This window comes from Trichomycterus rosablanca, chromosome 3, assembly GCF_030014385.1.
Source record: "Trichomycterus rosablanca isolate fTriRos1 chromosome 3, fTriRos1.hap1, whole genome shotgun sequence".
NCBI classification, from domain to species: Eukaryota; Metazoa; Chordata; class Actinopteri; order Siluriformes; family Trichomycteridae; genus Trichomycterus; species Trichomycterus rosablanca.
The window spans coordinates 5,567,641-5,677,748 of NC_085990.1; the positions used below are offsets into that span (position 1 = coordinate 5,567,641).

Genomic DNA, 110,108 nt, shown 5'->3' on the forward strand with positions numbered 1-110,108 from the left:
TCTACTTCATACATAACACCAGTAATTTTTTCAACAAATGTTTACAAACAGATCATTTCAGTTATACTTGTACAGGTTGTAGTTTTGTGTTTGTCTTTGGCCCAATCCTTTCGGGTAGGCTCCATTTTTTCACCAGTTGGTTAACAGGACTCTATTAACCAGTAGTATAGCATCTATTCGTCAACAGGGACTAGTAAATGACCTCTGCTGATAGCTAAATGGCCTATACATCATGTTTATTGGAAGAACTCTTTACCATCTCTTATTCTTCTTATTATTCTTGTCTCTTAATATTTAATCATTTCTGCCTAATACTAAGCAGTATATGGCTTGTTCATAAATCATATCTGGCTTGTCTATCCCAAACATTTTTACAATACACATTAAAGAGGTGAACAGAAACCCCGTAATTATGTAACTCTTCTAGTTTTTAGTGTTTTTGTAGTAAATGATTTTGATGTTTAAAAACAGTCAAACATGCCTGGTCCCCCTTTAATGACTGTCTAGTGTTTCTCACACATTAAGCAAGCTGGTACAGTAACACTCGCTTAAATCATCTAAACAAGCATGCAAAAGGGAGGCGCAAAGAAATGTAATGGCAGTTTGCCAAAAAAATCCTGCACATTTTATTAGTTATCCATGAGAACAAGATGAGAACAAGGTTCTGTCAAAAGCTCACGTTTATTTATTCTGTAGTTAAAACAGTTGCAATTTTTCTACAGAGCATTTTTTTTTATTTTAAAGTCATGTTTTACTCTTTGGTTACATTCATGACAGGAACGGTAGTTACTCATTACACAAGGTTATATCAAACACAGTCATGGACAATTTAGTGTCTCCAATTCACCTCACTTGCACGTCTTTGGACTGTGGTAGGAAACCGGAGCACCTGGAGTAAACCCACGCAGACACGGGGAGAACATGCAAACTCCACACAGAAAGGACCATCTTTTTATGGAAAGATTTGTGATTTTATTGGTTCTGCAAGTATAGCACTAGACCTAAAGGAGCCAAAGACAGATTTTCATGGATGGATGATAAAAGCAGATCATATCTATTGTTTATTTGTTATGGTTACGGACATTAGTCAGAATAACATGACTAGCTCAGTAGGTGCTGGATGTGTTGCAATTACTGTAATCAAGTGAATCATTTGGAATTTTTTCCCAAAATAATATATTCAGGTGCTTCTGTGTAGGCAGATCAACTACACAATTGCAAAAATAGTTCATGAACCTCGTGAACCTAGTCTGATCGTTTTTAAAGTCATATAAAAACCAATCACAATGTTCCTGTATTTAATAAACATATTTATTCAATAATCCTGTTAATCAAGCTTGCACAGCAGTAAAAACAATCCACTTCATGCCACAGCAATACAGTTAGGTAAGGTCTGTATTATATAGGCCTAACTTACATCAAAACCCAATATCAAAATTCATTTTTTCTACCGACTTACCACTGCTACCACTCTTCTGTATACTTGATGAAATTCTGAATGGAATTATTCTCTTAATGACTGCAAGCCCTGACAAAGCAGCCCCCCCCCCCCCCAAACCACAATACTCTATTCATCATGCTTTACAGCTAGAATTAGATAAAGGTGTTAGTTTGCAGTGTTGTTTTTCTCTATCAACAGTGATTTGTACTTCTGCCAAAACCGTTTATCCACATATTGTCTCGTTGTTTTGTAGAGTTTTTTGTACTGGAGAAATAAAAACAGCAATTCTAAAAATTCCTGCAGATCTTTTGTTTTAACTCTTTTGTTCATATGTCGTCTGACACTTATGCTCTTGTGTAATTTTTTTGTCTATCTTATTTTTGCTTTTTCCTCAGTTTAAATATAAATGTATTGTAAATTATTATTTTTAAAAAATGTACCTATAATTAAATGAGTTTTAATCATACACAGTTCACATAATCATTGGACTTTATGTGGCAATTTGTAGAACAAACTCATCTCAAGGTGTTAGTCCAGATGATCACTACCCTGAACTGTCTACCCTGGACTGTGAATGTTTAATCAATAAGCTCAATAAAGAAATGAGAAGTGCAGCTGGATCTTCTATTTGTTTACAAATATAAACTCACTTATTATTATGAGTTGGCTCAGACCACTTATTTAAAAAAATTAACCTAGAAATGAAAAGTGCTGACGAGATTTATTTTGCAACTGAGAGGATTAATGACCTTCCATTTACATGCAGTGTCAGGTATTAACAATGATGGCTCAGAGGGATTTCCAAATAAAAGGCAAGTCAAAAGAAAAATGAAAAGAGGGGAAATAAAAATCAATATATTTGAGTACTATAGTTAAAATCATGTTTTAGTCGTAAGTCTCTTGAAAAACCGTTTAGCCTGTTAGAAACTTGCTAAACTAGAAATCCTGCATAAGCATTGTAAAAAGGTGCCAAGCAAAACACAATCTGCCTAAACATAAATCAAAGCATTATTTAGGGTCATTTTATAATAAAAATACAAGACACATAAATATAAACAAACCACACATTTATAAAACCTAATGATAATTAAATATGTAAATGCAGTGGGTCCAATAAAAACAAGATTTATGCACATAAGAAGAGACACAATTCAACTCAGATGTGCCTAACATTAAATTTACTAGAGCAAAAGCTAAAATGCAAACTGCACTTGATAGCGTAGGTAGGTGAATGATTAGTGTCTGAAGGTGTGATGCCCTACAATTTAGTTCTGCCTTTGAGGTCAGTGTTTTCGGGTGGCATTTTACCCATCATGACCCCGATAAGGAAAAAGCCAAATCTGGATACAAAGCAATAAATAAGTGTATGAACAAAACAGTGTTATTTGAGCACATCATTCACCCCTGTGCATTTGGTTAAAATCGTGGTTTAAAGAACATGACGCTGAGTAAAGCAATCCATGGGCACTAATAGATTCATACTCTAACAAACTGAGAATTTCACCTATTTTGTCAAAAGAAAAATGTGCAAAAGCAGACAACCTCGCACAAACACTAGTGCATGTTTTGATAGAGACTAAATTTATTGTTAATCTGAACAGAGTTCTTCAGAAAAACCTGGTTCTGTAGGAAAGTGGAAGAACTGATGTACAAAACTGGCCATCAGTGATTAACCAAACATAAATGACCAGAATATGTAAATCACAGTTCCAATATCTCCACCCTTTATGGAGAAGACAAAATATTTTGCATATTTTGTCATGTGCATGCCACATAAACCTTAGTACCTAGTATCAAACTTTCAGTTAATAGAATTAACAAAACAGTCATGCACTTTTAATGAACCCAGCACGTGAATAATCTTTTTTAAATGATCACCAAATAACAATCAGGCACAAGGTAACAAAACTCCACTTTTACTTTTCTAAGCAGCGTAATACAGATCAGAAAGAATATGATAATACCCCTGTGTGGTAAGATTAGGCTTTAAGCATAGAGCAAGCTGAAACATCTATTAAACGCAGGGTGGTGCTGGTTGCATCATGCACTTGGACTGGGTATTTAGCAGGAACTAGCTTTAGGCAAAAAAAAAAAACTGAGCAAACTACAGACAACAAGCATGGCTTCTGTTTTAAGAAAGGGGCAATTTTTACTATTCAGTCTGTCAGAATGTTTTTAGAGTATTTGAATGAAGTGAACAGAAAGTGAAATTTAAACCCAGATGCCCAAGGTTGTGATTTTGAGGCACAAGAACAGCTTTTTGTCTAATATGATGCCCAAAATTGTGTTGATAATGAACAATCTACTGCACAGCCCTACAATGTTTGATCATACATCTATAGTACCTGCTTTTTTCTGGATTAGGGCTGTGTTAATCCAAAACTTGTCTCGGTAACACTGAATATTCATTTTATTTCATTTTCATGTTTTACCACAGTTTTATCCTGATCAGGTTCACAGTGGGTCCAATTTTTCCAGAATCACTGGTCGCAATGCCGTAAAACACCCCGGACAGGACAGCGATCCATTGCAAAGCATTAGCCAATCATGTCTGTATGGGGACGCCCGACAGGCAGTGCCTGACAGCACTGCTGGGGATTTAAACCCTGGATCCCAGTGATAGTGGGCTACTGCAATTTACTGCTGTGCCACTTGAGCACCTAATACTGAATATTTAAGCTAAAATAAATAAATAAAACAAGTTGTAATACTACAGAAACTAAAATAAAAATTTCCAGGTGTTTAAATCTTAAAGTGATTCATCTTCTCTAGCAAAAATCCTAAATCTTAGATAAATACACACCCACTTGGATGTTGTACAGTCAATGCGCACATGCGCGCACACACACACACACACACACACACACACACAAACCCTCTGCAACAAAGAGCTGTTCTCATACTCTCTATCTCACTGGCTTAGTGTCCTCTCGATTCCTCTAACGGCTGTCATTAGATGGCTTTTGTAAGTCTTGCTGAGTCCCGTCATCCAGAACTTGAGTAGGCGCACGTTGTCCTCTTCACTAGGACCAGTGGCTCCCAGCAGGGCGAGAACCTTCTGTGTGTCCTCCCTACCTCTCCCATCCACCTTCGAGAACTTAAACAGCACCTTTACCTTACTGGATCCAGCAGAAAACAGAAGAACATGAAAAAATGTACAAGAAATACTTTCTGAGTCTACTATAGGTGTCCGATATTGGATAATAATGCTCTGGTTATAAGAAGTTACAGACCACCACACCCCAGCCAAATAGCAGGGCCATTTTTCTTAAACTCCCAGCCACTGATGTATATGACTTGCTTATACACTGATCAGCCATAACATTAAAACCACCTCCTTGTTTCTACACTCACTGTAGAAACTGTAGCGCTGCTGCGTCTTATCCACTCATACCAACACAACACACACTAACACACCACCACAATGTCAGTGTTACTGCAGTGCTGAGAATGATCCACCACCTAAATAATACCTGCTCTGTGGTGGTCCTGACCATTGAAGAACAGCATGAAAGGGGGCTAACAAAGTATGCAGAGAAACAGATGGACTACAGTCAGTAATTGTAGAACTACAAAGTGCTTCTATATGGTAAGTGGAGCTGATAAAATGGACAGTGAGTGTAGAAACAAGAAGGTGGTTTTAATGTTATGGCTGATCGGTGTATGTTTAAAATGCCCCATCCATCAGTGAGACTTACATGACTTTTGTTTAGGTATAAAAATATTAATAGATTTTTTTTTTTCCATTTGGAATTGTACTTGAATAGCTCTGGCCTGGTGAACTGCATCTTACATTCATGTGGAATAATGACCAACATGTTAACTTAGACTTCTGTTACAACCAAGTTTTAAGTAATGTCTTTTTTTTCTGTTCTTATCAGAGATCTGGTGGATTACACTGAAGCCTCCTAAAGTATTTGTTTACATCTTAAAGATGTAGATATAGAGTGTTAAAGTGAGACTTTTACTAACTTCATCCATTCCTCCTTTAGACAGAGCAGACAGTGGGACACCACCTCAACAGAAAGGTTTTCATTGGCTAGAGCCAGCTCGATCTTATTCAACAACGTTGGCCCTGTGGGTTTAAGAAAGAAAAAAGAAAGAAAGAAATAAAGAGAGAAAGAGAAAGAGAGGGAGAGATTAAGATCATGTTGGTTGGTAAGCTATACATGTGGCACTGTGAGCTGCCAGGCATTGTGTGGATTGATCTTGTTTACCTCGGTCTGTTGGCTGTGTATTAGCACTGCTGATATTGAACTGGTAGCGTGAAAGATCATCAGCACATGCAGGATACACACTGCCCTGTCCCAAATTTAACACATCTACCAACACTGTGAAATCTGAGAGAGACAAAAGAGACAGAAACGTTCATGCACAATGACCTGTGAGACATTTCTCACTGTCCAAAGTAGATGAAGTTTGACATTTTGGTTTTTTATTGACAAATTCTACATGAAGTTTTTAATAATATTTTTCAGATATGTAGTGGAACTACCTGTGGGGAAACTGTTTACATTTCAGTGGTAAGGCTGAAAGACAGTTGTAGCCTAGTGGTTAAGGTACTGGACTAGTAATCAAAGGATTGCTGGTTCAAGCCCACTGCCAGGTTGCCACTGTTGGGCCCTCGAGCAAGGCCCTTAATCTTCAATTGCTTAGACAATATACTGTAAGTCGCTTTGGACAAAAGCGTCTGCTAAATGCCGAAAATGCAAATGTAAATGAAAGATGTAAATATAAAGCTACGAACTAAACAATTCCAAGTAAAGAGAAGGTATGGCTTGTTATTATTCAAGTGGAATAATGCTAACATTGTTTGCATATGTATGTATGAGTGTCTGTATATATACAGTGGATGTAAATACGTCTGCAAACCTGTTACAATGCCAGGTTTTGAGATATAAAAAAATCAGACCAAGTTAAATCATTTCAGATTTATTTCCACCATTAATGTAGTCAGTCTTTATCACATATCTGAGACAGAGACATGACGAGCTACAGTGTTCCCTGGTTGTTGCACATGGGTCTGTTTTCTTCCTTTATCATGCAAAAATCAGATTTCAATCTCATAACCGTATGTTTAACATACCATCTATATTTGGTATTGCACTTGTATTTCCTGGCAGTTCAGTTTAAAGTACTCTTTTGGTGTTACTGTTGTACTGAGGTGCACAGTGATATTTTGGCCAATACCTGAGGAAGTCACATGAGCTGGGATTTGCACCTCAGGGCTGAGACCCAGAAAGTTACATCGATAAGCTTCCTCGTACTGAGTGCTGTAAGGAACCATTCGGACACAACCCACCGGAAGCAAGGCCTGTTAAAAAAAACAAAAATAGAACGGTATCAGAAGATACATTTTGTTAGATGAAGATGAGGTATTAGGTGGTGCACCATCAGGTTGCCACTGTTGATTTGGTCACACTTGTAAGTCGCTTTGGATAAAAGTGTCTGCTAAATGCCAATGTCATAAATGTAAAACACGATAGTCCAGGGTTTGGATCTTAGTGGTGCTATCAACCAGTCAGGGGTCACACAGTTATGGCTATGTTTGAGGGATGGCTGAACAGCCTAGCCATTAGGAGGTGGACTTGTCAGTGCGTTCTGGGACAAAGAACCGGATGTGGGTCTCTCTCTGTCAGAATGCGATTGCGTTCTCTGCCGGCTGATTGGAGGCGCATACACAGAGATGGGAGAGGGTGCCCTTAGGGTGTGTCTCTCCGCATGCAACGCTAGGTGGCGCCAAACTCGTCAATGTGTGGGTGGCAAAGATGCATCTGGCTGCTGCTCGTGTTTCGGAGGGGATACGGGTTAGCTTCAATCACCTCCGTCAGGGCAGGGTTCGGCATAGACAGAGAGGAAGCACGATGCTAATTGAACAATTGGATGCGCTAAAAAAAAAAAAGAGCATCCAGCGTAAAAACTGTGCCAAATCAGGTATGAAGACCTGAATGATCTACCTAGGACACCCCAAAAATATACGGGATGAGCCAACAGTGAAAAGAATATAAAGTATTAGGAAGTATTTAGATATTTTAAAGAAGTATTAGAAAAAGGCACAAGTAATAAATTATTTAAACATTTTTTTTTACTTCCGGCTCCGCAGCGAGTGGCAGCCTACTCGGTAGCTCTGCTTTAATTTCCTTCGGGATCAATAAAGTATCTATCTATCTATCTATCTATCTATCTATCTATCTATCTATCTATCTATCTATCTATCTATCTATCTAACAGATTCTTGTATTTATTTACTTAAAAGTTGAAAATAAGCAATTAAGATGAATAAAATCAGTGCTGTCTTTACCAAAGTCTTTAACAGTGCTCATCAAAAAAAATTGGGACAAACATGATTCCTGATCCTACTTTGATGAATATATTACATTTTAAACAATGCACACATTTATTATTATTTATTTACACCTGTTAGACTAATTAAAAAGTGTAATTACCTTTATATAAGAATATGATGTTAACCAAACATGAAGCATACAAAACACAATATCTATAAAACAAGGTATTTAAAACTTCTTTGCTGCAGGTTATTATGAACAATGGCTCCCACCCACTCTATGACACAGTGGATGAGACAAAGGAGCACATTCAGTGCAAGACTCATTCTACCAAAATGCACCACAGAGCGCCACAGGAAGTCTTTTCTACCTGTGGCCATCAAACTCTATAATTCCTCTCTTAATGTGTGACACTATGGTTCATCTGTGCAATATTCGTTATTCATATGTGCAATAATAATAATAATAATGTAAGTACTTTAATTATGTGTGAAATAACTTTTCAACTTTCTATTTGCAAATTTTTCCTCTTTTTTCTTTGTTTTAAATTAGTAGAGTGTTTATTCTTCTACATAAATGGGTGCTACTGTAAGAACTGCAATTTCCCTCTGGGATCAATAAAGTATTTCTGATTCTGATTCTGATTTAACATCAATTTGTGACAGTGTTGTATTATGTCATTAACTGACCTTAAGCATGTTAAAAGCTGACTGTATAAGACCACATTCCACACTTCTCCATATGACTTGATTTCCCATTAGCACATGCCAGGCCAAATGTCGGAATTCTGTTGCACCAAGGACCTGCAAAACAAAACAAAAATCATATTTTAAATGATAATTCACAACCAGCAGATGTATGAGCTGAGAATCTTCAAATAGATCTACCTGTCTTAAATGTCTTAGTGATCTGAACTTCGGGCCAGGAGTATCATCTTCTGTGCCATCATCACCATACAGGGAATTTGTGCCCTGTTCTGTGTCAGACTGGCTACACTGAGCTCTACTGCCAGCCTCCTCAGCATTCATCTCCTCTTCTTGTTCTGTAAAACATTTTTTACACAATACATATGCAATAGCCCTCAAATTAATTCTGCTATACTTAATGTCACTCTTCTATTAAATCCTTGATTTCAGACAGATGTGTGCTAAATTATTGTTCTGTAACTGCTCAGCTCTGACAACTAGTGGCAGCTAAAATGTAAATCACAGATATACAGTGTATAGGTCACAAACCATTGAGACTGTGTCTGTTTACCGTGGCAGGTGTAAGCCAAAACAAAATCAAAAAGTATGTCATAATAACTTAATTAAAATTAATCTAAATGAGCATCATGAAAACCCTAGTAAAGTTAAACTAAAGTTAGGACTTCTAAACATCAGGTCACTTGCATGCAAAACAGTAATTGTAAATGAAATAATTACAGATAATTGTCTTAGTGCCCTGTGTTTAACCGAGACCTGGGCTAGACCTGATGAGTATCTAGGTTTAAATGAAGCATCTCCTCCGGGTTACAGTTATGAACATAAGCCACGTCTTAGCGGTCGTGGTGGAGGAATAGCCGCAATTTATGATAAAGACATAGGTCTTACTGTAAAATCAACTCCCATAACAAACTCGTTTGAAGTTCTTATCTCTGACATAACCAATAAATGTTCATCTGATAAAAATAGTATGTTTAAACTGGTTACTGTTTATCGACCCCCTGGTCCTTACTCAGAATTTCTTAACGAATTTGCCGATTTTCTTTCTAAATTAGTCTTATCAACTAAGAAAGCTCTAATTGTTGGTGACTTTAATATTCATTATGAGGATAAGTGTAATCCACTCAAAATTGCGTTTGATTCTATTTTAGAATCCTTAGGCATCACCCAAAATGTAACAGGACCCACTCACCGCTGTAAACATACCTTAGATTTAATACTTACTTATGGTATAAACATAGACAACCTGGAAATTATACCACAGAATGACTTAATCTCTGATCACTCCCTACTAATATATGAAGTGTCCCTGTCCAATAATATACAGCAACCAAATCGTTTTAAATGTAAGCGCACTATTACATCTGCAACTGCAGCAGCGTTCATAAACTGCCTACCAGAATTACCAAATATATCAGCATCAGAACCTAAAGAACTAGATCAGGCAACTCAAAACCTAGAGACCGTACTGCGCACAACCTTAGATAACGTAGCCCCACTCAAAACTAAACTGATTAGGGAGAAAAAACTTGCTCCATGGTACAATGACCACACATGCGCACTTAAACAAGCAGCACGGAAATTAGAACGTAAGTGGCGTCACACTACACTGGAGGTGTATAAGATTGCTTGGAAAGATGCTCTAACTGAGTATAAACATGCACTTATAAAAGCTAAATCTGTATATTATTCATCCCTAATAGAGAAAAATAAAAACAATCCTAGATTCCTTTTTGAGACAGTGTCCAAATTAACTAAAAACGTCAATGAAACTGAATCTAATATACCGCCTGACTGTACCAGTGATGATTTTTTAAAATTCTTTAATGACAAGATAGAAAAAATACGACTTCAGAGTCAGAGTGTGTCACTTGCCAATGTTAAGTCTGGACTCACTCCGAGCAGCATTGGTGATAATAGTAACGAGTTAATCCAACTAAATTCCTTTAATCCAATCTCCCAAAATGAACTAACTGTGTTGATTAAATCATCGAAGTCATCATCGTGTATACTCGATCCTGTTCCAACTCATTTACTTAAAGATTTACTCCCAGCTATTGTAGAGCCCCTGCTTACATTAATCAATGCATCCCTTAGCCTTGGGTATGTACCTAAATTGTTTAAAAGTGCTGTTATTAAACCCCTGATTAAAAAACCTAATCTTGATCCACATGTTTTATCTAATTATAGGCCAATTTCAAACCTTCCTTTTGTCTCAAAGATATTAGAAAAAGTCGTTTCCAAACAGCTATGTTCTTATTTGAATGAAAATTGTATTCATGAAAAATTTCAATCAGGATTTAGACCCAACCATAGTACCGAAACCGCATTAATTAGAGTAGTTAACGAGTTGTTAATGTCTTCTGATAATGGATGTGTCTCTTTTCTTGTTCTATTAGATCTTAGTGCAGCGTTTGATACGGTCGATCATAACATTTTACTGGAGAGGCTAGAAAATACAGTAGGTGTTAAAGGACTCGCACTCTCTTGGTTTCAATCATATTTGACTGACCGCTCTCAATTCGTTTATGTAAATAATAAATGCTCAGAAACTACAAAAGTAAAGTGTGGTGTTCCACAGGGGTCGGTACTTGGACCGCTATTATTTACACTCTATATGCTTCCACTAGGTGAAATTATTCATAAACATGGCATAAACTTTCACTGCTATGCAGATGACACACAGCTGTATATATCAGCCAAACCAAATGATACTGACACAATCAGTAAGATAGAAGATTGTGTAAACGACATAAAAAACTGGATGTCGTGTAATTTTCTTTTACTTAATTCAGATAAAACTGAGGTTTTACTTGTTGGCTCTAAAGCTGCAAGAGACAAGTTGTCTAACCTGGTGCTAAACTTAAACACGTTCTCTGTTACTCCCAGCCCAGATGTAAAAAACTTAGGTGTCACAATAGATTCAGATCTCTCCTTTGATACACACATTAATAATATTACTAGAGTTGCTTTCTATCATTTGCGTAATATCTCTAAAATAAGAAATATACTATCTGTTAATGACGCCGAAAAACTGATCCATGCGTTTATAACTTCTCGGTTAGATTATTGTAATGCTCTTCTAACTGGATGCTCTGGTAGATCCTTAAACAAACTCCAGTTAGTTCAAAATGCAGCAGCTCGAGTGCTAACTAGAACTAAAAAATTTGATCATATCACTCCTGTTCTATCATCTCTACACTGGCTGCCAGTTAAATTTCGCATTGATTACAAAATACTTTTACTAACCTATAAAGCGCTACATGGTCTGGCTCCACAGTATCTGAGTGAGCTTATTAATTACTACAACCCAGCACGTCCACTTCGTTCACAAGATGCAGGGTTACTTATAGTTCCTAAAATTAAAAAGACCAAAGCTGGTGGAAGAGCATTTTCTTACAAAGCTCCACAACTTTGGAATAATCTTCCTGCCTCTGTTCGGTATTCGGACACAGTCTCAATGTTTAAGTCTAAACTGAAAACATATTTATTTTCTCAGGCTTTTGATTAATATAGACAAAGGCGCAGAGCTTGGGGGTTCTTGGTCATAGAAACTTGTGGTGATCAGGGATGTTGGGTCGCTGTCGTTCTGCCTCTCTTGTCCAATCACTCTGGTTTGGGTAGGAGAGGTGGGCGCTGATGTCCTGTGAAAGCCTTCATGACCTTGTTACCTGCTCGCTCTCCCTTTTAGTTATGCTGTAATAATTAGGGCTGCCGGAGTCTAAAACTCTCTGTAAAACTGTTTGTCAACTAGCATTGTACATTATTAACTACATTCTCTGTTGTTTTACCCCGAGGGCATTCTGATGGAAACCTGTTTACCCGCCGAGGTTAAGGATTAAAGTCGAGACTGCCGGGACAACGATGCTGCTCCTGTCAGATGTGACGGGTCTGGAGTAATTGCAACGGCAAGAAATCACTACAGACTTTATTGAAGACTAGAGCGGATAACAACTCTATTATTATTTAATTGTTTATTTATCTATTTATTACCACTGTATGACTTTTAGATCATTCAATTCTGTGTTTGTATGATTTGTGTAAATCGTGTATTTATTTAAAGTATCCTCCAGACCACCCAAGAAGGATGGGCCCTGTTGAGTCTGGTTCCTCTCAAGGTTTCTTCCTGTAATTTTCAGGGAGTTTTTCCTTGCCACAGTCGCCCTCGGCTTGCTCAACAGGGGTTTTTGTATCTGTTGGTCCTGGATTTTGTAAAGTTGCTTTGAGACAATGTATATTGTAAAAAGCGCTATATAAATAAACTTGACTTGACTTGACTTGACTTGTATCACAAAAGTGAGTACACCCCTCACATTTCTGCAGATATTTCATTATATCTTTTCATGGGACAACACTATAGACATGAAACTTGGATATAACTTAGAGTAGTCAGTGTACAACTTGTATAGCAGTGTAGATTTACTGTCTTCTGAAAATAACTCAACACACAGCCATTAATGTGTAAATAACTGCAACATAAGTGAGTACACCCCACAGTGAACATGTCCAAATTGTGCCCAAATGTGTCGTTGTCCCTCCCTGGTGTCATGTGTCAAGGTCCCAGGTGTAAATGGGGAGCAGGGCTGTTAAATTTGGTGTTTTGGGTACAATTCTCTCATACTGGCCACTGGATATTCAACATGGCACCTCATGGCAAAGAACTCTCTGAGGATGTGAGAAATAGAATTGTTGCTCTCCACAAAGATGGCCTGGGCTATAAGAAGATTGCTAACACCCTGAAACTGAGCTACAGCATGGTGGCCAAGGTCATACAGCGGTTTTCCAGGACAGGTCCCACTCGGAACAGGCTTTGCCAGGGTCGACCAAAGAAGTCGAGTCCACGTGTTCGGCGTCATATCCAGAGGTTGGCTTTAAAAATTAGACACATGAGTGCTGCCAGCATTGCTGCAGAGGTTGAAGACGTGGGAGGTCAGCCTGTCAGTGCTCAGACCATACGCCGCACACTGCATCAACTCGGTCTGCATGGTCGTCATCCCAGAAGGAAGCTGACGCACAAGAAAGCCAGCAAACAGTTTGCTGAAGACAAGCAGTCCAAGAACATGGATTACTGGAATGCCCTGTGGTCTGACGAGACCAAGATAAACTTGTTTGGCTCAGATGGTGTCCAGCATGTGTGGCGGCGCCCTGGTGAGAAGTACCGAGACAACTGTATCTTGCCTACAGTCAAGCATGGTGGTGGTAGCATCATGGTCTTGGGCTGCATGAGTGTTGCTGGCACTGGGGAGCTGCAGTTCATTGAGGGAAACATGAATTCCAACATGTACTGTGACATTCTGAAACAGAGCATGATCCCCTCCCTTCGAAAACTGGGCCTCATGGCAGTTTTCCAACAGGATAATGACCCCAAACACAACCTCCAAGATGACAACTGCCTTGCTGAGGAAGCTGAAGGTAAAGGTGATGGACTAAACCCAATTGAGCACCTGTGGCGCATACTCAAGTGGAAGGTGGAAGAGTTCAAGGTGTCTAACATCCACCAGCTCCGTGATGTCATCATGGAGGAGTGGAAGAGGATTCCAGTAGCAACCTGTGCAGCTCTGGTGAATTCCATGCCCAGGAGGGTTAAGGCAGTGCTGGATAATAATGGTGGTCACACAAAATATTGACACTTTGGGCACAATTTGGACATGTTCACTGTGGGGTGTACTCACTTATGTTGCCAGCCATTTAGACATTAATGGCTGTGTGTTGAGTTATTTTCAGAAGACAGTAAATCTACACTGCTATACAAGCTGTACACTGACTACTCTAAGTTATATCCAAGTTTTATTTCTATAGTGTTGTCCCATGAAAAGATATAATGAAATATTTGCAGAAATGTGAGGGGTGTACTCACTTTTGTGATACACTGTATATAGTACAAGGATAACCAAAACATCAGGGCTTCCCCTCCCAGGTATGTTTCATTAATAATGCACATACCACAGTCAGAATATATTAAATGTTGGGCTGATGATAGTTATTGTTCATGTGTTGAATGCAGCAGAAATTATCAGACAATCAAACTTAAGTGATTGTGCTAAGGGCCAAATTGTGATTGCCAGAAGACAGGGTTGAAGTATCTCTAAAACAGCATCTCTAAAAGGAGTGCTCACAGGTAGTCGTGGGTAATGTCCAAATAAAATCTTTGGTGGGATTTAAAGAAAGAATTTAGCAAAATCCCTTATTAGAGATTGTCAAGACAAAACAATGCTGCAACACTTATTGATTGAGGAGAGCGAACTGACACACACCCTCCCTCTGAAACGTGTGCAGTACCGACTATATCTTTTTACCTGCACGAGGCGAGTTCATATGCGGATCAGCTTTGTGCATGGAAAGCCACACCCTAACCAGCATTATTCCTCGACTCTGTGCAGGCCCCATCAATCAGCCAGCAGAGGTCGTAACTGCATCAGTTATGAGGTTCCTATCTGGAATTTCCCTTCCCTGGATGAACAACAGCCAAACGTTGCTCATATAGCTGCCCAGCCCAGCCTGATGGCAGAGCTGAGATTTGATACGACGTAATGAAATCCCAGCTCTGGTGTGCTAGCATATTTGACCGCTCCACCACCTGAGCGGCAAAGCTTGAATATTTTTAAATTCATCTAGCTATACATGGTCAAATAGCCAGTCACATTTTCTGACCTAAAAAAGCTTTAGATCATTACCTGTTTGTCTTTCGATGAGGACGAGTGTGTCTTCAGTAGGTGCCCCTTCAAGCAGCTTCTCAGTCAGTCGACTCCCGCAAACCTTCAACAGCCTGAGAATATGCAGAATTCACTATACTAACAACACATATCAAGTACATCGAGGTACAGAGTGTAAATCAGTTTTCTATGTGCTGAGCTCGGTGTTATATGGCTGTTTGTGTCCTCTACCAGCTGAATGACGTATGCAGGCTGGACCACAGGTCTGGATGCTGGGTAAGAGAGGTAAGTGAGCGGGCTGCGTTGCCACAGCGTTGATGAGGAAACCCTGCTGGTGAAAATGCACTGTTCATGCGAACTGCCCTCTGAGGACACACAACCTGCTCACTGTCAAACACCTGCACGACAGAGGGCACAAAAAAAACAAGTCAGTTAACTTCAACCAAAAAAGTAAAAGAAACATTACTTCTCATCAACCACAACAGCCTGACCTCACAAATGTTTTTTTTAGACTGAATGGGCACAAATTCTGAAAACTCTCCTTAATCTTGTGGAAAGGCAAAGGGGGCATGGAGGTTCCTCTTGTTGTATGGTAATTTGCCCCAGGTGGTAGTGATTTTATTCATAATGGTTTCTTCCTCATATATTTGCCAGATCCTCTGTTTGCAATCTGCTTTTCTCTTAAAACCGAGACGCCAAACTCTATCTGGTCTAGTTTTTTGCTGGCACATGATGCTAACATACTTAGTGTTTTCCTGAGAACCGGGGGGTGGCCATTTTTGGACGAATTAGCTGCCTCAGAGGGAAAGTGATGGCCCCTTTTCTTGAATTGGCCTATGCTTGGTGGGGCGCTGCTTGTGCATTGCTGCCCATAGTACTGGGTTTCCTTTTCATACTGTGACAACCAGTATTCATTTCTGGTCTATCCCTTTTCTATCTACTTTCTCAGCTGTAGGTTTTTGTGTCTCTTATATAATTTTTTCTAATTATTGCATTTTTTGTTTGGTTTTCTGTCCAATTTAGCAACATCAAGCATCTACAATGACCAAGGAGGGCTAACACCATGTGGTTTATGGTTTATAAATAATTGCATAGTGCACATTTAATCACACATTTCAATTTTTTTACCACAAAGGCACCCATTCTAACAGGATCTAAACTCCAGTACCTTGAGTGCTGTACTTTGTAGACTCTGAATTGTGGTTTTCAGGTGGCGCAATAAAAAAGGCCAGGAGTTGATGAGGTAGATCCTGTCCATGGCTACTATGACAATGCTGTACCAGCGCTGGAAGCCACGTGCCAGGCTGTCTTTAATAAAGAACGTGTGTGAGAACACAAAGCCGTGCTGCTCATCCCCAAAGAAGATGGGTCCTTCTCTACCCGGACACACCTGAACAAGTCATTCACAGAGAACAAACATTATAATTAACAGTTCTACATATCCATAAGTCAGAAGTTAATACAAACCACATTTTTAGAGATAGGACAATTTGTAAATAAAGTTTTAATTATTTCTGCAACTGTTATTTTTGTGAGTAAATGAACAGACCACATGCTTCTTCTTTCAGTCTATTGAGTGGGTTCTGAAAATATGACATAATGTGCTATGCTATATGTAAAGTTTGGCCCTCAGGGGTGCTGGAGTCTCATGTTATACTCTGCACAAATCGTACTATTAATAATTTTGTTTATACCATTTTTTTACCGCAGTGTTTCTGAAGTGAACCCTTTTCCCACCTGAGGCTGAAGTCTGTGGGTTTGAGGCTGCCATGCTCACACTGCTGTTCATGCTGGCATCCCGGATGTGATATAAATCACATCCACAATTACATACTAACTGGTGGTTTATTTAATTATAAACCCCCTAAAGATTTCTTCTTCATATAATATTTATGCTCAGTTTGCTCATAATGGGTTTTTAGGAATCTGTAAAGTTGCTTTGAGACGTCAATTGTAAAAATAACTATACAAATAAATGTGACTAGACTTGACGAACAGTTTTAATAGGGGATACCTCTATAGATTATGCACACCCACCCCCCAACACACATGCACACACTCACCTCACAGCTGAGACTGCGGACACAAGCCTGACGAACCACACTGAACAACTGAGGCTGGCGTGGATGCTGATGACTTAGGAAGCGAATTCCTGTCTCATTGTCCACACTCACAAAACCGGGGTGAGACGCAGGGAGGGAACGACAGCCCTGAAAGTGGAAAAGATTCAGAGACAAAAATACATAAAGTGAAAAATTGTGAAGCTTAGTTAAAGTCATCTTTAAAGCAAGCAAATTGCCCCTGGTGCACTTCTGATAGATTTCAATGCTGTTATTAGAAAGCAGATCTGCAACTGCACGTGTCTAAAGAATTAAAGAAAGGATTCAATGCAACTGATCTGATCAAGACGCTTGTATAGCTACAGCTTTATTTTGGAAAAATATCAAAGCAAGTACAAATTATTCTAAATACTACTAATGTATATGCTCTTTCTCATTTTTATCATTATTTCATATTCTCAGATATAGGGTGCAGTGGTAAATTATGCTAGCCCACTGCTGCTTGTCTACATACAGACATGACTGGCTACGTCTGAGACAGATTGCCATCCTGTCCGGGGTGTGTTACTGCGTTGTGCCAGGTGATTCTGGAGAAACAGCAACTCTGACCAGAATAGCATGAGTAAATAATGACAATAAAACAAATATTCTTGGATAAGTTTATATTAAAATAGCAATTGTGATTACATCACTAAATGATTGCATTGAACAGTGTATTGCAGATTCATTTTACAATAAGGTACAGTGAAATTTAGAATCTGACCTCACACATGTCAGCTCCATGTGTGGCTGAGCTGTTGGCTCTCATGGTGAGTCCCTCTCCATCCCGCTCTGCTTCTCGCTCTCTGTCAGTGAGGATCGCTGATCCCGGCTGAGAAGGCGAGGGAGATGGTGGGTGAACAGCCTCGGTGCAAAACAGGGTCCGAGGCCCATGGAGTTCGCAGAAGTGACAAAGGGCGACCAGGGCATTCATCTGGAAATAGTATAGAATAGAGAATATGTGCACATTGTTGGAATTGATTTAATACATACAACTGTACAACACTCACATCTCACAGGCTTATAAAAACACACAGCCATGCAATATAGCCATAGACAAATACTGGCAGTAGAATTAGTCACACTGAAATACATAACGATTTTGACACTGCCATAGAATGTAATTTTTGAAGTATTTTTGTCAAATTGTTGCCCTTCTGCTCTGGTGAACTGTGTCAAGAAAGGGCAACAAAACCTTTATAAAGTTCCTATTGTTTAGGAATACAGGTGTTGAGCTATAACCAAGTTATTCGGCACTACCATGGCCACTGTTGGACCCCTGAGCAATGCCCTTAACTCTAAATTGCTCAAACTGTATTCAGACATGATTGTAAGTCGCTTTGGATAAAAGTACCTGCTAAATGCTGAAAATATGGACCTACATTTGAAACATGTGGTGCTCTCTAAAATAAAGTTATACATTTCTAATTTCCCTTACTATAATGAAAGAACTAAACTGGATTTAGTGGGGCTCAATACATTTGTAAACTTGACTCATTTACAGTGGTTTCAAGTGGTCAGATCGTGTGCAGTGTGGCTGATGTCAGGCTTGGACGTCTGTAAAATTAAGATAAAATCAAATACCCCTGTCCACTGTCTGTTCTTTTACCAAGAGAGCTGTGGTGCTTGAGCAAAAAACAATGATTTTCTAACGTGATTATATATATTTATTTTGTTTACTATACACTTTAGCTAGTGAAAAGACAAATCCTTGCTAAATAGAAGCCAGCCAGGGTGTGACGTCACATTTCGTTACCCTATGCTAGTTAAGATACAATTTTTATACTGTGTTTCCCAAATATTTTGAATTAACTTGGCAAAATTAAGCAAAATTATAGTTATTATATTTAAGATGCTAGGGCAGCAGTAGGTCAGCAGTATTGAGTATTTAGCTATGGCATGGTGGCTCAGTGGGTAGCACTGTCACCTCACAGCAAAAAGGTCCTGGGTTCAATCCCCAGGTGGGGCGATCTGGGTCCTTTCTGTGAAGAGTTTGCATGTTCTCCCCGTGTCTTCGTGGGTTTCCACCGGGAGCTCCAGTTTCCTCCCACAGTCCAAAGACATGCAGTCAGGTTAATTGGAGATGCAAAATTGCCCATGACTGTTTGACATCAAACTTGTGAACTGATGAATCTTGTGTAACCTGACCTGTAACTTATAGTGTAAAACATGACATTAAAATCCTAATAAATAATAAATAAATAAACAAGCCCTGCTATGGCAATGCTGACACTGTTGGACCCCTGAGCAAGGCCCTTAACCCTCAATGGCTTAAAATTTTATTCAGTCGACTCATAGCTGTAAATCGCTTTGAATAAAAAGTCGTCAGACTGACGAATTGTAGTAAAAGTGTGGAATTATACAAATAAAAACATTTATACAAACACACTTCATATCATCCACATACTTTACTCACCTCTTCAATGATACTGACATTCAGTAGATTCTAATGGACTGATGATAAAGCACCGCCACCATTCAACTAAGGTTAGACATGAACACACATGCTTTCATAAGGTAACGTTAAGTCGTTTGAATAAAAAAAAAACTAATCTATAACTCGTTATAACGTCTTATTATCAACACAACTGGTAAGAATATATATTGGGTCCAGTTAAAGCTCAGCATTATTAATAAAGTGCTGTGTTTACATACACTGGGCATCTACTCTCCGAGAGCCTAAGGTCACGTGACAAAGAGTCACGCGCTCTGGGTCTGTCAGAGCGGGTGTCACCAGGTCCGGTTTAACAACAAATAAACATATATTGTACGCTTTACACGCCGGTTTTGGACGCGTTGTGGCTTCGAATTAGCGTAAAACGTTCTTATTTATGGGTGTAAGCTGTTTTTGTTTGTTCTGAATGATCTGAACGACATAAACCGTTGATTTGTGTATAAATGTAGTTTTTTAACTATTAAAAAAAACTACATTACCCAGAAGTATGATTGATGACGTCAGCGCGATTTTTGTCAACAGCCAATAAAAACAGGCGTTGAGAGTAAACGTAAGCGGTCCGCAACAAATAAACCACTAAGTAGTGCACTAACTAGGGAACTTGATTATAAATATTATTATTATTATTATTGTTGCAACCATTTTTTGAAAATGAAGTCAGAAATACATTAGACTTTAAGTTCAAGGCATTAAATTACTGCCCAAATAATGAAGCATTGGAGAAACAAAGTATAATACACTTTGTAGTTCGTAGGGAATAGGGAACATGGTGCCAAAATAGACACAGCAATGAACTGTTACAGCGCACTACCATACTAAATAGTATGTCAAAATGTACACGCCCAATGGATAGTTAGTGTTTGTATGTGTGTTTTTACCCACACTGTAACCCATAGCTGGTGTATCCAGGAGAACCTCGGTGTGGTTTCCACCCTTCCCAGTATGACTCACCCAGTATGAATACATTTGCCCTGTCACTATGATGTCATGGCGTAAAGCTTCCCTATGGTAGCTCATTCGCTTCCTTATAGCCAGTTTATCCACCAAGGTAAGCTCCATAACGCTGTTTTACTCTCTTTACAGCTCCATACAGCCTCCTAACTACTTCAAAGTAAGTAAAATATTGGCTGGTACAAATAACAGTTCGATTTACTTTAACAGTAGTATAAATATCCATAGTTGAAGAAGACTGAAGTTTCTTGGATTGAAACCATCTGTCATGGAGGCTGAAGTTGAGACAGCAGAGAAATCTCACACAGAGGAGTCAGAAGTTCTGACACAAACCCAGACTGGTATGTTATAATGTCATAATATTATTACACCATATACCTTTATACAAAATACCAGACAGAACTTCTGGATGTCAAATCCCAATTGTTATGTAATACTCTGTGTGTAAAGTAGGGGCACTGAGTGTTTAATACATTCTAACAGACATTAGCACTGTAATAATGGCCAGATTTTGGTGTAAACTGTGTAGCAAATCTCCAGGGTGGCATACAAAAAATAGCAAAGTTATAAACATTGATATTGGGCAGAACTGGATGAATCAACAGGTGGGATCAGTAGAAACCAGAAGCGAACCGTGACTCAGTCCTTGGCTCTTAAAACTCCTTCTTAGTGTCTTTTTCTAAAGTACTGCAAATAAAAAACAAAAATGAGGATTATGAATCAGTGTTCGAAATGGAAAAGCAAACAGCACAGAGAGGGTCTTTACCTAAACAAAGTAGCTCATTTCTTAAGCAGAATGCAAATCCTCCTTACAAATAATCACATTTTTACACAAGCTGCAGTACACAGCTGATAGATAGAATATAAAAGTGCTCATAAACTTTTGGCATTTGTCCTTCTCCTCTGACTTCTGTGTTGCAACAGAGTTACACATCCCAGCAACAGTTAACCATAGCACCTATTTAAATAGGTTTTTTATGTGTTCTCTAATCCCAGCTCCCTAACCATTAACTTAGCTTCGGGCTATCTCGCCATTAAAATTTTACGCATAGGCTCACATTTCTCACGCAGACACAAAACTGTATAAGCTTGCCTATATACCTAATAAATCGGAAGACTTACTATGATTGTCTGTGTTTAAGTCTCTCCCAGTGTACACTTAAGATAGACTTAAGACTACTTTTCTCATATTCAGTAAATGACACTGAAGTAGAAGATCTGAGCAGCAAGATTTTCTTCTAAAGAACTTCCAAAGAATACTCTTTAATAAACAGACACTCTTAAATAAATCAAATAAATGGTAAGCAATTGTCTTTGCTTACCTTATATTTATTAATTGAACAGCCATAAACAACCATAAGTACAGCCATAACTACCATATGTGTCTTCATTATATTCAGACTCATGTTACACTAGTCTGTGTGCTAAATATTGGTTTGGAAACCATCGATCACTGTTGGGCCCCTGAGCAAGATCCTTAACCCTCAATTGCTCAGGCTGTATTCAGTCATAATTGTAAGTTGCTTTGAATAAAAGCATCTGCTAAATGCTGAAAATGTAAATATACTACAAGAGTGTCTGCGCAGCGGGCGGAACTCGCCATAAACTCGTCATTTTTGATAACACAGCCCGCCCATCTAGAGGGAAGATGTGATTGGTCAATTTTATGGTAATTTAAGATTGGTCTTTAATAGAAACACAATTCAAACAGTCTCAGAATTTACAGTTGGTTTGATTTTTTTCTTCCACCAGCAGTGGGCGCAGTTCCTTACTGTAACCCCTCACTTCAATACAAATTGAACAGGCAGATATAATGCTTAGACTTGTATTTATTTAAATCTTGATTGTCAGATTATGAGTAGACAAAAATACTTAAAACTAATCACTTATTTATGTTAATATAGAACTACAGTTAATAGCTGGGGAGTGAGACCTGATTTAGATCATAAGACCATTGTGAATGATTCAGGTCCTCAGTAATCCGATTAATGTGTTTCTGTGTGCTTAGACTGTATAAAACAGAAAAGACATTATCATAATCTGTATCTGGTGTACTGTGACATAAAAGACGCTTTGAGTTACAGTGATACTTTAATTTTTTAAAGGTTTCTGTCAATCTTGGTTAGAGTGACGTTAATAATTATTAGAGTGATTTAAAGTAAACATAAAATAAATCATGTTCAGTGTTTTAACCTTTGTAATGTAGGTAAGCTTTACTAAAGGCTTGGTGTAGATAAAAGAGGGGTCATAGATCAAAGTGGAAATAAACCATGCCAAATACATGCTGTCATAAACCTGCATATACACAGTGCATTTTGGTTATGTGATTTAAAACCGCACATACAACATTTCAGTTTAATTAAAAACAGCTCATTACTTCACAGCCAAACTCATATCTTCATTTTCTGCTTTACTGAGGCGGCTCAAGACATCAATTCAATGATTAAATTTACTAGCTTTCGATTGCTGTGCCTTTTTATAAGTAATTCTATAATGTAATGTATGTTGGTTTACATAGGAACCAATAATACAAAGTAACAACATAATTGAAATATTTCCAACATATCATGACAGTTTTTCTATCATCACAGTAACTATTTCAGTAACTGTCTCTGTTTTATAGAAATAAATTAGAAATAAAACATTAGGTTTAAAGTGTTCAGTGTGGTGCAACCTGAACAGAGATTTATGTTTTTAGGAACCAGACCAGCAGGTCGTCTTTACACCACAGATCCCACATGAACAAACAGATAACTGCTTTCATGTTCTGGTCATTTCAGCTAACATACAATTGTCTTTGGTTTCCTAGAGAATAATTATTTCAATTGTCATGTTCATGGGGGATGTCAACTAAAGGTAGAACATAATGCAGAGCGAATTAATTACAATAATAATGGTTTTAAAAGGAATATTTTATAGGGAAAAGTTTACTTTAATGTACAGTATACACCGATCAGCCATAACATTAAAACCACCTCCTTGTTTCTACACTCACTGTCTATTTTATCAGCTCCACTTACCATATAGAAGCACTGTGTAGTTCTACAACTACTGACTGTAGTCCATCTATTTACTCTGTTCTTCAATGGTCAGGACCCCCACAGGACCCCCACAGAGCAGGTATTATTTAGGTGGTGGACGATCTCAGCACTGCAGTGACACTGACATGGTGGTGGTGTGTTAGCGTGTGTTGTGCTGGTCGTCTTCTAGACCTTCATCAGTGGTCACAGGACGCTGCCCATGGGGTGCTGTTGGCTGGATGTTTTTGGTTGGTGGACTATTCTCAGTCCAGCAGTGACAGTGAGGTGTTTAGAAAAATCCAGTAGCGCTGCTGTGTCTGATCCACTCATACCAGCACAACACACGCTAACACACCACCACCATGTCAGAGTCACTGCAGTGCTGAGAATGATCCACCACCCAAATAATACCTGCTCTGTGGGGGTCCTGACCATTGAAGAACAGAGTAAAAGGAGGTTAAAAATGTATGTAGAGAAACAGATGGACAGTGTGTGTAGAAACAAGGAGGTGGTTTTAATGTTATGGCTGATTGGTGTATAAGAGGTATATTTATTGTATGAAATCTGTATATAGATTGATTTTACTTTACTCTTTGGTGCTTATTTTGTTGCTATTTAGACCCAGATGCTGCTAAAGAGGATGCAAACGGACCTGACGTCTGCAAGTTTTTCCTGATGGGCAGATGTCACTTCGGAGACAGATGTCGCCTTTCACATAGGTTAGTTCAGCCTGGCTGAGCTGTGATGTGATGTGAATGTCAGTCAGGGTGAAATCTGTAGTTTCATTTTAATGTGCTTTTCTTCAGTGAGGCACTTTCATACAGCAGGTGGCATAGTTTGCTACAAGATTACAAGAAGTCTTTTAACCGCTTAAATGTTTGATGGAACCTAAAAGTCTGGACCACAACAGGCTGTTAATGTTTCCTGACAGATTCTTCTCCTGTTTTATTTTTTAAAGTGGCAAAGCTGCAAGTGGTGCCAGTAACAATGTACCAAGGGAAGAGAAAAGAAGCAGAAACCAGAAGTCAGACAAAACAGAAAACGCTAAAGGTATTGACATAATAGGTAACAATATAAACATTTTAGTCATAATACTTTGTCTCAGTTTTTTTATGTGCCTTGCTTGTCTTTTTACACCCAAGGTTCAAAGAAAAAGCCACGGATGCGCACGGCCGATGAAGTCATATCCAGGATTCTGTGGGATTCCTCTGTGGACCCAGCAGACTTCATGGTGGGACACCTGGACCGCTTTCTGGGAGTTCTGGAACGTCCTTTCTGTGATTTCTCCTGGGACACTCAGGTGCACTGCACATTTCTGGCTTTTTACATTACACCGGCTTACACCGATGAGATCATGCAACTTAATCACTGACTGAATTTCATTTCCCAGGTTTGTGACTGTGACTACTCAGAGGAAATGGCCATTCCTCGTCACAGGATCCAGTACTTCACCTATAAAGGGCAGCGTGTGTGGGACAGAGACAGCCGCACCGATCACGTGTTTGGCTCTACGGGACAGACCGTGATGCCCCCGTTTGACAGAGAGTGTCAACCACAAGGTGAGGTTCAGGGATCAGTCCCAAAATCTAGCAAATTAGGTGCTAATGTTGCTGATACTTAACTTTTATTTTTATTCTCAGTGCTGCCTTTCTTTGTTATGTTCAGACCAGGTAACATCAGCAAAGGCAAAACCAGACTGTCTAGTTGAAACGAGATAGCTGGCAACCCTAACTGTTATAATGACTTGAATGTTGTTGGTGGGTAGTGTAGTGACATGTCCACATAAAGTTTTCATGCTGTGGTTTGAATACGTGTTTAGCTATAAGCGTTTTGTCAGAAAGGCTTGTTTCTTTATGTAATGAAAACCACTGCAGTTTCATATTATAATTTATGAATGCTGTGTAACTCCACATTCAGTGGATTCAGAAAGTATTTAGACCCCTTGACATTTGCATCCCTTATTTTTGTGGATTTGATTTTGAATGAATATAATTGCCATTTACCCATCATTTACCCATCGATCTACATTAATCACCCATGTGTGTGTGTGGGCCATTGGTAGGTCACTTGTCAGTGCGCTCTCAGTGCCAGTCCCAAGCCTGAATAAAAATAGGAGGGTTGCATCAGGAAGGGCATCCGGTGTAAAACTGTGCCAAGTCTGGTGTGCGGAATTGATCTGGTGTGGTGATGCCTAAATACCATGGTGACCAGCCAAAAGACAAAAAATAAATACATAAAGTGAAAACAAGACAGATAAACTTCTTAAAAAAGGGCTTGCCACTGTAATTGCCTTCAAAGGGACACCATTGCCTCTACAAAGTATGCAGTTATGGGTGGTAATAAGAGATTTCGATTTTTTACACTATGGGGTGCAGGGACAAAACGAATTATAAGAATTAAGAGACAGATGAATGCAGGCAAATAGTATTCAAATATTCAGATAAATACTTCAAATTGTTAAGAATGTATAATTAAAAAACAGGAAGGTTTAACATTTATTTACCTGCACCACCTATGAAGGATTCATGCAGAATGGTCCCAGCAACTTAAGTGCTGCTTTGTTAGGCACTTCACATTCACTTTCCTTTACATTTTTCAGCATACAGGATTTGCATTTGCAAATTCACACCACATGAACCAGTTTTTGAGCTTCGTCAGACTCTCAAATTTGCACAATATTTGAGCTGAATATGACTAACACAGCCAGCCAAAACCTGGAATTATCAGCATGATCAGCAAAGCAATAGATACGAACAGTCAGTCTCTGTATTTTTATTGTAAAAATTGTTTAGCCTGGTCAGGCTCACAGTGGGTCTGGCCCCACCCAGAAACTCTGGTCTTATGCTAGAACTACATCTTGGACAGGATGCCTGGTGCTAATGTACTGCAGGGCAGCACACACTTACAGTACATTTACAGGACTCACACACACACACACCTTTACAGTATTTACTCACACACACACACACACACACACACACACACACACACACAACTTTACAGTACTTCTAGGGGGAAATAAGTGCAACCACTTTACCCCAAGTGGCACCTTCTAACTAAAGTCATTATTTTGATGACAGAATTTTGGCTGTTCTATCTAGCTGTGCATTTTTTAATTTTTTTTTAATGATTGAAATTCTTATATGTAATACCCAACTGTGTTGATATCAAGTGATAAAAACCAGTTTCATGTTACACTTAAGTGCTCCACTACCTACTCGGCTCGTCTGTCTAACCATACTGTTGCCAAGTAATGCATATTTAATGTCTTTCTTGATGACATAATGTCTGAAACTGATGCCTCATGTCTGTTCCCTTTTGATGTCATTACTAAAATGTACATTATTAACAGAAAATGTGGCCCCTGATGCTGCCGACCAAGAAGCAGGAGATTCATCCGTTGAGAAAGATGAGCAGGAGGATACTGTAGAGCTCAGTGTAAAAGCCACAGGGGAAGACATTGAAGACACTGCTAGACAGATGGACTGTAGCACGAGAGGAGAACCGGTTCACCAATCTGCAGATGCTGGTCTAGAACAAGAGACTGATGGTCTGTCCATCTCTCCACGAAACGAACAGGCTGGAATTGAGGACGAATGGAAGGACAGCTGGGACAGGGTGGAAGAGGAAGAGAAAAAGCTGGAGCCCGCACAACCACTACCTCAAGAGCCGCGTCCAGGCCGCGTACCTCGGAAACCCACCCACTTCATCTGCTTTCGTGTGGACCTGCCTGCCTCTTTAAATGCCTTCCAGCGAGTCCAGAAAAAAGTCTTGAGCCATTTGCCCCAGTTGGAGCCGTTCTGGGTGACACCGGAGACTCTGCACGTTACTCTCTGTTTGCTCGTCCTTCAAAGCCCAGAGGAGGTCTTTGCTGCTGGTGAGCTGCTTCACTCTGTGGTCAGAAACCGCTACAAACCACCAATCTCTGTCTTCTTTCCTCCGAAACTGAAGCATTTTAATGGTCGAGTTCTTCATATACCACCTCAACCCCTCCCAGACATTCAGACTTTCAACGGCCCATTTCAAGAAGCATTCAGAGAGAAAGGCTGGCTCCATCGGCACTCTCTACACCCAAACTATCACCTCACTCTGGCCAAAGTGACAGAAGAGGGGGCAGAGAGGATGTTTGAAGATGTCGGGCTAATTAGATTGGCTAAGGATGTGAACTTTGGCAAGTTGGAGGTGGACAAATTGTATATGTGCACCCTTAATAAGCCGAGGACAGTGAGTGGCTTTTACGAGACAGTGTGTGTGGTAAACTTGCCCACTGTGTAACAGCAAAAGGTAAATAATAATAATAATGCAAACGTCCTGGAAGCGATCACTTTTAAGCTTTTTATCTAACTTCAGTAATTTTACACAATTATAATAACAAAATGTGTTTATTAGTATAATTACAATTTTAATTTAAGATTTCATTTTAACCAGATCTGAACCCAACGCAAACCCTAAAAGTACCCAGAACAGTTGTGATACAAAAACGTAACTTGAGTTAGGCAAGTTACTTTACTAAGCTACACTGCAAGGCCAAAAGTATGTGGACACCTGACTCTGACCATGTAATCCTATTTCAAAAACCTTTGGCATTAACAAGTTGCCTCTCTTTATTAAAATGTACTGACTTAATGTTTCACATGGATTTTACTATTTTATCTCTCAATATAGTCGGCATAATTAATATATAATCTGTGGTCATTTTTATCACCTGCCAGTGTTGGATTCGCTTAGGGGCGGCACGGTGGCTAAATGGGTAGCACTGTCACCTCACAGCAAGAAGGTCCTGGGTTCGATCCCCAGGTGGAGCGGTCCGGGTCCTTTCTGTGCGGAGTTTGCATGTTCTCCCTATGTCCGCGTGGGTTTCCTCCAGCTGCTCCGGTTTCCTCCCACAATCCAAAAACATGCAGCCAGGCTAATTGGAGACACTGAATTGTCCTATAGGTACCTAGCCACCAGGATGCATAAACCAGTGCATTGTAGTGCCGGTCCCAAGCCCGGATAAAATGGGGAGGGTCGTGTCAGGAAGGGCATCCGGCGTAAAAACCTTGCCAAATCAATAATGCGGATCATGATCTGCCGGGAGCGGCCGAGGAAATAGAGTGTTGGCTTCGCTTATGGAGAACTATGTTATGCTAGCACAGGTGCCCAGTCCAGTCCCAGAGATCGCATAGACCCCAACTCTGCCCGACCTTCCCTCCGTAAACACGTCCAGTTGTGTTTGTGTTGAAAATGTAATTGGGCAAAGAATTAGTACTGTAAATCTGTGTATTAGACAAGTAAGTCCAAGTGGAGGTAAATGCCTACAATTAAAACTCAATTTAATAACAAGCTCATGGTAAGGTGTATAAATACTTTTGCCCATATTGTCTATGTCAGTCAAACTGGCATCAAATCTGACCCAGCAGGGTGACTTACAAAGAGCTAGAGCAGGGGTCAGCAACCTTTTTGTACTCTGTGCCGATTGAAAAAAATAGGTTGAAGATGAAGTACTAAGTGTGCCATGGAATACGTCATATAACACAAACTGTTGCTATGTATGTGACATAAACCAATTAATCAGTTAATTAATCTTACATGTCAGTGTGATCCTTGTCCATGACTCTCTGCAAAGATGATCCATCTGTGGTGTATATGAGGTGAACTTACTGGCTTAAATTTCTGAAGAACACTCGTCTGTTTCTTGTACCTTGAAATTGCTCGTTTGATTGATTCCATTTTGTCAGCATCATCCTTAAATGAGCTTTGGTGCTTTGTCTCAAAATGGCAGTGCACACTTGAGGTCTTGTTGAATTGAACGAACATCCACTTTTGCGGGTTTAGCAGCCATGCTATACCAAGTTTTGCACGAAACTGAAAGCTGACTCACTTTTGACACCTTGATTAACCTTAACTAGCATAAATTACTCAACCTTAACTGGCCATAGGTGGAGGCGGTTAAGGTGGAGTAATTTATGGTTGTTAAGGTTAATCAAGGTGTCGGGAGTGAGCATATGGCAAAGGGTGTAAGGACGGATCCAACTAAGCATGAAATACATTTTTTTTTTACTCTTACCAATCAGAGTGCCAGACAAACGTGCTTCAAGTGCCAGCTTTGGCACGCATGCCATAGGTTGCTGACCCCTGAGCTAGAGGATCATACTGTTCTGATTTAATAATCCCAAGTTTACTGAATGTTAAACATTTGATTTTTAGATGGGTGACTGCATGAATGACTGATTTTGATGACGTACAAGGTCATATAGGATGACTTTGTACTTTTATATTAAGCAAATACTGAGAGACAGACAGGCATTTTTAAACTGTGTATTTATAATGTAGAAATTTTAATAAGGGTAAGGTAATAGAGATGTAGATATGTTTCAGGGACTGACACTACGTACTATAGATAACCCTAGAACTGCACATTATTATAACAATTAGTTTATATAAGCAAATTCCCTTAGTTGTGAGAGTTAATGAGACTTAATGCATCAAATCTATGTACAGCAAGTCTAAAGTTTACATTAATAACACATCATGAATTTATATACAAAAAAATAACTTAACGTAATGCTATTGATGGCTGGTGGATTCCGGGGGTTCAAATTCTAGGTTGGGCTCACAAATACAGAACATGCATTTAGCACCTTTATTGGGGGGCACATACAATATCACATACAATAGTGCAGGTCCCAAGCCTGGATAAATAATTACATAAAAACTGCTAAATCGAGGGCCGCTCAGGTGGTGCAGCGGTAAAAACACACGCTGGAACCAGAGCTGGGATCTCGAATACATCGAATCGAATAAAAGCTCTGCCTGCCGGCTAGGCTGAGCGGCCACGTGAACAACGATTGGCCTGTTGTTCAGATAACTCTCTCATAACTAATGCAATTACGACCTCTGCTGGCTGATTGATGGCGCCTGCACAGAGATGGGAAAAGAGTGCTCTCAGGGTGTGTCTCTCCGTACACAGTGCTGAGCTGCACTGCACTCGTCAAAGTGTAGGTGATAAGATGCATATGGCTGCTGTCCACGTGTCGGAGGGGGCGTGGGTTAGCTTCGTTTTTCAATCAGAGCGGGGATCGGCATTGGTGGAGAGGAAGCATGATGCAATCGGGCAATTGGACGCGCTAAAAAAGGGAGAAAAGGGGAGAAAATGCATAAATAAAATATATATATAAAAAAAATTACAACAAAACTGCTAAATCAAATGTGCTGACCAAGGATCCACCCGGCATCATCCGTTCAAATCAGTTAACGCACTGTATAACTCAATTCAATCAAAATTGACAGGACATGAATTAAAAATACACAGTGTATTTGAAATGTTTTTTAATGGCCACATAATAAATGATTTATTAGAGAGATGCATTTTCTGAACAAAGTGCTTTTATATAAGAGATTTAGGATTTTAACTACTAAAAGTTTACATTGAAGATGATACATTTTTGTTGTGTGCATCCTTGTCACAGTATGCTTTACATTTTTGTGACACTGTATGTTCCTCCACTGTGGTTATGTAATGGTTTGTGTGGATCTAATCTCATCGTAAGACCTTGGGGGCATTCCTGTCCTTTTTATAAACGCAGTAGCAATGCCATGAAGGACCTGCTACTGTCTCTTGTGTCTTATTGTTTGGAAATGTTAATGTTTTCATATAAAAGGTTTGTTTACACAACTGGTGGTTATTACAGTACATCTGTTTGTTAGATTACAGGTTAAGTGTGTTGTCATTCTTAAATATCAGGTTTTAGTGTGCCAATACATGCAGTTTTTAAAAAATTTTAAAGGAATTTTACCCCTTAAACACTTGTGGTGTTGTGTTTACATTTTAACGTCATGTTTTACACTCTTTGGTTACATTCATGACAGGAACGGTAATTACGCATTACACAAGATTCTTCAGTTCACAAGGTTATACCGAACACAGTCATGGACAATTTTGTATCACCAGTTTACCTCACTTGCACGTCTTTGGACTGTGGGAGGAAACCCACGCAGACATGGGGAGAACATGCAAACTCCACACAGAAAGGACCTGGACCGCCCCACCTGGGGATCGAACCCAGGACCTTCTTGCTGTGAGGCATCAGTGCTACCCACAGATTTTGTAAATGGTTGTGTGTGTAGGAGAGTCATCTGTACCCTTAATTAGTGGCTGTTTAGAACTTAATATCAGTATAAAATTATTGTTTATTTGCAAGTTATGAAGTATCAAGCTGATTAAAAAAAGGCTCTGGATATTTTAGGAGCTGTTAAAAAGGCTCTGGGGTCTCAGGGACCCCAAACTGAACAGGAAGGTTAATCATCACATTTGACTTTTCATTAGTAATATTCAGTATTTACAGTTTTGTTTTTAATGTGTGGTTAGATACATGGGCTACATGAATACATTTGTGGTTTAAATTATTTACATTAAGCATTACATGTAGATGGATTTTAATAACATGAGAAAGCGATTGTGTGTAAAATTTTGCAGATAATCAACTTTATTTCCTCCTTTTATGAGAGTATATTGTGATTCTTAATTATAATGTAACTTATAATGTAACTGATATTGTCTAAATCCATCTTTAATTGAAAAAAAAAATCATAAAAACATCTTACAATGCATTATGCAACATTGACTTAGATTAGGATTGAAAAACTGTATTGACACCTACAGGCTGAATGTAGTGTGTTTATATACTGTTAAGCCAGAACATTAGGATCACTTTCCCACTGTTGTCAAAACGCTCTGAAACACTGAAACATGGACTCCACAAGACATCTGAGGAAGTTCTGTGGTATCTACAACCAGGACATTTCCACCAGGTCATTTTACTTCTCTTGTGATGTGGATCTAACTACAGTGCATCCTCTTCTGCAGGTAAATTATAAACACATGCCTGGCCATCCACGTGATCTTGGACAAAACAGGATGTGATGTCCAGTTCTGATGCCTGCGTGCCTATTGCATTCGGTGGTGGGCACAAGTTAGCACTTTGTTGTGACACATTCACTTCATCACTATGAGAATGATCTGCAGTCTGAGTCATAGAAGCTCTTCTGTTGGTCAGTACCAGGAGCCCTCATGTTTGTGGCTTGTTGGTGAGGACTCATCATGGTGGCTTGGGAGCACCGCTTGCTCTTTCGGAGTTACTTAACCACAGTCATGTGGCTATAATGAATTTTGTATGGCTGATCATAAATGTACTATAATTGGCTTCTTCTTTGCTCTAGACTCCCAGATACATTATACATATGAGTGTACCCCCCCCCCCCTCTCTTTCTCTTAAATTCACCCCTTCTCTGCATTCTTATCCTTTTTCTTTTAAAGGCCCCTAATAAATACCCACTGCATTCCTTCTTGCCCCATCACGCTCACATTCATGCCCTAATTTCCCCATCTCTCTCTCTCAATTCCCTCATTCTATTCATTTCTTTTCATTGTGGTTTTCTGAATCGTTTAAGCCGTGTCTGGCTGAAGACTATCCATTATGTCTTTCATGCCTTAGCCAATGATCTTCTACTCCTAAAGCCTGATTTTTGAATGGGCATTTCAAACGAAGACTACTGACAAATTACATTTGCTTAAAAAGAAATAGGTCTGGTTTGACTTGTTACCGTGTTGCCTCATTTCTCAGATTGCCCCACGGCTTTCCTGGCCACACAGCGAAATACCCTATAGCATTATGTGTGGCTTTATCCAAATGAACAGTCTAGCATCCTTTTCTAACACTTTTCTAGCTTTATTTTAAAGCGCCCTGACCTCATGTTATTTTTGAATGCTTCCTCTCTTCTAGTTTAGTAGATTTTGAAGTATGTTTACAATTTGTTCTTATTTAGTTAAAGAGTGTGAGGTCAGGCACTTACAGTATATTGAATGAAAAGACTTGGCTTTCAATCAGCGTTCCAGTTTTATACTTCATGGTATTAAGGTCAGGGCTATGTGCAGGGCACTGGAGTTCCTTCACAACAAAGCCGTCAAACCATGTCTTTAATTTTTATGCTAATACAAACATGAAGCAGGGATTTGTAAATTCTCTTAACATTTAAATAGAAATTGTAAAAAATAATTATTTGAAGGGCGGCTCAGTGGGTAGCACTGTCGCCTCACAGCAAGAAGGTCCTGGGTTCAATCCCCAGGTGGGGCGGTCCGGGTCCTTTCTGTGTGGAGTTTGCATGTTCTCCCCGTGTCTGCGTGGGTTTCGTCCGGGAGCTCCGGTTTCCTCCCACAGTCTGAAAACATGCAGTCTGGTTAATTGGAGACACTGAATTGCCCTATAGGTGAATGGGTGTGTGTGTGTGTCTGCCCTGCGATGGACTGGCGCCGCGTCCAGGGTGTTACTGTGTGCCTTGCGCCCATTGAAAAGCTAGGATAGGTTCCAGCACCCCCCTGTGACCCTAATTGGATAAACGGTTAAGACAGTGAGTGAGTGAGAATTTTTTTAATGTATGCCTTATGAACTACGTTTTATTGTAAATTTATGATTGTTCTGAAAGTATTTTAGCATCCATGTGATAATGTAATAATTCATCACAGAAGCATGCTGTTTTTTTAAAGCAGGGTTGTTTAAGGGTTCAGCCTTGTGTAGTCAAGAGTGGTTTTTTTTTGGCCTTGTCCTTGTTTTTTGGATTTCTAAATCTTTTTATGATATTTTGCACTATAGAAGCTGTGAAATAGCTACAATCCAACCTCCAAATTAGGTCTTAAACTGTAGCCAAGGCATGTGGAAATTTAAAAATCCATGTTTTTTGTTCTTAATTTTTTAGTGTGGCATGGTGTCCTACAGTGGAATTATTTTGCTCATTCTGACCAGGATAAATATAAAAAGTAAAAACATACCATAATAAGGTGGCATAGTGGTGCAGATGGTAGATCGGATGTCAAGCAGCAACAAAAGTCCTGAGGACTTAGAGTCAATCTTGTGTGTTTGGTATGTTCTTTATGTGTCTGTGTCAGTTTACCTCTACCTCTCAAAAACATAAGGTGAGTCTGACTGTTTTAAATTGCATTTAGTATGGGTGAGGAAACGAGTGATGGTGTGGTGCCCTGTGGTGAATTGACCCTTTGTTTAAGTGTATTCTTGCCCAGTGGCACTAAACCCACCACAACCATGAGTAAAACTAAAAATAGCTACTTGGGCCCTGGCCACCTTGATTCCTTGGTTTGATTCTGGTTTCTGGTCACTTTCTGTGAGGGTATATTGGTTCTTATGTCTGTGTGGGTTTCCTTTAGAGTACTTTGGTTTCCTCCAATTGTCCAAAAATGCAGAAGGTGGCTTGATGTGTGCAGAAGGTGGATTGTGTTGCCCTGTTAAGAAACCTGTTAGTAAACTGATGTTTTAAATATAATCACACTAAATGAATCCCAGCTCTGCCATGCAGCCACTGTTGGGCCCTTGAGCAAGGCCCTTAACCCTCTGTGCTCCAGGGGCGCCGTACAATGGCTGAGCCCGTGTTCTGACCCCAGCTTCCAAACAAGCTGGGAAACGTGAAGAAAGAATTTCGTTGTACTGTACAGGTGTATATGTATATATGACAAATAAAAGCGTTCTATTCTGTTCTATAAGGGTGACACTGTAGTGCAGCTGGTAAGTGGGCACCACAAAGCCACATGGTCCTCTGAACTTGATGTGATCCAAGCCTTCAATCACTGTTTGTTTGGAGTTTGGTAAGTTATCATGTTTATGCATTTTTTGCATGGAAATCCAGTTTTCTCCCAGCTTCCAAAACCATGCAAAGGGTGGCTTGAGTGGCTTGATGTAAATGTGTGAATGTGAACCCCGACCCGCACACACTTGCTCTCTCTCTCATTCTCTCTCTCTCTCTCGCTTTCTCTCTCTCTAGCTGAGCTAACTTCAGGGATTTAAGTGGGCACTGCCATTATTTTCCCACCAACATCTTTGACGGAGCTAAACGCGAAGCGCAAATGGCATCGTTTTAGTTCGGTATTTTTCGGAAACTATCGGTTTCACTCGGACGCGTTTGACTTGCATGTGCCGACTGTGATCATTTCGTGAACTAATGCAAAAAGCAAATGTCGTTTTTGAACGGAAACTCCACTGTGTAGAGACTACAGAGGGATTATGAGAGAATAGATGGCTGCTATTACTATTACTATTACTGCTACTACTGCTGCTGCTGCTGCTGAGTGCCATGATGAAGTTACAGCACTGATGCCATCGGCATTCTGACGAGCTCTTGATCCATCCATTACACACACAGCTCCCCGGTGAATACCTCTCTCACTGCCGTCTCTCTGTCTTCTCGTCTTCATTCCCGTTAACCCGTTCTATCCGACATAAATCAACACAGCAGTGTTAAAACTGCACGGCTGTTCTGACTGAAACCGCGACGCCTGTCAGTCATGCTGCTTTTCACCAGACAAACAAAGCGCTTCATCGGTCAGCAGCTCGTTTCTCTGAGCGCCATCTAACCAGAGGCGACCTGATAAACCTGGACACTGGGAAACTTCTAAAACTACAAACACAGGTAGGCAAATATTAATAAAAAGAATATTTTATAATGTTATTTTGCCGTTTGCATTTCATTTACACTATGTAATCCCGAGCGAGTTTCAGAAACGCTTCCTTAGTGAACATTTGTATTCTCTGGTACGAGGAGACAGCAGTAAATAAGAACACACATCATGGGAGAAGAACAGGAATCATTTTTTAATCATGAAACATCATTAAGTTTCTATTTAGGTACGTTTTTTGGAGCCATTTGAACAGACAGGGGAATTCATATTTATTAAAACCGTAATCATCATATATTATATTCATATATGCCCACACACACACAAACACACCCTATCCCTATCGGATGCCCTTCTTGACGCAACACTTCTATTTTTGTCCAGGCTTGGGACCAGCACTGAGAGTACACTGACCAGTGTGCCTCCCAGTGGCTAAGCTGCTTTGAACAGACATTAGACAAAAATGTTCATGCAGATGCCCAACAGGCTGGTAGCACCACTGAGATTTGAACCCCGGACCCCCCCAGATTTCAGTAGTAGTGGGCTAGAGTGCCCCAACAATATACAGAAGTAAAAATTATTAATATAATATAATAAACATATTCCACTCTCTAGTTTTGCATTAATGTTAGGATCCATATGTAGAAACTTCGAAAACGACAAACACAGGTAGGCAAATATTAATAAAAGAAATATTTCATAATGTGAATTTTGCTGTTTGCATTTCATTTACACTATGTCATCCAGAGCGAGTTTCAGGAACGCGTCCTTCGTGAACATTTTTATTCTCTGGTATGAGCAGACAGCAGTAAATAAGAACACACATCATGGGAGAAGAACAGAAATCATTTTTTAATCACAAAACATCATTAAGTTTCTATTTAGGTACGTAGTAAAGAGGTAATGAAGGTTGTTTTTTGGAGCCATTTGAACAGACAGGGGAATTCATATTCATGAAGACCGTAATCAGCATATATTATATTCATATATGCTTAAAATGACCACACACAAACACACCCTATCCCTATCGGATGCACTTTAGTTTTGCATTAATGGTAGGATTCATCTGTGTTCCCATGAGTTTTTGATGGCAGGATGTTCAATTTATGGCTACAGCACCTGGTTTACAGTAGTGCCTTGATGCCTGTTTTCCTTGAGTTCTGAGGGGTGGATCAAAATATGTTTCTTGATAATGTAGGTCATTGCTGGTCTGTTTTTGGCTTTGAATGCAAGCATTATTGTTGTGAACCTAATGCTGGCACATACAGGAAGCCAGTAAAGCAAGCACAGCAGTGGGGTCATGTGGCAGCGCTTGGGTAGATTAAAACCAGACGTGCTGCTGCATTCTGAATCAGTCTGAATCAGAGGTCTGATGGTGGACATGGGAAGACCTGCCAGGAGGAATAATAAAGAGGATGAACAAGAATGTAAGTGGCTTTCTATGAGAGAAATGGGTGCTCCGTTTTTCTCCAATAAGTCCAAAGGCATGCAGTAAGGCCAACTGGAGCGACTAAAAATTGCCCTAAATGTGACTATGTGTGTGCGCATGTGTGGCTGCCCTGTGATGTACTGGTGACCTTTCTGGGGTGTTTCCGGCCCCTCGCCCAATGAATCAGACCCACCTCACTAGGATAAAGCAGTGGTGAGACAGACAATGAATTAATTGATTAAGCATTTTAGACCAGTATTTTCCGATACTAGTATTTAGTTTGAGATTAATAAACACCTTTGTTTTAGCAGAATAAATTTTCACCATAGTTGTAACACTTTTGACATACTACTTTAGTATTATGACCATGACTGCTTGCTGCAGTCCCAGTTGTTTTAACATGTGGCTGCAAAATAATTTTAGATCTTTAAAGGTCTAGACATTTGCGTCGATCAGTGGCTACCAGGGCCCAAGAACACTACAGGAAACCCCTCAGTGTGTAATGCAGTAATTCTTACCTTTCATGTGATAGCTTTCAAAATGACCATTTTAGAAGCATTTAATGGGGCCCAAAAATATTTAAAAATAGAAAGACCAAAAACATTGATTGCATCTCATAAAACTGTGAAACGTTTAGTATTGTAGTTACATTTACATGCTAATTATACTCTAGGGATGTGCTGATATCAACACCGGCACTCGAGAGCTGAAAGCACCCACACCATGACGTCATTTTTGACATTCCACCTTTGTTGCTGTTTCAGTCTCATGCTGAACAATCCTATTATACTGAATAATGAGGCTTAGTTTTTTAATTGGCGAGCAGCAGTCCAACAGTCCTGCAATGATTTCAACTACAGAAGTATATACTGTATAATGAATGTCCGTAAAGATCCAGCTAATCACAAATTCAAATCTATGAAAAATCTATGACAAGATGGTAAAATGTCTACATCATTAAAAATAACTAAACAACTTGTGAACTGAGGAATCTTGTGTAACGAGTGAATACTGTTTCTGTCATGAATTTAACCAAAGTGTAAAACACGTTAAAATCCTAATAAACAAACAAACAATACCTGATTATACATTTTTCCATTAAAATGTTTTGGCATTGTACACAATTAATAATAATAATAATAATAATAATTTCAACAACCCAAAGACGCTTACAGAGTACAATTAGTAATACAGGGAACAAGTAAGAAATTAACTGCAAGTATTGATATTTGATATATAGGACTAGTAATTCCAGTATGAACTATAGTCAGGATTGTGTTTTGTAGTCCAGCTGCTCTGATTTGATCTATCGCCGAGCCTCTGACTGGGTCACATGACACTAAGCTCACCTTTCTTTGCCTTCTGTTATGCAGTGTTCACCATTGTGATAACAAGCTGACAGAGCACATTATGTTGGGCACTGTGGGAGTGTTTGTGTTGACTGTGATCGCTGTGGAACTGTGGAGATTTTGTAAAGAGCACAATAAACCACATGATTGGATGTTTTGGTGCCAGTGGTTTTATTTTATTGTGCCATCTAGAAAAATGTTCTTTATAAAAAAAGACTATAAGAAAAGGGAATTTTATGGACTTGTTTGACTGGCCTGTTTGTTTCTAATAATGCAGGTGGGTTAGTAAAAGCTAATAGGTTAGTTAAAGTCAACAATTCACTTACAGACTGACAAGTGCTTTACAAAAAACAAAGAAATTTACGGGCTTCTCTAACATTTTCCATAGGCGTGCAGTCAGGTCAATTGGAGCTACTAGAAACTGCCCTAAATGTGAATGCGTGTTTGTGTGTGTAGGGGAGGGGGATGTTTCCTACCCTTTACCCAAAGAGTCAGACTCACTGCTACCCTGACCAGGATGGTAAAACTTTTAAAATATAGCCACCAGTAAAGCCAACTAGCATAGGCTCAGCAGTAAATATTGGTCCATGCTGCTGTCATGGATAGATCGAAGGTTATATCGAACACAGTCGTGGACAATTTAGTATCTCCAATTCACCTCACTTGTACGTCTTTGGACTGTGGAAGGAAACCGGAGCGCCCGAAGGGAAACCCACGCAGACACGGGAGAACATGCAAACTCCACACACCCGGACCCAGACCACCACACCTGGGGATTGAACCCAGGACATTCTTGCTGTGAGGCGACAGTGCTACCCACTGAGCCACCATGCCGCCAGTTCTTCAGTAACTAGCTAGCACTTTGCATTGTGGGACCTTTGTTGAGACCTTTAGACCTTCACAAGCATACTGTTCATTCATTTCTTTGGCAGTCTAAACCATTCTTGTGTAATTAAATCGATGGTTAATCATCCTGTTAATAGGATTAAACACCAAGGGATTATGGGCAGTGAGACACTGTTATTGCTAAATAATTGCTGACTGGGTTTTGGTTTACTGTATTGGTTTATTAAAATCACACAATAACACTTGTTCAATTGTACATTCATTTTTCTTTCTCTTGATCTCTTTTTCTGTCTTATTTTTTAGGAACAATGGCTTTGATGGACCCTGTGTCGAGTTACAGTCCTTCAGTATGGGTCAGAATGTGTCATTCACTTCCACGCCTTGATCTGACCATGCAGATGCGTGACAACCTGTTCAAACCTGACAGCTGGGAGTACCAACAGGTTTGATTCCTTTCTTAGAAAGATTTTTTTTCCTCCTCCCTCCTCCTGTGTGTTTCAGTCTCTATATCAGATGCAATTTTCACACTTGACAGCTGGTACCGGTGCGAAGACTCATCATGTGGAAGCACATCCATGCTATTTCTGGCCATGTGTCTATTTTTCTCCATGTAGTTTTCTAATGCATCTTGTATTTTGTTTAGAACCAATTACGAGCCAAACAGCACAGTTTTCTTTCAGTTTTTAGATTAAATTTTCTTTATTATTTCTTTTGTTTATTTTAATGTTATATACATAGGTTGAAAGTCAGACAGTTTTCATCCACATTTGTAAAACAAAATTTGTTTTCATAGGGACAGAGAGCACTTCATTTACAATTAGTCAAGTCAAATTTATTTGTATGGTGCTTTTTAGAGTAGACATGGTCTCAAAGCAATTTCACAGAATCCAGGACCAAAAACCCCGATGAGCAAACCAAGGGAGACAGTGGCAAGGACAAACTACCTAAATATTACAAGGAATAAAGCCTGAGAGGAACCAGACTCAACAGGACACATCCTTTTTGGATGGCCTAGAGTATATTTAAGTTTAATATAGTTTGATAAAATAGACTAGATATGAATAAATAAAGTAAAAAATGTAAAAAATAAATAAAATAAAGTATGGGGATGCATCAGTGCCCATGACATGTGTCATGACTTGCCTAAGTGTGAAGGAACTACTGACAGAGAGAGACATATGCTGGGATATTAGAGAGACACATGCTGCCCTCAAGATGATGGGTTTTGTCTGGAAGTCCATGATCATTTCAGCAAGACAATGCCAGGCCTCGTTCAGCATTTGATACAACATCCTGGCTTCATAGGCACAGAGTGTTTGTGCTTTACTGGCCTGCCTGCAGATCTCTCTCCTGCAGAAAGTGTATAGCACTTCATTAAAGCAGTACAGCAACTGAAGTCTTGTATCAAGCAAGAATGAAGAACATGTTCACTTGCAAAACTGCAGCATGGTGGCTAAGTGGGTTGCACTGTCGCCTCACAGCAAGAAGGTCCTGTGTTCGATCCCCAGGCAGGGCGGTCCGGGTCCTTTCTGTGTGTGCATGTTCTTCCCTTGTCTGTGTGGGTTTCCTTCGGGAGCTCCGGTTTCCTCCCACCATTTAAAAACATGCAGTCAGGTTAATTGGAGATAGTGAATTGCCCTATAGGTGAATGGGTGTGTGTGTGTGTATGTATTTGTGTCTGCCCTGTGATGGACTGGCGCCCCGTCCAGGGTATTACTGTGAGCCTTGCGCCCATTGAAAAGCTGGGATATGCTCCAGCACCCCCACCCCCCCGACCCTAAATGGATAAGCGGTTAAGACAGTTAGTGAGTGTAATTGGAAAGAGATGAGGTGATGAAATGTGATGAGATGTGTTGCAGGTATCAAATAATTTACAGAATATATCCACAAAATACATTTAAGTTTGTCCGTTTAGTTATAGACATGTGTGGGTTGAAAAGGGTCCAATGAATAAACAAATCACAGATTGTTGTAATATGTTGTAATATAGGCTTTGTGCTGTGACACAGACTAAATATAGACGTTTAGCTAAACACATTAGAATTTTGTAGGTCTAGATTTGATTGAAAATTGATGCTGTGTAGAGATGCTGCACCTCACTGATGTTAAATGTAAAGCTGGGTGTGAAGAGCTGGACTGAGATGTAGTGACGTAGAAGATAATAGCAAATTGTAGTGCACTGTGCGGAACAGTCTAATTGTGGTGTAGCTGACAGAAAGAAATGCTTTCTATTGCCTTTGCACAAGACAAAAGCCAGTGTAGATGATGCACCATTTCGAACCCTCGCCCTGATCATGAGGGAGAGGTAGAACCCGTTCAGGAGATGCATGTGGAATTAAATGGAGAGGGTGAAATGAAGAGAGGAGAGGAAACATTACACTGTTTAGAGAAGGGAGGACGGAGATGGATGGAGAGAGATGAGAAAACCCTTTGTGAAAAAAAGAAGGAAGCCAGAAAGAGAAAGGGAAACAGCATGACGCGGTGCATGTATTTAAAGTGGGTCACATTATTAATAGAGATCCAGTGAAGTGGATAGAAAGAAAGAGAAAGGAATGCAAGCGTGAGAGAGAGTGCAGGAGAGCGAGATGAGAGCGAGAAGAGACAGCAAATAGACGAGGGGGGTGGGGGTGGGATATCAGAGTCAGACTAAATGAAGAAGATATAGAGCAGGCAGATGGACACAGATTATACTGCAGATTTATAATGAATTCACAAATGAATTTAATCATTAATTGTCTGTTTTACCACCGCCTGATTCTGGTCAGGGTTGCAGTGGGTTTGATTCATTGGCCGAAAAGCAGGAAACACCCTGGACAAGTCGCCAGACCATAATAGGACACACACACACACACAAACTTATAAACTCAACTCAAATGTAGCTTCATCTGGCATGACATTTGCATTACCAAAGCGTAATTACAGTTTTAGGAAATATAATAAAAAGAAACAATATACACCGACCAGGCATAACATTATGACCACTGACAGGTGAAGTGAATAACACTGATTACCTCTTCATCACGGCACCTGGTAGTGGGGGGGATATATCAGGCAGTAAGTGAACATTTTATCCTCAAAGTTGATGTTAGAAGCAGGAAAAATGGGCGAGCGTGAGGATTTGAGCGAGTTTGACAAGGACCAAATTGTGATGGCTAGACGACCGGGTCAGAGCATCTTCAAAACTGCAGCTCTTGTGGGGTGTTCCCGGTCTGCAGTGGTCAGTATCTATCAAAAGTGTTCCAAGGAAGGAACAGTGGTAAACCGGCGACAGGGTCATGGGCGGCCAAGGCTCATTGATGCACGTGGGGAGCGAAGGCTAGCTCAGACGAGCTACTGTAGCTCAAATTGCTGATGAGGTTAATGCTGGTTTTGATAGAAAGGGGTCAGAATACACAGTGCATCACAGTTGCAGTGCTGTTTTGGCAGCAAAAGGGGGACCATCACAATATTAGGAAGATGGTCATAATGTTATTCCTGATTGGTGTATTAAAAATGCACACACACATACACACTCACATTTAGGGCAATTTTAGTAGCTCCACCTGGTCTGACTGCTTGTTTTTGGATTCGTGGGAGGACACCGGAACACCCGGAGGAAACCCAAACAGACACTTTACTCAGAAAGGACCCTGTCTGTCTAGCTAGGGAATCGAACTTTGCCACCTTGCTGGGGATCACCTGTTTTATTAATGCAGTTTGGTGTTATTTAAAGAGGCTGGATTATTTGAACTCTGAAGTCTGCATTCACATGATACGGCAGAAAACCTCTATTGCACTGGCTGTGCCATTGTGTCCTTTTTAGACAGGTGGTTGTGCAATGAATGGATTTACCGTTTGATGCTCGTTTTTTACAGCTTGCCACTGTGCTCAATGCTTCAATGCTACAAGTTAAATGCTTAAAGCTCAAATAACTTTGACCAGGTTTGCTGCTTCTTCTTTAAAGCCCCAGCAAAGACAGACAAATTGTTTGTAGGATGCAGGCAGAAGTGAAGCTACATACAAAACTGTATGTGAATATTGACAGTCAGTGCTGTGGATCATTTTCAAGCTTCAAGCTTTGTGCAGTCATCAAAAAGCGGTTTTGCTGCGTATAATGTGAAAGGTATAATAAGCCAAAGCCCTGCAATGGATTGCACTAATGGTCTTTGATTAATTGGACACAAATTCCTACAGATGTATACAAAATCTTGTGGAAAGCCCAGAAGAGTGGAGGCTGTTATAGCTGCAGTTGGCTAAACATTTCAGTAGAAAACATTGGCACCAGTTCTTTAGTACTACTAAATTTTATTTACATTTATTTCACCTTCTTTTCTTCCTTCTTTGTCTCCCCTCAGACTCTCCTGGTTCTCTCCAGTCTTTCAGCCATCACTCTCGTCCTCTCTCTTCTCGTCATCCTCTCCTTTCTCATCCACTACTGCTGCTGTAACCGCGGCGATGCAGGCAGGGACGGAGAGGAAGAGGAAGATGATGATACCAGTGGTGGCCATGGATACGGCAGCAAGAAGGGGCGGCGCATCTGCTGTGTCACATGGGTGTCAGTGGCGGCTGTGACACTTTGCTGGTAATATGGTTTGCTTTGTGACATTGCAGGTGTACGATGTAGCACAGTGACTTGAATACTTCACTAGCCATCTACACTGATTAAGCATAACATTATGACCACCTTTCTAACTGACTGGTCTGCGGCTATGCAGCCCCATATGTAACAAACTGTGATGCACTGTGTATTCTGACACCTTTCTATCAGAACCAGCATTAACTTCTTCAGCAGTCTGAGCTACAGTAGCTCGTCTGTTGGATCGGACCACACGGGCCAGCTTTCGCTCCCCACGTGCATCAATGAGCCTTGGCCGCCCATGACCTTGTCGCCAGTTTACCACTGTTCCTTCCTTGGACCACTTTTGATAGATACTGACCACTGCAGACCGGGAACAACCCACAAGAGCTGCAGTTTTGGAGATGCTCTGACCCAGTCTAGCCATCACAATTTGGCCCTCGTCAAACTCGCTCAAATCCTCACGCTTGTTCATTTTTCCTGCTTCTAACATCAACTTTGAGGATAAAATGTTCACTTGCTGACTAATATATCCACCCCACTAACAGGTGCCGTGATGAAGAGGTAATCAGTGTTATTCACTTCACCTGTCAGTGGTCATAATGTTATGCTTGGTCGGTGTATGCATTAGAATAGAGTTATTCAATTTAGTGCATATGGGTGGCATGGTGGCACAGTAGAGAAGTGGGTAGCGCTGTCACCTCAGAGCAAGAAGGTCCTGGGTTTGATTCCCCAGCCGAGCATCCAGGCTTCTTTAGGTGTGGAGTTTGCATGTTCTCCCTGTGTGGGTTTCCTCCAGGTGCTCAAGTTTCCTTCAACAAGTCTAAAGACATACAGTCAGGCCACTGAAAATGTCGTTAGTATGTGTGTGTGTGTGTTTGCCCTGTGATGGACTGGCGACCCGTCCAAGGTGTTACCTGCCCTTTGCCCAAAGAATCAGACACACTGCGACCCTGACCAGGATAAAGCGGTGGTAAAACACACAATGAATGAATGAATGAATGACTAAAAAAGGAATATGAAACAGATGCATTATTCCCTTGTGCTTGTATAAAGTGATGTCATAATTAAAAGCAGAAAAAACACAGATCTGGTTTCTGCTTACGAGTGATGTTGCGATTAGCTAATGTTCTGATGTTGCATTGGTTTACTCTGTAGAGACAGTAACTGGAGACAGTAACGATAGCTGTCATGTTATGTTTTTATATAAAAAAATTACAATAATTTTGTCATGAACAGTGGTAGCCATAGAATTATATTTAAAACATGTCTTTTAGCTCTCTGGAAGATAAAGTTAAACACTTTGGAAACCTCTCTCGCCAGTGTAGGTCATCAGTTTCACTGCACTGTCAGTGTGACACTGATAAGGTTATAGATAGAAGTGTTGAAAATGATAAATGTAGCTGACCACTTTGTCCTGGTTAGGGTTGAGGTGGGCCATGTGGGACTTCAAAAAGAAACACTGGGTGCAAAGCAGGCGTAAACAAATTCACACAATAACTTGTCTTGCCAGTTGTCTGTGTCAATTTTTTGGGAGGTTAAAGAGGACAGGAGTACCTGTATGGAACTCACAGAGACAACACGAACAAGCAAAACTCTGCTGAACCACTGAACTTTTTATGAAGAAGTGACAAGGGGTTTAACAATACCACGTCAAAAAATGCACGTCAATGGGCTGCTCAGGTGGCGCAGCAGTAAAAACACACGCTGGAACCAGAGCTGGGATCTCGAATACATGGTATCGAAGCTCAGCTCTGCCTACCGGCTAAGGCTGAGCGGCCACATGAACAACGATTGGCCTGTTGTTCAGATATGGGCGGGACTAAGCCACATGGGGTCTCTCTCCCATGGCTGGTGCAATTACGCTGCAATTCTCCCATGACTCTGCTGGCTGATTGATGGCACCTGCACAGAGATGAGAAAAAAAGAGTGCTCTCAGGGTGTGTCCTCTCCATACACAACGCTGAGCTGCACTGCACTCTTTAAAGTGCAGGTGATAAAATGCATAAGGCATGCTGCCCATGTGTCGGAGGGGGCGTGGGTTAGCTTCGTTCTCCTCAATCAGAGCAGGGATCGACATGACGCAATCGGGCAATTGGACGCACTGAAAGGGAGAAAAAGGGAGAAAATACATAAACAAAATATATTTTAAAAAATGCACATCAACAATAAGCAAGCGATCAAAGTTGTTTGTGCGCTGATGTGCAGCATAAAAGCAAAAAGAAAAAATAAATGAATCCGAGTGGATTTGGCAACACTACCAGCAGGGATCGTCTGTTCTGTAGTGAGTTGGAGGTTAATAAATATTGGTGTCATGGTTTGGCGTGGACGATGAGGTTACAAATACTGTAAAACTTGTGTGTGTGCCGATGTATTCTGATAGAAACTATATTATGCCCGTGTGTTATTTAATGACTGCTGTGAAATGTGGCACTTTTCCAAAAAAATCCATGAAATCTGTGATTTTTGAAAAATGAGGTCCATAAAATTAAGCACATTTTCCTTGAATTTAGTAGGGCCCTACCCATAATGAACCTCTGAAATGGGATGAAAAGAAAGATAGATGGTCACAAACCATCAAACAAAGCATAGTTGCTTAAATTTTTGTCAAGTCACCAACAGTAATATGAAAGACCAGTGGAGAGCATTCCAGGATGTGAAATGACCCTAGCAGCCAAAAAGCACTGAGCTGGGAGGTAACACTAAAACGTTGGAGTGAAATAATTTATGATCAATGCTGAAAAACCATCCATCCTGTACCTCCACATCTCACACATATTCGAGTATTCAGATTAAAGCTTTCGCAGCAGATGTCAGTGCCATCTCTTCTACCACGCTAGACCCAGATTCACCGTTTAAGCCAGATTAAGCAGAAGGGGGCGAGGGAGCGGCTGTGTGTTTGACACACTAATTCATGTCGCATTGCAAGCCACAAATATGTTTGGTTGATGTTTGTACAAGAGTAAATATAAGCCATTTCTCAAATCAGCTGTAGCCTAGTGGTTAAGGTACTGGACCGTAATCAGAAGGTTGCCGGTTCAAGCCCCACCTAGGCCAGGTTGCTGCTGTTGGGTCCTTAAGCAAGGCCCTTAACCCTTAATTGCTCAGATTGTATAGTGTCACAATACTGTAAGTCACCTTGGATAAAAGTGTCTGCTAAATGCCAAAAATGTAAATGTAAATCAGAAATCTGCATTCAGTTCTAAATAAAGAGGTCAACATGGAGGGGGAGTGGATGATATCATCAGCAAGAACCTGCAGGCTAAACGAATGCAACATTAGAACAGCAGCAAACGGCTACGACACCCATGCAGAACGCACATCTGTTTAGATTCTTTGTTCTGCTTTTAAGCATACATACACCGATCAGCCATAACATTAAAACCACCTCCTTGTTTCTACACTCACTGTCCATTTTATCAGCTCCACTTACCATATAGGAGCACTTTGTAGTTCTACAATTACTGACTGTAGTCAATTTGTTTATCTGCATGCTTTGTTAGCCCCCTTTCGTGCTGTTCTTCAATGGTCAGGACTCTCCCAGGACCACCACAGAGCAGGTATTATTTGGGTGGTGGATCATTCTAAGCAAAGCAGCGACACTGACATGGTGGTGGTGTGTTAGTGTGTGTTGTGCTGGTATGAGTGGATAAGACAACACCTCACTGTCACTTCTGGACTGAGAATAGTCCACCAACCTAAAATATCCAGCCAACAGTGTTTTGTGGGCAGCATCTTGTGACCACTGATGAAGGTCTAGAAGATGACCAACTCAAACAGCAGCAATAGATGAGCATTTTGTGTTGAATTAGTTGTTTTGAGCTATTTAAATTCTTCTTGTATTCGTAGTTTATTGCAAACAGAAATGACAATGATCATTTATGCCTTACATTTATTAAATAATACTTATAAAAACTTGTCGTTACTTGATGTTATATTGCAACACTGATTTGCAGTACTGATGCCAAAGTAAATGTACCCCCTTATTTACACTGTATCCTCCTTTTGTGTTTGGTTCTCCTGCAGTGTTGCCATAGGCATTGGTTTCTACGGGAACAGCGAGGCAAACGATGGGATGTACCAGTTGACCTCATCTTTACTGACGGCCAATCACACACTGGCTTCCATCGATCTGCTGGTGAGAAAGAAAGAAAAGTAAAGAAAGAAAACTGCTGTGGAAACACAAACAAATGGAAATATTTTCTCTGCTGCATATACAAACCAAATTCCAAAAAAGTTGGGACTGTGGGAAAACAGACAGAAATAGTTTATAAATATTTTTTCGAACTGTATTAGAGTAAAAACAATATACACTGATCAGCCATAACATTAAAACCACCTCCTTGTTTCTACACTCACTGTCCATTATATCAGCTCCACTTACCATATAGAAGCACTTTGTAATCTACAATTACTGACTGTAGTCCATCTGTTTCTCTATATAAATTTTTAACCTGTTTTCACCCTGTTCTTCAATGGACAGGACCACCACAGAGCAGGTATTATTTGGGTGGTGGATGATTCTCAGCACTGCAGTGACACTGACATGGTGGTGGTGTGTTAGTGTGTGTTGTGCTGGTATGAGTGGATCAGACACAGCAGTGCTGCTTGAATTTTTAAATACCATGTCCCCTTACTTACCACTCTATTAGACACTCCTACCTAGTTGGTCCACCTTGTAGATGTAAAGTCAGACACGATCGCTCATCTATTGCTGCTGTTTGAGTCGGTCATCTTCTAGACCTTCATCAGTGGTCACAGGACGCTGCCCACGGGGTGCTGTTGGCTGGATATATTTTTGGTTGGTGGACTATTCTCAGTCCAGCAGTGACAGTGAGGTGTTTAAAAACTCCATCAGCGCTGCTGTGTCTGATCCACTCATACCAGCACAACACACACTAACACACCACCACCATGTCAGTGTCACTGCAGTGCTGAGACCTAAATAATACCTGCTCTGTAGTGGTCGTGTGGGGGTCCTGACCATTGAAGAACAGCATGAAAGAAGGGCTAATAAAGCATGCAGAGTAACAGATGGACTACAGTCAGTAATTGTAGAACTACAAAGTGCTCCTATATTGTAAGTAAAGCCGATAAACTGGACAATGTGTGCAGTAACAAGGAGGTGATTTTATTGTTATGGCTGATCGGTGTATATATATATATTTATATATACAGAAAAGTTTGTGATAATACCTCAAACTTTGCATTCTAGTTTTTCTATCTGTCCCAACTTGGAATACATCTATAATATAATAACATGCTTTGTATTAATTTAGCTGGCAGTGTATGCAGTCAGACAGTTATTATATACATTTTTGTCAATCTAATGCCCTCATCCTTGTGTCTGTCCTGTCCACACATTCCTCTCCTCTCCTCAATTTACTTCCCCATATTAATTTAGATTTCAGACACCGTAGCTGCTCTGCACCAGGCCATCTCAGGACCTCTGACCTCCCTGGAGGACGTGTTTGGAGAAAACAAGGGCTTTCTGGTGTCCACTCGCACATGTAGACGACTCTCTGAGCGTGTGGTGTCCCTCCTGTCCTCCCTTATTACAGGAAAGGGCTTTAGCTCAATCATCATTAAAACAAATGAAAGCATGGTGGGGGTTGTGACTCCTATGCCCCCCTCTATAGTCCAGACGGTGACCCCAAATTCCAACAATGTACCTGCACCCTTCTCTCCAGGCTGGGCAGCCAGTACACTAATGGTCAATGAGGACTACAGGTAAGCAAGAGGGTATTAAATAGGGTGCATGGATCCATCTAAAACATATACTATCAGATTTTTGTGATTTATTCTGGTAAAAACATATTAAGTTCCTCTAACAGTCCCTGTATTATCTTTCGTTGTTTAGGTGGCTTTCTTATATGCTGCTTTTGCTTTTGGATCTGGTGCTGTGTCTCTTCATTCTGCTTGGCTTGGCCAAACAGGCCCGATGGCTCCTTATTTTGTGAGTCTCAAACACTAATATTTTATAGTTGCATTATACACCGATCAGCCATAACATTAAAACCACCTCCTTGTTTCTACACTCACTGTCCATTTTATCAGCTCCACTTACCATATAGAAGCACTTTGTAGTTCTACAATTACTGACTGTAGTCCATCTGTTTCTCTGCATGCTTTGTTAGCCCCCTTTCACGCTGTTATTCAATGGTCAGGACTCTCCCAGGACCACTAGAGAGCAAGTATCATTCTTAGCACTGCAGTGACACTGACATGGTGGTGGTGTGTTAGTGTGTGTTGTGCTGGTATGAGTGAATAAGATACAGCAGTGCTGCTGGAGTTTTTAAACACCTCACTGTCACTGCTGGACTGACAATAGTCCACCAATCAAAAATATTCAGCCAACAGCGCTCTGTGGGCAGCGTCCTGTGACCACTGATGAAGGTCTAGAAGATGACCAACACAAACAGCAGCAATAGATGAGCAATCGTCTCTGACTTTACATCTACAAGGTGGACCAACTAGGTAGGAGTGTCTAATAAAGTGGACACGGTATTTTAAAACTCCAGCAGCACTGCTGTGTCTGATCCACTCATACCAGCACAACACACACTAACACACCACCACCATGTCAGTGTCACTGCAGTGCTGAGAATGATCCACCACCTAAATAATACCTGCTCTGTGGTGGTCCTTTGGGGGTCCTGACCATTGAAGAACAGAGTGAAAGCAGGCTAAAAAGTATGTAGAGAAACAGATGAACTACAGTCAGTAATTGTAGAACTACAAAGTGCTTCTATATGGTAAGTGGAGCTGATAAAATGGACAGTGAGTGTAGAAACAAGGAGGTGGTTTTAATGTTATGGCTGACCGGTGTAAGTAAATATAAGAACCAGATGAAGTGCGTTGTACTAAAAATACATCAGACAAAACACTAATGTTTACCACAGCAGGAGCCTTTTAAATCACTTGTTTACTAGTAAAAAAAAAACAGTCTAAACACAAAAACGTCTTATCCCAAACACTCCTGCTATTTTTTTTTATTTAAACATACCTATTTGCAATATGTTTGAGGTAATGTGTAGTTAGCTATAGCATATTTACATTTATGTGTTATTTAATAAACAAAGGGGTTTTGTTTAGTCTGCTGACACATGAAGACAGGCGGGCAGAGGGTAATGGTGGCTGTGTTTTTTGTTTGTGTTTGCAGGATGACAGTGTTGGCCTGGTTGGCTCTGTTTCTAAGTTGGGGGTCTCTTGGCCTAGAAACAGCCACCGTGGTGGTGAGTATTCAAACTGGGCTCCTGCTGTATTTTGGACAGAATAGACACTGTGTTTGGGAGAAGTCGAGGAAAAGCACAAAGTGTTACAAATGTGTGAAAAATCTGTACATGCTGTATAAAAACAGAACGACGAAGATTGTGTACATGCATTGGTTTGAGTGTGTGGTGTGTGTGTGTGTGTGTGTGTGTGTGTGTGTGTGTTACACTGTGAAAAGCTCTCCCTATTTAGGGAACTCTGCAGAACTGGCTGTGTCCCAGAAAGCCAATAAAAGGGTTAGAGATGTGAGGATGTGTGTTTGTCATACTGAGTGGCTCTTTGTGAAATAGAAGAAGACATATTAGGTATATTAAAGATGGACATGAGAGGCCTGGACTGATGGAATATGAGTTGAGAGATCAGCAGATTTGAGGAGTAGACAGGAGAAGAGAGAAAGAGGCTTGACTGTGTGTGATTCTGTAAGATGCCACCCGAGTAGCAGAATAAGAGGGAGTGACAGGAGGAGATGGCAGTAGCTGGTTCTTTACAACATAAACAGTCCCTTCTTTCTTTCTCTTGTTTTTTTTGTGTTTTTTTGTGTGCGTCCCATTTTGTGCATCTCTGTATTTGCATCTCTCTCTCTCTCTCTCTCTCTCTCTGTCACTCTCTGCCTGCCTCTCTCTCAAAATCCAACCAAAACAACTTGCACATGAATATTTATTATAGTGATTATGTACTCTGTATGTATTATGTCTCTGACATCTAAGATACTTTTTTGGTTTCATTTACAATAGATTTACAATAGACCAGTATTCAGACCTGTTGACGTTTTGCACACTTTGGTCTGCTGTGGATTGATTTTAATTATCATAATTGGCATTTTTACCCATCACTCTACACTTAATCATTCATAACGATAAAGTGAAAACATGTTCTTAGAGCCTTGTCGGCAGTGATTACAGTTACAAGTCTTCTTGGATACTTTTCTACAGGCTTTGCACAGCTGGATTTGGGCTGTTTATCCCATTCTTCATGGCACATTCTTTGAAGCTTCAATAGATTGGATGGCGAGTGTTTGTGAACTGCCATCTTTAGGTCTCTCCAAAGATCTTAGCTGGTGCTTAAGTGTGTAGTATTGTTTTGGCTGATAATAGATAAACTCTTTCTTGTTGAGTTTGTGTGTACGAGGGGGTTTTTGGGTTTTTGCTAGAATGTTAGAATTTTGGCTAAATGAATACATCCCTTAATTCTTACTTGTCTCCCAGTTCTGGCTGCTAAGAAGCACCCCCATAACATGAGGCAAAACACAGTAATGTTGGGAATGAAAATGTCAGTTTTTGAGTTTTAATTCAGTTTTGAAGATAATTCAAAAAAAATTGTTTAAAAATCTATCTATGTATTTTTCCCTTTTTCTTCCAATCTAGTCATATCCAATTTTCTAGTTGTATCTCCTTCAGTACTTTAGACCCCTACCCTGACTAAGGACGGCCGTACTTCACATGTGCCCCTACCAGACACGTGTGTAGTTGCCAATTGCTTCTATATATCTGAATGAGGAGGGTTCACACAGGGATCAGTATTACAGATGGAGTCACACACTGATCTCCACGATCGCCACCTGAATGGTTTCATTTTGTAATGGGTCGTTAAGTGTAAACATATGGGTATATCAATTTAAGATCAAATTTACAACACAATGAAGTCGCAAAAAATCAAGGGCTGGATACGTTCTGAATACGTTCTGAGGCCACTGAAGTAAAATGGTCCTTTTTACAATTGTTATGTTTATTTTAGCCTTTATTTAAAACAATGAATGAAGAGTTTATGAATTCATTGTGGACCAGTGGTTCTATACCCATTTTTTCTGGGTCACAACAGAATACAAAAGCTAGTGTAATGTGGCACACACATGCATTAACACTGGCTACAAATAGCCCCAGGGTTGCTGGTTCAGAACCCCTGGTCTAGGATAATGATGTCAGAATTATCGACTTTCCCCCCAAAGTACCAGTACCAGTGCTGAAAACTTTTAATTCATTTTGAAATGTGCTGTCATATCGATATCAACTTCTGGCGACCATATGGATCCTGTCTCCTGTTTGAGTCTTCATAATTTATCTACTGGCTGGTTGATGTGGTTATTACTTTGACCTTTTTAACAACATGGCCTACTTTGTAGGTTAAAAAGTAATATATTGAATATATTAAACATATTAAACGTGTTTTCGGGTGGACTTCTTATGCTGTATTTCTTTGGGTGTGTGTGGGTGTGTTTCCATTCTTTTTCTCTGTCTTACAGTGTGTGTTGGCATTGTCTTGCTCTCTCTCCTTTGTGTCCTTGCTTCTGTATAACAGGCCTTTTGAGCTCTATTTAATGATAACTGTGATTAATTACACCTCTTTACTTACCACAAGGGAGAACAAGTGTGTGAAAAAAGAGTGCAATGATGACAGAGTGATTCGAAGAAGAATAGAAAGTGGAGCAGTCCAGGAGAGAGAGAGAGAGCAGGAAACAGTGAGAGAGAGAGAGTGAGAGAGAGAGAGGGCAGGATACAGCGAGAGAGAGAGAGAGTGAGGTGCTGTATCTATGTCAGTGAGTAATGGAGATCAATAGCAGTCTCAGCAGCAGCAGAGAGATGAGGGAAGTATGTCATTCGGTCACTGTGTTACCAGCTCTTCAGTATCTCACTTTCTCTCCTTCACAGGCGCTCAGTGATTTTTGCTTTGACCCGAACACATTTGTCCTCAACTCTACTCACTTTAACTCTGGAACGAGTACAGGTGCAATACCCTTTCTCTCTCTCTCTCTCTCTCTCTCTCTCTCTCTCTCTCTCTCTCTCTCTCTCTCTCTCTCTCTCTCTCTCTCACTTTCTCTCTCTTTTCTGTCTCTTTCCTTTTTTATCCTTTGGCATTTACTCACTTGCTACACACTCCTTAACATATGTCTCTCTCAGTAGAAATACTGGACTACTACCTGACCTGCACCAGGAAAACCACCAGCCCCTTTCAACAGGTAGCAATTTTATTATGATTCAGTTATATATACAGTTTTATACAGTTTTATTATGATACAGTATTTTGAGTTAGCAAAATACTAGCAGGGCTCAAACAAAACCAAAGGATTTCGGCCTCTCAGGTGGCGCAGCGAAAAAACACACGCTGGAACCAGAGCTGGGATCTTGAATACATCTTAGCGAACCACAGCTCTGCCTGCGGGCTAGGCTGAGCGGCCACATGAACAACGATTGGCCTGTTGTTCAGATATGGGCGAGACTAAACTGGATGGGGTCTCTCTCTCATAACTGATGCAACTACGACCTCTGCTGGCTGATTGATGGTGCCTGCACAGAGATGAGAAAATTGATGGATTGATTGATTGATTGATTGATTACTTTATTAATCCCCGAAGGGAAATTGTGGTGTCGCAGCAGCAATAACAATTATTACAAAAAACATCACACAATGACATTACAATGAGGTAAATGAAAGAATAAAAAAAATTAAGACAAAGTAAGATATAAAAACTAAAAAATATATATATAAAGAAAAAAAAATATAATAATATAAAGAGGACAAGAACAAAGAAAACTAAAAACTAAAACGGGGGGGGGAGCCTAAAGGTGCAGTTACAGACGTGCAATTTAAAAGAGTGATCTCAGGGTGTGTCTCTCTGTACACAACGCTGAGCTGCACTGCACTCGTCGAAGTGTAGGTGATAAGATGCATACTTCATGCTGCCCACGAGTCGGAGGGGGCATGGGTTAGCTTCGTTCTCCTCAATCAGAGCAGGGATCGGCATTGGTGGAGAGGAAGCATGGCGCAATTGGGCAATTGGACGCACTAAAAGGGAGAAGAAAAAAACCCCCAAAGGATTTCACTTTGAACTCGAAGTCTATAAGATTCAGTCTCACCGATTTTTGACTTATGTTGGGTGACATGGTCTAAACTCTCAGTCTTTTGTGTGATGTAAGGCAGAGCTGTTGGCACTTTTTTTTAAATCCATGATGTGTTTTTTTTTATTAATTTGCATTTTATATTTACATCCCGCACTTAAAAGCCAATTTGTTTGTCATATTTTCATTTTATTTTTATGAATCGCTTTATTCTGGTCAGGGTTGTGCTGGACCCAGTTCCACCATTAAACACTGGATGCAAGGCAGGGCACCAATCCATTTCAGTTTTTTTTTAAAAATATTTATTTATGCATTTTCTCCCTTTTTTTCCGGATTTATCGTAGTCAATTTGTCTTCCGCTTCTGTGGATCCCTGATTGCGTTCGACGTATGCGCAGTCCTAGCGGACCCCTTCTTTACGCCCGTGCTTCTGCATAGGTGGCTCTATCCAATAACAAGGGTCCTTGCACAGCGTTTGAAGACCCCACCCACTTGGTCTGGTAATTTACCCACCCAGCAGGCACGGTGGTTAATTTGTGTCTGCTGCAGGCACTGCCCATTGTGCCCGCTAGATGGTTCCCAGCCGACCAGTAGCAGAGCCGAGATTCGCTGGTGTGCTAGCGAAATATCCCACTGCATCACTTGAAATTTCACATTTTAGGTTGGTAAGCACCCTAATTCCAAACACTGGCAGGTTTTCTTTACTTGCTTAAACACCAAGTGCAGAAACAAAAAAATATACAGATTGACTAGATGTTTGGTAAAGGGAAATCCCTATTTAGTCTGACTACAATTTAAAAAAAGATCAATAAATAGGTTAGTCTTTTGATTAGTAAGATTGAGGTTAAATTAGTCACTGAGGTTAAGATTATGTGTGTGTTAAATTGTCTGTAGCTGCTGACCCAGTCCCAGAGAGCACTGTCTAGCATCCACTCCCACCTCTTCAGTTTGGAAAGAGAAGCTCTCCCACGCTTTTCAAAAGCAGACGTGAGTAAACCTGCACCTCTCCTCAACTGAAAGCAACACAGATGAGCAATATTAATCTCAAATCTAGATTAAGATCTAAAATCATTATTAAAGTCAAGGTCTTTTTTATAAATAATAAAGTAAAAGCTGATTTGTTTCTCCTGTAGAAACCTCTGAGGGAGGTGCAGCAGATCCTCAACATCACCGAGGGAAATTTCCATCAGCTGGTGGCGCTGCTTAACTGTCGAGGCCTCAACAAGGTAACTATAGCAACCGGCTGTTCCTTTCAGGGTAAATTACTCTCATTTAGACTGGGTTTTAGATAAAAATGTTTCTGTCTTTATATTTTTAGGATTATATAGACTCTTTGAAAGGCCTGTGCTATGATGGGATGGAAGGATTGCTCTATCTCTCGCTCTACTCATTCCTCTCTGCTTTAGCTCTGACAGCCATCCTCTGCTCCCTTCCTGGAGCATGGAGGAGCTTTGCCAGGTAACTTCCTCTGCATTGTTCCTGCTGATTGTAATATTTGCTTGCAGAGGTTTATAATTACTAGGATTTAATGCACAGTTGCAATCGAACAATATTCAGCGCCTCTCACTTTATAAGATATTATGGTGATGTGTATAAAATTGAATAAAAATCTACAACAAGAAGCCTCAGAGAATTTCAATCCTTTAAAATGAATCTATAAATCGTTGCATTGCTGCTGTTTTGCCCTTGAGCTTTTCCAACCTAAATCACATCATTATAATAAACAGATTAAAAAATAATAATATTACAGCTGTGGTAGCTATAGCTATTTGAAATTGAATAGTATACCAATGATATAAAACTAGCTTGACGGTCAACAGTGACATCTGTGTTCCAGTCACTTTTAATTTATGGCACTCTGAATTTTCGTGGGTGGATTCTGGATTACATCTGAACATTCAGACACGTTTTTGCTCAGCAGGCAAGAGACCCCTGTTCCATGTGCTTTTCAATGGATGCAGTCAAACTAACCCTATTTATATGTTTTGATACATACAAGCAATGTTGAGAACATAAACCGACATGATAACTGTAAATCAAAAACATCTAGTCCTCCTGACAAATGCCCATGTGCAATATTATTCAACCCCCAGCCTCAGTACTAGGTGGAACATTTGTTTACCATGATAACCTCTAATAAGCAACTTTGCAAACAAATGCAAACAAGTTTTGAACTTCCAGACAAAACTCCCAATGGCGTCTCTAGGAATTAAAGGACATTTAGGTTTAGGGTATCACTAGCTGCAGTTGAAACACCTGTTCATGTACTTTAGCTGAAGAAATGAGCCCATGCCAGTATGCACCTTGCTTAATTGTGGAGAGTTTCACCCTGCAGCTTCTAATCTATTGTAGCTAATCGATTTTTTGGCCCAGTGTATTTTTAAAATTTGGAAAATTAAAAAAGATTTGGAAATGTGTAAAGTGTTGTGGTTTTGATGAAGAAGTGCGTGTTCTAATTATTCAGACACAGAAAAAGTCAGCAGCTTTTTGAAAAGCCTAAAGTGCTATGGCACATGCCCCTTTCAAATATATGTAAGCTTTCAACTCTGACTGGCACCATGTAATTATATCTGAGCTATGTCTGTATCTTTTGTTCTTGCTCTGTTCCTTGCACAGTTTTAAAAACATAAAAATGTCCAGTTAAACATGTCTTATTTCCAGAGGCAAAAGTAATGAGCCAGGAATAATTAAACCTCACAAAGAGGGCGCTTGGGTATGGACACACAGTTGGCCATGTGTCAAGGGATTGGTTGGGGAACAGTGGTCAAGCAGGTGTTCCTTATGGCTTCTGCAATTACAGCCTCTGCTGGCTGGTCGAGGTGCAGAAGTGGTGGCTGATTGAGATTGGCAGCGTGTGGCTCTCTGTATTTTATTTGGGGGTTTGTGAGACACCATCTCTAGCAGCTGAAAAGAAGCGGCCATTGGCAGGACCCGTGTAGTAGGAGTCTGTGTCGGACTAGAACAGTGTACTGTTCCTGGATGGAGGTAGGTAGGACCCGTGTAGTAGGAGTCTGTGTCGGACTAGAACAGTGTACTGTTCCTGGATGGAGGTAGGTAGGACCCGTGTAGGAGGAGTCTATGTCGGACTAGAACAGTGTACTGTTCTTGGATGGAGGTAGGTAGGACCCGTGTAGGAGGAGTCTATGTCGGACTAGAACAGTGTACTGTTCCTGGATGGAGGTAGGTAGGACCCGTGTAGGAGGAGTCTATGTCGGACTAGAACAGTGTACTGTTCTTGGATGGAGGTAGGTAGGACCCGTGTAGGAGGAGTCTATGTCGGACTAGAACAGTGTACTGTTCCTGGATGGAGGTAGGTAGGACCCGTGTAGGAGGAGTCTATGTCGGACTAGAACAGTGTACTGTTCCTGGATGGAGGTAGGTAGGACCCGTGTAGGAGGAGTCTATGTCGGACTAGAACAGTGTACTGTTCTTGGATGGAGGTAGGTAGGACCCGTGTAGGAGGAGTCTATGTCGGACTAGAACAGTGTACTGTTCCTGGATGGAGGTAGGTAGGACCCGTGTAGGAGGAGTCTATGTCGGACTAGAACAGTGTACTGTTCCTGGATGGAGGTAGGTAGGACCCGTGTAGGAGGAGTCTATGTCGGACTAGAACAGTGTACTGTTCCTGAATGGAGGTAGGTAGGACCCGTGTAGGAAGAGTCTATGTCGGACTAGAACAGTGTACTGTTCTTGGATGGAGGTGGAGGGCAGCAGCAGTGGGAACAAGGTTGCATTCGGATACGACTAGATTAAGTGAAAAAGTAAAAAAAAAAAAAAAAGTAAAAGAGTGGTGAAATACTAGCCTAATAAATGCATTCATCTTGACAAACGTAAATCTATGTTTATGTCTTTTTCGGCCTGTTGACACTTTGTTTCATTTCTTTTTTTTTACAACTCAAAAAATGAATGGAGCAGAGACTCAGAGGATTATGAAGACTCGGACAGCGAGAGCGAGGACCCCTTCACTTCCCATCAGGCACGTAGACAGACGGCCACGGGCTCACAGCGAGGGGCTTTGCCCCCCTTCTATAGTTACCAGGGGGCTGGCTGGACACCCCCTTTTTCTAGCGCACCCCCGTTACCGTGAGTAACATATGCACAGATACACAGACAGACAGACAGAATTACATTGTGGATCACACCTATGTAAATCCAATTACTGACTAAGCTTTTTAAACAGTGGGTGATGATGCAGTGTATAGAGCACATCTTTAGATTTTAGAGAGGTGGAGGACGTAGTTTAGAGGTTTAGAGATTCAAGATTAAGTGTTATATTACATTCAGTGTGTTTTATATATGGAGTGTAGATAGAGACACACTTGCATACTGACAATCACAGATATACAGTTGTTCACATGCACAGGTACAAACGCCATTTCTGGAAAAGTTGGGACATTTTGTAAAATGCAAAAAATAAATAAGCTGGGACGCTAATTCTCTTAACCTTTATTTAACTGACAAAAGTAGAAAGAAAAGATGCACACTGTTTTCCCTAAACAACTTAGTTGTATCTTTGTAGTAAATTTAAACACATTTATAATTTGGAATGGTTGCCCATTCTCAAGATACAAGATACAAGTGATTCTCTTTTTAATGATGTGCTGTATGTTTTCTTGATGATGCAGTGGTAGACTGTGTTACATGAAAATGTTTTTTTGAAGCACTCCTGAGTCCGTGGGGCTTTATCACAGGCACATTCAGCAGTGGTTTCCAGCCTTCCCCTACACAGACTGAGATTTCTCCAGAATTCCAGATTTTGGAGATCTTACGTTAAGAAATGGGTTTTTTTTTTACTTTGTTGAGCCATAACACATCTTTGCTTACAAGAATTGATCCCTTGGTGGATCCTGGTTTTATGCCCAATCATTATTCCCTCACTTGCTTATTGTGGCATGTTTTTAAACTGGTTAAAATTGAATATTACACAAACTTTTTACTTTTATTTTGCCCATGTCCTAACTTCTTTGGGTGTGTTGAAAGCATTAAATTCTAAATTTGTTTTATATTTACAAAATACAGTGAAGTTAAACACTGGAAATCTTTTCTTTCTATTTTAACCAGTTAAATAAAGATTCAAAAGAACTAACAAATCACAGATTCTTCTTAATAATGCATTTGAGAAAATGTCCCAACTTGGAAATGTCCCAACTTGGAAATACTGGAAATAGGGTTTGTATATCAGTGGTATACTCTAAGCCATAGGCAACTATACACAGTGTCCTCATTTTTTCTAACAATATTTTTATGTATATTAAATTCAGGTAATAAATTCAGTGACAATATACTAGGGCTGTCAAATATGGTATCCTTAAAGGTATAATCATAGGCTACTTGTTTTTCACAGTTGTAAATGTTGTATAATGTCAAAGCTTAAAAAAACACATCCAAAAACATTTCCAAGACAACGCGGACACAGATACTTTATTGCCTCTGTTTAAAACATGCAATAAACTTATCAAGAACCAACGTGGCAAAAACTGGATTGACTAATACTTGTACTAGCCAATCTTCTGGCTTTTTTGTAGCTGATGTGTACCTTGTGCTAAAGGGAGTTCAGTTTAAGTTGGTTGGTAGTTTGTGTGTCAGAGCTTCAGTTCCATCAATTATGTAAGTATAACTCACTAAGAACACAATGTCCGAACAACCATTCACAGTCTACAAGAGCAGCAAAACAACTGGTTTTCCAAATGATCTGAATATATAAAAACAAAATCCAGCTGGCTAACAACCTATGAATGGTTGAATAGTATGAATGCATGTGTTTAAAGTCGAATGTTAAATACCAGTTGTGTTAAAAACATGCCTGTAAAAGCCTTTAACATGCCAGTTGTATCAGATTTAAATAAAACTGTGGTGGCACAGCTAAGTCAAGGCATGACCTCTTTTTGTAGGTAAACAAGTCCACCACTCATTATTTGTGAGCAGCCAGTGATATTGCAATAATAAGTGTAAAAATGTCAAATGTGTATTTCAGCTCTGGAATATTTCAAATATTAAACAAGGTAAACTGGAAATTAGTTTTGACAGCCCTACAGTGGAACACACTGCTGATGTGAATATTTGTTCATGCCGCTGCAGCCAGGGACACACATCACACAACACACACCACACAACACACAATGACACACACAGACAGACATACAGACAGGTGGAAACATGACAGCAGCTTTCAGCTTAGCCCAAAGAACAGACACAAGTACAGAGGTCTGTCTGTCTGTGTGTCTGTCTAGCCGTCTGTCCCCCATTTCAAGACAGACGTGAATCCGTCACAGACGATCAGTAAGAATGTTTTAGTTAAAATCCACCATCCCCTCCTTTCCTCACTGGCAATATTTCCACGCAGATGAAATTGCGCTTTACAATCCTTTACAAGCTGTCTTCCTGTCTTCTGCTCTGTGCTTTTCTTTTCTTTGCTGCATATGCTCTTCTTTTGTGCTTGGGTCACTGTATTTCTGTGTGCTTTATTAGGAATGGCAAGCATGTGCGTACAGTATATAATCAGAGACCAAATATGATTGATATTTTCTAATAGGTTTGTTTAGGAGCCTGCTTGCACCCCCTGTTGCCCTTTAGCTATCACCCTGCAACTCTCCTGTCAGCACGCCCATCAATAGATTATTGTAAAAATTGGGGTGTTACAGTAAGTCTCCATCTCTCTAACTCTCATCTGTCCTTCTTCTCTCTTTATCCATCTTCGGTCCTGTCTCCTGTCTTTCACTTTTCTTTTTACCCCTTAACGTGGCACAACCCTTCTGTGTGTCTCTGCCATTCCTCTTTTATCCCATCCTCTTGCGTCTCTCTCTCTCTGTATCTCTATGCAGGACTCCAAACGCTTCCTCCAGTGGCAACCCTGGTTATGAGAGCCTGCTTCTGAGTGACAGACAGTCCCCACCCCCGTCTGTGAGTTCCCCTGTCTGTGTGCCATCATCATGACTCGTGGCATTGTGTTCTTTTTTTTAATCTGTGCCAGAATTTAACTGCGTCCTGCTGTTCTGCCAAAATGGTTTAATAAAGCTGCAGTATACAGTTATAAGGAAAAGTATGTGAACCTCTGGTTACCAATCTCCAAAAGTTAGGTGTGCCAGTTGTAAAGACAATCTTGGTGTTTTCACAACTTTTACTTTCTATGATTCGCTGAATTGTCTACAAAAGAAACAAGGACGTTTAGTGCATTTGAAAATCTTCCTAGAAGTGACCATGAGGATCACATCAAAATCACAATGCACTGCTGAAGAGGAGAAAAAAAAACCAAACTAAAACATGCGTAAAGTCTCCAGGCCTTTTGCTTTTATGTGTCCTCTCTAAGAACAAATGTTTATGGTAGGAGAGCAGAGCACACAGAAGGCCGATGCTGCACATCTTAGGTTTACAGTTCCGCAAAACTTCTTGGCCAATGTTTGGCAGAAATGCACAACACTAGGTTTTAGGGTAATTGTGCTGCACACCAACATCAAAAGCTCATCCAAGAAGGAGAAAGCATTACTCTTTTGGGCTGCTTTGCTACCAAATTGAATTCAAAGTTCAATAAAAATTGGATGATCAGTTACAAGTAACCCAAAATACTCGTAAACTCATTTATCAAGCCATAGTATTGTTCTGCCTTGGTTAAGCATCATGTATATTGGGTTTATTATCAGTTCTTGCAGGTGCTGGACTACTTTTGGTGCCTCAGTGGCGAGGGGCAGCTCGCCCTGTTACACTTTTCTAGGGAACAAATGCTAAAATGTACATAATAATTCACAAACTTATTTACCTGAAACTGTGCAAGCAGGGAATAAATCATTAGGAGTGCTTTAGGGTGATTTTACTCACAATCATGTTAGGTGCACTCTCCTAACTCCTTGGCCAACACAGAGGTGGTACAAGCCTAACCCTGACCCTTATGTCAATTCTGCAAATTGTAATTCACCAGCCCTTTACCAGCACCTTAGAGTAACCAGTAGAAACTTGCTCAGGTATAACCAGTCACCTTCCAGATCACACACCAGGCTGAGCACATGTGGCTTTGATTACTTTAGACCGAAACCAGCTGTTGCTTGAGGATTCCACCACTAGTAGTGCATAGTAACACAACAATTTGCCAAGGTTGGGAAGTGCTTTCAAATTGACTTCTTGATAAAACTGTGGAAAGACACAAGTTAGGAAAAGGCTACAGATATCCCTCTACAAACCATTCAGAGCAATATCAAAAAGTGGAAAGTGTATGGCACCACCAACACCTTGCCAAGATCACGCTGTCCCTTCAGACTGGATGACCGAGCCAGGAAGATGTTGATCAGGAAAGCCGCTACTGAAAAAGTGCCATGCTGAAAGACTTCTAAGGTTTTATGGTCAGATGAGATGAGAGCAGAATGTTTGGAGTAAACCAACCTTCAGCAGAAACTGGGTAATTGATTAGGATTGAAGCGAAAATGGATACATCCAAATTCTTGAGTAAAACATGCAGCCCCTTGCTAAACAAATGGACAGGAGGTTCAGCTTCCAGCACAACAACGCTTAACACACACAAACAACAAGGCAGTGGCTGAATGACAGGAAGGTGAATGTCCTTCAGTGGTCAAGTCTGAGTCCTAACCTAAATCTGGTCAAAAATATGTAGAAAAGCAGTGTAAGCAGTAAGCAGAAAATTTGACTAAACTTGAGCAATTCTGCAAGGAAGAATGGGCAAATCTTACCCAACCTAAGTGTGCAAATGCTGGCACTGACAGATTTCAGACTAAGACAAAAAGTGACAATTTCAAAAGGGTACAAAGGTTTTCTACTTGCACTGTAGCAGTAAGTGTTTTACAGCTTGTGTGTCTACTGCGGGTTCAGCTTCACTTTACAATAACAGCACTCACCGTCGAGTGGATCTGGTCTATCAATTTTACACCCATGTGAAAGGTGATATGCTATGAAAGTCACTTTGCTTTTCAGTACAACCCATATTACTGCCAGTATTGGTCTGTTAGTCGCTCCATTTTAAGCACCTGTTAGCGATGGGTTTGGCAGAATAGTTGGACCCACTTTCCAGAAGTGGTGTTAAAGTACTTTTAGCCATGACGTGTACATAGATTAGATAAGGGAATACCGGTGCAGTGTAAATACTGACGCATTTAAAGTCTTATTTTATGTTACAGTTTGCACCTTTGAATTAATCATGTAATGACATTTGCTTTTATTCTTGTTTTTTCTCTCATTTGCATCTGTCCTCTGCTGGATCTGTGTGTCTGCACCATGTCTGTCCAACCCCATTGTGGCCGTGTAAAAGTACAGTACTCTCCCAGCATGCTGACGGGCTATACGGGTAGTCAATCACACCATAACCACGCTCATTCAAGGAACCTGTACTCACACTAATTTTTACGTACAGTATTAAAAATATAATATATAGCAAATATTTAGTTTTAATATTGAAAGTTTATTGAACTTTTCTTGAAATTAGAGAGTTGAATTGTAGATGTGTAAATCATGGTGGAACGTCAGTACCACTGAATCAGCCTGACATTTAAAGTCTTAACCTGTTCAGTGTGGTTGTTACAGGGGATTGAGAACAGGATGGTACTGACGTTACCATGTTGCTGTTACTGTAGTGCTCTATTTTTAAATGTATTACCACTTTGTTTTGGAGTTTTTATATTATTGTATGCTAAATCACAGATACTTAAGAATAATCGGTATTATAATGCAGCTTACTGGGCAGTTTTCTTTGTTTTGTTTTTCATTTCAAAGTTTTTGACTGTACCTCTTTTAAAGGTGGTAACTCTCTCTAACCTTGTATACCCTCTTACATGGTGTAAATATATATTTACTGTATATGATGGTTGAGTGTATATGCACTTTAAATGGCAACAATAAGAAATAAGATTTTCTCCAACTGCCCCACTGACTATTGATAAAAAATAACATGTTTAGTGAAGGAATACTTTATCTGCCACAGGCTGTAGGTCAGTAGCGTGATGTACACAGCAATAATTCATGCTTTTCCAACTGAAGGAGCACAAGTCTGCTGTAGGGGCAACAATTGTAAAACTACTGCCATAAAAACCTGAACTGCTCTTTACAAAATGACACCCTGACTGCCAAACAGTATGTTTACTACCAATACACTGTACTCATAAACATTACAGAACAAGGTTTAGGAAGAGAATAAGATGCTGCACTTTTGAGAAATGCTAGTAGAATATCTGAAATGTGTACACTAACTTTTGTCTTCATTTTGTATCCTATGTTTTTGTCTGTATGCATTAGGAAAGAAATATTGCTTAAATAATACAGTGTTTTAGTGTTTTAAACACAGCACATACTAAACTTTCAGTATCTTCATTTCTGGAAATCTAATCTGCATTTAACTTTTAATTCATCTTAATTAGAAATGTACTATGCTAATACTATACATTCTATATATTTTTATAATACATAAAATATATTAGATTTATGAACTATGAAATACATAATGAACTACATCGATCAGCCATAACATCCACCTCTTTGTTTCGACTGTCCATTTTATCAGCTCCACTTACCATATAGAAGCACTTTGTACTTCTACAATTACAGACTGTAGTCCATCTATTTCTCTGCATGCTACAGAGCAGGTATTATTTGGGTGGTGGATCATTCTCAGCACTGCAGTGACACTGACATGGTGGTGGTGTGTTAGTGTGTGTTGTGCTGGTATGAGTGGATCAGACACAGCAGCACTGCTGGAGTTTTTAAACACCTCACTGTCACTGCTGGACTGAGAATAGTCCACCAACCAAAAATATATCCAGCCAACAGCGCCCCATGGGCAGCGTCCTGTGACCACTGATGAAGGTCTAGAAGATGACCGACTCAAACAGCAGCAATAGATGAGCGATCGTCTCTGACTTTACATCTACAAGGTGGAGCAACTAGGTAGGAGTGTCTAATAGAGTGGACAGTGAGTGGACACGGTGTTTAAAAACTCCAGCAGCGCTGCTGTGTCTGATCCACTCATACCAGCACAACACACACTAACACACCACCACCATGTCAGTGTCGCTGCAGTGCTGAGAATGATCCACCACCCAAAAAATACCTACTCCGTGGGGGTCCTGACCATTGAAGAACAGGGTAAAAGCAGGCTAACAAAGTATGTAGAGAAATAGATGGACTACAGTCAGTAATTGTAGAGCTACAAAGTGCTTCTATATGGTAAGTGGAGCTGATAAAATGGACAGTGAGTGTAGAAACAGTGAGGTGGTTTTAATGTTATGGCTGATCAGTGTATATATAATAAAAATTATTATAACAGGGTGCTCAAGTGGAGCAGCAGTCTATTACACTTGCTAACCGTCACTGAGATACAAGGTTTACATACACTTGTATGGGAATTGTTTGTCATTCAGTTTTTTAAACCTTGGGATTTTATTGTCACTGAATGATTGGAACATTTCTTAAAAAAAGAAAAGCAAGTCCATTAAGAAGTACACAGAACAGTCATCTCTCACCAAGGGCAGAAAGAAAACTCAAACTGTTACTTTATATTAGGAAGAAATGTGTACTGTTGGTTAAAATAAATCCAAGAATGAGTCGATAACAGGTCTGATGTGAATTGAAAACTTGTTGCTGCCTTGACAGAAAGAATAGAAGCTCGTCTTTCTTTCTCCAAAATTGGCACTTTGTTGTTGATTCATGGACAAATAATGAAAAGCAAGGGCTTCTTTCCTAGGCACATGGCTAATGCACTATTTCAGCAAAAGGTGATGGTTTTTTTTTTTTTTCCCACATTAGAAAGAAACCACGGTGGACCTCCACGACATAAACTCAACCCCCCACCGCACTGCCCCCCCATTGGCTGGTTATTATTATATTAGAATATTTTCGTTAAGTAAAATATTATTAAAATAACTACAACTGTGCATTGAAAATGGACTTGAAGTCTGTTGATGACTTCTGAGTGAGTACCTTTAATTCATTCTGATCAGCTATCAGCATATGTATGAATATATACAGTATATGTATGCTGTGAATATATATATATATATATATATATATATGAAATTTGTTGAGGGGGCACAAAATGTATTTTTGCACTGGGGCCCATGAGCTCCTAGTTACGCCACTGATCCCAATCATAAAGGTTGATGAAAATGAAAAAAATGTTATAAAAAAAAACTACAATAAAAACAATTAAAGAGGAACGTTGTTCCAATCATGGGGACTGCATGATGGTGCAGTGGGTAGTGCTGCTGTCTCACAGCAAGAAGGACCTGGGTTTGGTTCCCCATGTGGGCGGCTAGGGTCCTTTCTGTGTGGAGTTTGCATGTTCTCCCTGTGTCTTCATGGGTTTCCCCCGGGTCCTCCGGTTTCCTCCAACGACATGCAGTCAGGTCAATTCGAGCTACCTAAGTAAGTATGTGTGTCTGTGCTGTGATGGACTAGGTTGTTTCCTGCCTTTTGCCCAATGAATCGGACCCAACACAACCATGATCAGGATAAACTGGTGGTAAAAAAGACAATGAATGAATGAATGTTCCAATCATTTAGTTAAGAAAAGTTTTAGGAATCATTAAACCTGCCCTGATACACATAAATGAGTCTGTGTGAACTTTTGATTTCTATTAATAATTTAATCTGTAATTTTGACCAGTAGCACCCAGTGAATGTACAGTCATTAGCAGCACCTCGACAATTTAGAATTTTTGTAATACTGTTTGTAACCAAAAAGCACATTTGCTAACAGAAAGCACTTTTAAGAGCATTCAGACTACATGGCAGTAATGTGCTACTCACCTGAGAGCAAAAGAAGTGCATTACACACCGTGTCTTGTTTGTGTGTGGATGTGTTGGGCTCTTCTTGAGATGTTTAGTGTGTCTGTACACACACACACACACATATATATATATACTACATTTTCCAGTGTATTAACCCCCTGTCCTCTCCTACTGGTGTTAATTAAAAATAACTTAAACTGCCTCCTTTTCCACAGACTAATTATAAACGAATAAAACTAACAATTGTGAAATAATCAAACACTTGTGTGTGTTTTGTTGAGTGAGTAAAGAAAGGAAGAATTAGCAAAGCTCCTATTACATTTTAATTATAATTATTTATTCTACTATTACAGGGGCACTCGGGATTCGCATGGCTGTGTCTGTGGGGGTGGGATGGCCAAACAGCCTAGCCATTGGTTTTTCAGTGTGTATATATAATCAGTAAATAATCAAACACAGGATGGCACCATAAAGTAAACCAAGCATTGTGGATTATTGACTGAATCATTTAAAATGAAAGGGAATAAATGGGAATAAATTTTTGCCACATGTTAATGTCCAGTCAAATCAAAATGCATCTAATAAATCTAATGACTGACTTTTAACTTACCTTTAGTTACTGCTTCATTCTTATAAAAGTCATGGTGGATTTGGAGCATATTCTGTACACAAAAGGGTGATGTACCTGTAGGTTAAACAGGCTCTCAATCGCTATTCGTGAACTACTCAACAACTCGATCCAAGCGGCTCGAGCGCATGGCGACCGAAGCAAGATTTCTAGCATGTCGAATATCTGAATCGGAGTTGCCCGACTGGCAATGAGTGCGGTGTCGAACAGCCAATGAGAACGCAAGATACGGTGTGAGGGGAAACGCAGGGGAGGAGTTGTAAACAGGTGGGACAGGGGCATAATATAGTTTTTATCAGAATACATCAGCACACACACACACACACAAGTTTTACAGTATTTTTGACCTTATTATTCTCTACAAAACATAACACCAACGGTTCATTGCAAAAAATATTTATTAACCTCCAACTCACTATAGAACAAACCATGCTGGTCGCGTAGCCAAATCCACTCAGATTCATTTATTTTTTCTTCTTGATTTTATATCATCATTAAACCCCTCGCCACTTTTTGTTTTCATGACAAAACGTAGTTTGGGAGACCAGAGAAACTCACCCACGATTCCAGTTGGTGATAGATGGTGTAGTGTGAAACCCCCTATCACCGATCAGTCGTGTAGTGTGAAATACACAACTTGAAAGACTCCCGATTACAACAGATCCAGTTGTGTAGTGTAAACGGTACAGCGACCTGACGACTTGGAAAGTTATGTAGTGTGAACTCGGCTTTAGTGGTTAAAGCTCTGTGCCTACAATCACTGTCAAGGATTTGGAATTCTGCTCATGAGGTTCTTCTCAGGTACATCTAACCAGTTGGTACATTCAGTGATTATATTGTAAGCCATACAATTACTGACTGAAGCCCATCTGTTGCTTTGTACACCCCCTGTACCCCATTTATCCTCAGAGAGGGACCCCTAAAGGCAAAGGAACCCCTCTGACCATCAGCTTTTCCGGGTGGTGTACCATTCTCAGATGAAAGTACAGTTAAACCAACAAAACAATAACCTTGTGCAAAACACCTACTAAGAAAACACAACTCCATTAAAACAACATTCACTTTAATAGTGACCACTTCATTCCAGCGTGTCCTGAGACGAGTACAGACTGAGAAGATGAGCTATTGAAGAAAAGAAACAAACCCCCCTGCTCCTTACAATGGGCAGCATTTAGGACTATAGGATGCTGTTGGAAGACAGTATTAAATATATAAAGATTCAGATTTAAAAAGCAATAGTTTAGACATGTTAGTGAACAGGTGGTTAACAACAGATAATATTGCTACAGTCTGTACACTTATTCAAACACATCATACTATTAGATTCAGGGTGCTTTGGTGGCGCATCGGTAAAATACGCTACAGCTAAAGTTCGGGGTTTGAATCTTAGTAGTGCTATTAGTTGGTCAGGTGGCTTCACGGACATGACTGGCTAATGTCTGCAGGGGTGTACTGGTAGGTGCCCAAGCCAGGAAAAATACTATCTGAGGGTTGCGTTAAGAAAGGTATCTGGTATAAAACGTGCCAGGTCTGGAACGTGGGCCGGATCCGCTGTGGCGAACCCTAATATATGTGAGCAGCCACATGAAGAAAATAAATACTAGATCAAATCCCTTCTCTAGAGTCACACAAAAAATTGAAAGAGAATCACCGCTGGAAAACTGCAGATTTTACTAAAAGTGTTACAGTAAAAGGCATCTTATAAAAAAAATGACCTGTAATGTCCTTTACTCAGAATTATTATCTATATACAGTGTATCACAAAAGTGAGTACACCCCTCACATTTCTGCAAATATTTTATTATATCTTTTCATGGGACAACACTATAGACATGAAACTTGGATATAACTTAGAGTAGTCAGTGTACAGCTTGTATAGCAGTGTAGATTTACTGTCTTCTGAAAATAACTCAACACACAGCCATTAATGTCTAAATAGCTGGCAACATAAGTGAGTACACCCCACAGTGAACATGTCCAAATTGTGCCCAAAGTGTCAATATTTTGTGTGACCACCATTATTATCCAGCACTGCCTTAACCCTCCTGGGCATGGAATTCACCAGAGCTGCACAGGTTGCTACTGGAATCCTCTTCCACTCCTCCATGATGACATCACGGAGCTGGTGGATGTTAGACACCTTGAACTCCTCCACCTTCAACTTGAGGATGCGCCACAGGTGCTCAATTGGGTTTAGTCCATCACCTTTACCTTCAGCTTCCTCAGCAAGGCAGTTGTCATCTTGGAGGTTGTGTTTGGGGTCGTTATCCTGTTAGAAAACTGCCATGAGGCCCAGTTTTCGAAGGGAGGGGATCATGCTCTGTTTCAGAATGTCACAGTACATGTTGGAATTCATGTTTCCCTCAATGAACTGCAGCTCCCCAGTGCCAGCAACACTCATGCAGCCCAAGACCATGATGCTACCACCACCATGCTTGACTGTAGGCAAGATACAGTTGTCTTGGTACTTCTCACCAGGGCGCCGCCACACATGCTGGACACCATCTGAGCCAAACAAGTTTATCTTGGTCTCGTCAGACCACAGGGCATTCCAGTAATCCATGTTCTTGGACTGCTTGTCTTCAGCAAACTGTTTGCTGGCTTTCTTGTGCGTCAGCTTCCTTCTGGGATGACGACCATGCAGACCGAGTTGATGCAGTGTGCGGCGTATGGTCTGAGCACTGACAGGCTGACCTCCCACGTCTTCAACCTCTGCAGCAATGCTGGCAGCACTCATGTGTCTATTTTTTAAAGCCAACCTCTGGATATGACGCCGAACACATGGACTCAACTTCTTTGGTCGACCCTGGCGAAGCCTGTTCCGAGTGGAACCTGTCCTGGAAAACCGCTGTATGACCTTGGCCACCATGCTGTAGCTCAGTTTCAGGGTGTTAGCAACCTTCTTATAGCCCAGGCCATCTTTGTGGAGAGCAACAATTCTATTTCTCACATCCTCAGAGAGTTCTTTGCCATGAGGTGCCATGTTGAATATCCAGTGGCCAGTATGAGAGAATTGTACCCAAAACACCAAATTTAACAGCCCTGCTCCCCATTTACACCTGGGACCTTGACACATAACACCAGGGAGGGACAACGACACACTTGGGCACAATTTGGACATGTTCACTGTAGGGTGTACTCACTTATGTTGCCAGCTATTTAGACATTAATGGCTGTGTGTTGAGTTATTTTCAGAAGACAGTAAATCTACACTGCTATACAAGCTGTACACTGACTACTCTAAGTTATATCCAAGTTTCATGTCTATAGTGTTGTCCCATGAAAAGATATAATGAAATATTTGCAGAAATGTGAGGGGTGTACTCACTTTTGTGATACACTGTATCTACAGTGACCAGCAGAATTCTGACACTAAGAGAGATACCAGTATGCCTAAAATACACTGACCAGGTATAACATTATGACCACTGACAGGTGAAGTGAATAACACTGATTATCTCTTCATCCCGGCACCTGTTAGTTAGGGGTTAAGGCTGGCCCGTGTGGTTCAATCCAACAGATGAGCTACTGGGCTGTTTTGGCAGTAAAAGGGGGACCAACACAATATTAGGAAGGTGATCATAATGTTATGCCTAATCAATGTAAATATCTTCAAAAACTGTAACAGCTTAATGAAAGTAATAAATAATGCATACTTTTGTGTCATGCTTTCTGCTGAGGTCATTTATATGCAGCAGAATGGTTAGCAATCTCACAAAAAATTTATATTTTAAATAGGCAGCCAAGTCTGAGCAAGCTTAACAGTCAGTGCTTGTTTTTTTTTTAAACAAAAAGGCATTACTCAGCAGAAATCTGTCAACCTTGTGGGTGAAAAATACATGCAGGTCATTTTTACTTGGGTGCACATCCAGACTCTAAATACTGACGTACAGTACATGGCAGAAACTATGAGGACACCCGAGCACAAGCTTGTTGGCCATCCTATTCCAAAACCACTGGCTTTAAGATAGAACAACTGTGGAAATATGTGCCCATTCAGTTAAAAGAGCATTTCTGAGGTCAGGCTGATGTTGGACAAGAAAGCCTGGCTTGCAGTCGACTTTCCAATTCATCCAAAAAGTGTTCAGTGGAAAAGGTTGAGGTTCTGTCCAGACCTGTGGAATGTACTCACATCAAGCTCGTCTAAACATTTCACAAAGCTGGAGACACAGCATTTATCACAGAGTATTAATTTTATATGCATGTTAGTGGTAGAAAACAATAAAATTATACACCGATTAGCCATAACATTAAAACCACTACCTTGTTTCTACACTCACTGTCCATGTTATCAGCTCCACTTAACATATAGAAGCACGTTGTAGTTCTACAATTACTGACTGTAGTCCATCTGTTTCTCTACATGCTTTGTTGGCCCCCTTTCACGCTGTTCTTCAATGGTCAGGACCCCCACAGGACCACTACAGAGCAGGTATTATTTGGGTGGTGGATCATTCTCAGCACTGCAGTAACAATGACATGGTGGTGGTGTGTTAGTGTGTGTTGTGCTGGTATGAGTGGATCAGACACAGCAGCGCTGATGGAGTTTTTAAACACCTCACTGTCACTGCTGGACTGAGAATAGTCCACCAACCAAAAATATATGCAGCCAACAGCGCCCTGTGGGCAGCGTCCTGTGACCACTGATGAAGGTCTAGAAAATGACCGACTCAAACAGCAGCAATAGATGAGCGATCGTCTCTGACTTTACATCTACAGGGTGAACCAACTAGGTAGGAGTGTCTAATAGAGTGGACAGTGAGTGGACACTGTATTTAAAAACTCCAGCAGCGCTGCTGTGTCTGATCCACTCATACCAGCACAACACACACTAACACACCACCACCATGTCAGTGTCACTGCAGTGCTGAGAATGATCCACCACCTAAATAATACCTGCTCTGTGGTGGTCCTGATCATTGAAGAACAGCATGAAAGGGGGCTAACAAAGCATGCAGAGAAACAGATGGACTACAGTCAGTAATTGTAGAACTACAAAGTGCTTCTATGTGGTAAGTGGAGCTGATAAAATGGACAGTGAGTGTAGAAACAAGGAGGTGGTTTTAATGTTATGGCTCATCGGTGTACGTTCGGCCATATATTTTATCTTCTCTATGCAAGTCAGCATCTCTTAACACAGTCCATTAAGTATAACTGGGTAAATGAAACAACTCAAGGATCTTACAAAAAAGACTAACTGTGCTTTAGCATTGTTGTGCATAGACGGTAAACATGCCTTCATCTACCTCAGCAGAGCAGTACATAGATACAGAATAAGCAAAACACATAACGAGTAATTACTTGAGAACTTTTCCTGAGAAAAAGAGAGAATAAGCCACACATCTGTCCAGCCTGTCTGCTGTCCAAGCGAACAGTCTCCCCAACACAGAGGATGTCCTTTTTACATAACTTATTTAATGAGACTTTTCTCTGTGTATGAGTGTTAATACGTCCTTCCATCTTTGGTAGTGTTGTACTGCACAAGAGCATCTCGTCTTTACTCTTTGTGGCATGCACCAGCAGTCCAATTGCACTTAATGAACTACTTAGTCCTGAGATTTCAGTTACTACACTCATCTGGTATGAGCCATGTCCCATCATCCTCCACTTCTTTTTGGACAACAAGAAGCATCTCGCCGACATCATGAGCCAGCTGCTCACTGAGAAATGACCTGGTAAGACAGACATGGAAATTAAACAAACTGAGATGCAACAGGGAAAAAACATCATTCATAATGGATTTTCAGCAACAACTTCATCTTGGTCTTGGTATTATATATTTTATTATATATTTGCTGGCACTTGATGGCTCTCATGAGATCATGAGAAAAGAATCAATCCAAATAGTTTAATAGAGCTGTGTTGCAGTAATGCATTATAAAAAGCATGTCCAGGTGTTGTGTATGTGAAAGGGCAGTCTTACAGGTCAAGTATGAAAAAGTCTTGGTAAAAGTAGGTTATAAGCTGTGCTAAACACATGCCTGGCTACCCACCCAGACCTTCCATACCTTCCCCTCTTTAACACTTGCAGAATCAGAGCTTGGACTTTGATAAACAAGTGTAGTCATTAGGAATCATGCCTGATATTTAATTTAGGTCTCTGGAGAGTAGTTTGCGCTGACCTTTTCAAAATGCCGCCAATGAGACAAATGGTTTATATGATGTAGACAGAAGATGTGCCAGACAGAAACTTTGCTAAGGGTTACTGGGTGTGTTAACTAGTGAGCTGCCTTGCTGTCTTACTGCCTACATAGGCAGCTGCCTAAGTAGAGAGGATTCTAAACCAATAAGTCATTGACTTATAAAGCATGTTATTCAAATGCGTTATTTAGACAGCGATAACATCAGTTTTTGCTTACTAAGCTAACACATTTATCCTCTTGCCATTCAAACCAATGGGATGTGGTGGCACAACGCGCCAGCATGTCAACTACTATCTCCCTTTGTGTACCGAAAACGGTTAAATTTGCTGAGTAAGTCGTAATTTGCAAATAAATTATACTTGTTTATACAAATTATACAAAGTTTATACAAATTAAAAATCAATAATAATTTAATGTTTAAAAATAACGGTTTCTCCGCACCGTCCGCCATGTTTTAAATTTTTCTGTGAGAAAAGTTGTGCAGCACTGAATGCTGGGATTGCCTTCACCGCTAAGGCAGCATCGGATGCTCCCTCGTTCTTGAGTCAAAATAGCGTTGACATTTTAAGATGCCTTATTAGTGAGGATATTAAGGCATCTAGGATTTCAAACAGCCTCCTTCTCGGAAGCGAGCGTAGGATGATGTAAAATGCTGTCCATGTAGAGAGATCACTAGGTTTTCGAACACATCCACTGTTTTACAAAACTCTGATTATTTGTATTTCACTTTAAATTAAAACCACAGCACTGTAGGTAAAACACAGCATGGTAACCAGTGAGCTGTGAAATGCGGAGAAATGTGGGTTTGTATTTTACATAGCAATCCCACGTTTATGAGTCCTGGAATTGCTTGTGACTTTGTAGCTCTTTAATAAAATGTAATGCATTCTTTAATTGAAGCAGTAGCATTTTATTAATACATCACATTTACAGGTGTTCCCAGAGCTTCCTTGTTTTAATACATTTTATAAAAAATAATTGTGAATAAACCATCCATACTGATAATCAATATTGTGGAATGTTTTCGAGCTTGGCGCTCAGTCACACCACCAACAGTTCTTCTTGATGCACATTAAGTGTCTGTGTTCAGGTAAAAACAACTTTATAACCCTCCCTGATACAAGTGACCACAGGCTGTTTAAAACCCACCTGAGCTCTGTTTCTCCTCCAATCCCGACTGGACCTTTAAGCTTAGAGTCCAGGTTGTAGTACTGCCCGTTGACCTGTCGCACTGCGAGCCAGTGTCTGCGCTTTAGTGGGAGTGAGACGATTCCTAGTGACACCCGTGAGGGGACGTTTAAAATAAACCCATGCACTTTCTCCAGACACAAACTCTGCACTGACCTGTGAGAAAAGTAAAGTACCAAACTACATCAGAAGAACAAAGAAAGTTAGTTTAAAGAGAAGTGGTTAGTGGGATTGTGATGGCATTCGACAACTGACCTACGCTTGTCCCACCAGACAGCGGCCAGTCCACGGCTCTGAAGAGCTGCCATGATCACGTTCACATCGTAGTTTCCTGTACCCAGCATGGAACGATGTGGATTCACCACACACTGTGGAGCGAGACTATGTACGGACACACAAAGAAAGATACAGTTACATCGATGTGGTGCCCATATTGCAATAACAGATTTTACAATGGTATTTGATATGCACAAAAATGTGTATTGGGTTACCTACAAGTGTTGGGCACACGATTTTTATAATCTTTGTACATGGAAAACTACATGACTTAACTGCTTGGGATCATAGAGTAGCAGAGTGTGTGATTGAAGAGGAGGCACACACTACACTACATTGTATATATAATTCACTAACACAGTGTCTATTATTTTTTGACAACATATATAAATGAAATGGGTTGGGGAGATGCAAAGCGCAAAAATCTACCATTTATTTAATCTAGGACATAATCAAGACTGCATGCTAACTGAAAAGTATGTGTTAAATACTAACCTTTCCAAGGCTGAAGAACTAACTTGGCACAGAATTTTGTATTCAGTAATGTCTAATGCACATGTGTTCAAGACTGCATGTAGAGTGCATTAGGCATTACTGTAATGGCCCGGCACTGCATTATTTACACATGCAGACTATTTGTATTGAAAGACCAGGCTCAAAATATAAAAAATAAAAAATCCTACATTCAGTGCAATTGGCAATTTTATTTTACAAATGCTGAGGTTTGTTTATTAGCTGCATCTTGCCTTTACTTCTTTTACTTTGTTATAGCTCCCTAAAGCTTAAAATATTAAGACTTAATTAAATTCTCTAAATTTGCTATTAAAAAAAGGAAAACCTAAATTCTGGCAGCATTCAAGAGGTCATACATGTGACCTGATGGCACAGCAGGAAGTATTTGCTGTGACCCCAGATGTATGAACCATCAATTAGCCTTCATAAGTCCAGAGCCTAGGACCAAAATTATTTAATATTGGCCTACGGCTCTGAAGAGCTGCTATGACCACAGGTACAGTACCATAAAATTCTTTCTTTGCATATCCCAGCTTGTTTGGAAGCTGGGGTCAGAGCACAGGGTCAGCCATCGTACGGCACCCCTGGAGCAGAGAGGGTTGAGGGCCTTGCCCAAGGGCCCAACAGTGACTACATGGCAGAATCGAGATTTGAACTCTCAACCTTTTAGTTGATAGGCCGACGCTCTAGACTACTACTGACCCAAATAAAAAGGTTTTTTTTTTTTATTGCTTTTTTTTAACATAACATCACACATTGACATTATACATACATATACACCTACATACACACGTACAATAGAACAATAACATCAAAAAATATATATTGCAGTGATCTACAAAAATACAATTGTGGTATTACATCGGCATAAAAATCAAACAACATTCCATAATATATTAATTATCCAAGAACTCTCTAGTTGATTTATTTTCCAAAAAACAATCAAATTTCCCCCAGATCCCCCAAAATCTACATAACTTCTTTTTTTTTTTTTTTGCAAATGTCAATTTTTCCATGGCCATACACTGAGAGAGAGATTTCAAGCACTGACCCACTGTTGGTGGTTCCATGTTTTTCTGTTTACAAGATATACTGTGTTTTGTTCACACTCGATATTGTTGTATTTCTGGGAATAAACCCAGAATACATAGTTTTGGGCAGAGAGGTAACTTAATGGAGGCAATTAATGATATAATTTATATAATTTCTATTACAAATAAAAAGGGTTAAAGTGTTACTTGAAGATAAAATAATATTCCAGCCAAGATCATAATGAAAACCATGCCACATATGGATGTTCATTGTATGACATAATTGCATACACTGAGAGTCAGCTTGTGGTTATAAATAATAAACTTTAGGCTGTTGGAGGTGTTGATGCTCTCACCGTTTACAGATGTCATCTGCAGCCTCCTTGGTAAAGACTCGCTCCTGCAGCACGTTGTTGAGTGCGTGAATGGCGCACAGCTCCAACCTCTGCTTCTCATGGAAAACCTCCAGTCCGCTCATCCTCATTCATTCACTCCCTCACCCAGGGAAACCAGTTACACACCAGTCAAGCAAGCACTCCTGACTCACTGGGTTATAGAATTCAAGTGCATGTGAATAAAGTGAACAGGATGTGAATAAGCTGTAAAGTTAGTTTATTATACAGTAACAGTGATGTTGAGTAAATGAGCTCCAGGTTTTACACACATGATAACAGCAGCTGATCCTCCACGCTGTAGTGCTCTCAGTGTCAGAAGTCACGTGATCTACGCTAGTACTCAACCGTAGCTCTGTTTATGGTTAGCATTAATGCTAACACGCTAACAAGTAGCAGCGTACAAAATACAGCTTCGTTTAAATTCAACGCAGCACCTTTAACACAAACTGTCACTGCGTTATGTCTTCAACCGAGAATAATAATAATATGTAATAATAATAAGTAATTAAAGTGGAAAATTCTACCGACGTGCTGTGAAGTTCATTACTGTAGCGTTTCCAGCGTAATGTTGAACCGGAAGTAGCTGTGTTGTTATTGTTTTGATGGCAACGCCCATCACTAGTCAGGATGTCATTTCTTTTATAAAACTATTAAACATTAGTTTATACTTATAAAAATAAATTAATAAAAGTATAAAGCGTCACAAGAACAGTGATTTACTAAATAAATCTGAAAGGATACATAACTGAAATAAAATAAATACATAACTATTTAGTTAAATGTAAACAAACACATATATGTAATACATTAAGGTAAAATGTAAATGTAAAAACAAGAATTATGTAAAAAACAACCAAAATACATGGTCAAAAATGCACCAGCAAAAACAGTGTCCAAAAGGCAGGAAACACTGGATAGGTCGCCAGTCCATAACAGGGCAGTTTTTTTTTATTAATTAATTAATTTATTTATTAATTACTTAATTTATTAATTAATTTATTTATTTATTTATTTATTTATTTATTTATTTATTAGGATTTTAACGTCATCTTTTACACACTTTGGTTACATTCATGACAGAACAAGTAGTTATTTGTTACACAAGATTCATCTGTTCACAAGTTTAATGTCAAACACAGTCATGGACAATTTTGTATCTCCAATTCACCTCACTTGCACGTCTCTGGACTGTGCGAGGAGCCTGGAGCTCCCAGAAGAAACCCATGGAGACACAGGGAGAACATGCAAACTCCACACACAAAGGACCCAGACCGCCCCACCTGGAAATCAAACCCTTCTTGCTGTGAGGCGACAGTGCTACCCACTGAGCCAATGTAATACAATTTTGTAAAATGTAAATGTAAAAAATTTAAAACAATAATGAAAAAAACCTAAAAACATGTTCAAAAATCCAAAAGCAAAAACAATGAGCCACAATTTTTAGTAGCTCTGCTTGGCCTGACTACATGTCTTTGGACTTGTGGAAGAAAATCTGAGCTAACCCACATGGACTCAGGGATCCACTCATTCTTTGTTAGCAAAGATGGGCTGTGGCTTACCACTTTGTGGCAAAGGTTGCAAGGAAGTTGCAAAACCCAACATCTGTCACAGTACTGGAGTGCATCACTGCCCAGAAGATAGGTAAATTACATGTGTGTGAAGGCACCATTAACATGATTAACATGACAAGTGTAAATTGTACAAACCCCATTTCCAAAAAAGTTGGGTCACTTTCTAAAAATGCAATAAAACTGTAATTTCTTGAAAAAATTGCTGTAAAAATTACTTGAACTTTTATTTAATTAATAAAAGCAAAAAGAAAAGATTTTCAGTGTTTTACTGGCAAACCTAATTGTATTTTGTAAATATAAAAAAACAGAATGTGACAATTGAAACACTCAAAGTTGGGACAGAGGCAAAATAAGACAAATTTTTAAAATAATTAAAAAGTTAAACAATAAAGAGAATCATTTGCCATCATTGAGCAGCTCTTATAAATACAGCAAGAATGGGCATATATTTAATTTGCCTTTCTGCATCAATTAATGTTTTCAATTTCCAAAGGATTGGATTGTATAATTAAAAAAGGTGTTTTGACCTAGTAGTAAATATGCCAGCTTTTTGAGTGTGTTACATGCAACATTTTTAAATATGTTTTTTCTATATTTAACAAACAGAATTAAGTTAATCATTGAAAACACAGAAAATCTTTTTTGTCTGTTTAATAAAGGGTTAGGTGAATTAAGAAATTACAGATTTAGGTTTTTACTGCATTCATAGAAAGTGTCCCAACTTTTCTGGAAATTAGGTTTGTATATATGACAAAGAATGGCATCCTATTTGCCCTAGATTATTAATAGTGGTGATGATGATCATGATGATGACACCTATTTAATAATGTTTGTTCTGTGTAGGTGCACCGTGTGGAGTAAATTGATGTCTAAATTACCAGATAGATAGAACGCCTTTATTTGTCATATATACTACATATACAGATGAACATTCATTCCTTCATTTTCTTATCCGCTTATCCAATTATGGTCGCAGGGGGTAGTGGAGCCTATCCCAGTTTTTCAATGGGTGCAAGGCACACAGTAACACCCTGGACGGGACGCCAGTCCATCGCAGGGCAGACACACACACACAAACCCATTCACCTTTAGGGCAATTCAGTGTCTTTAATTAACCTGACTGCTTGTTTTTGGACTGTGGGAGGAAAACGGGGAGAACATGCAAACTCCGCACAGAAAGGACCCGGACCGTCCTGCCTGGGGATCGAACCCAGGACCTTCTTGCTGTGAGGCAACAGTGCTAGCCACCGTGCCGCCCTACAGATGTACAGTACAACGAAATTCTTCCTTTGCAAAATCCAGCTTGTTTTGAAGCTGGGGTCAGAGCACAGGGTCAGCCATCGTATGGCACCCCTGGAGCAGAGAGGGTTAAGGGCCTTGCTCAAGGGCCCAACAGTGGCTGCATGGCAGAGCTGGGATACGAACTCTCAACCTTCTAGCTGATAGCTCACAGCCCAACACACTAGGCTACCACTGTCCCTAGTAGAACAACAAATGTTTATAAAATGTACATTATTTCACATTTTTATCATATTTAGGTATAAAACAAATATTATATATGATATAAATTCTGAAATAGTGAAAATTAAAAAACAACGCTTTAGCATTTTTGCGTTGTGTGGGTTGTGAATCTGTGGGGCGGGTCTGAGTTTTTTAAACGCACCAATGGTGTGAGAGTAGTATCACACACTCCACTTCAGCCGCTCTCTGAGTGGAAGAACGGCTCCTACGTCACTTTGAGAATTGAATTTGATTGGTCAGTGGTTTCGTTGTTTGTAAACGCAGTGCATATGTGCACGGTGATTGGTCAGGTGTTGTTTCTTTACGTGTTCGTATTTTTGTTCCTGTGTCAAAAAAACTGCTAGCCTGCTAATTAGAAACCAAATTAGCTCTCGGGGCTGGAGAACGCGAACACAAGCGGAGATTTTCGGGTGTATTTTAACCGTTTACCTGAGAGTCCAGTGACCGCCAGTAAATTACTCTATTCGGGTCAGAGTTAGTAGGAGCTGTGGTGAGGGGAACGTTAGCGAGCTAAAAGTTAGCCGAGCCGGCTAGTTTGAAGAACAGTACAGAGGATTTTAAACGTTCCCGTTTTAGACGCTATTTTACAGCCTGATTGAGACTTTTCACACTTTTATTGCGTGTTTTCATTGTTATGTTGGATCATTCGACGGTAACTTAGTGATCCAGTGTATTTAAATATACTGCTAGCAATAGCTAGTCCGTTAGCTTGCTGTTTTCTGTTTCTCACCCCGGCGAGTCTCAAAAGAAGCTGAATTTTAATTCCTGCACTTCAGTCTTAACGTTTTAGGACAATGGTGAGTCAAAAGTCATCTATTCTACTAGTTTAAATCAAAATAAAACACTTTGTTCCTTTAGCATTTTCCTCATTCTCATTCTGCGAGTGGCTACAAGTAGCTTGCTTCTTATTGTATTAGCATTTTTGCTAGCCAGGTGGTTACAAACATGTGTTTTAAAGTCATAAATAGTATTTCATGTTCGTATAACGACACTAATTACATTACCAGATATAACCAGTACACTGACTGGTATTTAATCACAAACCAATTAGCATCATAGCTAACTTGGGCTACTAAGCAAGCCAGATAAATGGCACATTCTCTCATAATAGTTGTATTGTTTTCATAATCAGTCGTGGTTACTGTTTAAACATTCATAAAAGTTCATTCATTAGTCGTGTTTTATGAGGGTATTTTGGTTTCGTGGTTTAAATGCTTGAAAATGACACGGCTAACTGGTCATGGTCCCAGTTCGAGCATGTGTTTGATCATGGCTTGGAATTTAAACAGTGCCCTGATTAGCTCTATGTATATGTGTGTGTGTGTGTGTGTCTCGCTTAATAAATCAGACCCACTGCGACCCTGACCAGACTACAGCTGTGGCAAAACAATGTGTATATGTATATATTGTTTTGCCACAGTTGTAGTCTGGTCAGGGTCGCAGTGGGTCTGATTTATTAAGCAAAAGACAGGTCGCCAATTCATCACATGGCTCACCCGTACAGGCACACGCTCGCAAACAATGAAAAACTACATAATTGGTAAAGATTACATGTGCACTGTAAAAATATAAAATCAAAGAAAATTTAACTAAATAAAGGCATGATGGATACATATAAAAACACACATGTGAACTTCATAAATAACAACCTAAAAGAGAAATAAATATGTAACTATGTTTGTTTATTAGGGTTTTACATGCTTTACACTTTGGTTACATTCATGACAGGAACGGTAGTTACTCATTACACAAGATTCATCAGTTCACAAGGTTATATCAAACACTTATGGACAATTTAGTATCTCCAATTCACCTCACTTGCATGTCTTTGGACTGTGGGAGGAAACCCACGCAAACACGAGGAGAACATGCAACCTCCACACAGAAAGGACCTGGATCGCCCTACCTGGGGATCGACTCCAGGACCTTCTTGCTGTGAGGTGACAGTGCTACCCACTTAGCCACCGTGCCACCCCTTAATGAATGTACAATGAAGAATAAGCTGTTACATGACCAGTATTGCTGTCTCTAATGGACATTTAAACATACTAAATGCTTTGTTTTTAGAAATGACCATTGTTTGTTTAAATAGCACAGGAATAAATGCAGAAATACATGAACATGGAATTAAATATTAGTAATTGGTTTGTAAATTTGCATTAAACTGCTGTATTGTAACTAGGATTCATAAAAGGAAAAAACACAAACCTATATTCATGTATGAAGGTAAAAATGCACCACGGTCAGATTTCTACACTATATATCATTTATTTATAATACAGATTTTTTTGTTGCATCTTTAGCAGTTTGTCCAAGTGTCGTTAATTTATTTAGTTGCGTTTAAGCAAGATCACATTAGTCTGTAAAATCAGCTGTTACATTTCATGCAGATCTGATGCAAATAAACTAATTCATGCTGTTCATCACAATGTGCCATAGCTGTGATTTTCATTTCAAGCTTTACAGTATGTATAATTCTGATACTTTTCTGGGTCTGTAGAGGATTTAGTAATCCTTGTTGACTGTGTACAAAATGTAATACTTTGTACACTGTATGTCATGTAACACGATCTAGTGTGATGTGGCATAATCAGGTTTGATTTTGCTTATGTAAAGTTCCACATTCAATACTGGGGTGTGATGCAAAATAGCCACATCATGTTTGTAGTTAAATTTGCATTTAGACTCAGTACTGACATAAAACAGCTTCCATTGTACATATACATGTATTTAATGGTTTCCTGTTTGGGTTAGACCTTTTTTTTTAACATTCGTTTTCTGGTGATTGACACGTGTCAAGTTAAAACCAATCAGTTTAGTAGTGACATGGGGCCCCAAATTGGAAGCTTAAAGACAAAATTTATAATGTCTAAGTTATAACGACCACACAGTTTTCCTATAATCACAGGGCGTGATTCAGTAACACCCGGAACAGGATGCCAATTTATTGCAGAGCCTCAGCCATTGTGTCTGTATGTAGATACCCAGCCGGCCTATTGTACTGTAGGAGATTTGAACCTTGGATCCCAGCTGTAGCAGGCTAGCATAATTTTCCGCTGTGCCACAAGCACAATGTAAGTTGTTGTCATAATGTCAGAAATAGAGTACAAAACTTCGTTCTTTAGATAAGTGTTTTAGACAAACTGTAAGTATTTTAAATACTTGATATTATGCCATCCAGTCTTTACATAACTGATTTTTCTGTCAACAGCTTTACAGAATTTCCAAACTGAATACTATTTTTCTCACTTGAATACTACAGTGTGTATGGTGTTCAATCAGCCTTTGGAGACTACCTTGCTCTCTTTACTGCGCCCACCACTGCACCTGGCACCAATTTTCTTCTCATCACACACCTCTAATCTCCAATCAATCTCACTCGTACAGCCTAGCATTATAATTGCAACATTCTTGCCCAGATTGCTGCTTTTTTATTTTCTATGTGCTTTGCTGCTGAATGCAGCCTGTTCTTGCCTGTCCACAAAACAGTTCTGTCCACTCTAATGGCATAAATATTTATGCATTATTTTTTTAATTTCCTTAATAATGTGTACACTTGATATGGGTGTCAGGGCTATAAGCCCACTTTGAGGCTATATGAAGCGTCTATCTGCTAACATGTGGATGACTAATAACGTGAATAACCGCAGGTAGCATGTACAGCACAGCTATGCTGGACCAAAAAAGCCTCAAGTGCCTAAATACTCTTCAATGTATTAAAAAATTCTGTAAAATAAATTACTACTGTAATTCAAGCATTTTAATTTTTTTTTTTTTTTTTTAATTATTCATAAAACAATATACAAGCAGATCAAAAATACAGTGTGCTTTAAACAACCTTTTGTTTCTTTTTTTTGTGTGCAGAATTCAAATGTGGAGAACCTCCCCCCTCACGTTTTAAGACTTGTGTATAAAGAAGTCTCTGCACTAGCAGCAGATCCACCAGAGGGAATCAAAATTTACCCAAGTGAAGAAGACATTACAGAGCTCCACACCGCTATCGAGGGTCCAGGTAGTTGTCATCCAATCTGGGTGTTTTATGTACAAATGATAGTTGCTGTTCATTTCTAAAAACTTATCTGTAAATTGTTTATTTTTGCCTTTAACAGAAGGAACTCCATATGCAGGAGGAGTTTTCAGAATGCGCTTAGTCTTGGGGAAGGATTTTCCTGCCGTACCGCCCCGGGGCTACTTCCTGACCAAGATCTTTCATCCAAATGTTGGTCACAAGGGTGAGATCTGTGTCAACGTACTGAAGAGAGACTGGAAAGCAGAGCTTGGCCTCAGGCATGTGCTGTTGGTAAGCATCATTTTTTTTTTATTCAGATGCAACTGACACTGAGCATTTGGGTTTGTCTCTATCAAGCTGTGCCAATTGAGCTTAGAGATTTGAGCTTGAAATCTCTGCACTGGTGGGCTAGTGTGTTTTACTACTGCACCACCAAGTGCCCAGTTTATATTTATTTTAAGAGTGAAGCTTTGATAAAGACTAACTTTTTTATGTGACCATTTTATATTGATTCATATGCACAATGTACCTACCACAAATTTATATGTAAAAATTTCAGAAGCCCACTTTCATAATCTCATGGATTTTCTCTCTGTGTGTCCTAGACTATTAAATGCTTGTTGATCCATCCGAATCCAGAGTCAGCTTTAAATGAAGAGGCTGGAAGGTTACTTTTAGAGGACTATGCAGAATATGCTTCACACGCTCACCTCCTAACAGAGATCCACGCTATGGGAGGCCATTCGGGAGCTCCGGAGCCCGGCGACGGGCCGCAGCCCAAAAAACATGCAGGAGATCCAGGCAAACGGGGAATTGCAGCCAGCACTGCAAATCTAGTAGCTGCACCCAACGGCTCCAGCGGAAGCAGTGCAAGTAGCACCGGCGGCAGCAACAGTACTGTAGTCGCGAAAAAGAAAACTGACAAAAAACGAGCTCTGAGGCGACTATAATGAGAATTTATTTTTATTTATTTTATTTTATTTTTTTGGTCAATATAAATATTGAATTTAAATGACCATAGTTTTACTTCTTTTTATGTTTTCTGTCAGAGAGCATTTTAATGATTGTATTATTGATACACAAATACTTTTATCTCTTATTTAGTTCTCAGGATTCTTCGATCATGACGACTCAACGTATATTTCTCCTCTGAAAAGTGAAGTGCTTTCGACTCAGTCCTTTAATACATCCCTCATAAACATGTTGTACATTTTTCCTACCTAAGGTTCTTAAAAATTTAATTAACTTCTTTTTATAATGAATCCCCGTTTATTATAATTTATTGTGGTCCTTGTTTCTAGTGTGCACTCGCCACTGCCATCCAAGTTGCTGCACAAAACATTTCTTTTCAGGCCTTTTTTGATTTATATGTTTGTTTCAGACTCAAATCGGGTGACTAGACCATTTCACTTATCAATCACTCTTATCTGTCATGTCAAGTTTCATGTCGGTGGTTAGTACAGTCCACAGCCGTAAGCGAAATAGCAATAGATCTGCTTGTTTTACACAGTTACTTTTAAATAACGTCCAAAGTTTAAATGTTATTTCAGAATAAATAAATTATGAAGAAAAGTGCAAGTGTTTTTGGTTCATTGAAATCTGATATGTATACATTGGAGGAGTTAACAAAGCGCTGTCGTCTTATAAAACTATTGAATGTGTTCATCTAGTGAAAAGCTAAAAATTAGAGGAAGCATAGAATTGGTAAAAATGTGGTCTGAATATAATTTTATCTCTCTCTTCGTGTTCTCTGGTTTAAAGTTTATATGCAGTCTGTCCTGCACATTGCTCCAGACATGTCCATATTTGTGTGCGTCTCATAACTCTGTACTTTTGTTTTCCTGTTCAACTGGCAAGCTTTTAGTTTTTGTACAACTGTTTGTGAACAGATCTTCAACCGTGAATGAGGTTCCCTTTTAACCTTAAACATAAACATTTATTATTTTTTTTATCCACTCAATGGGACCTGTTGCTGTATTGTAATGAATCCCTGTTGATTTTATTGTTTTACATCGTACCATGGGTATTGTCTCATTGCCACATTACTGTGTGTGGTTACGTTTAGATCTCAAACCATGTCCATTGTTCCAAAAGAAAAGTCTTTTATAGCCCTGAACTCTTAATCAGCATACGGGTAAACTCCTGCCATATTGTGAGGTTCTGGGTGGGTTATGGGGCATTTTCTTGTTCATTTAAGTTATTTAAATTAAGAATAAAGTTGTTACACATGTGTGTAGGATTCCTGGTTTATTGTGTTCTTTGTTTTATTTTTTCCTTTTAGTTTAATTTCTCTTCAATGTATACAAATATGTAAATACCAGTTCAAACTAAACGCACTTGTCACTTAACGTTGTCGGCTGCTGGCCTATATAAGCTGACTTTGGGTAAAGAGAAGTTGTCGATGTTTCTGTGTAAAATTAATATACACCGATGTCCTTGTTTCTACACTCACTGTCCATTTTATCAAGCTCCACTTACCATGTAGAAGCACTTTGTAGTTCTACAATTACTGACTGTAGTCCATCGGTTTCTACATACTTTTTTAGCCTGCCTTCACCCTGTTCTTCAATGGTCAGGACCCCCACAGGACCACTACAGAGCAGGTATTATTTGGGTGGTGGATCATTCTCAGTACTGCAGTGACACTGACGTGGTGGTGTGTTAGTGTGTGTTGTGCTGGTATGAGTGGATCAGACACAGCAGCGCTGCTGAAGTTTTTAAACACCTCACTGTCACTGCTGGAATGAGAATAGTCCACTAACCAAAATTATACCCGGCCAACAGCGCCTCGTGGGCAGCATCCTGTGACCACTGATGAAGGTCTAGAAGATGTCCAACTCAAACAGCAGCGATAGATGAGCGATCGTCTCGGACTTTACATCTACAGGGTGGACCAACTAGGTAGGAGTGTCTAATAGTGTGGACAGTGAGTGGACACGGTATTTAAAAACTCCAGCAGTGCTGCTGTGTCTGATCCACTCATACCAGCACGACACACACTAACACACCACCACCATGTCAGTGTCACTGCAGAGCTGAGAATCATCCACCACCTAAATAATACCTGCTCTGTGGGGGTCCTGACCATTGAAGGACCGGATGAAAGGGGGCTAACACAGTATGCAGAGAAACAGATGGACTACAGTCAGTAATTGTAGAACTACAAAGTGCTCCTATATGGTAAGTGGAGCTGATAAAATGGACAATATGTGTAGAAATAAGCAGGTGGTTTTAATGTTATGGCTGATCGGTGTATAGTGTAATGTCTGGGCTTGAGCCAACCACACAGTAGTGCTATTATAAGGAAACACACTGGCTGCACATTTGATCAGTTTGCTTCATTTAGTAAATTTTACATTTGCTTTTTGATGTGAAAGCCTAATGTGTCTGTGCTGTGTGCATATAGATCTCTAGTGTATGTGTGAGATCACAGGCTGTAATTTAAGCGAGGCGCTTAGAAATCGCCTTCTTTAAGAGAGAGAGAGAGAGAGAGAGAGAGAAAGAAAGAGAGGCCTGAGCAGCAGCCCACCCACCTGTATAGGAATAGCAGACTAGTGCACTGCCTAATTACTGTCTGTAGGAAGAGAAAACTCAGACTGGGGGAGTCAAATCGCACAGAAATCGAAGGATTTTCAGGCCCCCATAAAGAACCTTTACATAAAAATAGTGTGTGAATCTGCTGTATGAAACAGAACAGTGTAAAGGTGACGCACCAAACCAAACAGCTAAAACACTAAAGTCATTTTCTGGACAAAGGAGAAGTAAGACTGAAATAAAGCAATAATACACTATAAGTGGATACCTCTTTTATTTATTAAGTTTAGATGTTTCTCTCACATCTGCTAACAGGAGTATACATGATATAGTATAGTATACATACACCGATCAGCCATAACATTAAAACCACCTCCTTGTTTCTTCACACACTGTCCATTTTATCAGCTCCACTTACCATATAGAAGCACTTTGTAGTTCTACAATTACTGACTGTAGTCTATCTGTTTCTCTGTATGCTTTGTTAGCCCCCTTTCATGCTGTTCTTCAATGGTCAGGACTCTCCCAGGACCACCACAGAGTAGGTATTATTTAGGTGGTGGATCATTCTCAGCACTGTTTTTAAACACCTCACTTTTACTGCTGGACTAAGAATAGTCCACCAACCAAAAACATCCAGCCAACAGCACCCTGTGGGCAGCATCCTGTGACCAATGATGAAGGTGTAGAAGATGACCAACTCGAACAGCAGTAATAGATGAGCGATCATCTCTGACTTTACATCTACAGTGTCTGCTAGAGTGGACAGTGAGTGGACACAGTATTTAAAAACTCCAGCAGCGCTGCTGTGTCTGATCCACTCATACCAGCACAACACACACTAACACACCACCACCATGTCAGTGTCACTGCAGTGCTGAGAATCATCCACCACCTAAATAATATCTGCTCTGTGGTGGTCCTGTGGGGGTCCTGACCGTTAAAGAACAGGGTGAAAGCAGGCTAAAAAAAGGTATGTAGAGAAACAGATGGACTATAGTCAGTAATTGTAGAACTACAAAGTGCTTCTATATGGTAAGTGGAGCTGATAAAATGGACAGTGAGTGTAGAAACAAGGAGGTGGTTTTAATGTTATGGCTGATCGGTGTAGTTTTTAAGTGTGTGGTAATGTTTGGGGAAGACACTTTGCTTTTCCATTATGACAGGCCTGTGTGAAAGCACCAAGTCCATAAAGAAATGGTTTGGTGAGTTTAGTGTGAAGGATCTTCAGCGACCTGCCATGTCCTCATTTCTGTTAAACACCTTTGAAACCTCAATTGTGAGGCCAGGGCTTCTTGTCCAACAGTAGTGACTGACCTCACAAATGCTCATTGGACCTAACAAGCACAAATGTTTACCAGAACACAATAAAATTGAGTGAAAAGCCTTCTTAGAGGAGTGAAGGCTGTTACAGCTGCAAAGTGTGGATGCAACCCTATATTTATAATGGTCAGATGTCCATATTTCTTTGTTTATAGTGTCTTTAGGACCCTGTCAATCTTCTTTTCCACCCAATCTAGTCATATCCAATTACCCGATTACATTACGCTTCCTCTCTACTGATGCTGACCTCCACTGCTGATTGAGGAGAACGAGACTGACACACGTGTGCAGTAGCCGACTGCATCTTTTCACCTGCACGAGGTGAGTTCATATGCGGATCAGCTTTGTGTACGGAGAGCCACACCCTGATCGACTCTTTGCAGGCGCCATCAACCAGCTAGCAGAGGTCGTAATTGCATCAGTTATGAGGTCCCTATCCGGCTCCCGCCCTGTATGAACAGCAGCCATTCGCTGTTTATGTAGCTGGCCAGGCAGAGCTGAGTTTCGAACCGACGAGTTTGAAATATCAGCTCTGGTGTGCTAGCATGTTTTACCGCTGCGCCACCTGAGCGGCAAGACTAGACAGTTTTTTTTTCTTCATGCATTTTCTCCCAACTTTTAGCGCGTCCAATTGCCCAACTGAGAACAAAGCTAACCCACGCCCCCTCCGACACGTGGACAGCAGCCGTATGCATTTTGTCACCTACACCAGAGGAGATCAGCTGCAAACCAGCCCTGTGTATGGAGAGACACCCTGATTCGCACTCTCTCCCTGTCTCTGTGCAGGCGCCATCAACCAGCTAGCAGAGGTCGTAATTGCATCAGTTATGAGGTCCCTATCCGGCCGCCGCCCTGTATGAACAACAAGTCAATCGTTGTTCATGTATCTGCCCAGCCCAGCCGGATGGCAGAGCTGAGTTTCGAACCGACGAGTTTGAAATGTCAGCTCTGGTGTGCTGAGCAACCTGAGCAACAAGACTAGACATTTTTAATATGTATTTATTATTCGAAGCTTGTAAAGGACTGGTGCCCTTTCCAGGGTATTCCTGCCTTGTGCTCAGTGTTTCCTGGAAGAACTGGACCCACTGTGACCCTGACCAGAATAAAAAATATTATTTAAAAGATTAATTCCAATGTTATGTATTATGAAAAACTCCTGTCAAAACACTAAATTACTTTACTCTTAAAATATTATATATTATATTATTTATTAATTATTATATTTAAATTATCAATTATTTTTATTGTGTGTACATATAAAAAATTAAACATATATGTTTAATTTAAAAAATAACAAAAACGGTCTTGAAAAGCATACATTTTTTGTAGAGCGTTTTAAAACATGAACTTAATAATCTGAACACACACCCGTGTCAAGTTGACCTTTCTGAGAAAGACTTTATTCATTCATTGCTTTTCACAGCCTGTTGCCTGAGCCTGAGGCATCAAAATTATTAATCTACCAAACTGAATTAATTTTTAGATTTCTGTATTCAGGGTTGTTTATTAGTGTGTCCAAACTCAGGATCAAAGCCATCAGTGTGTAATGACAATTTGACTGTCCGTGGTGCTGAATTATCCAAGCTTGTACTGTTACATTGTTTACTACAGTATATAATAGCAGAAAGTGGGGTCATGTTTTTCTTCATTCGGTTAATAGAAAAGCAGTTAATTGTGACAATTGATTATCTATTTAATGAAGTATTCTTACCAACTGCTTCTTCCTGGTCTTGGTATGGCGTCACCTTAAAACTAATCGATCAGCCATAACATTAAAACCACCTCCTTGTTTCTACACACATTGTCCATTTTATCAGGTCTAGAAGATGAAGGTCTAGAAGATGACCAACTCAAACAGCAGCAATAGATGAGCGATCGTCTCTGACTTTACATCTACAAGGTGGACCGACTAGGTAGGAGTGTCTAATAGAGTGGACAGTGAGTGGACACGGTATTTAAAAACTCCAGCAGCGCTGCTGTGTCTGATCCACTCATACCAGCACAACACACACTACCACACCACCACCATGTCAGTGTCACTGCAGTGCTGAGAATCATCCACCACCTAAATAATACCTGCTCTGTGGTGGTCCCGTGGGGGTCCTGACCATTGAAGAACAGGGTGAAAGCAGGTTAAAAAGGTATATAGAGAAAGAGATGGACTACAGTCAGTAATTGTAGAACTACAAAGTGCTTCTATATGCTTCTATATCCTGATCCCAATCCATCACAGAACACATTTACATTTACTTACTTACAACAATCTGAACAATTTTGAGCAGCCAGTTTATTTGCTGAATGTTTCTGGAAATTCACATGGATACTGAGAGAACATGTACACTTCTTACAGTCAGTGAAAAGAGACGAGGATCAAAACAAAATTCCCAGGGACCCCTGCTGCTGGGCAGCAACAACTCTACCAAGTGTGCCACCATGCCACTACAAGGTGTTGTTACTGTAACATAAGGGTTCATCAACTATAATATTAATGGTCAATACTTTACCTTTCTGTATAAGTTTCATGCTGTTTTTAAATCTTTAGTCCCCTTTTTATACTGGTCAGGCGGATAAAGGCACACACAGTTGGATAAAGCGGTGGTAAAACAGACAAGGAATGAATCACATACAGGCCCGAAGAGCAGCAGAGCAGCCTTTAACCACAATGCTTCCTCCACCATGCTTTACAGATAGTATGAGGTTTTGTTGTCGGTGAGCAGTTATTGGTTTTGGCAAACTTGCTTTTCTCTGAAGCCGTGAGGCTGCTTAGTCCGGTCTTCCACTGGCGTGCAATGCCAGCATTCTTTAGCTTTCTGGGAACATGCTCCAGTGTTGTGGCATTTTGGACTTCACTATGGAACTACTCTAGGAGAGCGGATTGTCCCAAAGACGGTGTGATGTCCCTTTTTCAGAGCAGATCCCAAGGATTCATGTCCAGCCCTGTTAGAGTGCGTAAGTTTACTTTGGTAGCCCTAATTCGGTTTCTCCCTACCTCCTCAAAAATGCAAAAGCTGGATTGGATTGCACAGGAAGTACATAGTAGTTAGCAGGTGCTATCAGCCAGCCGGGCACCTACACAGACATGATCGGCTGCATCTGTGAGAGAGAGGGAGGATTGTCCATGTTGCTCTGCACCCAGTGTTTGCGGAGAAAACCGGACCAACCGCAAGCCTGACCAGGATAAAGTGGTGGTAAATGGGCAGGGGGTAGCTCAGCGGTTAAGGTACAGGACTAGTACAGGACAGGACAGGACAGGGTAGTTGTAGCTTAGTGGTTAAGGTATTGGACTAGTAATCTGAAGGTTGCCGGTTCAAGCCCCACCACTGCCAGGTTGCCACTTGAGCAAGGCCCTTAACCCTCAATTGCTTAGATTGTATACTGTCATAACTGTAAGTCGCTTTGGATAAGTGTCTGCTAAATGCTGAAAATGTAATCAGAGATTTGCTGGTTCAAGCCCCACATCTGCCAGCTTACCACTGTTGGGCCCTTGAGCAAGCTCCTCAACCCTCAGTTGCTTGCAGTGGATACAGTCTCAGTTAAGATAAGATAAGATTCCTTTATTGATCCCCATGGGGGAAATTCGAGTGTTACAGCATCTCCAGTACAGTGTAAGTACAGTAAGTGGAGTAAATAAAATAGAATAGAGTAGAATAAAGTAAAAATAAGAAAAAAATATAAAAAAATATTAGCTATGAGATGCAAGTACTATTATACATCAGTATGGTACATCAGCTGTAAGTTGCTTTGGATAAAGGCATCTGCTAAATGCAGAAAATGAAAATGAAATGAATCATTTTAATAGGCTAATTTTAGCAGATCCACAGCCCCAGTACGACACCTATCCTCGCATAAAAACGCCCCTGCACCCAGTGGCGGTTCTAGACCATGTGAGGTGGGGGGGGCCAGGCAGGGGCCAGAGGCTATGTTAGAGGGGCCAATTACTTTCTGCCCAAATGTGCATTGTGGGCGTTAAGAGGAAACAGTCGATATTCAATAGAATTTAACATTTTATTTATGCAGTTTTTAGTCTACATTTTCTTGAGTTTGATGTAAACAGATCAACAAAGCATCACCATTTAAGGTATTTGCTCTGCTTAAATGTAATTTGTTCTGTCCTTTTCTTTTTCATATTCAATTTGAGTTATATATACTGTATTCCTGGGGAATACAGTATATATTTACCTCACTTGCATGTTTTTGGACTGTGGGAGGAAACCGGAGCTCCCGGAAGAAAACCCACGCGGACACGGGGAGAACATGCAAACTCCACACAGAAAGGACCCGGACCGCCCCACCTGGGGATCGAACCCAGGGCCTTCTTGCTGTGAGGCGACAGTGCTACCCACTTAGTCACCGTGCCGCCCGGGCCCCTGAGACTGATTGGCAAGCACGTAGGTACAGCTGTGCCCCTCTTAACTGTGTGTGCCCCAGTACAACACCTATCCTAGTATAAAAACGCCCCTGCACCTTAATCTGACCGGGGTGAAGGATGAACTTTTCGCTGCACCTGTAGCTCATGCAGGCAAGTGTGATGCTTGCAACCTGTTTGACTGCGACAGGCAGCATGTTAGCTCTTGGATGATTAAATTATGCAGTGCAGGTAAAGGTTATGGCGCATTACATCAAATCGTGCTACTACTTGTGCTATTAATGTGTTGAATGTGGTTGATGGGGCACGACGTGAAATGCGCACTAAGAGGCAAGATAAACATGATGCAGAACAGTGTGCTGGAGCTATAGATTATTTGTTTCTGCACTGTGCGGGTTCATCACACGAGACGGTCACCATTGAAATGACACGGTTGCTGTGGCAACCGAGCCCCCCTCTACCCTTCCGTCTATCCTAGCCAGCCATGGTCGCGAAAAATACCAGAATCACTGGGAACTGGAAACAGTGCAGACGAGAGGGGTTCCGTCTTCACCCCAAAAATCCAGGAGAGAACATTAAACCCTGTTCTGTGTGTGCGTGTGCGCGTGTATGTGCGCGCGCGTGTGTGCTAAGCGCTAGAACCGCTGCGTCGATCCGACGCCACCTGAAGGAGTAGCTAACCGTTAAAACCGTTAAACAGCGTCCGTTCCTTTACAGTGCGTTCTTTTCGACTTTTCACGTCAAACGAGATATAAAGTGGAGTTGTTGTGTATTCGGAATACCGTTACAGTGCTAAAAGACATACATGTTTAAGTTTAAAACAGTGTGCAGAGTGCAGGCGTCATTCCAGACTTCTGTGTTCAACACGAAAATGGAGTCAGCCAATCTGCTGGTGAAGAAAACGGTGTAAAACAGGTAAACAAAACTCGTTTTCTCTCTCTTTTTTTTTTTTTTTTCCAAAATAGCTGTCTCGAACGCAGTTAGGCGTGTAACAATCTCAGTGCGTCGTGATATGCTTGAATACAGACAGTGTAATGCTGAGCAACACCGTGTGAACGCTTCAGGTCGTTTAAAGCACTCAGGTAAGTATGAAGCTGGGCTTAACCTTGTGTTTATTGTGTTTATTGTGTTTTAGACAGACATTAATAGATAAAGATAACGTAAATCGCGTAAATCGTAAATTGTTTTTTATTTAATGTCGTTTGTACGAACGATTTTGCGCATTTGCTTATTTATGAGGCATCTTAAGGTGGACTGTTCATTATGGAATTTGACAGTGCTGTATGGATTACTGTTAAAACTACCAGCCCTTCATACAGCTGGTCAGTCACTGGCTATCAAATGTTAGTTTTAGAACAAATGCCTTTAAATGCAGCTAAGACCCTTCCCCTTGCTGTCGAGACTATTAGTCCAGCTGCTGCGTCGTTACACTGACAAAGTAACGTGTAACATGTACGGAACACTGTGTCTTCATTTGTGTTACACGGTTTCCATATAATAATAGTAACAGGTCTGGCCAATTTCATTGTACAAGCACGATTATAACAATTTACCTTACCACTGTGATACCAATAATAATTATATTATGTAATATTGCTTGGTATTATATAGCATTGTAATGATACATATACACTTTACATGGATCAGCCAATAATCAGGATATGTGTAGTCAGAACACAGTAGTATTTACAATAGTTTTAAATACTTAAATGTTTAAAAAAAAACATATGCCTTTGATCTAAATATGTATGCACACTTCAAATAACATATGCACACTCTACTCTTCATGTTTCATTAATTAAATTTTTTAGTTAAAATGACATGAAATGATTTTTGCATGCACTGTATGCACTATGCAGGCATGTATTGAGTTATTAACCTCATAACCTTTTAACATAATATAATAATGTAAATGAATACATGGTTTCCAGATAATAGCAACAGGTTTGGCCAATTTCATTGTACAAGCACGATTATAACAATTTACCTTACCACTGTGATACCAATAATAATTGTATTATGTAATATTACTTGGTATTATATTGCATTGTAATGATACATATACACTTTACATGGATCAGCCAATAATCAATGTGTAGTCAGAACACAGTATTATTTACAATAGTTTTAAATACTTACATGTTTAAAAAAACATGTCTTTTATCTAAATATTTATACACACTTAAACAACATATGCACACTCTACTTTTTAGTTGAAATTGCATTAAATGATTTTTGCATGCACTGTATGCATTCTGCATGCATATATGGAGTTATTAACCTTTAATATAATAATGTAAATGAATATTAACAGACAGAATATGCAGCACTTTTTCATACAGAGCTCCAGACAGGGTTGCCATGAGCACAAAACTGTGATGCTTCTAAACTGCCACTTTATTTCCTAGAACTGCCTGTAAACTAATCCTGTTATTGACTTATGTGTTTAATTAGTCTTGTGCAAAAGTTTGGGTGATATGGGAACGTCCTGCAACATTTGTGGGACAATTAAAAGGTTATAGGTTTAAATCCCAGCTCTGCCATGCAGCCACTGTTAGGCCCTTGAGCCCCTAATCCTTTAAGCTTTAGTTGTGCCATACAATGGCAGGACCGATGGTCTGACCCCAGCTTCCAAACAAGCTATTTAATGAGGCATCTTAAGGTGGAATGTTCATTATGGAATTTGAGAGTGCTGTATGGATTGCTGTTAAAACTACCAGCGTTTTATACAGCTGGTCATTCACTGGCTATCGAGTATTAGTTTCAGTAGGAATGAAGCAAAATGCTTTTAAATGCAGCTAAGACCCTTCCCCTTGCTGTAGAGACTATTAGTCCAGCTGCTGCGTCGTTACACTGACAAAGTAACGTGTAACATGAAGTGTACGGAACACTGTGTCTTCATTTGTGTTACATGGTTTCCATATAATAAAATAATTTTTGCATGCACTGTATGCACTATGCAGGCATGTATGGAGTTATTAACCTATAATATAATAATGTAAATAAATATTAACAGACAGAATATGCAGCACTTTTTCATACAGAGCTCCAGACAGGGTTGCCATGAGCACAAAACTGTGATGCTTCTGAACTGCCACTTTATTTCCTAGAACTGCCTGTAAACTAATCCTGTTATTGACTTATGTGTTTAATTAGTCTTGTGCAAAAGTTTGGGTGCAATGGGAATTTTCGAATGTTCTGCAACATTTGTGGGACATTTGAAATGTTATGGGTTTGAATCCCAGCTCTGCCATGCAGCCACTGTTAGGCCCTTGAGCCCCTAATCCTTTAAGCTTCTGCTATACAACGGCAGACCCTGTGCTCTGACCCCAGCTTCCAAACAAGCTAGGATGTTTGTAAAAAAATGGTTCTGTAGATTATTATTATAGGTGTTGTTGTATGGAACACGTCGTCATTATATTAAACGCTTTTCAGATATTAATCGCAGTTATTTTTATTTTAATATGTAGATTTTTTAAAATTTAAATTGTACATTTTATTATATTAAATTTTGTTCTAGGCTTTTTTATTATTTAGCTGACGCCTGTCGTATGAATTATAAGTATGATGTTTTAATTGGTTTCATGCAACACATTATATTATATTATTCTATACAGATTTATATTATTTAATTTTCAACCTGCTCAGGGTTGCTGTGGGTCCGGTTTCACCGAGAAACACTTGGACAGGGTGCCAATCTATCACTGGGTTATAGTTTCTAGTTTCGAAATGAGAGAAAATCTTCTAACCATTGAGGAATTTAAAACAATTTGCCAAGATAAATTATTTAAAAATGAACAACAATTAAAAAGTATAAATGTTATAATTTGTAAAGTCTCAAAAATGTTTCCTAGCCAAATTTTTTGTAGAAAAATACTTGTTTATGCTCATAAATACATACACATAATCAGACATTAAAGCACTATTCATACTACCACTGAGATCTGGGGTTCGAATCTCGTTGTGCTATCAACAAACCCAAATGGCATTTTAAATCAGTTACAGAAATCTTGTAGTGGAAATGGGAAGACCTGCCGGAAGAGAGTTGCAGTAGTCCAGCCGCAAGATGACATAAGACTGGACAAGAATCTGAGTGGCTTCCATAGAAAGGAGCGGTCGAATCTTTCTGATGCTATAGATGTAATAAATATCTAAAAATGCAGTCAAATTGAACTTAAATCATTTGATCATAGTCTCCATAGTTTCTCCACATATGCATGTAAAAGTGCAGTGAAGCTTCATTTGTCAGATACTTTATCCACACATGCAGTGATGCAGACAGAGGTGGCTACTCTGTGAATTGTAATGAACTCTCATCCCCACCTACTCACCCATTACTACACCCTTAGACATGTATAACTACTGATCAGACATGAACAGAGATCTGCTAAGGCTGATACAATTACTAATTGCACATCGCAGCGATGAAAGCTGCTCTGCTCAGCTCTGCTCTCACGCTGAGTTTATGCTTCATGCCTGTAGAGCTGCACGTCTCATTTCTGGTGACTGGTCCACACTATGTTCTGTGATTGGTCCGCACTATGTTCTGTGACTGGTCCACACTATGCTCTGTGACTGGTCCCACTATGCTCTGTGACTGGTCCACACTATGCACTGTGACTGGTCCCCACTATGCTCTGTGACTGGTCCACACTATGTTCTGTGATTGGTCTGCACTATGTTCTGTGACTGGTCCACACTATGCTCTGTGACTGGTCCCACTATGCTCTGTGACGGGTCCGCACTATGCTCTGTGACTGGTCCCACTATGTTCTCTGACTGGTCCACACTATGCTCTGTGACTGGTCCCACTATGTTCTGTGACTGGTCCGCACTATGCTCTGTGACTGGTCCCACTATGTTCTCTGACTGGTCCACACTATGCTCTGTGACTGGTCCCACTATGCTCTGTGACTGGTCCCACTATGCTCTGTGACTGGTCCACACTATGCTCTGTGACTGGTCCACACTATGCACTGTGACTGGTCCACACTATGCTCTGTGACTGGTCCACACTATGCGCTGTGATTGGTCCGCACTATGCACTACATACGTCAAAATTATATAAGACTTTGGACTGCAGTATTGTATTTTATTGCATATATTTTATATGTCTAAATGTACACTATACATGGCCAGTGTTACATAAACCCCGAGAGGGTCAATTTTGAAATACTAAAGCCACATTGGTATATAGGTGTAGGTGTAAATTAAACGCTAAAAACATCAAATTATATAGTTACTTATAGAGCTTACTTATGGGTTACTGATTTTCTAATTACAGCTCATGTTTGACTGTTGATCTGTACCAAGGAATATGTTTTAATTTTAAAACCCTGTCTATATGGCCACTCAGGTGGCGCAGCGGTAAAAACACACGCTGGAACCAGAGCTGGGATCTCAAATACATCGTATCGCAACTCAGCTCTGCCTGCCGGCTAGGCTGAGCGGCCACATGAACAACGATTGGCCTGTTGTTCAGATATGGGCGGGACTAAGCCGGATGGGGTCTCTCTCTCATGACTGGTGCAATTACGACCTCTGCTGGCTGATTGATGGCCCCTGCACAGAGATGAGAAAAGAGTGCTCTCAGGGTGTGTCTCTCCATACACAATGCTGAGCTGCACTGCACTCGTCAAAGTGTAGGTGATGAGATGCATATGGCATGCTGCCCACGTGTCGGAGGGGGCGTGGGTTAGCTTCGTTCTCCTCAATCAGAGCAGGGATCGGCATTGGTGGAGAGGAAGCATGACGCAATCGGGCAATTGGCGATTGCGCTAAAAGGGAAGAAAATGCATAAACAATATATGTATATAAGAAAACCCTGTCTATATAGTCTATAACCAGATAACTTCATTTCATCTTTTTCCCCGGCTGCTCCTGTATATAGGGGTTGTCACAAAGGATTTGATCTGCATACTAGACTTGGCACAGTTTTTATGCAGGATACCCTTCTTTATGCAACCTCTTATATCTGTCGAGGCTGGGGACTGACTCTGAAAGAGCACTGACAAGTGCGCCTCCCCATGGCTAGGTTGTGTTGGCCATCTCTTCTCTTCTCCCCAGACATTAGCTAATCATCTCCAAGCAGACACCTGATCAGCAGATAGCGCTGCTGAGATTTGAACTCTGGATGCCCAGAGTGCAGTTACAGTACAATAAAATTCTTTTTTCACATATCACAGTCCTGTCAACTTACAGTAAAATGCTGGTAACATGACTGTGCAATTAATAATATATATATTGTTTATATATGCACTTGTTGTAATATAAAATGTCATGTAAAAATGTAAATAAAGTGTCACCTATGTCAATGCCAACGTCAGGTGATGTGGCACAGAAACACAGAAAGGAATCACAGAGGGTTTAAATAGACTCAGCAGGGATAAGACAATATGAAAAAGAAATATGGCAGCACAGAAAGACACTTTACTCTGATGGGTTTCATAGTTTAATGCTATATAAACTCCAGTTGCTCATTCAGTAATGGTTTTTGGACATTTATTACATCTGTAGCATCAGAAAGATTTGACTACTCCTACTTCTATGGAAGCCACTCAGATTCTTGTCTAGTCTTATGTCATCTTGCGGCTGACCTACTGTAACTCCCTCTGGGACAGTGGGAGCCTAGTGTGTAGAGCTTTGGGCTATCAACCGGAAGACTGGCGGTTCAAATCCAGGCTCTGCTATGCAGCCACTGTTGGGTCCTTGAGCAAGGCCCTTAACCCTGTCTGCTCCAGGGGCGCCGTACGATGGCTGACCCTGCGCTCCGTAAAGTATTTCATTGTACTGTACACCTGTATATGTATATATGACAAATAAAGTATATCTAAATATCTGACAGGTCTTCCCATTTCCACTAGAAGATTCCTGCAACTGGTTTAAAATGCAGTGGGCTGTCTGGCTTTGCTATCAGTCAACCATTTGGGTTAAGATTTGTGTTGAGATTTTAACCCCAGAGCTGAGTATGAATGGTACTTTAATGATGCCTGGGTATGTGTATGTATTTATAAGCATAAAATTTGGCTAGGAAGATTTTTTGAGACATTACAAATTAATAACATTTATATTTTGTTGCAAAGCGTTGGGCATGTCTACTGTGGATTTTATCTTATGTTTTATTACTGTGAAATAAGTAAGACCATATTATGAATAACCTGTACACTTGGTACTTTACGTCAAACACAGAAACAGCATTTTTTTCCCAGTGCTGGTGATTTGTTTTCGTGCTGAGGGAATCTGTTGTATTTTCTTTTGCAACTTCATGTCTTAGGGGAACGTCTGTCGGAGGCCTTCCCAACACAAGGGAAGGCAAAGCCGCCATCTGGCAAGCATTTTCTAACCTAACCGTTCTTGCTCTGTCTCGCTCATGTACACACATCTACCGACTCATGCTGTCCTACATAATTTACGCCACTGCCCTCTACTCCCACCAGAAGTAGAGTTATCCTACATCAATGCCAGTCAAGTGTAGACAGCATGATTCACTTCGCCCTTCCAATTGTAAAGTCTTTCTGTCTATATACATAATCTACTTCATCCACTCAGACAGACTCTTATCTGTGTTTCTGCTGAGAGGAAAGGGGTTAAATAAATCTTTTCAAAGCATTTCATACAAGCAAGCGCACAGAGCGAAACATCCCACCAATTGGGCTTTGAACTGCGTGGTGAGACAAGGGACACTGAATGCCTAGCAACCCATTTGTGATTTCCTTGTGTTAGCACTGGCTCTGTGATCCTAATGTCACTGCTAAAGTGTCAACGTTGATGACATCTGTGGGCGACAAAGTCGATCCCAAGAAAATCTTGCCTGCCACATTATGCAAAGTAACAACACCATCATGTTCATACAGAGCTGAAGAAGAGACAGGTCGAAATGTGCACAAAATCGAAAGCGTGTTCTCCTAAGTGATAGAAGCCTAATAGAGGAGAAGATCTACTTGTTCTCTTTGTCATCCTCTTTTTCCCCTCTTTCCCTCTACACAAGTATGAACTGCTGCAGTGCTATTCTGAGAGAGCTAGCTGCCTCAACCCACGCACTGAATATCATAAAGAGAGAGAGTGAGAGCAAGAAAAACTGAGAGAGAAATTCAGGGTGGGAGCACAAGAGAGAAAAAGAACATCCAAAGCAGATGTATTGTTTAGTACATATTTTTTTAATCAAAGGATTTGCAGTGTTTCATATCACCGCTGTAGAATCTGACGGCCTAATCATTGTTCCTTGATGAACTAATCAGTCAGTTTTTCAGCTCTTTTTAACGTGCCACCTCTCAAGTGGCACATATCTCTCAAATCGCCCACAGTCTTGCTGATCGGGTGCTGTGCTTAAGAAAAGCTAATCCAGTGCATGCAGAAGGGTGAACCGTTCCACATAACATGTAAGGTGTTAGAATGGCCTACGCAGACTAGCAACATTTCTCTGGATGCTCTACTACACATAATAAAAAATGGAAGCACTCATTTCTTCAATATTATTAATGGTTTTTCCCTCGGAAAACCAGAAATGGATGACTCACATTTACTGGTATTGATTAACATGCCATTAGCCTTTAAAAACAAACAAAAAATATGCTGTGTATTGATTACACCTGCTGCACCAAATATTTACATACAGACTTAGTACAATACAAATGCAAATACTGCAAGATACACTGATCAGCCATAACATTAAAACCACCTCCTTGTTTCTACACTCACTGTCCATTTTATCAGCTCCACTTACCATATAGATACTTTATAGTTCTACAATTACTGACTGTAGTCCATCTATTTCTCTACATACTTTTTTAGCCTGCTTTTACCCTGTTCTTCAATGGTCAGGACCCCCGCAGGACCACCACAGAGCAGGTATTATTTAGGTGGTGGATCATTCTCAGCACTGCAGTGACACTGACATGGTGGTGGTGTGTTAGTGTGTTGTGCTGGTGTGAGTGGATCAGACACAGCAGCGCTGCTGGAGTTTTTAAATACAGTGTCCACTCACTGTCCACTCTATTAGACACTCCTACCTTGTTGATCCACCTTGTAGATGTAAAGTCAGAGACGATCACTCATCTATCGCTGCTGATTGAGTTGATCATCTTCTAGACCTTCATCAGTGGTCAGAGGACGCTGCCCACAGAGCGCTGTTGGCTGGATATATTTTTGGTTAGTGGACTATTCTCAGTCCAGCAGGGACAGTGAGGTGTTTAAAAACTCCATCAACATTGCTGTGTCTTATTCACTCATACCAGCACAACACACACTAACACACCACCACCATGTCAGTGTCACTGCAGTGCTGAGAATGACCCACCACCCAAATAACACCTACTCTGTAGTGGTCCTGAAAGAGTCCTGACTATTGAAGAACAGCATGAAAGGGGGCTAACAAAGCATGCAGAGAAACAGATGGACTACAGTCAGTAATTGTAGAACTACAAAGTGCTTCTATATGGTAAGTGGAGCTGATAAAATGAACAGTGAGTGTAGAAACAAGAAGGTGGTCATAATGTTATGATTGATCGGTGTATGTTGTTATTACAATATTAGGAACATTAATAATAAAAGTGCTAAAACCAAATTAATTTGTAATTGCTTTACATATAAGATAATAATTCACTGTAATAAAACTACAATTGAAACAACCTACAATTATTTCTGAATTTGCCACAAAGCTATGAAAATACTGTGAATAATAAAAGATCTGTTTAATAACATCAAATTGCATCCAAATGTGCTATAGCTTTGACCTTTATGCAATCACTCACTAATCAGGACATTTTCATAACGTTTCATTTAAAATGGTATGAAATAAGTGTACCCTGTACCTCCACGTTTCACTGCTAATAATCTACAGCAATCAAGCTTCCCAAAAGTTCCCAAACTGAATCCACAATGACTTCATTTAGTTACATACAGTCTTATTAGACTGTTTTATAATGATGGTCAGAGCCAGTGTTGCCAACTCCTCAGTAAGGAAAGTAGCTATTGGCTGTCCTAAAAGTTGCCAGAAGTCGCTAAATGACATCATCGCCTAATCTGCATATGCGTTAGCACATGTCTATAGGTCTATCTCTTATTTTAGTGGTAGCACATCTCGATAGGTCTATATATTATTATTAACTATAGGTAGCACATCTAAATAGATCCATTGATCTGTATCTCAGACATATATCTCAAATGTACAGGTATTTATTAGGATTTTAATTAAAATGTATTTAAAATGTAATTTTATATTAGCCACTATACAAAACATTTTGTTGTAAATAATATGCTAACCCTGTATGAGGAATATCTTCTAAGGTTTTGCCTCAGTGATTTATCAAACCCTGTTGGATAAGATCCCAGTGAGAAACTATAGATCACACAGATCTTATCTATAGCTACAAAAAACATGGAATAAGGAACAAATAATTAGAACTGAACTGAAAAGGGAAAAGCAACAAAATTGTTTAATGTATACAAACAGCTAAGTACAAGATAACGTAATAAATGCTCAACATATTCACTCAGTAATTCACTTTATTGAACTGAAAAATAACCGAATACATTGTGTTGTTGTAATGTTAAGGTCGCAGATGGTTATTTAAAAATGATTGGCTTTCCTAGATGGTATGAAAAACGCTCTAAAATCACTGAACGCATGTATTAACGTGGTTAAATAAAGCGTTAACACATAGCATTAGATAAACACCTGTTATTCAACTGTATGCAATCACGTATAGCTAATTTGAGCACCTTGCATAGTTCTGAAATAGAATACTAAATAAGTCACATAATAACAGCATTACATACACGTAAATTTGAAACTTTTAAAGGAATTAAAATGAAAACCACACATTACTAACCGCTAGCAGAAATAAATTATGCAAAGGAAGCATAGAATTATAGGTGTTCCACTCGTATCAAAAACAGATGTGCACATGCTCGGTAGGACAAATCGATGGGTACTTTGGGTAGGATAAATCACCCGCTTCTCGTTGAGGACAGTAACTGCAGAACGATATGTGCTTTCACATCCGAGTCTCCAAAAGTCTCCAATAACACCAGAAAAGTCGCTAAAATTTGTCCCTAGTCGCTTTTTTGAAAAAAAGTCGCTAGAGGGGTCTGAAAAGTCGCTAAGTTGGCAACACTGGTCAGAGCCCGTCGTGCACTACGTACCTTACAGAAACAGAAACAATGTAACAGTAATAAAATAGCTTGATTAAAAACACATATTTCTCTTTACAAAGTTTTAACAAAATTTAAATTTTAAACCAATCTTACAAGTTCAGTGAATTTAAATTGTTATTTAGTAAGTAAATGTAATCGAGTAAATGTTGCATATTAACCTTCATGTTGTGTTTGGGGTTCATGAGACCCCAGAGCTTCTGTAACAGCTCACAAAATATTCTGTGAGCCATTTTCAAACAGCTGGAAACTGCAAAAAAACAACATTTTATACTGATATCGTTTTCCTAACACCCCCTAATTTATGCACTTCTGTTTGGGGTCTCAGAGACTCCAGCTAGAATCCATGATTAAAGGCAACAGATTTTCATATGTTTTTAGTTTCTGTCTGGTGTTAAGGGTACAGCTCAACCTTCTCTCTCTCCGGGGGAGGAACTCTAGGGCCATGTTATCAGTAAGTGTTGTTTATTGTCCTCTGACAAAGTAAAATGATAAGTATAGTTTATACACCGACTAGGCATAACATTATGACCACTGACAGGTGAAGTGAATAACACTGATTATCTCTTCATCACGGCACCTGTTAGTGGGTGGGATATATTAGGCAGCAAGTGAACATTTTACCCTCAAAGTTGATGTTAGAAGCAGGAAAAATGGGCGAGCGTGAGGATTTGAATGAGTTTGACGAGGGCCAAATTGTGATGGCTAGACGACTGGGTCAGAGCATCTCCAAAACTGCAGCTCTTGTGGGGTGTTCCCGGTCTGCAGTGTTCAGTATCTATCAAAAGTGTTCCAAGGAAGGAACAGTGGTAAACCGGCGACAGGGTCATGGGCGGCCAAGGCTCATTGATGCACGTGGGGAGCGAAAGCTGGCCCGTGTGGTCCGATCCAACAGACGAGATACTGTAGCTCAAATTGCTGAAGAAGTTAATGCTGGTTCTGATAGAAAGGTGTCAGAATACACAGTGCAGCACAGTTGCAGGGCTGTTTTGGCAACAAGAGGGGGACCAACACAATATTAGGAAGGTGGTCATAATGTTATGCCTGATCGGTGTATATAAATTTAGTAGCATATAGGCATTTGTGAATCAGGGACAAACAAGCCAATAAAAGTTACATGTACATGACAGCAATGTTTACCCACGATAATAGCAGTTTGTTCAGTAAAATGCTGGATAAAGAGGGCAGAAGGGCATGTGAAAATCTGAGTGCTTTGTTTATCTGATTGTCCAAGTGAACGTGTTTGGGGGTGGTGACTAATGATAGATAAAACAAGCAATAGCTGTACTGATGCAATTAAGCTAATAGGATTTTTAAAGAGGAAAACAGTGCACACTAAAAACAGTTCACATTTAGTAGTCAGACATGGTTTGATTTGATCAATAATATTTGCATTTAAATTCGTAACTCAAATTAGTAATTGCTCGGAATTTTATCTGAAATTCTGAACTTAATAAATTATTTAATGTTATTTTTGGGTGGCACTTGTGCAACAAAATACGAAAGTACTAAAGTATTTGTGTTTTCTGATTATGTTTTCCCCTATAAACTTGATTTTAATTCATACACTGATAGCCGCTCAGGTGGGGCAGCGGTGAAATACCCTAGAACTGGGATTTTGAATACATGTTTTTTGATTATGTTTTCCCAAATCTCAGCTCTGCCATCCGGCTGGGCTGAGCGGCTACATGAACAACGTTTGGCTGTTGTTCATACAAGTTTAGGGAGCCGGATAGGGACCTTATAACTGATGCCATTACGACCTCTGCTGGCTGGTTGAATGGTGTCGTGTCCTCACAGAGTTGGGGAATAATGCGATAAGGGTGTGGCTTTCTGTGCACAAAGCTGATTCGCTCGGCTGGTGCAGGTGAAAAAATGCAGTTGGCTACTGCACACGTTTCGGAGGGCACGTGTGTCAGTTCACTCTCCTCAATCAGGGGCGGGTGTCAGCACCGGTAGAGAGGAAGCATAATGCAATTGGGTTAAAATTGGACGAGCTAAAAATCGGGAGAAAAAGGGAGAAAATGCATAAAAAGAAACATACACTGATGAGCCAAAGCATGAGGACCACCTCCAACCACCACCACCACACTTCATTACAACTGTGCATGTTATGGTCAGGGATATATTAAAAAATAAGTGATATATGTAAATTTGAAGTGGATATATGCACTTGTAGTGTTAATATGGGGGCACGGTGGCACAGCCCTTCCGTGTGGATTTTGCATGTTCTCCCTGTGTCTGCTTGAAGTTTCATCCTGGTGCTCAGGTTTCCTCCTACAAGTCCAAAGACATGCAGTCAGACTGAAGATCAGTGATCGGTAAAACAGACAATGAATGAATGAAGTCATTAGTTAAGAGGCAATAGGTTGTTTTTGCAAGTGTACTAAAGGACTGTGTGAGCGTAGTCTCTCATGTGCACTTTGTATTTTTTTCCGCATCATTATTGGTGTATGTGGTGCCGTCTTATAGTTTTGTATGTAAGTGCATGTGCTGATCTGTTTGATTTTATTTCATGTTGTGAAGATGGTTAGACTGTCGAGGTATGAAGCTTCAATTATGTTTTCTAGTTGTTCTGATGCATGCACATATCGTGCTGTGTACTATACATGTTAGTAAGTGGTGTCACAGAAAGCTCTCCGTTTTCCACCACCCACTCGCTGAACTCCCACACACATGAACACACACACACACACACACACACCACTATCACCACACGCAGAGCTCTGATCATACCTCTGGCTGTATTTGTTCCTGATTCCCTTTGCTCTACACTGAAACCCTGCAAGTACAAAAAAAGTAGAAAAATCACATACAGATTAAACAGCAGAAGAACCACTCTCTCTCTCTCTCTCTCTCTCTCTCTCACACACACATGCATGCACATACACAGTGCATAAACATACTGACACATTTAATAATGCACCCAGAAGCATCTGAGCCCACTTTCTCCCCCCCATCATATGCCTTATGAAAGGAATTGATCACCGCTTGTTCAGATCATCTCTACTATTCAGACCTCTCAATGCCTCTGACTCACACCGGCACATCGTAACACATTAAACAAACCGCCATTACCCTTCTTTTGCGCCATGCAGCAGTACGATGACGCGCTGTTCCTTTTCTTCTCTGCAAATGTGTGCTGGAATTCACTCCTGCAAATGTTTGTGATATAGTCGTCACGATGATCAAGCGAACACCAATTATCTCTAATGGGCTTGGAAATGCTTGAAAGGCTTTAACAAAACTTAACTATCAATTTTTTTGCACAGAAAGTATTTGTTGCTTTGCTTGATATAATCAGTCAATTAGTTTTTAATATGTCCCAATAAAGTTATATCATATATCATATCTGGCTCTGAGAATGCAGGGATAATGTAACCTCAGCTTCACCATGATGACTCTGCATGTGTGTGTATTTATGTGTGTGTACATTAAAGATGTGTTTCTAATTTACTGATTTGTTGTACTTTTCAGAAGCATCGTACCTCCCTCTGTACATGACAATGCTGATAAGGATCATCAGATTCCAACAGCAACCAGGTGGAGTGCTCGAGGAGTGAAGCAAGATCTGGAACTCCATGTTGTTCGCACTGTTTACATGCATCATCATCATCAAAACGTTCTACGGCTTTGCTGAAGATCTGGCTTAACAAGTTGCTTCTCAAAGCGAATCGGCTGCTGCTTACGAACACAGGGACATTTCTCAGGCAGTTCTGGTCACAGTATTTATATCTGAGAGGTCATTTTTGTTTGCTGTTATTTTTTTTGTCAGTGATTTGAATGAATTACTAAATAAGGAATTCAGCATGAATTATTGAAGCGAAGGAACAATTTGACTGAAAATCTAACAGAATTCATGTTATATTTCATTCACAATATTGCACTCACACAGAACTGAATACTTTTTTTGGATAAGTATTTAAAAGCATGAATGCTAATTAAGCAAGATAAGGACAGTGAGAGAGGCCTCTAAAGGGCTGTCCTGACAAAATGATTCCCCATCACATTGACCTTAACCATTCCAAAGATTTTATTGCCATAAATAGTGCTCTAAAGACGTAAATATAGATTAGCATTAAGTCGTTTAAGGTATTCTAATTAATACAGTTGATTATTAACCTTTTAAATCATACAGAGAAGTGTATTCAGGGAGTATTACGGGTCAGAGAAATTCCTAATGACTTAAGTGCCACTGTTAAAGATGATGAGTGCCCAAATTCTATTGTCATAGTACATTCGTTTACATTTTACGGTGTTTACAGCTGACCTTTGCTCTTAAGTGAAATACTCATTATTAAGTGCCAAAACATTAATACACATTAATGTATAAACTTACACTTTATGTGCTTATTTTCTCAACTTAACAGCCTTCACAAATCAGAACCTAAATTACGTTTGTTG

General features: G+C 40.0%; 5 protein-coding genes across 9 annotated transcripts; 3 read left to right on the forward strand and 2 right to left on the reverse strand.

Annotated features, from left to right (window-relative positions):
- Positions 1–1,293: 1,293 nt before the first annotated feature.
- Positions 1,294–19,777, reverse strand: flcn (folliculin). The gene is made up of 12 exons (XM_062992529.1): positions 19,601–19,777; positions 17,909–18,118; positions 17,149–17,295; positions 16,254–16,475; positions 15,317–15,483; positions 15,107–15,198; positions 8,616–8,770; positions 8,418–8,531; positions 6,632–6,755; positions 5,659–5,781; positions 5,414–5,516; positions 1,294–4,560 (listed from the first exon to the last, which is right to left on the reverse strand). Exons 2-12 carry the CDS (start codon positions 18,116–18,118, stop codon positions 4,353–4,355), a joined length of 1,665 nt encoding a protein of 554 aa, XP_062848599.1. The 5' UTR covers positions 19,601–19,777; the 3' UTR covers positions 1,294–4,352.
- A 781-nt stretch (positions 19,778–20,558) lies between these two features.
- On the forward strand, positions 20,559–31,396 carry leng9 (leukocyte receptor cluster (LRC) member 9). The gene is made up of 7 exons (XM_062992531.1): positions 20,559–20,687; positions 20,819–20,931; positions 24,230–24,329; positions 24,569–24,660; positions 24,753–24,910; positions 25,001–25,169; positions 26,963–31,396. The coding sequence occupies exons 2-7, from the start codon at positions 20,859–20,861 to the stop codon at positions 27,883–27,885; spliced, it is 1,515 nt and encodes a 504-aa protein (XP_062848601.1). The 5' UTR covers positions 20,559–20,687; positions 20,819–20,858; the 3' UTR covers positions 27,886–31,396.
- Positions 31,397–35,513: 4,117 nt separating this feature from the next.
- ttyh1 (tweety family member 1) lies at positions 35,514–65,587 on the forward strand. Of its 5 annotated transcripts, none has more exons than XM_062991744.1 (15): positions 35,514–36,066; positions 39,980–40,119; positions 44,011–44,237; positions 48,258–48,369; positions 49,636–49,961; positions 50,092–50,187; positions 51,394–51,466; positions 54,149–54,224; positions 54,401–54,456; positions 56,230–56,322; positions 56,469–56,561; positions 56,654–56,793; positions 59,251–59,418; positions 62,157–62,235; positions 64,591–65,587. In XM_062991744.1, the coding sequence occupies exons 2-15, from the start codon at positions 39,985–39,987 to the stop codon at positions 64,672–64,674; spliced, it is 1,758 nt and encodes a 585-aa protein (XP_062847814.1). In that variant the 5' UTR covers positions 35,514–36,066; positions 39,980–39,984; the 3' UTR covers positions 64,675–65,587. The 5 variants fall into 5 exon arrangements, with proteins under 5 accessions (XP_062847814.1, XP_062847816.1, XP_062847818.1 ...); XM_062991746.1 differs by having other exon boundaries at positions 54,398–54,456; positions 59,248–59,311; positions 64,591–64,670; XM_062991748.1 differs by having other exon boundaries at positions 54,398–54,456; positions 59,251–59,311; positions 64,591–64,670.
- Positions 65,588–74,078: 8,491 nt separating this feature from the next.
- On the reverse strand, positions 74,079–78,780 carry josd2 (Josephin domain containing 2). The gene is made up of 5 exons (XM_062991749.1): positions 78,499–78,780; positions 78,191–78,380; positions 76,270–76,395; positions 75,976–76,170; positions 74,079–74,355 (listed from the first exon to the last, which is right to left on the reverse strand). The coding sequence occupies exons 2-5, from the start codon at positions 78,316–78,318 to the stop codon at positions 74,244–74,246; spliced, it is 561 nt and encodes a 186-aa protein (XP_062847819.1). The 5' UTR covers positions 78,319–78,380; positions 78,499–78,780; the 3' UTR covers positions 74,079–74,243.
- Positions 78,781–81,640: 2,860 nt separating this feature from the next.
- ube2s (ubiquitin-conjugating enzyme E2S) lies at positions 81,641–87,578 on the forward strand. The gene is made up of 4 exons (XM_062991750.1): positions 81,641–82,118; positions 85,186–85,333; positions 85,431–85,621; positions 85,936–87,578. The coding sequence occupies exons 1-4, from the start codon at positions 82,116–82,118 to the stop codon at positions 86,278–86,280; spliced, it is 687 nt and encodes a 228-aa protein (XP_062847820.1). The 5' UTR covers positions 81,641–82,115; the 3' UTR covers positions 86,281–87,578.
- Positions 87,579–110,108: the final 22,530 nt, after the last annotated feature.

Excerpts from the sequence above, each read along its gene's own strand:
- flcn (XM_062992529.1), bottom strand. The coding sequence starts at position 18,118 with ATGAATGCCCTGGTCGCCCTTTGTCACTTCTGCGAACTCCATGGGCCT. Across the intron at positions 6,756-8,417 it reads CAGCTTTTAACATGCTTAAG|GCCTTGCTTCCGGTGGGTTG; the intron begins GTCAGTTAATGA and ends TTTTTTTAACAG. Across the intron at positions 5,782-6,631 it reads AGCTCATGTGACTTCCTCAG|ATTTCACAGTGTTGGTAGAT; the intron begins GTATTGGCCAAA and ends TGTCTCTCTCAG.
- leng9 (XM_062992531.1), top strand. The coding sequence starts at position 20,859 with ATGGAGGCTGAAGTTGAGACAGCAGAGAAATCTCACACAGAGGAGTCA. Across the intron at positions 24,911-25,000 it reads ATTTCTCCTGGGACACTCAG|GTTTGTGACTGTGACTACTC; the intron begins GTGCACTGCACA and ends TTCATTTCCCAG. Across the intron at positions 25,170-26,962 it reads CAGAGAGTGTCAACCACAAG|AAAATGTGGCCCCTGATGCT; the intron begins GTGAGGTTCAGG and ends CATTATTAACAG.
- ttyh1 (XM_062991744.1), top strand. The coding sequence starts at position 39,985 with ATGGCTTTGATGGACCCTGTGTCGAGTTACAGTCCTTCAGTATGGGTC. Across the intron at positions 40,120-44,010 it reads ACAGCTGGGAGTACCAACAG|ACTCTCCTGGTTCTCTCCAG; the intron begins GTTTGATTCCTT and ends GTCTCCCCTCAG. Across the intron at positions 56,794-59,250 it reads GCATGGAGGAGCTTTGCCAG|AGACTCAGAGGATTATGAAG; the intron begins GTAACTTCCTCT and ends TGAATGGAGCAG.
- josd2 (XM_062991749.1), bottom strand. The coding sequence starts at position 78,318 with ATGAGGATGAGCGGACTGGAGGTTTTCCATGAGAAGCAGAGGTTGGAG. Across the intron at positions 76,171-76,269 it reads GTCTGGTGGGACAAGCGTAG|GTCAGTGCAGAGTTTGTGTC; the intron begins GTCAGTTGTCGA and ends CTTTTCTCACAG. Across the intron at positions 74,356-75,975 it reads GGAGGAGAAACAGAGCTCAG|GTCATTTCTCAGTGAGCAGC; the intron begins GTGGGTTTTAAA and ends CTGTCTTACCAG.
- ube2s (XM_062991750.1), top strand. Across the intron at positions 85,334-85,430 it reads CACCGCTATCGAGGGTCCAG|AAGGAACTCCATATGCAGGA; the intron begins GTAGTTGTCATC and ends TGCCTTTAACAG. Across the intron at positions 85,622-85,935 it reads GCCTCAGGCATGTGCTGTTG|ACTATTAAATGCTTGTTGAT; the intron begins GTAAGCATCATT and ends TGTGTGTCCTAG.